General features: G+C 47.8%; 2 protein-coding genes and 1 long non-coding RNA gene across 4 annotated transcripts in view; 1 reads left to right on the top strand and 2 right to left on the bottom strand.

Annotated features, from left to right (window-relative positions):
* Window positions 1-16,205, bottom strand: part of LOC123348188 (scavenger receptor cysteine-rich type 1 protein M130-like) — a 158,784-nt gene extending 142,579 nt beyond the window's left edge. The window contains exon 1 of the mRNA XM_044985683.1: window positions 16,022-16,205. Within this exon, the coding sequence (XP_044841618.1) occupies window positions 16,022-16,205 (184 nt within the window). The remainder of the gene's footprint in view (window positions 1-16,021) is intronic.
* A 60,715-nt stretch (window positions 16,206-76,920) lies between these two features.
* On the bottom strand, window positions 76,921-135,452 carry LOC123355839 (antigen WC1.1-like). The gene is made up of 15 exons (XM_044998603.1): window positions 135,242-135,452; window positions 130,160-130,474; window positions 111,437-111,751; window positions 100,103-100,420; window positions 94,335-94,649; window positions 93,055-93,369; window positions 91,270-91,332; window positions 90,869-91,183; window positions 90,437-90,472; window positions 89,309-89,446; window positions 80,770-80,865; window positions 79,709-79,792; window positions 78,955-79,044; window positions 78,387-78,539; window positions 76,921-77,275 (listed from the first exon to the last, which is right to left on the bottom strand). Exons 1-15 carry the CDS (start codon window positions 135,450-135,452, stop codon window positions 77,151-77,153), a joined length of 2,889 nt encoding a protein of 962 aa, XP_044854538.1. The 3' UTR covers window positions 76,921-77,150.
* On the top strand, window positions 128,832-140,348 carry LOC123355916. Of its 2 annotated transcripts, none has more exons than XR_006575233.1 (3): window positions 128,832-128,932; window positions 138,672-138,820; window positions 140,238-140,348. It is a non-coding gene; the product is annotated as an uncharacterized LOC123355916 (long non-coding RNA). The 2 variants fall into 2 exon arrangements; XR_006575235.1 differs by having other exon boundaries at window positions 128,833-128,932; window positions 138,651-138,820.
* Window positions 140,349-144,179: the final 3,831 nt, after the last annotated feature.

Below are 144,179 nucleotides of genomic sequence, written 5' to 3'. Positions count from 1 at the left end.
AAGTGGTTCACCGCTATCCCTCGGGCCCCTGGGCTGGGACCCGGAGTAGAGGGCGGGCCCGGGTCCCTCCCTCTCCACTCCCCTTTTCTGGGACACTAGTGGTACAGTTGATAACCCAGTTCAGGGGTGAGAAATGGCACCCTGAACCCGCACAAGAGGAGAAAGTACAGGACCCATCATAATAGTGCCAGCAATTTGCCACAGTACATTGCAATTTGACAATGCACATGTTTTTAATTTATATTCTTTCTATGTTTGTTGCCTAATATTTGCTTCCAGAAGTTACTGTTGCTTCATATGACTTTACAAATTGTACCCATGCAATAGCATGTCTCCCTTTTACAGATGGGGAAATTGAGACATGGGACATTATTAAATACAGCAGCAGAGTGTGAAATAAAGACCAGGTCTTGTGATTTGTGCTTTTGTGCTCTGACCACTACACCCTGCCCCCTCCCTTTACAGATCTGAGTAGGGAGGAGAGTGCTCAGCAGTGGAGAACATGTGTCACTAGTGGAGGATAAGGGGAATAAGAGCTCTGCTGGGACCCTATCCTTGCAGTGGGAGAAAAGTGAATAGAACTGTCCCCATTTATTGGAGAGACTCGAAATAGAGTGAGGAATGTGAGAAAGATAATGGGGTTTCCCACCATCACAGTTTGGCTCTTCCTAGGTGGTGGGAGAGTGGAGCCACCCTCACTAGCAGCTAGGAATCCTTTGGAGCAACATGGAAACATGCAAAGTCTTTTCAGATGTCGGTTTACAGGAGGGATATGTGGATGTGGGAGAAAAGAGACTGAGCAGCACAGCTGTATGGCCCATGTTAGTGACATATTAAAGTGATCAGTCCGAATTCTCACCTGAGCACAATACGCCGACATCATTAGCATGGGAGCATGTGTTGTTAGGATGGGACATCCTGGTACATTTCATTAGGAGAGACTCATTCCCCACACACTGAAACTTTTCCTTCCAGATCAGATCATGTCCTTCTCCAAAGTGAGCTGCTCCCAATGTGGCTACAGCCTGTCCACACCCTAATTCATTGCAGATAACAGTAGCAGCTTTGAAATCTAAGTGCGAATCACAGACTGTCTCCCATGTTTCTCCATGTTTGACTTCAACACGCCCTGAGCAGGCAGTGTCCCCTCCAACCAGCCGGACCTCAATGCTACCTAGAGAGTCAATACATTCATCAATGCATGCTGGTTACACTGCCATCCCATAGACTATCCCATGCCTTCATGGGGACAAAATGAAGGGCAACTTCTCCCAACAGAAAAGACATTTTTTAAACAGGGTGGCCCTTTACCCTGTATGCCAGTTCCTGTGTTCCAGTGATAAGAAAGAGTTTGAATAAGAGGGAAAAGTGTGACACTGCTGGGGGCTGGGGAAAGACAGCGACAATTTTTGTGAGTGCATAGGTAGGCCACAAATCAGTGTTAGTGTGCATGTGTTGGCATTTCTTAGGGAGGATATTGTGTTCTGCATCAGTGATTGCACAATAGTGACTGGGTTAATGTCTAAATCAGAACCATAAAAACAAAAGGCTTTCAATGTCGAAGTAGTGAGAAAAGATGAGACTTGCAAAAGCATCTTTTATGAGCACAAGTCCCACCAAAAGCCAATGGGACTTATGTGCCTAATTCACTTAAGCACTTTTGAAAATACACAGAGAAGAAAACAGCTTCTTGGGTTTTAGTCCACTGATTCATTGGGTGACCTTGCAGTCTTTTTCTTTGCTTGCAGAAAGAGGGAGATTCGCTAGAATGGTGACTTGAGCACAAGCTCAGTAAGAGCAGAACATGTGTTTATTACTGGAAGAGAGGACAGATACAGCTCCCTTCCTGTTGCTGCTGACTCCAAAAATCCCTTTGCCTTTCCCCAGCCAGATGGCACCCCCACCCCGACCTCATCCAGGGAGTCTCAGAGAGCATAGCTGCAGATCATGCATTTAGAGGGACTTTGTGAGGGGTGTTTGGCCCATCATTTGTTTTCAGTGAGGACTGTGTAGCTTCCTGGCCAGGTGAGACAGGTCTGTTTATTTGTCTCAATGAGGGCCATGTGGCTGGGATCCTTGGATATTCGATCAGCCTGGTGGCTGAAGTCTCTGAATGGGTAATCCCTCTCTGTTAGGAAGGGGATGACGCTGAGCAGAAAGGCTTTGAATATAGACCAGTTGTCAGATGAACTCCAGAGCTGGTGAACAGAAGCAGCAAACAGGAGAGTTTTGGAGGGGGTCTATAGGAGGGACTGCGGTACAGTTTAGGTACAGTTCTCTGCTCAATAATATGATGGCTGGTGATAAACCAGTGACTATGATTGGATGTGCCAGGGCTGGCCAGAGGATTCAGGGGGCCTGGGGCAAAGCAATTTTGGGGGGCCCTTCCATAAAAAAAGTTGCAATACTATAGAATACTATATTCTCATGGGGGCCCCTGTGAGGCCCGGGGCCTGGGGCAAATTGCCCCACTTGCCCCCCCTCCCCTGGGCAGCCCTGGGATGTGCCATTTTTTCTTTCCTGTCTGATAACAGAAGGGTCTTCCTGTGTATGAAGAATAAGGTGGCTGACCTGGAACAAAATATTCTTGGTTTGGAAGGACAGGTGCAGACACTATGGAGCACCTGAGAGGCCTAGGAGCCCTTGGACAGCCAGATTCAGGAAGCAGCATCACTCCATATTCAAGGAAGGAAGGAAGGAAGGAAGCTTGGCAATTCATAACCACCAGAAGCAAAAGGACCTGTGGTTTTCTACATGGCTGGAATCAGACAAGGATGTGCAGGCTGTGACCACCATGGAGAAGAGGACCTGGAGGAATAACTCAAAGTTAGAAATAGCCAATTGTTACATGTTCTCAGCATAGAAATTGGAGAAAATGTCTCTCAAGATCCAGCTGGTTGAATGAAACAGAGAGGTGTATGGGACACACCTCTGGATGGCTGCTCAGGCAAACCATAAGACAAAGGTGCTCACAGAGATCTTCAAACATCCGAAGAAGACAAGACAATCCTTGTTGGGGGATGCTATATTAACTGCTTGTCTGCATATACAGAGCTGCAGCATTTAGATGCTATCTATGATGATTAATGGAAAGCTTCTCCCATCGACATAGGTACTCCATCTCCCTGAGAGGCGGTAGCTATGTTGATGGGAGACGTTTGCAGTGTAAACCAGGCATTCTCAAACTTTTTCTTTCTGAGCACCCCCGCCACCTCTACCATGTTATAAAAACTACATGGCCCACTAGTGCCACAACTGGTTTTCTGCATATAAAAGCCAGGGCCGGTGTTAAGGGGTACCAAGCAGGACAATTGCCTGGGACACCATGCCACAGGGAGCCCCACAAAGCTAAGCTGCTCAGACTTTGGTTTCAGCTCGGGGTAATGAAGCTCAGGGCCTCATGCTTCAGCCCCATGTGGTGGGGCTTCAGCTTTCTGCACTGAGCCCTAGCGAGTTTAATGCTGGCCCTGCTTGGCATACTCCTTGAAACTTGCTCATGCACCCCCCCAGGGGGCCCCAGACCCCTGGTTGAGAACCACTGGTGTAGACCACACCTAAGAATGGAAAGAACATTCAGCAAGGGACAGCTGGACAACAGGACGTGTGCTGTCTTCCTAGAGCCAAGACATGAGACATCACTCCAAGACTGGATAGACTTCTGAAGTCAGTGGGCAAGGATCCACTGGTTATGGTGCATATCCGCACTAATGACACTGCTTCCCAAGATACCTCACAGATTATAGATGGCTTCCGGGAACTGAGGTGCTGAAAGAGAAGGATGTCTGAGTGATCTTCTTAGAGCTCCTTCCTGTTCTGCAAGCAAAGGAAAACAGAAGGCAGAAGATTCTGGAACTGAACCACTGGCTAGGTAGAGTTTTGGTTTTGTGGAACATTCTATGGGGAGAGGGGCCGGTACAGTTTGGATGGCCTCCATCTCTGTGGAAGGGGAACCAATTCTCTAGTGCAGTGGCTTTCAAACTTTTTTTTTCATGGACCACTTGAAAATTGCTGAAGGTCTCGGCGGACCACTTAAAGATCTTTTCAAATGTTGTTTGTACCATTAGCTAACTATTGTAAAGCGCTTTGGATAAAATCGATACATAAAAAAAAACATTTTTTTGTTCTATCAATAAAAGAACACACCTCATATTTCAATATCAGTAGTCTTACTTTCCTAATGCGATGGATGTGCCCTCTGTCCTTCACTGTGGCAGCCACTGAGCTGGGCAGGGAAGCGGGTGGGGGTCTCTCCCCCACCAGAGCAGCCACAGAGCTGAGGCTGGGAAGAAGGGCCATCTCTCCCAGGCAGCCACAGCCCTGGAGCTGGGGAAAGTTGCCTTTTTTTCTCTGGCCTCCGCAGCCCTGTATATCCCAAATTCTCCCCACCCCCTCTTCTCATGCCACTGCCCTCTCCCACCTACCCCCTATTCCCCCCAGGCAACCATCTCACCTTACATGTGCATCTTCTCCAGGGTCCAGGAACCTAATTAGTGGAGCCACACCTGCATGGCCCTTCATTCTCTTGTGTGCTGCCCAGGAGCTCACTTTAGAGGGAACTATCTGCGGACCACCTGAATGGAACTCACGGACCACTGGTGAGCCACAGACCACAGTTTGAGAACCTCTGATCTAGGGAACAAGCTGGCTAGACTAGTCAGGAGGGCATTAAACTAACAACAAAAGGTGAAGGGGGAAAGGGAGAACAAATAAGCACTCCTTTAGCACAAAATATGATATTGAGAATGAAATAAATCAAAGCATTAAAGGATGTGGAAAGACAATTATTTGATGGCCTATACCCAGACTCCTAGAACTGGTGTAATAAACAAGAAGGATTGGAGTTGCTCATTAATGATAGAGCTGATGAATAATTTAGTTTTCAGTTCTCTGGCAGGCCTGAAAAATAATGATAAAAAATCAGTTTGATTCTAACCAAATGTGAAAAATCCAATTTTTTTAGGTGAATTGGAAAAGTTCATTTTCAGTTAAATGAAACATTTTATTTGACCCAAAACATACAGGTTTTCAGCAGGTGCAGGATATGAAAGCCACAGAGGGGCTCAGCTGATTATTGATTGGTAAAGTGGGGCCTTTCAACATACTGCTTATCAGGAGGGGGAATGAGTCATTTTGCAGGCTGATATATGTGAATATTGCCCTAGCACAGACTCTGGGCAACTATACAGTGGCTGTGGCCTGGGAGCAGAGCTCACAAACTGCCAAGGCCCAGACTTGGGATACAATGTGTGACAAAGACCCAGAATGAAGGACACAAAACTAATTAGTGCAGGAAACTGCACTAAATGCTTTGTGGTCATTTCTGTTAGTATAAATGATTCTATAACCTCTGGGAAATGATTCTTCATTTCTGATTAAAATTATTTTCAATAATAGATGTGAGTAGACATTCAATGTAAGTGGCTCATTGGTCACTTTGGGACCATGAGTTACGCCCCTCAAAATGAGGTACACCAGAGCAGGACTTATAGGAGTGAGGGTTTCTCAGACAGGTAGGTTTCCACTCCACATTTATTCAATATTTGCCTTGTAAATGCTTGTGCCTAATTCCCAGACAGCCGGTCGGGTTTCTCTGTACCCTCTGGATATTCTCCAAGTCCCCAAACCACAGTGACAGGCTCTCAAATTCAGGATTTACAAACCCAGAGCTGCTGCCAGAGAGACAAAAACAGGCCCAGTGGGAATGGGTGTGTGGCTGCAAGACTCACATGTTTGGCTCCTTCCAATTGCAAATAAGCTGCTGTCTGCACTTGTGCATTTCTGGTATAAAAATACTGGGGAATAAGCATGGTGCAGCTCAGACAGTTGCACCAGGATCACAAGAGACAGTGTGGCTGCAGGATTCACTTCACACAGGAAACCCAGAATCAAGCCCAGAGAGAGAGACCCTTGGCCCTGTTATATCCTTGCACCAGTGCCGAACCTGGAACAGAGATTGAGAGGGAGCCAATGCACCTCCATCTCCTGGGGGTTACTCTAGCTTAGGGCCTCTGGAGGAGGGCATTTATGCTATGTGTATTTGCTCAGGATGGATGGGGATAGGGCTTTTAGTGACTTTGTGGCCCCTTTGTCCTGCCATAGGTCATAGGTGGGGTACAAAATAGGTACAAACTGACCTAATCTGAACAAGCTGAGGCTCAGGGGTCCTCTCCTGCTGCCCCAGGGAACTCTGAGGAAAATTCCACAGCACTCGCCCCTCTGGCTCCAGCTCCAGCAGCCACAGGCAGGTCACAGCTGCTGCTGCTGCCCCAGGGAGACACTGGGCTGTTGTACCCAGGCACCTACCAGCACAGACCTGCTACTGGGGCCACCCACCCCACCCCTAGCTCATGACAACTGTCCCATCTGCCCCTTCTTGGCAGCCCAGAGGATGGTGCAGCCTTCTCATCCCCAGTCTGCCCAAGTGCAGGGCACGGTCCAGCTGTGAGTGCCCAGGAATGTCACACACTTTGGGTTCATTGCCTTCTCCCTCATCTTACCTGAACAGATCACTCCAATATCATATTCATGATTACAGTTGACTTTCCCCCATCCTGGATGACTGCAGTCCCAGAGAGCTGACTCGTTACCACGACAATTAACTCGATACAGCCAAGTCCGTCCAGATCCTTTTCCAAAAGGAGCTTGATTAAGGGCTTTAAGAGCAGAGCCACATCCCAGTTGCTTACAAACCACCACAGCACCTTTCATGTTCCAGTTACCACCACATGCTGTCCCCCATCGATTCTGGTGTTTAACCTCCACTCTCCCAGAACAGGGGCTGCCTCCATTCATCAGCCTCAGCTCATCAGCACCTTCAAACAGATACAGAGCAGAGTTTACAGAGAGTACAAAGTTGCCCCTCACTGTTGTTAATAATCCCTCTGACCTGGATAATACCTCACAGGGGCCCTGGGGTTTATTCCCTGCTCCACCAGGCAGGACTCTCACTGGAGAGGAAGCACTAGGGGTCTCCTCCCTTCTCAGTTCTCTGGCCTACTGGATGTTGAGTACCATCACTGTTGGGATACTTACAGCAGCAGTGTCCTGACAGTCTCATCCCCTCCCTCACCAGGCCCACCCACTCCATCCATTGATTCTTCTCTCTACCCACTCCCCAGAAAACATGCCCCACCCCATATTAGGCACCAGCTCGTCCCTTCATGTGAAGCCACCTGTAAAGGAGAACCAATCATGTATTCTTAGTCCTCTCCTCCCCCAAACTGCTGCTTCCCCGTCAGTGCCCACATAACTCATTTTCCTTACCACCTCCCATATCCCCCAAACCTCTGACACACCAGTCTCAGATCAGTAAATGTGTCCCATAAGGATTACAGGGTGGGGGTGTTATCTGTACCCTCACATCATTGTCCTTTGGCTTTTCTCCATGTGTGCACTTGATCTCTGACCCCTTCCAGATTGCGCCATGGGAGAGGACACTCCTGTCCCTGCCTCTGGCCTGAGACTGAGTCAGGGCATTAGACTTCAGAAACTCCTATCCCCTCAGCACCTCTCCCTAAGGGCTGAGTGAATCTTGGGGGCAGAGAGCAGGAAATTAACCCAATAACAGAAGTTTTCTTAAAACAAGAAAAACCAGAGTAAAATAGAAGAAACAGTTTTGATAAGAAACCTCATGTGAACCTTTTGCAAAGCCCAGTGAGCTGGGCTTCCCTTGCTTAGTTACAGAGAAAAGAGCAGGTGAGCTCACATAGAATCATAGCATATCAGGGTTGGAAGGGACCTCAGGAGGTCATCTAGTCAACCCCCCTGCTCAAATCATGACCAATCCCCAACTAAATCATCCCAGCCCAGGCTTTGTCAAGCCTGACCTTAAAAACCCCTATGGAAGGAGACTCCACCACCTCCCTAGGTAACCCATTCCAATGCTTCACCACCCTCCTAGTGAAAAAGTTTTTCCTAATATCCCACGTAAACCTCCCCCACTTCAACTTGAGACCATTACTCCTTGTTCTGTCATCTGCTACCACTGAGAATAGTCTAGATCCATCCTCTTTGGAACCTCCTTTCAGGTAGTTGAAAGCAGCTATCAAATCTTCCCCCCACCCATTCTTCTCTTCTGTAGACTAAATAATCCCAGTTCCCTCAATCTCTCCTCACAAGTCATGTGTTCCATTCCCCTAATCATTTTTGTTGCCTTCCGCTGGACTCTATCCAATTTTACCACTCCTTCTTGTAGTGTGGGGCCCAAAACTGGACACTGTACTCCAGATGAGTCCTCACCAGTGCCGAATAGAGGGGAATGATCACATTCCCCAATCTGCTGGCAATGCTCCTGCTTATACAGCACAAAATGTCGTTAGCCTTCTTGGCAACAAGGGCACACTGTTGACTCATATCCAGCTTCTCATCCACTGTAACCCCTAGGTCCTTTTCTGCAGAATTGCTGCCCAGCCATTCGGTCCCTAGTCTGTAGCAGTTCATGGGATTCTTCCTTCCTAAGTGCAGGACTCTGCACTTGTTCTTGTTGAACCTCATCAGATTTCTTTTGGCCCAGTGCTCTAATTTGTCTAGGTCCCTCTGTATCCTATCCCTACCCTCCAGCATATCTACCACTCCTCCCAGTTTAGTGTCATCTGCAAACTTGCTAAGGGTGCAGTCCACGCCATCCTCCAGATCATTAATGAAGATATTGAACAAAACCGGCCCCAGGACCAACCCTTGGGGCACTCTGCTTGAAACCAGCTGCCAACTAGACATAAAGCCATTGATCACTACCCGCTGAACCTGTAACAAGGTCCTCCGCCCGCCTCTCTTCCTGGGGCCCTCTGCTGCCCCAATAAAGCACAGAGAGGCTTCTCTTTCTGCAGCACCCGTGACTTTATTTACACAAGTTCTCCCACCACCAGTGATACAGGGGCGTTTCAGTGGGAGTTCTGTTGGAGGAGCAAGTTTTTGTATTTTGTGTATTGTACTTTGTAGTTATATGTATGGAGGCTGGAAGGGGCAGGGTGCTGGGAGAGAAGCTGAGCCCTGCTTAGGAGGCGGAGCTTCCCTGCTTAAGGGTCCTATAAAGGTAGCCAGCCAGTCAGGCAGTGGCATAGACAGTTGCAGTGGCAAAGCAGCCAGCAAACAGAGCTGTAAACAGGGGAGTTTCAGTGGTAATTTACAGGGAGAGGTTGCCGGGAAGACTTAGAGACCTAAGCAGAGGAACTGACAGGCCAGTGAAGGGAATGGGTGGTGTTCTGCCGGTGTTCTGGTGCCTGTTGGGGGTTTGTTTTGGTTTATGTTTCCTGGACTAACAGGTTTTAGGTGGGAAGGCTATGACCGATACAGAGGCAGCAGTGAAAGACACAATGAGGATGACTGGATGTGGAAGCTGCGGCATGCACATGATCTTGGAGGGGGTACCTGAAAAGAGTTTCATCTGCATGAAGTGCCGCCTGATAGAGCTGATGGAAGAAAAGATCCGAGGACTGGAGATGCAGGTGGAAACTCTGGTTGAGTTTAGAAGGGGGTTCGAGCAGATGATGGAGCAAAGACATGAGGAGGCTGAAGGGATAAGCTCAGACTTGCAGATGGAAGCAGGACCAAAGAATTCTGAGGGAAGACTGCTGGGTGAGGAAAGTGGACGGTGGAAGCATGTGACTAAGAGATCCAGGCAGAAGAAAAGACGGGCCAGTGAAAGAGAAACCGAGCTTAGGAACAGGTTTGCTGAGTTGGAAAATGAAGAAAGGGCACAGCAAGTGGTCACTGAAGGTGAGAGGGCAAGGAAAAAGAGAAGAGCAGCTAGTCCTACAGGAAGAGGGGAAGAGTCAATGGAGACAACACCAAATATGAGCCCCAGGAGGATACGGGAAGGGTTGCAGAGGATTGCAAGGGTGAATGGGAATTGAGAGGACTTGCAGCCAGTGGGAGCAGGGGATAGACCGGAGAATCACACTGTCACCAGGAAAAGGCAGGTCTACGTGATTGGGGACTCCTTACTGAGAAGAATAGACAGGCCAGTAACTAGAGCTGATCTGGAGAACAGAAGGGTGTGCTGTCTGCCGGGTACTAAGATATGGGATGTGCTCCTGAGGCTGAAAAGGATCCTAACGGGAGCGGGAAATAATCCGTTGATTGTCCTTCATGTGGGAACGAATGATACGTCTAGATTCTCGCTGGAACGTATCAAGGGAGACTATGCCAGACTGGGGAAGACGCTTAAGGAAATCGAGGCTCAGGTGATCTTCAGTGGGATTCTGCCTTTTCCTAGAGAAGGGCAACAAAGGTGTGACAAGATTATGGCGATCAACAGATGGCTCAGGCAGTGGTGCTATAAGGAGGGCTTTGGGATGTACGGCCACTGGGAAGCATTCATGGACAGAGGACTGTTCTCTGTGGATGGACTTCACCTGAGTAAGGAGGGAAATAGACTTCTAGTATGGAGGCTCGCCCAACTGATTAAGAGAGCTTTAAACTAGGAATTTGGGGGAGATGGTTGGGAGATGTCCAGGTAACCTCCACGCCGGAATTTAACATTGAGAGGGAAGAAAACAAAGTAAGAGAGGATACAGCCGTGGGCAGAAGAATGGACATAAGGAGGAAGGGTAGTGTAGATACCAGTCTAATAGGTGATACTGGTGGTAGAATGTCTGTGCCTAACCGGGCAAAGAATGTCAGTGAAGCCAAATGGCAAAAATTAAGAAGTCTGTACACTAATGCGAGGAGCCTAGGTAACAAAATGGAGGAACTAGAGCTACTGGTGCAGGAAGTGAAACCGGATATTATAGGGATAACAGAAACATGGTGGAATAGTAGTCATGACTGGAGTACAGGTATTGAAGGCTATGTGCTATTTAGGAAAGACAGAAATAAAGGTAAAGGTGGTGGAGTAGCATTGTATATCAATGATGAGGTAGACTGCAAAGAAATAAGAAGGGATGGAATGGATGAGAGTCTGTCTGGGCAAAAATCACATTGGGAAAGAAAGCTACTAAAGCCTCCCCTGAGGTAGTGCTTGGGGTGTGCTACAGACCGCCGGGATCTGATCTGGATATGGATAGAGACCTCTTTAATGTTTTTAATGAAGTAAACACTAATGGGAATTGAGTGATCATGGGAGACTTTAACTTCCCAGATATAGACTGGAGGACAAGTGCTAGTAACAATAATAGGGCTCAGATTTTTCTGGATGTGATAGCTGATGGATTTCTTCACCAAGTAGTGGAAGAACCAACAAGAGGGGATGCCATTTTAGATTTGGTTTTGGTTAGTAGTGAGGACCTCATAGAAGAAATGGTTGTAGGGGACAACCTTAGTTCGAGTGATAATGAGCTAATTCAGTTCAAAATAGACAGAAAGATAAACAAAAATACATCTGGGACTAGGGTTTTTTATTTCAAAAGGGCTAACTTTAAAGAATTAAGGAAATTAGATAGGGAAGTGGATTGGACTGAAGAATTTGTGAATCTAAAGGCAGAGGAGGCCTGGAATTACTTCAAGTTAAAGTTGCAGAAACTATCAGAAGCCTGCATCCCAAGAATGGGGGAAAAAATCATAGGCGGGAGTTGTAGACCAAGTTGGATGAGCAAGCATCTCAGAGAGATGATTAAGAAAAAGCAGAAAGCCTACAAGGAGTGGAAGATGGGTGGGTGTAAACGGGCTACTCACCGCCGCGGCGCCTCCTGCTGGTTTTCCTGGGGAATTGGCTCTTTTTCAGCCCGGAGCGCCCTCTGCAGGCCGGTGATCCCCCCCTTTTCCTATCGGCCCCGTGTCCCTCCCAGGACCCGGTGCCCCTTTTACTATAATTGGGTCTCCCCCTCCCAGGGGAACCCCCACCCTACTATCCCCACTTCGCCTCAGTAGTGGCCACTGACAGTCATGGTCTAGCCCCACACCCTGGGGCAGACTGCAGTATCAGCCCACTCATCACAGGCAAAGGGGGTTTGGACCTGCTGCCTTGGCCTACCCCTGGCCTGCCCTCTGCAACCCCCAGTACCAGTTGGCCCTTCACTAGGCCGCAGCCTGGGGCTTTCTAGGCTGGAGCTCCCCAGCTCCTCAGCCTTTCCCCAGCCCTGCTTCACCCTAGGTACCTTGCCTATAGCCCCTGCAGCCAGGCCCTTCCCTCTCTGAAGACAGAGAGAGACTGTCTGTGCTCTGGCTTCCCTGCCTCTTATAAGCCCCAGGGCTTCAGTTTGGGGCGTGGCCCCAGCTGCAGCCACTTCTTTAATCAGCCCAGCTTCCAGAGCCACCCCTCTCAAGCCCTGTCAGGCAGCATTTCAAGCCCCTCCAGGCAGGAGCAGGGTCCACCCTGCTACAGTGGGATTAGCAAGGAAAGCTACCTTATTGAGGTCAGAACATGTAGAGATGAAGTGAGAAAGGCTAAAAGGAATGTAGAGTTGTACCTTGCAAAGGAAATTAAAACCAATTGTAAAAGGTTCTATAGCCATATAAATAAGAAGAAAACAAAGAAAGAAGAAGTGGGACCGCTAAACACTGAGGATGGAATGGAGATTAAGGATAATCTAGGCATGGCCCAATATCTAAATAAATACTTTGCCTCAGTCTTTAATAAGGCTAATGAGGAGCTTAGGGATAATGGAAGGATGACAAATGGGAATGAGGATCTGAAGGTAGATATTACCACATCCGAGGTAGAAGCCAAACTCGAACAGCTTAATGGGACAAAATCAGAGGGCCCAGATAATCTTCATCTAAGAATATTAAAGGAACTGGCACATGAAATTGCAAGCCCATTATCAAGAATTTTTAATGAATCAGTAAAGTCAGGGGTTGGACCGTACGACTGGAGAATTGCTAACATAGTTCCTATTTTTAAGAAGAGAAAAAAAAGTGATCCTAGTAACTATAGGCCTGTTAGTTTGACATCTGTAGTATGTAAAGTCTTGGAAAAAATGTTAAAGGAGAAAGTAGTTAAGGACATTGAGGTCAATGGTAATTGGGACAAACTACAACATGGATTTACAAAAGGTAGATCATGCCAAACCAAGCTGATCGTCTTCTTTGAGAAGGTAACAGATTTTTTAGACAAAGGAAACGCAGTGGATCTAATTTACCTCGATTTCAGTAAGGCATTTGATACAGTTCCACATGGGGAATTATTAGTTAAATTGGAAAAGATGGGGATCAGTATGACAATTGAAAGGTGGATAAGGAACTGGTTAAAGGGGAGACTACAACGGGTTGTACTGAAAGGTGAACTGTCAGGCTGGAAGGAGGTTACTAGTGGAGTTCCTCAGGGATCAGTTTTGGGACCAATCTTATTTAACCTTTTTATTACTGACCTTGGCACAAAAAGCGGGAATGTGCTAATAAAGTTTGCGGATGACACAAAGCTGGGAGGTATTGCTAACACAGAGAAGGACCGGGATATCATACAGGAAGATCTGAATGACTATATAAACTGGAGTAATAGTAATAGGATGAAATTTAATAGTGAAAAGTGCAAGGTCATGCATTTAGGGATTAATAACAAGAATTTTAGTTATAAATTGGGAACACATCAGTTGGAAGTAATGGAGGAGGAGAAGGACCTCGGAGTACTGGTTGATCACAGGATGACTATGAGCCGCAAATGTGATATGGCCGTTAAAAAATCTAATGCAGTTTTAGGATGCATCAGGCGAGGTATTTCCAGCAAAGATAAGGAAGTGTTAGTACTGTTGTACAAGGAACTGGTGAGACCTCATCTGGAATACTGTGTGCAGTTCTGGTCTCCCATGTTTAAGAAGGATGAATTCAAACTGGAACAGGTTCAGAGACAGGCTACTAGGATGATCCGAGGAATGGAAAACCTGTCTTATGAAAGGAGACTCAAAGATCTTGGCTTGTTTAGCTTAACCAAAAAAAGGTTGAGGGGGGATATGATTGCTCTTTACAAATATATCAGAGGGATTAATATCAGAGAGGGAGAGGAATTATTTAAGCTTAGTACCAATGTAAACAAAAGAACAAATGGATAATAAGTTGGGGGAGGGATAGGTCAGTGGTTTGAGCATTGGCCTGCTTAAACCCCAGGTTGTGAGTTCAATCCTTGAGGAGGCCCCTTAGAAATCTTGGGCAAAAATTGGTCCTGCTAGTGAAGGCAGCAGGCTGGACTCAATGACCTTTCAAGGTCCCTTCCAGTTCTAGGAGATTGGTATATCTCCAATTATTACCTTGACACTAGGAAGTTTAGACTTGAAATTAGACAAAGGTTTCTAACCATTAGAGGAGTGAAGTTCTGGAACAGCTTTCCAAGGGGAGTAGTGGGGGCAAATGACATATCTCTCTTTAAGACTAAGCTTGATAAGTTTATGGAGGGGATGGGATAGCCTAATTTTCGCAATTAATTTAGCAATTTGATCATTGGTTATGAGCAGGTAAGTATGCCCAATGGCCTGTGATGGGATGTTAGATGGGGTGGGATCTGAGTTACTACAGAGAATTCTTTCCTGGGTGCTGGCTGGTGAGTCTTGCCCATATGCTCAGGATTTAACTGATCACCATATTTGGGGTCAGGAAGGAATTTTCCTCCAGGGCAGATTGGCAGAGGCCCTTGAGGTTTTTTGTCTTCCTCTGCAGCATGGGGCATGGGTCACTTGCTGGAGGATTCTCTGCAGCTTGAGGTCTTCAAACCACAATTTGGGGACTTCAATATCTCAGATATAGGCTAGGGGTTTGTTATAGAAGTGGATGAGTGAGATTCTGTGGCCTGCATTGTGCATTGTGCAGCTCGTACAGACTAGATGATCATAATGATCTCTTCTGACCTTAAAGTCTGACTCTATGACTCTATGATACTATTTACAGAGCTTGCAGGCCTGGCAATCTCCCGTCCTACCCAGAGTCTGCCCTTAGCCTGGAGACTGACCTTCCCCTGGCCATCTCTGTCTTCTGGCTGCCAGCCAGCCTTTATAGCCCTTGAAGCCTCAGGCCCAGAGGCCAGGCACCAGACTTCTCCCCAGTCCCAATCTATTTCCTTTGATTGGGGCTGGCTGAGCAGGGGCTAATTAGGTGCCTTGCACCAGCACCCTGCTACACACCTGCCCCCTTAAGCTGGTGCCAGGCCTGGTCTTCCTCGGCCTCGCTTTCCTCGGCCGGGGATTTTACTCTGGGGCTGGGCCCCCTGCCCAGCCGAGGGATCCCCAGGCACAATACCACGGGGCTTTGGCACACCCCACCCACAAAAAGTGCATTGGGTAGAGGGTGGGGCACCCTACAGTTCCACGCTCACCCAGAAGTCCCCACACCTGTCACACAGTTGGGCCGGCCGCCCCAGAGGCTCTCCTTCCTTTTCTAGTGGGGGTGATGGCTCACTGCCTCAAGTCGGTCCCCTGTCTCTGGTCCAGGCCCTCTGTCCCTTTGCCGTTGGGCCTCCCCCTGTTGGGTTTCTTCCACCCTCCCTGGGGCTCCCTCCCACAGGTGGTCCTGCCCGGAAAGCTCCCTCTGCTTCTCAGTTACTCCCTCCCTCTCTATTTTGGCTTGGTTGTCTAGGCTGCTCGGCTTTTCCCCCTGGAGGTTGTGGGGCCTTCCCTTGCTCCAGGTCCACTTCCACCAGGGTCTTGCCCTCTCTTTCCAGGGTTCTCTTTCCCCCTTTCCTCGATGGTCCCCTTTTCATGATCTCTCTCCCATTTTGGGGAGGACGCCAGTCCAGCCCCAGGACCACCCCTCTATTACCCCCACCCGCTTCCAGGTAAACTGCCCTTGCACTTCAAGGGGTACCTGGGCCACGGGACAATATTTCCTATCCCCGTGGATGCATTCTACTAACATCTGCTCCCCAGGGATAAGCCAATGCGGCTTCACTAATTGCCGCTGTATAAGGGAGCAAGCAGAGGCCATGTCCACTAGACCCCTCTGGGGCCTTTTTCCCACCTGCCTGGGATAGTGGCCAACCCGCGCCTCTTTTTCTGCCCCCCAATCTTAGTCCATCCACAAAATTCAGCTGCCCCACACTCCATCACTGGGCAGTCCCGACTTTTATGTCCCAGCTGTCCACACCGCCAGCATACGAGCTGCTCTGGGTGGTTAGGCTCCTGTTGGGCACCTCCCATCGCCTGTCTACTGGCTTCGTGCTCACAGGGTTTCCTGCCCCGCTCTGTGTCCCGCAGGGCTCGATGCTCCCTCGGTGGGAAGTCAGCCTCAGCATACTCCTCCGTTCTTTGCACGGCAGCTTCTAGGGTGGCCAGCTGATGTCGCTGCACCCAAACCCACACACTGTCGGGGAGGCACTGGATAAGCTGTTCCAGGATCACTTGATCCATTATGTGTCCCACGGTATGGGCATCAAGCCTCACCGTGTTGCCCAGTCTGTTAATTTTTGAGCAAAGGCCCAGGGTTGCACACCCCCTGCCCATCGGGCTGCCCGAAACTTCTGCCGATACTTCTGGTTCGAAAGCCCGAGGCGGTCCAAAATTGCTGCCTTCACTGCATCATAGTTCCTGGCTTGGGCGTCCGTCAGGGCCATATATGCGGCCTGTGCCTCCCCAGCGAGATAGGGGGCCAGCCGCAGGACCCTGGTTGTCTGGTCCCATCCCGCGCCAAGGGCCACCCGCTCGAAGGTACCCAAAAAGGCGTCGGGGTCATCAGCTGGGGCCATCTTACAGAGGCTGAGGCCTGGGGCCCGGGTGCCATCTTCCCCAGCAGGACTCACCAGCTTTTGCAGGAGCTGCTGCTGCACGGTCGACTGCTCCTTGATGAAGTCCTGTAGGGCCTTCTGCTGCTCGGCCTGCCAAATGAGTAGAGCCTGCCTCTCCACCTGGTGGGACTGCTGGAAGGACTGCAGTGCTTTCTGCATTTCAGTCTGTTGCTCAGTGAGCCACTGCAGGGTGCTCTCCATTGCCGGGTCGCTAAACCATGTCTTTGGCACGAGGATCCCGGACAAGCCCCCACTTGTAACACGGTCCTCTGCCCGCCCCTCTTCCTGGGGCCCTCTGCTGCCCCAATAAAGCACAGAGAGGCTTCTCTTTCTGCAGTACCCGTGGCTTTATTTACACAAGTTCTCCCACCACCAGTGATACTATTTACAGAGCTTGCAGGCCTGGCAATCGCCTCTTCTACCCTCAGCCTGGAGACTGAGCTTCCCCTGGCCATCTCTGTCTTCTGGCTGCCAGCCAGCCTTTCTAGCCCTTGAAGCCTCAGGCCCACAGGTGCAGCCAGTTCGATGGTGAGGCCTCATTTGGAGTACTGTGTCCAGTTTTGGGCCCCACACTACAAGAAGGATATGGATAAATTGGAGAGAGTCCAGCAGAGGGCAACAAAAATGATTAGGGGGCTGGAGCACATGACTTATGAGGAGAGGCTGAGGGAACTGAGATTGTTTAGCCTGCAGAAGAGAAGAATGAGGAGGGATTTGATAGCTGCTTTCAACTACCTGAAAGGGGGTTCCAAAGAGGATGGATCTAGACTGTTCTCAGTGGTAGAAGATGACAGAACAAGGAGTAATGGTCTCAAGTTGCAGAGGGGGAGGTTTAGGTTGGACATTAGGAAAAACTTTTTCACTAGTAGGGTGGTGAAGAACTGGAATGGGTTACCTAGGGAGGTGGTGGAATCTCCTTCCTTAGAGGTTTTTAAGGTCAGGCTTGACAAAGCCCTGGCTGGGATGATTTAGTTGGGTTTGGTCCTGCTTTGAGCAGGGGGTTGGACTAGATGACCTCCTGAGGTCCCTTCCAACCCTGAGATTCTATGATTCTATGATTCTATGAAAGGCCAGGCACCAGACTTCTCCCTAGCCCCAATCTATTTCCCTTGATTGGGACTGGCTGAGCAGGGGCTAAATAGGCGCCTTGCACCAGCACCCTGCTACACAACCCAACAACCTAGCCACCTTTCTATCCACTTTATAGTCCATTCATCCAGCCCATACTTCTTTAACATTCTGGCAAGAATACTGTGGGAGACTGTATCAAAAGCTTTGCTAAAGTTAAGGAATAACACGTCTACTGCTTTCCCCTCATCCACAGACCCAGTTGTCTCATCACAGAAGGCAATTCGGTTAGTCAGGCATGACTTGCCCTTGGTGAATCCATGCTGACTCTTCCTGATCACTTTCCTCTCCTCTAAGTGCTTCAGAATTGATTCCTTGAGGACCTGCTCCATGATTTTTCCAGGGGCTGATGTGAGACTGACTAGCCTGTACTTCCTTAATCCTCCTTCTTTCATTTTTTAGAGATGGGCACTACATTAGCCTTTTTCCAGTCATCCGATACCTCGCCTGATTGCCATGAGTTTTCAAAGATAATGGCTAATGGCTCTGCAATCACATCCACCAACTCCTTTAGCACCCTTGGATGCAGCGCATCCGGCTCCATGGATTTGTGCTCATCCAGCTTTTCTAAATGAAACATCTCTTGAAAGCAATGCTCATGTTCTGACCCCCTTGTCAGAGACAATCTGTGATCATTCCCCTCTACTCAGCACTAGTGAGGCCTCATCTGGAGTACTGTGTCCAGTTTTGGGCCCCACACTCCAAGAAAGATGTGGAAAAATTGGAAAGAGTCCAGCAGAGGGCAACAAAAATGATTAGGGGACTGAAGCACATGACTTATGAGGAGAGGCTGAGGGAACTGGGATTGTTTAGTCTGCAGAAAAGAAGAATGAGGAGGGATTTGATAGCTGTTTTCAACTACCTGAAAGGGGGTTCCAAAGAGGATGGATCTAGACTGTTCTCAGTGGTAGAAGATGACAGAACAAGGAGTAATGGTCTCAAGTTGCAGTGGGGGAGGTTTAGGTTGGATATTAGAAAAAACTTTTTCACTCAGAGAGTGGTGAAACACTGGAATGGGTTACCTAGGGAGGTGGTGGAATCTCCTTCCTTAGAGGTTTTTAAGGTCAGGCTTGACAAAGGCCTGGCTGGGATGATTTAGTTGGGAATTGGTCCTGCTTTGAGCAGGGGGTTTGGACTTGATGACCTCCTGATGTCCCTTCCAACCCTGATATTCTATGATTCTAGAACCCCCTGTCACTGTGTCTCCAAGCCTCGGCTACCAGTCTCTTCCCATTGCTCTTTTAAGCCCTTGGATGCTGTCCCTCTCCTTGTGCTAGAGTTCATCATCACATTACTGTGAGGTCACACAAGCATTTCCACAAAGCAATGTGTGACTAGGTGCCTTCTAGAGGAAAATGTGGAAGTAGAGCAAGAACTGACAGGCATTTGAATGCAGACAGTCACCTCTGTTAGCAAGAATCAGGCTAGCTGTAACCCTAATAACGCAAGATTTGTAGAAGTGAGGATTGTGTGAAGCGAGTGGGAAAGAACTGTGTGAGAAGTTGTTGCGACCTTGTGTCGATAATGAGGAATGCAGACTAGCGTCTAAATAGAAGTGAGAAAAATAAGATATCAAGATGATCTATGTATAAACAAAATGCAGCTATTGCTTATTATTGTCTGTAACAAAAGGTATAAATGCTTGCTGTAATTGTTTACCTGTAGAAAGACCTCCCTAGGAGGGGGAAACCCTGTGTCCAAGCGCACTCTCTCCCTCTATGCATTTGCTAGAGAAAATAAAGTATCTGGCTTTGCTGCACCCAACCAAAAAGTGAGAACTAAGTTTGTCTCCGACAAAAGGAATCAGTCCCTTGTCCCTCAGTACTCCCTGGGAAGTTCTCCCACCCTCATGTTTGCAAGGAGGGAGGGATAGCTAAATGGTTTGAGCATTGGCCTGCTAAACCCAGTGTTGTGAGTTCAATCCTGGGGGGGGGCATTTAGGGGACTGGGGTAAAAATCTGTCTGGGAATTTGTCCTGTTTTGAGCAGGGGGTTGGACTAGATGACCTCCTGATATCCCTTCCAACCCTGCTATTCTGTGATTGGGCCCAGATGAACTCATAGGGTTGCTAGGCAACTGAGCCTGGAGACAGCTGAGTTCCTTACATCCTCTCCCCACATCAACCCAAACATATGGTCAAAAACAGACCCTGTCAGCTCTGGTCAGCACCACTGACTGGGCCATTAAAAGCTTGGTCGGCGGTGCTGCAGGGCTAAGGCAGGATAATCCCTACCTGTCCTGAGGTACTGCGCTGTGCCCTGGATGCAGCCAGCAGATCCACCTTCTAGGCCAGGGGACCACAGGGCTCTACATACTGCCCATGCACCAGCTCCACAGTGCCTGCGGGTGAAAGCAGTGTGTGCTGCAGAACCTCCTGATGGCCACCTCCTGCCCAGGAGCCGGACCTGCTGGCTGCTTCTGGGGCACAGCACGGAGCCAGGACAGGCAGGAAACCTGCCTTAGCCCCACTGCACCCCTGACCGGGAGCTGTCCAAGGTACGCCTGAGCCCCAACCTCCTGCCCCATCCCTGAGCCCCCGCAAACCAGGAGCCCCCTCCTGCACCCAAGACCCCTCATCCACAGCCCCACTCCAGAGCCCTCATTCCTCCCACACCCCAACCCCCTGCCTCAACCCACAGCTCCTCCCACATTCCAAATCCCTTGGCCCCACCCCCCAGCCTAGAGCCCCCTCCTGCACCCAAAACCCCTCATCCTTGGCCCCACCCCAGAGCGAGCACCTCCAGCCCAGAGTCCTCACCCCCTCCTGCCCCAACCTGCAGCCCCCTCCACACCCTAAACACCTCATTTTTTCCCCACCCCAGAGCCTGCACCCCCATTTAAAGCCCTCACTCCCTCCCGCATCCCAACCCCCTACCCCAGCCCAGTGAAAGTGAGTGAGGGTGGGGGAGAGCAAGCCACCGAGGAAGGGGGAATGTAGTGAGAGGGAGGTGGGGCGTCAGGGAAGGGGCTAGGCAGTCTGTTCGGTTTTGTGTCATTATAAAGTTGGCAACCCTACCCAGAGCACAGTGACTATTATGGGGGTCCAGGAGCTCTGGACTCATCTCAATGTTCCTCTTGTTCATAGAATCATAGAATCTCAGGGTTGGAAGGGACCTCAGGAGGTCCAACCCCCTGCTCAAAGCAGGACCAAACCCAACTAAATCATCCCAGCCAGGGCTTTGTCAAGCCTGACCTTAAAAACCTCTAAGGAAGGAGATTCCACTACCTCCCTAGGTAACCCATTCCAGTGCTTCACCACCCTACTAGTGAAAAAGTTTTTCCTAATATCCAACCTAAACCTCCCCCTCTGCAACTTGAGACCATTACTCCTTGTTCTGTCATCTTCTACCACTGAGAACAGTCTAGATCCATCCTCTTTGGAACCCCCTTTCAGGTAGTTGAAAGCAGCTATCAAATCCCCCCTCATTCTTCTCTTCTGCAGACTAAACAATCCCAGTTCCCTCAGCCTCTCCTCATAAGTCATGTGCTCCAGCCCCCTAATCATTTTTGTTGCCCTCTGCTGGACTCTCTCCAATTTATCCATATCCTTCTTGTAGTGTGGGGCCCAAAACTGGACACAGTACTCCAAATGAGGCCTCACCAGTGCTGAGTAGAGGGGAATGATCACATCCCTCGATCTGCTGGAAATGCCCCTACTTATACAACCCAAAATGCCATTAGCCTTCTTGGCAACAAGGGCACACTATTGTTGTGAGGATTCATTCTCTAGAACTGAGTCAGATTAATACAGTTGGTGTTTCTTCTGACCTTTCACCTCTCTATGGGAATGTCTGTGTCAGACTTGGGACAAAAAATATGTATTTAAATGTATTTAAAGGCTTTTCTATGGTACTTCATAGCATCCCCCTGCCAACACCAGACAGAATGAGATTGTAGAGACATACTGTTTTTTTTTAACATGAAACCAAGAAGCAGAAGAAAGAAGAGAAACTTTTTAACGGTTCTAAGAACTCTGGCATCCACATGTAACTTTGGAGACATTAAAGATTCCTTAATCAGGGACAGAATCATTTGTGGGATACGTGATTCCAGTTTACAGGAGAGATTGTTGAGAGAAATAGATCTAACCCTGCAGAAATGTCTCCAAATAGCAAGGACAGCTGAACTGTCCAGGGAAAGGATCAAAACAATGACTGCCACTAGTGCAGAACAAGTACATAGGCTCAAAGTAATAGAATCCAGGAAGAAGGAGAGAGACTTGATTGAGAATGCAGATGTCATCATCCAATGCATATACTATGGAAAGCAACAGAAAAGGCAGAAAGAAAAATGCTCAACCTATGGGCAATGATTCAAGGGGACTGGGGAACAGAATTACTTTTTGTCCCAATGCCCCAGATACGCCATCAAGAAAAAAGGAGAAGTACATGCAGTAACTGAAAATGCAGAGACCTCCAATGGAAAAAAATCTGCAATATGACTTTAGCAGATCCAAAAACTTTCAATGTACACACATTACAAAAGATGGCTGCCAGCTATTCTACTGCCATATTTGCAACTATGCTATGCTATCAGTCCAATGGCCAGTTCAATTCCAATTGGATTGCAAAGCCAGCTATACTGTAGTACCAGCAACACTGATAAGCACCCAAATTAGCCTGGAAAAATGTGACCAAATGCTGGTGATGTACAATAAAACCATTCTTAGGCCAGTGGGCAAATTCAGCCAGTGAGACTACTGAAATGCAGAGCTCTGTCAACCCTGGCATAACCAAGGAAGAAGAAACTGACAAGCCTGAAAAGAAGTGGTATCATTACTTGCAGACAGTGGAACAGCAGCCCAGGAGTGATGAATAAACCTTTCGGTAAACTGAGGATCTGCATTAATTCAAAACCACATAACAATGGAGGACTGTAAGGGAGTGGGCTCACCCCTGCAGCACCTCCTGCTGGTCTCTTCCGGGAATTAGCTCTGTAGCCTCCAGAGCACCCTCTGTGGGCCAGTGTCCCACTACCTCTTGGCCCCCATGTCCCTCCCAGGACCTGGTGCCCCTTTATCTGGGGCTCTGCCCCCTCGCAGTACCCTCTCAGTCTTAGGGTCTCCCCTCCCCAGGGAACCCCCACCCACTAACCCCACCTTGCCTCAGTATCAGGCTACTGCCAGTCATTGTCTAGCCTCCATGCCCTGGGGCAGACTGCAGTATCAGCCTACTCATCACTGGCAAGGTTGGGTTTGGACCTGCTGCCTTTGCCTATCCCTGGGCAGCCCTCTGAAACCCCCAGTACCTGTTGGCCTTATGCTAGGCCGCAGCCTGGGGCTTTCCAGGCTGGAGCTTCCCAGCATCTCTGCCTTTCCCCAGCCCTGCTCCACTCAGGTACCCTGTCTCTAGCTCCCTGCAGCCAGGCCCTTCTCCCTCTACAAACAGAGACTCTTGAGCTCCTGGCTCCCAGCCTCTTATATAGGGCCAGCTGAGGCCTGATTGGGGCATGGCCCAGCTACGGCTACTTCCCCAGTCAGCCTAGCAGCTTTTTCCCCTGCCACAGCCCTCTCCCAGGGCTGTCTTTAAACCCCACAGGGCAGGAGCAGGTGACCACCCCACTACAAAGACATACTACCCGATTTATCCAGGGCAAAAGCGCTCCTTGTTTGTGATGTGAAGAATAGATTCTGACATATTGAGCTAGATAAGACATCCAGGCACCTGACAACCTTTGCCGTGTCTTTTGTCATGTACTACTGGGTACAAATGCCTATGGACATCGGCCCAGCCCCAAAGGTGTTCCAATGTAAACCAAACCAGGCACATCAGGGTCTTCCAGGCATCAAGATTGCAGCTGATGACATTCTTATTGTAAGAGGAGATATCAAGAAAGAAGCAACCCAGGACCATGATACCAAGCTGTGACAATTCCTAAACAAGTCCTAGGAGTAGAATCTTCAGCTAAATGTAGACAAGATGAGAAGAACTGAGGCTCCCTACAATGGACATGTGTTGACTCCTGAGGGATTATAGCCATACCCTGAGAAATTCACAGCCATTAAGAAAATGCCAGATCAAAGGACGTGAAGGAAGTGCAGTGACTTAGAAGAATGGCCAACTACCTTTCCAGATTTTGAGCACCACTATCAGAAGTCTGTGAACCCCTGACACAGTTAACACAAAAGTGACCATATTTCCCTAAACTGAAAATGGGATACAGGGGCTGGCCCGAGCCACCTGGCATTGCCACTCGTCCCCCCCACGAATATTCCTCCATGCCCCCAGTTGAATCTAATAGCAGGGACAGGAGAAAGAGGAATGAGTATGGGCTGGGATCTGGGCAGCAAAGAAGGGTGTGATTGTGCGAGTGTGTATGAGTACTTTTGAGCTCAGAGCTATGAAATGAAGCTATTTGACTAAGATCCATCTAGTGGTGTGCTGCCCCTTTGGGGGCTGGGATAGCAGAGGGGCAGGAAGGAGGCTCAGGGTAGTGAGAGGGACCAAGGAGACTCCACATAGCAGCCCTGGGGAGATGAGTGGAGGCTGGGATGTGGCAGAAGTGGGGAACTGGAGGTGGACTGGGGAGGTAAAAAGGCTGGTTGGACTGGAAGAGGGGGGCTGGAGAGGCCTCTGGGGACTGGCCCCAAAGGACAGGCAGTGGACAGGAAATGAGGCTGGGGTGGGGGGCATGGGGCTGGAGTGCAGGCTGTGGTGGTGAGGCATGTCGCATTTGGTGCCCTGTATAAGTGGATGCTGTGGGACCCAGATGGCACTTACGCAGGGCCGGCTCTAGGTTTTTTGCTGCCCCAAGCAAAAAAAATTTTGGCTGTCCCCACCCCAGCCCTGGGCTCCCCCCCGCACCCCGCTACTGCCCCAGCCCTGGGCTCTCCCCCCATCCACACCCCCTGGTGCCCCAGTTCTGGGCCTCCCCCCAACCCGCACCCCCTGCCACCCCAGCCCTGGGCTTTCCCCCCACACACACACCCCATGCTGCCCCAGCTCTGGGCTCTCCCCTTCCCCCTCACCAGTGCCCCCCCACACACTCTGCCACCCCAGCCCTGGGCTCTGCCCCCTCCACCCTCACCCCCTGCCACCCCAGCCCTGGGTTCTCCCTCCCCCATCCCACCTGCACCCTCCTTCCGCCCCAGCCCTGGGTCACTGGTAACTTGCTCCCAGGGTGGGTCATTCAGCAGAAATTTTGGATGTGCACAGAATACAGACAGGATTGGTTCCCATATGGTTACAGAACTGCAGTAAAGTGGAACAATTTTCAGCTTGTGTGATTGGAGGATATCTGGATGCATATTATAAGACTGTCCTCCATAAATGAGGAAAACTTGAGGTGCCTTTATTATTCTTTTGTTCCACTCTTTGTTTCTATAGGGAATTTGCCAAAGCAATATCACTGTCTTCCTTTTAAACAAATAAAACTAAAAAAAAAGGCAATGGCTGTTGAAAATAGCAATTCCAGTCCTAAAAGCCACTGGGAAGCATTTCTTGCTCAATTTTATCCTACCTTTTTTACAGCAAATTACAGTGGATCAGTATATTTGATTTGGGAGAAATGAAGTAACAGCTGCCCAAATTGAGCCTGAGCACTCCTGAATTTCGAGATGTTCAAATCTGGAAGGCAGGTGCTAGATTCCCTTTCTGAATATTAGCTAAATCTGGAAAGGAAAAGTCAATTTCTGCTTCCATGGCTCAGAAGTGGAAATCCTCCTACGTGCCTGGTACTGTATCTAAAGCTGCCCAGGTCCAGAGCCTCCCTTCCTTTACTTTTAATTTTAAATTCTAGTGGGATCCACATACTTCCTTTGCTAGGCTTCAGATAGAGAGGGGCACTGTCCATTTAGTTCACCCAATTCCTTCTTTGAGGGCTGCAAGGTGAGGTCACACCAGTATCCCTAATCCAGTCTGGGGATGTCTTCTGAAGGGGATATCTGGGCCAAAGCCTTCTACTCCTTGGGCACACTTGTTCCCCACTCACAGTGCCACCCAGCTCTAGCAGTGAGCTCTCCATTCACAGCAAGCTGCAGCATGAGGTTTTAGCTACCATACTCCCTCCCTTTCCTGTTGATAGCAGCCAAGGGAATGCTGGGAAATGTAGTTCTTTCCCTGCTCTGGGGCTGGCTCTATAGGCAGGGAGCTAACCAAAGAACTACAGCTCCCAGGGTCCCCTGTTGGTTCTCAGCTCCCAGGCTGGATCCCTGCCGGCTGCTGCCCTTGCAAAGGGCAGCATGGGATGTGTGAGGGGGAAGGCCCAGGGCTGGGGTGGCAGGAGGTGTGTGCGTGAGGGGACACTGGTGGGGGGGAAAGGTGGAGCCCAGAGCGGGGCAGCAGGGGGTGGGGGTGGGGAGAGCCCAGGGCTGGGGTGGGGGCAGCCAAAATTTTTTTTGCTTGGGGCAACAAAAATCCTATGACTTATGAGGAGATGCTGAGGGAACTGGGCTTGTTTAGTCTGCAGAAGAGAAGAGTGAGGGCAGGATTTGATAGCAGCCTTCAACTGTCGGAAGGGAGGTTCCAAAGAGGATGGAGCTTGGCTGTTATCAGTGGTGGCAGATGACAGAACAAGGAGCAATTGTCTCAAGTTGCAGTACAGGAGGTCTAGGTTGGATATTAGAAAACACTATTTCACTAGGAGGGTGGTGAAGCACTGGAATGGGTTACCTAGGGAGGTGGTGGAATCTCCATCCTTAGAGGTTTTTAAGGTCCGGCTTGACAAAGCCCTGGCTGGGGTGATTTAGTTGGGGATTGGTCCTGCTTTAGCAGACAATTGGACTAGATGTCCTCCTGAGGTCTCTTCCAACCCTAATCTTCTATGATTCTGTGAGCTCTCAACCCCCTAAGCAGCCTGTAGTCAGCAATCCCTATGTCATGTCATGGTGTATTCACTGCTCTCCCACAAACTTTGTGATCCAGGTATTACCCAGAACCCACATGCTGACAATTCTGGCAATGAGCTTATTTCTTTTCCCTCAACAGTCAAGTACCTGCACTGTTGGTTCTAAACCTCCATGCTGTGTATCTTTGGAAACATCACATTAATCTACCCTGAGATAAGGAAGTAGCCACTTGCCCCCTTCCCTCCTCGCAGGATCTAATAAAATACAAATTTTCTCAAGCAACCAATCCAAGGCTTGCTTATCACTTTTCCTTATTTACCACCCACAACACATCCCACAACTTCTGTCTCTCTCTCCCTCTGCCTGTCCCCTCACCCCTTCACACAAACACACAAAGTCCCCTGCCTCTGCTCCTCCTCACCAGATATAACAAAGCAAAGGAAACCAGCTCATAACTGAATCACTTTAGCTCTTATGTGCTTGAATTTTAAAGCTGTTCAGAATTTAATGTTTTCAGTGCATTAAACTGCACAGAATTCTTTATACACAGGCTTTTCTGGGGATACTCCATGCAATAAGGGTAAATATCCCCAATAACATGAATCTATATTAGGTTCAATCTATCTGATGCAGGGTACAAAGGATGCCCATTGTAGCTAATGGGAGTCACTCCGATCCTGTGGGGAGAATAGGGCCCCATGATTTCTTATGAAACATTTGCTCATTCCATTTCAATCTGGTTACCCAGGAATCCCAGTGAAATTCTCTGCTGTTTCCCTGTCATAAAGGTCAGTTTTATCATGAAATCAAACTCCAGCTAATTCTCTTTGAATATCTTGGGAAGTTCAGGTACAAACCCCACATTAGCTACTTCAGAAAATGATCTTGCTCTGGAATCCTCAGCACCTACACTCTCAGGAACAGAGACGTTGCAGAGCTAACTGTGATCTGTAAATACCAGCTGTGATACCACGGTTTATCTCTAGCAAAATATTTGAGGTTTCTAAAATTTGGCTTTCATCTTCAGCTTCACCTGTTCATGCTGCAGCTACAGAACAGCAGCATCTCAGCTGCAGCAACTCACAGAAACAGGTTGCTACTGGACAGTTCAATGTCCTGACAAGTGGATCACTTACATCCTGCTGAAATTGTTCTGGCATGTTTGATGCACACAGGACAGCAGTTTTATTTTAAACTGTATGGACTGTATATCTGACATTATTCACAGGTCCCATACACAGGTACAGACTTGGATGGGGGATGAGGCTGGAGGTGACAATACAGAAGCCCACTTTCCTTTTCTTTTGGTTAGTTTGTTTATCAGGAATTTCTAAGCACGGAAGCCATTAGTTCACTAAAACCAACTCTGGGCTCACAGTGCTACAATACTAGGGTATTTTATAAAGAACACACAGTCTGGGACTGGGTCAAATCTATGATTATTGCAAATATATAAACCTTCTCTCTCAGAATAACCAACGGGGAGATAATTACACACACACATTTACTTAAATCCAATTGCCTGTTTTCCCTTTGTTCATTGATTTCTGGAATAAAATTCCATTTCTAGTGGATTCAAAACTCTATTTCTAGCTCTCGTCAGCCCAACTCATAAAGTAAAATAAATCAGGCACTTACCCATGGTGTCCTGAAGAAAGAGGAGAAACCAAAACAGCTGAGTGGTGAGATGTCCCTTCATTGCCAGCCGGACTAGCTGTCCTCTCCTGACACTGCACTGGCTGCACCAAAACACTCTGTCAGGGCTCCTCTGTGTCTGACAAGTGACAACAAAGCAGTGGAAGGGAAATATATAGATTCAGAGGCTCGCATCAGCTGCCAGAAGGAACCAATAGAAATAATATTCACCTTTTTAGATATTATCAAAGGGTTTATCTAAAACTTTATGCAGCTAAAACATCCAATACAATTCTAAAACTCTGGCTGTGACCATATATGAGTGATGAGTCCGCTTCTGATGTCATGTTCACTTCAGCCTCGGATCACCATGTAACCACCCTCCTTGGCGTAGGGCAGAACAGTGTGAAAAATGATTCTGTCTTTTTTGGCAAATAAAAGTGAGCCTTGAATGCTGCTCAGCTGGTAAATGAATTAAGAAAACAAATATAGGGAAAGAAGAAACCTCTAACATTGAACCCCACAGAGCTGTGTGTGTCTAATAGTAGCCAGGCCACTAAAACCATAGAGCTGGGATGTTACCACTGGGGTCAGCTGTATCCAAAGGAGAAGGGAAAAACCCCTGCTCCCTTTGTGGAACCCAGACTGCTCGTGGGTTCCTGAACGGAGTGGGAACAGCAGTGGTACATTAGTGATAGGAGTGTGTCCTGGAGCTTCCTTCTTCAGATGTGACCATCAGTGGCAGCAGAGTCTCAGAGGGCTTCCTGTTCACCCAGTTAGAGCTTGTTCTTAACACTTACTGATTAGATTCTATGTGACCGTCACTCATACCGTAGTGTAGGTAGCGACCCACTCCAGGACTCTCTATCCAGGCCAGTGCTAGGCCTGCCCTGTGTGGTAACTCTAGGCAGCACAGGCTGCATTAGTCAGTCTGGGAGCTAGAGAGAATCGCAGGGTCCTGGCCATTTCCATCTGTCTAAATAGAGAATCTTCTTAATAGTCCGTGCAGCTGAAACCCGTCTCTTCTGTACAGTGAAGAGCAGCACATTGGCCATAGGACACGAACTTCCCAGGAGACAGCAGCAAGTTCACCAGGAAAACAACATAGCTGATGTCCAGCGGAAAAGCAGCCGGGGGAGGGGGCAATCAAAGGTGAAATCCAGCCCAAAGGAGCCATGTATAGGTGTTTAGAATGGAATTTTAAATCAGCTCATCACAGCAATTGTGGTGCCAAACAGAAAGGTGGCCTTGTAGGAAACAGCTCTAACGCAGGCATCTCTGGCCCTTTGCTACCCCTACCTCATGATGGCTAAACTGCCGCAGCGTGAGCTCCTTGGCAAGGAACAACAGGGTGTTTCCCCAGACAGACGCCATTTTATTGAGTGGCAAGAACTAAATCATCAGAGGAAGTTCTCTCTAACCCATGCAGAGAGCAGCAAAGGCTAGGAACCATGCGGCAGCTACACCAGTTCTGCTTTAAACACAATCCTTGTCAGTGGCTCACCATGCAAGGATCAGTACAGCACAGTGCAGCCACTGACCCTGAATATCCAGAACACAGGACAGAGAATTCAAGAACTGACTTATAATCGAAGAAGATGCTGGCAACGTTACTGGGAGCTCTCCTTGCAACAGCTCTGGAGCTTCTCATGTTATCTGGAAACTGGGCCCCACATCACCGAAATCCCATCACCAGGAGCAGTTTTCCAGAGCTCGCAGTGCTGTGACAGCTGCTCCAAGGCCATTCCCTTTAGAACAGGGGTCTTGGGTGGGTCCTGCAGTTCCCTGAGCAGCAGCACAGGGCCATGCTGTGAATGGGGATGACCATGTCAAGTGGCTGATCCCATGAGCAAGGCAGAAACAGCCAGGCAGGGATTGTTGCCCAGTGAATGGGGGGAAGGGGCTGGGGAAATCCTGGGGCTCTGCCCAGAGCCCGGTGTCTGGAGTGGGGCCAGCAGAGCTCCCTGCCCGAGGGAAGCTGGGGAGAAGCCCGAGGAGTGGGGCAGGTGACCCTGTGGCTGGGAGATGAGAGGATGGGATCAGAAGTCTGGACATTAAGGGTAGCTCTGGAGCCCTCAGAAAGAGCCATATGGGCTGGTGAGGTTCTGCCCCTGTGTAGCTAGGAAGGGCCAGATGAAGCAGGTGGGAGAGCTCTGCTGTGAAGGTGAGGAAGGGGACACATTTCAGTGGTGTCAATGCCCCAAGGCAGGGGACCTTAACTGACCTCTCTGGGGTTTGAGCACTCATAGAACTGCCAGAGGGGAAACAGAGGCAGGATGGCCACATTTCCACACCATGGGGGCCTGTGCCAGACTGCACCCTGTGATACTACTGATCTGGGGTTCGAAGTTTGGGAAGAAGTCCTGAAACCTCCTAAATCCCACTGCTAGAAAGCACAGGGTATGTCTATGCTAGGAAATTAGGTCAAATTTATACAAGTCATTTTTTTAGAAATTGTTTTTATACAGTCGATTGTGCATGTCCCCACACAAAATGCTCTAAGTGCATTAAGTCAGTGGACTGCGTCTACAGTACTGAGGCTAGCATCGACTTCTGGAGCATTGCACTGTGGGTAGCTGTGAGTAGGTATCCCACAGTCCCTGCAGTCTCCGCCGCCCATTGGAATTCTGGGTTGAGATCCCAATGCCTGATGGGGCAAAAACTGTGTTGCGGGTGGTTTTTGGTACATGTTGTCAGTCCTCCCTCTCCCTCCATCCCTCCCTCCCTCCGTGAAAGCAATGGCAGACAATCGTTTCATGCCTTTTTTCCTGGGTTACCTGAACCATACCATGGCAAGCATGGAGCCTGCTCAGCTCACTGTCACCATACGTCTCCTGGGTGCTGGCAGACGTGGGATTGCATTGCTACACAGTAGCAGATGGTGCATTACAATTGGTAGCCATTGTCATCATATTCCTGGGTGCTCTTTTAGCCGACCTCGGTGAGGACGGTCAGGGGTGCCTGGACAGTTATGGGAGTGTCTCAGCCAGGTCATTCCCATCTTCTGCCGAGCACCCAGGAGATGACGATGACTAGCAGTTGTACTGTACCATCTGCTGCCAGCCTAAGATGTAAAAGATAGATGGATCAAAACAAGAAATTGACCCGATTTGTTTTGTGAAATCGACGGCCTGCTAAACCCAGGGTTTTGAGTTCAATCCTTGAGGGGGCCATTCTGTGTGACAGTTGTTTGTGTTTCTCCTGGATGCAAAGCCACCCTTTTTGTTAATTTTAATTCCCTGTAAGCCATGTCGTCAGTCGCACCTCCCTCCGTCAGAGCAACGGCAGACAATTGTTTTCGTGCAAAACCAGGAGAGGAGGCAACAGCAGCGCGGTGACAAGAGGGACAGGGTCATAGACTTCTCACAAAGTACGGGCCGGGCAATGTGACCCGGCAATGTGCACATCATGCTGATGAGCTCTGCATGAGCTCTGCAAACACGCTGGCACAACAGGAAATGAAATTCAAAAGTTTGCGGGCCTTTTCCTGTCTATCTGGCCAGTGCATCTGAGTTAAGAGCGCTGTCCAGAGCGGTCACAATGGAGCACTCTGGGATAGCTCCCGGAGGCCAATACCATCGAATTGCATCCACACTACCCCAAATTCGATATGGCAAGGCCGATTTCAGTGCTAATCCCCTCATCGGAGGTGGAGTAAAGAAATTGATTTAAAGATCCCTTTAAATAAAAAAAAGGGCTTCGTTGTGTGGACGGGTCCAGGGTTAAATCGAGGTAACGCTGCTAAATTTGTCCTAAAGTCGTAGTGTAGACCAGGCCAAAGGATTTCCATAGAGGCCTGTTACTGGCCTTTCATGACTTGCACTGAGTCTAGAGTATGACTTAAACAAGAAAGTGTATTGGCTTTGCCATACATGGAGAATGCATGTGTCTATGTTGGGGGTCGGGGGAGTACTAAAAACTTTGCTTCTGTCACTGTGACTAGGTGCTGTAACCATTTCCTGTTGTTTGAATTTCCTATTTACTTCTGTATGATGATGCATTTTAATACTTGCCTTGCTTTTCTCCCCCCAGATAGAGAAGAACCTTTCCCAAAGGCCCTGTCAGCCTCGGTTTATTTCACAGTATGGAAAACACCAAAGGGATCAGTATGGAGACCCCATGAGAGACAGACAAAGTGTTGGGTCCGTGCTGTGCTCCCAGCCTGGCCAATCTGGGAGGAAGGCAGGGAAACGCCTCACATCTGAAGGTGCAGAACAAAGGAGAATTGTATCATCTCCCCAACACTCATAGCACAGGAGGGCCAGGTTGCAGGAGGCTGAGGCAATGCAGCAGCACTTCATTGTGACTACTGAGATGTTCCTATGCTTGAGCTCCTCATGTTTAGGTCTCTGCTGCTCATGGGGAAGTAACTTAAGATGGAAGGGGCAGATTCTCTCCCTGTGTCACCATCACCCCATAATCCTTCAGAGATTTCACTGCATAAGAAACTCCCACCATGCACAGGAGAATAACATGACGGGGAAAGGAGAATAACATGACGGGGAAAGGAGTCGAGGAAAGCTGGCTGTATTTCAAAGAAACCTTATTGAGGTTGCAGGAACAAACCATCCCAATGTGTAGGAAGAAAAGTAAATATGGCAGGCGACCAGCTTGGCTTAACAGTGAAATCCTTGATCGTCTTAAACACAAAAGAACAGCTTACAAGAAGTGGAAGATTGGACAAATAACCAGGGAGGAGTATAAAAGTATTGTTCAGGCATGCAGGTGTGAAATCAGGAAGGCCAAATCACACTTGGAGTTGCAGCTAGCCGGAGATGTTAGGAGTAACAAGAAGGGTTTCTTTAGGTATGTTAGCAACAGGAAGAAAGTCAAGGAAAGTGTGGGCCCCTTGCTGAATGAGGGAGGGAACCTAGTGACGGAGGATGTGGAGAAAGCTAGTGTACTCAATGCTTTTTTTGCCTCTGTCTTCACAGACAAGGTCAGCTCCCAGACAGCTGCACTGTCTAGCTCCTCAACCTTGGATCCTGATATCCAGGAGAAATAGTGTCTTTCCAGGTAAGCAGCGTGCTCTGGAAATGACATCTCTGGTTTCCATTTCTGGGCTCTGAAACGCTGACGGGCGTGATCAGGGGTGATGCCCATTCTGAGTCTGGCCTTGGTTAGGAACAGTGGAAAGTCGTCCATCTGGTCTTTAGGCATTTCAGCTGCCACAAGGGATAATTGTCCGCTGAGCTGTGACCTCAGCTCCATCATGTATTGGTCTTTAGGAAGATGGTATCCAATACAGGCCCTCTCAAAGTTTTCTAAAAAGGCCTCAACATCATCCCCTGCCTTGTAGGCGGGAAATTTTTTCCGAAAAGTGTGATAAGTAGGTGGATGGGGTGGTGGATTATGCTGCTTAGCCTGTTCTACTTCCAGAGCCTGCCTCTGGATTTCCAGATCTTTCTCTCTTAATTCCATTTGTCTGATGTGGTCTGCCTCTCTGGCTTTCTGGTCTGCCTCCATGGCTGCCATGGCCATCTGGTGTTCTCTCTCTTTGGCTTCCAGGATTTTTATTTGCAATCGAGCAAGCTCTAGTTGGTCACTTGTTTCCGTCATATCTGTGCCTTGGGGTGCTGGACACCCCCTCCCTGTTTATGATAACTTGAGTAGAGAAAGGGTAATTAATTCTGTGTATAGCAAATTGTGTGTTGCAACTCTCTATTGTTCTGTACTGAGCAACAGGGAAAATCTAAAAAACTCTCTGTCTCTCTGCGAGAAAAGACTAGTGAAAATCTCGGCTTCCTGGCTTCTGCATTTCAAAAGTCACAGGACAAAAAAACTGGCTTCAGGAGCTCTCTCTCCTCACCAAACCTGTTTTCCCTGTTGGACGGGCTGAGCTCCGAGGAGCACCTCCCCCCACCCAAGGAATCCTGATCACACAAAGGAGGGACACACCTCCTTGCAACCAGAGCTAAAATGTTTCGCTCTGAATCTCCCCAGCAAACCTGTGAGGGCACTTCCCCCCACCTAAGGAATGCACACACTTTCTTTTCCTCCAAGGTGCTTTTCTATGCCACCCGAAAGAAACTGCTTTCACCAAAGCCTGCTGGAAACTTAATTCCCTCCAGCCAAACTGCTGGAACTGCTTCTAACAATACCACTTAGAAACAGAAGACTAGTAAACTACCTCTTCTCTCAGGTTGCTTTCCTGCTCTAGAAGAAGAGAATAGCTTCCTTCAGCGTAGCCCAGCTGAAAAAACTCCTTCTAACAATGGAATCGAAACTCCGCTGCCACCATGTCATGGGATCTCACCCCCACTTTGAGCTTGTGGGTTCAAAGATGGGGACCCGCAGGTATTCTCCCCCCACCCTAACCCTTAGGGTAGGATTCCTTCTCGCTGCCACCAGTCAGGTTAACGTGTCTGACGCACTGCCTGTCCCCCAAGCTTCCCCTGGGGAACCCAGATTCAAACCCCTTGAATCTCTACACACAGGGAAGCAGCCCACTTCCCCCCTCCCTCTCCTGCTCTCTCTCTGCTTGGAGACAATCCTTGTCTCCACAGAGTGGCGCCTAGCTTCCTTCCCCTGAATCCACAGGTAAGGAACTTAACCAAGTCCTGAACTTAAAAGAGTTTATTAAAAGAATAAAAGAAAGAAGAGAAAAAAAATACACAATCTCTATGAATCCAAGATAGACATTCATAGGGTCTAATCTTATTAATCCCTGGAGAAATTTCTCCCTTTTCCTCAGTACAAACAATACAGGCAAAATTACGAATAATCAATGCAAACACACAGAATTGCAGACACAGGATTCTTATATGCAATTACCCAGTTCTTTTAATACTCACTAGCTTGAATAGAAGAAATTAGTTCAGAAAGATGAGCAGACTTGGTTAAGCGTCTGGTCTGGTGTAGGTCCAGACGGCTAAGAACTCAGAACAAAGAACACAGAGACCCAAGTTCCCGCTCTCTGGGATTTTCAAATTCTCTTCCCTGATTGGTCCTTTGGTCAGGTGTTTCACCAGGTCTGTGTTAACCCTTTACAGGTAGACCTTAACCCTTAACTAACTACTTATGACATGCACTCTGCAGCACGGTATGGGGAGGAGGTGACCAGCTCTCTGTGGAGAAAGAAGTAGTTCGGGGCTATTTAGGAAAGCATGGACACAAGTCCATGGGGCCGGATGCGCTGCATCCGAGGGTGCTAAAGGAGTTGGCCGATGAGATTGCAGAGCCATTGGCCATTATCTTAGAAAAATCATGGTGATCGGGGGAGGTCCCAGATGACTGGAAAAAAGCTAATGTAGTGCCCATCCTTAAAAAAGGGAAGAAGGAAGATCCAGGGAACTACAGGCCAGTCAGTCTCACCTCAGTCCCTGGAAAAATAATGGAACAGGTCCTCAAGGAATCAATCCTGAACCACTTAAAGGAGGGGAAAGTGATCAGGAACAGTCAGCATGGATTCACCAAAGGCAAGTCATGCCTGACTAACCTAATTGCCTTCTATGATGAGATAACCGGCTCTCTGGATGAGGGGAAAGCAGTGGATGTACTATTTCTGGACTTTAGCAAAGCTTTTGATACAGTCTCCCACAGTATTCTTGCCAGCAAGTTAAAGAAGTCTGGGCTGGATGAATGGACGGTAAGGTGGATAGAAAACTGGCTAGATGGTCGGGCTCAACGGGTAGTGATCAATGGTTCCATGTCTAGTTGGCAGCCGGTATCAAGTGGAGTGCCCCAAGGGTCGGTGCTGGGGCCGGTTTTATTCAATATCTTCATTAACGATCTGGAGGATGGTGTGGACTGCACCCTTAGCAAGTTTGCAGATGGCACTAAACTGAGAGGAGTGGTTGATACACTGGAGGGTAGGGCTAGGATACAGAGGGACCTAGACAAATTAGAGGATTGGGCCAAAAGAAATATGATGAGGTTCAACAAGGACAAGTGCAGAGTCCTGCACTTAGGACGGAGGAATCCCATGCACTGCTACAGACTAGGGACCGAATGGCTGGGCAGCAGTTCTGCAGAAAAGGACCTAGGGGTTACAGTGGACGAAAAGCTGAATATGAGTCAACAGTGTGCCCTTGTTGCCAAGAAGGCTAATGGCATTTTGGGTTGTATAAGTAGGGGCATTTCCAGCAGATCGAGGGATGTGATCATTCCCCTCTACTCAGCACTGGTGAGGCCTCATTTGGAGTACTGTGTCCAGTTTTGGGCCCCACACTACAAGAAGGATGTGGATAAATTGGAGAGAGTCCAGCGGAGGGCAACAAAAATGATTAGGGGGCTGGAGCACATGACTTATGTGGAGAGGCTGAGGGAACTGGGATTGTTTAGTCTGCAGAAGAGAAGAATGAGGGGGGATTTGATAGCTGCTTTCAACTACCTGAAAGGGGGTTCCAAAGAGGATGGATCTAGACTGTTCTCAGTGGTAGAAGATGACAGAACAAGGAGTAATGGTCTCAAGTTGCAGAGGGGGAGGTTTAGGTTGGATATTAGGAAAAACTTTTTCACTAGTAGGGTGGTGAAGCACTGGAATGGGTTACCTAGGGAGGTAGTGGAATCTCCTTCCTTAGAGGTTTTTAAGGTCAGGCTTGACAAAGCCCTGGCTGGGATGATTTAGTTGGGTTTGGTCCTGCTTTGAGCAGGGGGTTGGACTAGATGACCTCCTACGGTCCCTTCCAACCCTGAGATTCTATGATTCTATAATTCAGGGCTCAGAACGAGACCCAAGCTAGATCTTCTGAGTCCATCTCTTATTCAGTAGTTCTAAACTCCTGGCCAGGTTTGGAGGGGGGTGGTCACCAGGACATTGCAGCAGTCATCAGGGAGTCAGTCCCATTTCTCTCTCAATCTTGGTGCAGTGTGCTGTCAGTCTGGCTCAGGGCTGGCTGTGTCATGCTCCCAAACCCAGCCGGGAGGCTGAAGCAGCAGAATCTTTCCTGATGGAATGGGACCATCAGCCTCAGTACAGTACAGTTGAAATGGGAACATGGTCATGATACTACCCTCCCCCGTCCCCAGGGATAGAGGCCACCACTAGAGGGCAATGTAGGAAAGCAGCCTCAGTGGCTTCCCGGGGCACACACCCATTGGTGCACTGCCTCTGCTCCTGAAGCCCAGACCAACCTGACCTGGCTCTGAGTTGAGCACTAAGTATTAGTGTGAGGCAAACTCACAGCCAGACCAAGGCTGCTCACTCAGCTGCACTGACTCACTGCAGGCCATTTGGTGGAGTGCAGGTCCACTGCTCTATCTGAGCGTTTATCTTCCCCCACTGATTCCTCCATACTTGAGAACTGGGTTGCGGAGGTATACGGGGTTTCTCCGGTGCCTTCCTACAGGGGAGGACACTGGTGCTCAACCAGCTGATCCTGTGCATGCTCTGGAACCGGCTCAACATCTTGACCCTGCCCCAGCCAAGCACCCTGGCTGGTCTGCAGAATAAAATCTTTGAATTCTTCTGTCCAGGGTTGCACTGGGTCTCCCCAGGTGCCCTGAGTCTGTCCCTGGAGGAGGGAAGTCAGCGTCTGCTCTTCCTCTTCAGTCAGGTCCATTTCTTCCACCTCCAGGCCCCACACAGGCTCCTTTCTGGTGCAGGTAGTTTGGCACGGAGCATGCTGGTGCATGCCTTTCTCTGCCCCCTCTGAGACCTCCAATACAGCCAGCAGCTGTTCTATCTCCACCTAAGGGGTCTCCCGCGAGACCTTTCTCAGCTGCTGGTCTTTTACCAGGACATCCTCAGGACCTAGAAGCTACTCTTCATGACCAGGTCTATGGTGACCGCTGCTACAAAATCGCTATCTAGGCGTACAGGTGGAGGAGTCCCCCTCGGTACACCAGAAGCTGGTCACAGCTGGTGCCACAAGGATCCCCTGGGCCATGACCAGATGGACTGGGTGGACCCCTATGGTGCCCCACCTATGCATGGGGTTCTCCACCCACACATTTCTCATTGTGTGTTCCAGAAGGTGAGGAAAGCCCTAAAACGCACCTCTTGTGTTCTTCTTGAGCGGGTCCTGTGGCAGGGTTCTCCATGTCTGCCCATCACCCACAGCCCTGGGGACCTTTCCACTGGTCCTCTGCCCCATGAGCATCCCAGGCCACCCCCTATGTAGCATGTGAGATGGCTGTGAGATATGCAACTGGTATGTCTCCAAACAGCACCCAGAAACAACTATGCACTCATGCTCCTCACCCTTCATTTCCTCACTCTTGTGTCCTGCCTTGACACCAAGTGGTGAGTGTGTCACATAGAACTGGGGTATCACTGAGCCCCCTGTCGCACCAGACTGGGCTCCCTCGCACACTATACTGATGTGACAATCTGCAAAGCCTTCCAGCCTTCACTTTCACAAGCATAAAAACTGGTAGGGATACACCAAGCTGCAGTTACATGCAGGCTCTCTGACCAGCCCCTGCATAGGAAAGTTACAGCTAAGGCAGCTTTAAGCTCCTCAGGCATGCACCCTCTCTGGAGTATAAACCCAAAATTATATCGTCCTCCGCTGCACTGGGAACGTTACAGTGCAGCTCATAAAATTTGTCCCCTCCCTCAGTGTGGAGAGGAATATGTAACAGCCTTTGCCTCAAGTTATGATTCCCACACACTTCACTCCAGCTACATTATTAACTACAAAAAATAGACTTTAAGTGATTATAAGTGATAGCAAACAGATCAAAGCAGTTTACCTAGCAAATAAACAAAAAATGCCAACTAAGCTTAATATGCTAAATAGATTGGATATGAATAGCCGATTGCCACCCTAAGAAATGATACAAGCAGGCTGCAGTTTCTTAATGGTCAATGTGCACTTGCTTTACAGCTTGGAATCCACAGGTGTTTCATTCACTGGGGAAAAATTCCGTTCGCCTGGGTCCAGCACTTCCCCCAGTTCAGTCTTTGTTTTTCATGTTTTACCAGGAGTCTTCTTTTGTGGGGAATGAAGAACACCAGATGATGTCACTCCCTGCCTTATACTGCTTTTGTATATGATGGCAACCCTTTGTTCCCAAACTTGATTCCCAGACCAGTCTGTGGAAAAATACTGACATCCCAAGATGGAGTCTAGAGAAATGTAGTCTCATCACATGTCCTTGTAGAGTCATGGCAGCCATTACTTACAGGCTGTCTGTAGCGCTCACAAGAAGTCTCACCATGTGGGGGATAAACTTCTCCTAAGGCCTATTGTTTTTTCCTAATGGCTTATTGCCCTGAATAGGCCCTTCCCTACCCACCATCCAGACTAAAAGCATCTTGTCTAGTGGGCGTTACCAAGGTGTAAGGACATTTGAAATACAGATACATAGTTAATATTTATAACTTTAGATGCAAAAATGATACATGCATACAAATAGGATCATCATATTAGCAAATCATAACTTTTCCAATGACATCTCACATGGCCTGTCTTGCATAAAATACATTATCATTATGTCATAATCATATCATAGCAATATCACTGCAAAGAATATGGGGTGCAGTGTCACACTGGGACCTCCTATCATCCAAGGAGGGTGGGTAACCCATATGGGTCAGTCTGTATTCCAAGCTCGCCCCATGGCCTGGTGGGTATATTAGTTGGTCGCTCCTTCATGCACCATGAACATGTGTGTGCACCTGGTGCAGTTTATAACTACCCGCAAAACCTGCTTGTTTTGAAGTGAGGGAGACCCTGGTGAACATTTATATTGAGTGCACTAGTTCACAGCCACTCTTCTGGCTCCTCCAGAGCCTCCTCCTCTGATTCTGGCTGAATTTTTCCCCACACCTCATGATTTACGCACCCCGTCCTTGGCCCCACAAAGTCGTCAGACCTCCTTGTCCATCTCCGCCAGGAAGCTGGACAGAAGGGGATGCTCTGCTACTGTGAGGCATATTTCCAAACATCCCTCAAGTCACGTCTCAGGGCAGAGATCCTCTGGGCGGTGTCCACTGCTTCCCTGGATGTCTTTGAGGAGCAGTGGGTGCTGTCTGGAGTTCTCCGCTCAATGTCCTCCTCTGATCCCTGATTTTATATCTGTGACCCTCACTCTTATCCCTGATTTTCATTTGTTCTCCTCTGAAATTATTCGATGCCTGGGTCCAGTGAATCCCCCACTTAGGCTGAGGGGAGGGGTCGTTAGATGTGGAGAGGCTTACACCCACCCATCCACAGTGCTTCAGTAGGTGCCCTGACACATCCCTCCTACAGAGTCACTGCAGTGACCCAGCCCTCAGACGTGCTGCAAGAGTCTATCCCTGAGCAGGGCATGGGTCAGATGGGCCAGGCTCAGGTATTTCACTGATTTGGCTTGCCTATGGACTCTGACATCGGTTCTGACCCACAATCTGTTTCCAGACCCTGATTTCAGTGCTGCCTTTGGCCCAATGCCAACACTACATCCAGCTTCGACCACAGCTCCAACCAACAGGCCTGACTGCCTGCAACCAGAGTCTGACAAACAACACTAAAGCCCTGGGGGGATTGCAGGCTGTCAAATGCCAGTGCCCAACCCAAGCTCTCATTACCAGTCACAGCAATGATCTCACTGGCCTGGGATGGCATAAAAGGGGAAATATCAGATGCCTCTGAGCTCTTGGAGCATAAATGTGGGATGCTCACAATAGGGCCTGAATGGAAACTGGGCACTGTGAGTCAGTGTGTCAGTCCAACAGTGCCTCACCTGGCCAAGCAGGGTGTGGCGCCGGCTCCCTCAGCTCAGTGGGGCTGTTAGTCTGTTGCTGATGCTCAGGAATCTGAAAAACCATCTCTGATCTCAGGTCTGCCAGGGGGTTGGTAGGGCATCGTAGGCCCACCCACTCCACTGGGTCCCAGCTCAGGGCCCTCATATTAGACAAGCAGGATCAGAGTTCGCAGACTCTAACAGAGCCCTGAGCTCCTTCCTACCTTCCCCCAGACTATTTGCTTTCTCATGAGGGAGCAACTTTCAGCTCAAATATAAAACTGGGTGTTCTTCACCGTCATATTCCTGCAATAGTACTGTGTCTATGGTGGCTTCTGGGGCATCTGTCCAGAGTATGAAGGGGCTCTGTAGCAGGGTGGACCCCTACTCCTGGTTTGAAGGGGTTTAAAAGCGGCCTGGCAGGGTCTGAGAGCTGCTGCTCTCAAGCCTGGGCTGATTGGGGAAAGTAGGCTCAGCTGTGGCCATGCTCCAATCAGGCCCAGCTGGCCCGTATAAGAGGCTGTGAGCCAGAAGCCCAGACAGTCTCTCTCTGTTTCTAGAGGGAGATGGGCCTGGCTGCATGGAGCTAGACAAGGTACCTAGGGTGAAGCAGGGCTGGGGAAAGGCTGAGGAGCTGGGGGAAGCTCCAGCCTAGAAAACCCCAGGCTGCGGCCTAGCACAGGGCACAAGGTACTGTGGGTTGCAGGGGGCAACCCAGGGGTAGGCCAAGGCAGCAGGTCCAAAACCCCCTTTGCCGACGATGAGTGGTGGATACTGCAGTCTGCCCCAGTGAACGGGGGCTAGATAGAGACCGGGCAGTAGCCAACACTGAGGTGAAGTGGGGATAGTGGGGTGGGGGTTCCCCTGGGAGGGGAAGACCCAGTTAAAGTGGCACCAGGGTCCTGGGAGGGACATGGGGGCCAGTAGCGGACAGGTGGATCACTGCCCTGCAGAGGGCGCTCTGGACACTGGACTGAGCTAATTCCCAAGGACGACCAGCAGAAAGCGACGCAGGGGTTAGTCCGACCCGTTACAGGCTCTCAAAGTTGGTGTTCACTGCACAGAATCTCCTAAATGTCCTGGAAAACTTTCTGGCATTCCACAATCCACTGCACTTTCTAGGGGTCCACATTTTTCTTAGCTAGGTCAGAGGTGCTGCCCACTCTATGAATATAGGCACAAACGTTCTGTAATAGCTGGCTACGTCCAAAAAGGACCAGAGTTGTTTTTTGGTCTCAGGGGTCAGGCAGTCCCTCAAAGCTTGTGTCATAACTATAAAAGAGAAGGGCAACAACCCTCCTGTATATAATTCTATAAAATCCCTCCTAGCCAGGGGCACCAAAATCCTTTTACCTGTAAAGGTAAAAGGAGCTTCTTAACGAAGCTCAGGTAACCTGGCTGACATCTGACCCAAAGGACCAATAAGGGGACAATATACTTTCAAATCGGGGGCGGGGGGGGAAGGCTTTTGTTTGTGCTCTTTGTTTTTGGTGGTGTTCGCTTTTGGGACTAAGAGGGACCGGACATCAATCCATGTTCTCCAAATCTGTCTGCACAAGTCTCTCATATTTCAAACTTGTAAGTAACAGCCAGGCAAGAAGTCTTAGTTTTACCTTTGTTTTCTCAACTCATAAATGTTCCTTTTGCTAGAGGGTTTACCTCTGTTTACTGTAACTTTGAACCTAAGGCGACAGGGGGTTCTTCTGGGCTCTTTGAATCTGATTGCCCTGTAAAGTTACTTCCATCTTGATTTTACAGAGATGAACTTTACCTTTTCTTTTAATAAAATTCTTCTTTTAATAACCTGATTGATTGTTCATTGTTTTAAGATCCAAGGGTTTTGGATCTGTGTTCACCAGGACTAATTGGTGAGGGTATACTCACAAGCCTACCCAGGAAAAAAGTAGTTTTAAATCTGCCCAGGAAAGGGAGGGTTAGGGACTTGAGAAAAAGTTGAGGGAAGGCAGAGTTCCACGTGGATCTCCCCTAAGATTTGGAACACGCTTGGTGGTGGCAGCTTACTGTTAACCAAAGCCGGTAAATAAGCTTAGGGGGTCTTTCATGAGGGTCCCCACATCTGTACCCAGGGCCGGCTCCAGGGGTTTTGCCGCCCCAAGCAGCCAAAAAAAAAAAAGCTGCAATCGCGATCTGCGGCAATTCAGAGGGAGGTCTTTCGCTCCGAGCGGGAGTGAAGGACCCTCCACCGAATTGCCACCAAATACTTGAAAGTTCCGCCCCCCCCCTCTGGAGTTGCCACCCCAAGCACCTGCTTGATAAGCTGGTGCCTGGAGCTGGCCCTGCTGTACCCTAAAGTTCAGAGTGGGGAAGGAACCATGACAGCTTGCATTTTATCAACTAAGACTTTGGCAATCTTTCCCCCTACCCCATATATCCCAGGTACCAAGTCTTCCTTTTCCTGACAGCACACTTAGTGGGGTTTGCTGCTAGCCCAGTGGCCTTTAACATAATACCACCATCACCTTGTGTATTTTGTCTCCCAGTCCTAGCTGATGATCACTGAGTTGTCTAAATAAGTGTTCACATAATCATTATGTTGCTGAAGAATCTTGTCCATTACTTGTTGGAAGGTGGCCACCGCAGCATGTAAACCGAAGGGCATGGCTCTGAACTTGAAAAGTCTCCACAGTGAGGGAAAAGTGGTCTTTTCCCAGGATGCTCTCATCGGGGGGATCTGCAAGTACCCCTTCATCAGACCTCAAGTTATCTACTGATTCTGTCCTAGATTTTCCGGGAGGTCGTTTACTCAAGGCATTGGGCAGGTGTAAAACTTAGAGATTTTGTTGACTTTGGAAAAGTCTATAGAAAATCTGACTCAACCATTGGGTTTTGGAACCAGTATTATTGAACTGCACCATGCACTTTGAGACTTCAGAATGACCCCCAGTTTTCACATCTTCTAACTCCTCTTTGACTATTATTTGTATCTTCTTTGGTATGAGCTGTATGGCCTTTCTCACCATCTTCTTGGATTCAGTCTCAATGTGGTGGAACAACATGGCTATTTGAAGGAGCACTTCCAAGAAGACATCCTTGATCTCATGTACCAAGAGACTGACCCCTCTCTTCTGTCTCAGGGTCAAGTGCTCCCACAGCTGTACATTCGAGTCAGCACCTGACACTCTTATCTGTGATCCTAACTCAAGCTCACAGGGATATGGAGCTATTAGAAGACCCTCTCTATATGTCCATGGTTTTAACAAGCTAATGTCATAGAACTGGCTTTCCTTCTTCCAATCTGGCTGGTGGACTTTGTAGTTCACCAGTCCAACCCGGCAGATGATGTCGTAGAAGCCCTTCCATTTGGCCATCAGTTTTTACTCATAGCTGGCAATAACACCTAGATGCAGTCACCAGTCCCAAACTCTCTTAAACTGTTCCCTTTCTTGTAGTTCTACTCCTGGGCCATCTGGCACTTTTGTATGTTTTTGCTTAGTAAATTTGTGGAAATTGTCCAGGCAGTCCCTGAACTGCAGAACATACTACTACACATTAGGAGTTGGATTGGCCTTTTCCTCCTAGCCTTCCTTCACCAGGCTGAGTATCCCTCATGTTTGTCATCTGTAGCGCACAAAAGTTGAGAAGTATGTCAAAGCTTGCAGGACTTCCTCTACTGCAAATGGGAGGTGGGGAGAGGACAGCATCTCAACACCAGAGGTGAGTCCTGATGAAGCTCATGAGCATCCCCTTCAGACTCTGGTTGAAATACTCCCCTAGGTCATCTGTCTTTGGGTGGTATATGGATTTGTGCAGGTTCTTGATTCACAATAGACCATATACCTCCTTCATTAGCTTGGAAGTGAAATTTGTACTTTTGTCCTTCAGGATCAACTTGGGTAGTCCCACTATTGCAAAGATTTTCAATAAGTCTGTCACTATCACTAGGGCCATGGTGGTCTGCAGGGGAACTGCTGCAAGGTATCGTGTGGCATACTCAACTACAACAAGCATATCATGGTAGCCAGCAGAGCTCTTTTCTATGTGTCCTATAATGTCCACCCCTATCCACTCGAATGGGACTTCTATGAGTGGAAGGGGAACCGGGGGGCTGGTCACACCTCCTTAGGGGCTACCAACTGGTAGTCTGATCAGAAAGCACAATAATCTTTTATTTCTTTGTGAATGCCTGTCCAAAAGAAGCAGGGTAACAGAAAGGCCAGGTGTTTCTTCTGGTGCAGGTGGCCTTGCATCGGCACCTAATGGGCCAACATGAGTGTTTCTCATCAGAATGTATGGGGTACGAGAATTTGGGTATATTGTTCTACATCTAGGGTGCCTTGTGCTGGGAGATAGAGCAGGTCTGCCCGCAACTCAAAATGCGGCAGATGGGTAGCTAGCCCAGGTCTGATCATTTCCTCATCTATTTAGGTCTATACTCTCCTCATAGACCCTCCAGAAAGAATCCTCCCTTTGCTGTTTGACCTGCAGTTGGATGACTCCAATTGCTTCCCCACATCCACCAGGTCTTGTATGGGTCCTTAGGAGAACTCATTCCAGCGGAGTCATCTGCTTTGCTTGGGTAACAACCCCTAGTCTCCTTACGTACTTCTCATCTCTCATGTCCGGTGGCACATTTCTCATGTCTGGTACACTGGGACTTAGTCTGGGATAGGAAGAGGTTTCCTAGGGTTTGTTCGACTCCTCTAGTGGCCTTCATTTGGCCCTTCAAAAGGGTCTGCAGCAGTGTCATAAAGTGGGGCCAGGCCAGCTCTAACAGAACTGGATACGGCAATTTATGTGCTAGACCTACTGAGAGGTGGCCTGTTTGTCCACCTGCTGTCAGCCAAACTTGCACACATAGATAGCCCTTCACATCCCCATGGAAGCACGTCAGGGACATGGTGCTTTACAAATGGTCCTCTGCCTCCCGCAGCAGGTCTTCACTTACGAGGGTCTGCTTACAGCCGAAGCCCTCCAGGGCGGGCTCCTCCAGGTCATTGATGTGCATCATAAGGGTCAATTTTGGGTTGTCTGGCATTTGATTGAGTATGGGGAAAGTCAAGACGACCCAATTAATTATACTCCACAGTCTGACAATCCCTTCTGATATTTTCTTCTTGCCCACATAGGAAACAGATCACCCTCGCTGGTGGGCTCTGCAATGACAGAATAGCCGGGGTTTCAGTCTTCCATGATCTCCATCTTGGCTTTCAGAAAACAGGGTTGGGAGTAAGTTTTGGCCAATCTCTGGTGTGAGGACTTATCCATTGGGGACAAGGCTGCCATCCACCCTGTGGTCTCAGAATGACCATTCCCCCTCTCACCTGCCCTAATTGAATTAGGGGAGGCAAGTGCTGCCCTCCCAGGCCATGCCGGTGGGATGTCAGCCTGAAATAGTTCTCTGCTAGTCTCACTGCTTCTCCCACCACCTCTGGACGGCGTCTCTGTACCCAGTCACACATGGGCATGGGGAGGGCCCAGAGGAAATACTTGAGAATGATCAGGTCAGATACTTGCCTGCTTGTCTTGGACTCAGGCCTCAACCACTTTCAGCTGATGTCTTTGAAACTTCGCAACAGGGTCTGAGGCCACATACATGGGCTGAATCATTGTTCTCTGAAACAGCGGCAGTAAATCTCCTTGATTAATTGCAGTCTATAGAATATGGCTGCCTTCATTGTTGGACAGTCCGCGGCAGACTGACAGTTGAGGGGCTTTTAAGTGATTTCCCCTCCTGTGTCAAGACAGGCAGTAGGCCGATGGCTCATGTCTTGGGGTCCCAACATGCACAGGTGGTGAGCAACAAAAAGGTCTTTAGAAAGGCCTCTTGGTCATCATCCGGTACTATTTTGGACAACATGGGGCCACCGGGCCAACTTGACCAGTCTGCCCTATCTCCAGCTGGCAGGGGTGGGGCCGTCCTCATGGGCATCCTCATTAGCGTGTCCAGGTACTGCTGCTGGGTGACCCTGTTGTTGAGGTGCAACGTGGGCCTCCTGCTGTTGCTGCTGGGTGTCTGCTTGCAGCTTGTTTTGCCATTTACTGCAATAGTTGTAGTGTCATGACTTGCATCTGCCGCTGCTGCTCCTGGGCTGTAGTTTGCTGGTCTAAGGCCTTGTCTACACTACAAGACTATTTCGAATCAACTTAGTTCGAATTTGTGGATTCGACCTTATGAAGTCGAATTTGTGTATCCATACTAAATACACTAATTCGAATTTCTGAGTCCACATTCACGGGGCCAGCGTCGACTTTTGAAGCGGTGCACTGTGGGAAGCTATCCCACAGTTCCCGCACTCCCCGCTGCCCATTGGAATACTGGGTAGAGCCCCCAATGCCTGCTGGGGGAAAAAATGTGTCGAGGGTGGTTTTGGGTAAGTGTCGTCATTGAACCGTCAATCACAACCTCCCTCCCTCCCTCCGGGAAAGCGCCTGCGGGCAATCTGTTCGTGCACTTTTCTGGTCAGTGACAGCGCGGACGCCACAGCACTGCAAGCACGGAGCCCGCTGCGATCATCGCCGTTTTCTCCTCCTCGCACTTTTTCGTCCACGTCTTCCACAGTCAGCTGCTGAGAAATTGGGCTACTTTTCAATGGTGCTGCAAGCACTGGGGGACCATAGGGGACGTTTTACAAACATCAACGTCGGGTGGCCGGGCAAGGTTCATGATGCGTGTGTTTTCAGGAACTGTGGGCTGCTCAGACGCCTGCAGGAAGGTAGTTTCTTCCCGGACCACGAAATAACTGTTGTGGATGTGCAGATGCCTATAGTCATCCTCGGGGACCCAGCCTGCCCGCTAATGCACTTGCTCATGAAGCCCTATACAGGCGCCTGGGACAGCGACAAGGAACTCTTCAAATACCAGCGAGCAGCGAGCAGCGTGACCTGTGACTGTTCAGTTTCTTTACAGAGAAGCTGAACCTGCCCCTGTTTCTTTACCAGTTACTGTTGACTCTCCTCTTCGGTTACATACCCCGTTCACCCCGTTACCCCCACTTCCAGCACACGTGTAAAAATAAAATACATGTCCCATTATTACTTAACAAAGGTTTCTTTATTCATGACTTTTCGTGAAAGGGTTGAAACTGGGACGCAGGCTGTGCTGGGTAGGGTGTGCGGTGATGTAAAGACCGCCTCTAAACTCAAGGAATGACAGGCTCCTGCTCCTAGAGCGGTCCGCAGTGCCGGAAGGCTTCTTTCAACGGAGCCTGCCATCCCTCTTTATGGAATTCTGTGTGCGGGCGGATATGTGACCTTGTGGTGGAGGAGGACGGATACAGATTCCTCAGCTGCGTGACTCAGCGGTCCAGGACAAGGACCGCTGTATAAGATCTGTAACCGCCCTCCCCCGCTGCAAAGTCACATCTCCCCCGCCCACACAGATCCTGGAAACCACCTCCAAAAACCGACCAGGTTGCCTACTGACTGCACCGTGTGTGTGACCCGCTGCTGATCCTGCCCCCGTGTCTGTACCCTGGGAAAGGTGACTGTCCTATGCAATTAACCACCCCCTTCCCCACGCCCCCCATTCGAACACAGTCTTCTTTGAAAAAACATAACGGAAACAGTAATTAACAGCAAAGCATTTTTATTAATTAAGTAGACAGTTAGGGGATGGGACTGTGATTGGGACTACTGTGAGTCTGGAAGTGAAGGACTTCGGCAAATATAGGGTATGAGACCTTTTGGGTACTTGAGCACTGTGCTGTGGTGCATTGACAGTATTCACGTCCCCGGCCGCCCCTCCTCCTGATTATTTTCGGTGAGGGGGGGATGGGACTTTGTGGTGCTGGAGGGCGGTTGCAGATACACTGCAGGGGGGCTCTGTCCTCCTGCGGTCCTGCAGAACATCCACAAGGCGCCTGAGCGTGTCCGTTTGCTCCCTCACTAGTCCAAGCATTGTTTCAGTCGCCTGCTTGTCTTCCTCACGCCACCTCTCCTCCCGTTCGCTGTGTGAGCGCTGGCACAGAGAGACGGTCTCCCTCCACTGGCTCTGCTGGTCCGCCTCTGCTAGGTAGCAGCCCAAACGTTCCTCGAACATCTTGTCCCTTGTCTTTTTCTTTCGCCGCCTAATCTTTGCCAGCCTCTGCGAGGGGATGCTGTGGCAGGTCTGGAGACAGTGGAAGCTGTGAGATGGGAAACAGGGAGTGATTTCCTTGCAAAGATACAAATTTGCGAACAATTAACTGAGTCTAGGCTGTCTCTGTGAATTCTGGGTTGAGACCCCTGTGCCTGCTGGGGCACAAATCATTTTCGCGGTGGATTCTGGGTAAATGTCGCCAGTCATTCCTTCCTCCGGGAAAGCAACGGCAGACAATCATTTCAAGCCCGTTTTCACAGAATTGCCCTGGCATACGCCATAGCGTGGCAACCATGGACACTGTTTTGCCTTTTGTGTATGTCACCGTATGTGTACTAGATGCCGCTGACAGAGGCGGGCCAGCAGCGCTACACAGCAGCATGCTTTTGCTTTTGCATGACAGCAGAGATGGTTACCAGCCATATTGTACCATCAACCATACCATAAATTGGTAATAAGATGGTAATAAGATGGGCATGGTTACCTGTCCTTTTGCACTGCCCCATTTGGTGCTGTCATAAGTGCCCCTGGCCGAGCAGCCAGGGGCGCAGAAGCAAAAATTGGGAATGACTCCCTGAGTCAATCCCTTCTTTTTGGTATCTAAAAATAGAATCAGTCCTGCCTAGATTTTGGGCAAGTGTACTAGAGAACCACTGTATCATAGAACCTGAGAGCACAGCTGCTCTGTGTCTGATCCTGCATAAATTATGAGCTGTATGCTATTCACAGGGGGTGCTCCTGCAACAACACCACCTGTCCATTCTGTTCTTACCCCAGCCTTCCTGGGCTACCATACCATTGTCCCCCCACTTGTGTGATGAAGTAATAAAGAATGCAGGAATAAGACACAGTGACTTGTTTGTGAGAAATGACTGGAAGGAAGCCTCCAGCTGCAATGATAGTCCAGGCAGGACATTAAGGAGTGTGGATGAAGGAGCCCATCATCCCTCTGCTAGTCCAGGGGCAACTGAATCTTTTATTTACAATGAAGGGTGGGGGCTGATGGAGCTCAGCCCCCTGTTGCAATGATGAGGATGGTTACCAGCCATATTGTACCATCAGCCATCAAAAATTAGGGACAGGCGCCCTTGATTGACCTTACTGATACTAGTCGGCATGGTTACCAGCCCTTTTGCACTGCCCCATGTGCCAATAGGCTGATGATGAGGATGGATTTCCATCTTATTGTACCATCAACCATCCATAGCGTGGGGGGAGCAAGGATGTTGGTGTTGAGTGCTGCACCATCGCGTCTATCTGCAGCATTCAGTAAAGATAGGGTGACATGTAAAAGAGTCAACAGAGGATTGTTTTCACTTCTGGTGGTGGGTGGGGTGTGTGCGCAAATTGCCGAACTATGCCCTGACCCACCGCAGACACTGTGTTTGGCCCTAGAAGCATTTGGAGCTCATCCAAGAATGCAAATACTTTTTGGAGACAGCAGGAACTGTGGGATACCTTGCGTCCTCATTCCCCCCTCCCTCCATGAGCGTCCATTATATTCTTTGGCTTTCCGTTACGCTCATCACGCAGCTGCGTGCTGAGTCTGTGCTATGCCGTCTGTCCGTAGATTTCTTAAAAATACTTTGGACCAGGCGTAAAATTACAGTAATTACCCTAATTAGATGCAGGAGTCTCCGAGCGAGATCACCCTGAGGAGGGTCACTGAAGGAGATAGAGAGCGCATGCTGCGTGAAAGGTAGCACGAACCAGGGCCCGATGCAGCCGTGCTCGGTGAGGCAGTGCTCCCTGAGTTCCTCATGAAAGCCTCGCGCGGAAAACTGTGCTACCACGGAGCACCCAATAAGGCAGCTCTCCCCAGGAACCTCCTGCTGATGCTTTTCGATTAACGCAAGGAGAGCTTCGTGGAGATCTCAAAGGATGATTTCTGTTCTATCCCCATATCTAGAGAGCCCTCCTTTTCACACAGTTAAGATTCCTGTTATATTAAGAATAAAAGTTAACATGGTTACAGCACTTACCGACTGCTCCTTCCCCTGATTCAGGGTCCGGGTTAATGGCCGGGGAGGGTTGTTGGGGGATCTCTGTGACGGTGATGAATAGATCCTGGCTGTCGGGGAAACCAGCGTTGTAAGCGCGGTCGCCTGCCTCGTCCTCCACAAACCCTTCCTCATCTTCCCCATCCGCGAACATCACCGAGGAACTGGCCGTCGACACTGTCCCATCGTCAGAGTCCACGGTCACTGGTGGGGCAGTGGTGGCAGGCTCCGTAGCGTCCGTTTGCCGCTTTGATTTTTTGGTAGCCTTGTCTGGGGTCATTGGTTTTCACGCGGCGATGCGTTGCATGACGGCTGTATCCTCTGTCTGGATCATGGCTTTGGAGACCTTCTCGTAGGTCTTTGCATTCCGTTTGTTGGAGCGCAGCTCCGAAAGCACAGACTCCTCGCCCCACACACCGATCAGATCCAAGAGTTCCCGGTCAGTCTATGCCAGGTCCCTCTTTCTATTCAGAGATTACATGAACTCCTCTGCTGGAGAGCTCTGCATTGCTGCCGGTGCTGCTGAGCTCGCCCCGATGTCCAACCACGAAATGAGATTCTAACTGTCCAGACAGGAAAAGGAATTCAAATTTTCCCGGGTCGTTTCCTGTGTGGCTGGTCAGAGCATCCAAGCTCCGACTGCTGTCCAGAGCGTCAACAGAGTGGTGCAGTGTGGGATAGCTCCCGGAGCTACTAAGTTCGATTTGCATCCACACCTAGCCTAATTCGAGCTAGCCATGTCGAATTTAGCGTTACTCCACCTGTCGGGGTGGAGTACCAAATTCGAACTAAAGAGCCCTCTAGTTCGAATTAAATGGCTTCCTAATGTAGACGGTTGAGCGGTTAGTTCGAATTAACGCTGCTAAATTCGAATTAAAGTCCTAGTGTAGACCAGGCCTAAGGGAGCGGCCTGCTGCTTGGCAAATAACTATAGTGCTTCCTCCACCTTGGGCCCTACTGAGCTTCTATATCCATGTTGCAGTTCTGTGGGGACGGGATACAGTGAGAAATCCCACTTCTAGTATCATGTGTGATTTAGAGCATCAGTCCAACGGTGCCCCTCTGGCCAAGCAGGGCATGGCGCCAGCTCCCTCAGCTCAATGGGGCCATTGGTCTATTCCTGGTACCCAGAAATCTGAAAAACCCTCTCAGATCTCAGGGCTGTCAGGGGTTGGTAGGGGAACCCAGGCCCACCCACTCTACTGGGTTCCAGCTCAGGGCCCTCACAAGCTACACGTGCAGGATGAGGGTTTGCCAACTCTAACAGTGCCCTGAGTGCCTTCCTACCTTTCTCCCAGCCTCTGCAGGCTCTTCAGTCTGTTGGTCCTTTTGTCTCTCTCTGGAGTGTTGTGCCTGGGCTGCTCTTTACCAGTCTGCTGACAGGAATTCCTTTCTCCAGTCTGCTCACTCCTCTGGTAGCTGCCCTGCCCCTCTGCTTCCCAGCCCTTTTATCCTACCACCTGCTGTGGGGCTGCCAGTCAGCAGTGGCTGGCAGTGCCTGTATTACCCTTTGGTTGCTGGGCCAGTGTGGGTTACATACACCGGATGGTAGGCACCTAGGATTCTACTGGAGTCCATTTGGACGTGCCCACTCTTCCAAAGACTCCAAAACGTAACCTGCCCTTGTGAGGGTCAGAGAACTTGGTCTTACTGCTTTAGAACATGAGCTCAGAAAGACGAACTGAGACCATCCATGGGGGAAACTGAACTGTGCTAAGGCCACTCCAAACTGTACCCCTGGGGCTCCTGAATGGGCCCTAGACAAGGGAGCCCAAAACAACACCTTAATTCAGCTAATGCCATCCATGTGAGGGAGACAGAAATACTTAGGGGCCTTGGAGCCCGTGACCTTTTCATAGATTCAGTGGTGGTCAGGAGCCCAGGATCCATGAGAATCGCAGCCTCCAGATGGGATCCTGTGTTTACTGCAGATCAGATGGGATTGGTCAGAAACCTTCTTGAGAGTTGTAGGGACAGGGCCGTAGAAAATGCTCTGAGACTCATCACTTTACCCAGGATTTCAGCTGAGTTAGGGTGATCTGAGCTCTTAAATCTTGTTTATTTCCCATGAAATGTTGGACATCCCCTATTATAATATGAAAATCACTGGGTCTTTGGTCCATTCTTGTAACTTGACTCTGGCCTATATACTCTCCTGTCTTCATAGTGATAAATCATCACATTACAAAGGGAAAGAAAATGGGGTGAATGTGAAACTTGTCAGATGAATAAAACTGTTATGTAAAGATTAATTCAAACAAGACTATTGAATGGGCTGGAAAATGCTTCATTTCCTTCCTTGCTCAGAGTCACAGCAATGGGAAGCAATTACTTCTGGAACACCATTAGGACCGACTGGCATCAAGGGCATATGGGCTAAATGCCCGGAGAAGGCAGAATGCTTGTTGGCATCACGTAACCCACCAAATGAATCTAGAGATTCCCCAGCTAGAGTGATAAAGCATTAGACAAGTCGCTCACCGTGAGAGGACTGAGATCTGCCAGATACTGACGCCTTAGACCTAGGGCCTCCCCAGGGGTTTCTGCCTGAACGGAGGTTCCAGAGTGAGTGAGGAGGGGAAGAGTCTCACTGCACAGGACTCTGGAACAATATGGCATCACCTCTTGCTCGTTTTGGGGAGAAACAGATTTGTCTGGGCAGGGGAATCAAAGGACCATCAACTATATTATTACATGGAAAGTGGGACCTAAAGCTGGATCCTGCATGGTTCTGGGTGCCCTCAATGCTCAGTGGCATTTGTGGAGCTGGGCAGAGAGTGTTGTCAGCAATTACTGCCAGATTAGAAGGCTCGCAGTCGTGCACTAAAAATTGCAATGTGGACATTTCTGCTCAAGCTGGAGATCAGGCTCTGGAACGGTGGTGGCTCCAGCCCAAGCCAGAACATCAAAGCCATGTCTACACAGCTATTTTTAGTGTGCCAGCACGAGTCTGTTGATCCAGGCTGTAAAAATCACTCCCAGCATCTGTGTAAACATGCCCTGTGAAGTCTTTCCACACCCAGCAGCCCCATGCAGCAGAACTGTGCTGGCTTCGACCATCTGTCAAGCCTCACACCCCCAAGGGACTGGGAAGAGAGTAGATTTTCTCCCTACTGCAGACTCCAGCCATTTCTTCTGGATGTGATGGGTAAAAGTTCTATTCCAGGATCAGGAACTTTGTCTGCAGGAGATTTTTAACTGTATCTTGAGGAAATTCTCTCCTTCTAATCCCTCCTGTGGACTCACTGCTTCCAAGAACACCTATCCACATTGCCCTCCGTGTCTCTCCTCTCCCTGAACATGATGCCTTCAGACTTGCAACAGAATTCATCAACAGATGCACATGGTTAAAGCTGCCCTCTCCGGCACTGGATTGTCACTGTGTTTTGAGCTCTGATGATGATGATTGTTATTATTTATAACTCGTAATATCCTAGTGCCTAGGAGTCTGAGTCACGGAACAGGACTTCATTGTGCTAGGTGATGTGCAAATACAGAACAAACCAACAGTCCTTGCCCCAGGGGCTTTACAAGAGAAGTGTAAGGCAAGTGTAAGGCAAGAGCCGTAAGATATTAATGTCCAAGACCTGCATCGTAGTGTTCCCTGAAATGCTTCCAGCTCCACATGAAGGGCCAATTAGACAGGCAGGACTGCAGGGTCTCAATGCCTGGGTGAGACAATGTGGGGAGGAGGGTTTTAGGTTATTAGGATCTGGGAACCTTTTAGGAAAGGAGGAGACTATATGGGAAGGCTGGACTCCACCGAGACCAAAATGGAACCAGATTGCTGACATGTAAAATTAAAAAGGTCATAGAGGAGTTTTTAATATAAGGGCTGGGGGGAAAGCCAACAGGTGCAGAGGAGCACATGGTTTGGACAGAGACAGCCCTTAGAGGATCAATTAACGGGGATTCTCTATATTCCAGTGAAGAGAAGAGGATAGAAGGTGATAAAGTACAGGTAGGAGCTAAAGAGAAACAGTCAAATTAAAAAAAAGAGTCCCATTCAACTACATCATATAAATGCAGACAACAAAACAAGTGCAGAGTCCTTCACTTAGGACGGAAGAATCCCATGCACGCCTACAGGCTGGAGACTGATTGGCTAAGCAGCAGTTCTGCAGAAAAGGACCTGAGGATTACAGTTGACAAGAAGCTGGATATGAGTCAGCAGTGTGCCCTTGTTGCCAAGAAGGCCAAAGGCATATTGGGCTGTATTAGTAGGAGAGTTGCCAGCAGATCAAGGGAAGTGATTATTCCCCTCTGTTTAGCTCTGGTGAGGCCACACCTGGAATATTGTGTCCAGTTTTGGTCCCCCTCACCACAGAAGGAATGCAGATAAATTGTAGAGAGTCCAGCAGAGGGCAATGAAAATCATTAGGGGGCTACAGCACATGACTTACGAGGAGAAGCCGAGGGAACTGAGGTTATTTGGTCTGCAGAAGAGAAGAGTGAGAGGGGATTTGATAGCAGCCTTCAACTACCTGAAGGGAGAGTTCCAAAGAGAATGGATCTCAGCTGTTCTCAGTGGTGGCAGATGACAGAACAGGGAGCAATGGTCTCAAGTTGTAGTGGAGGAGCTCTAGGTTGGATATTAAGAAATGCTATTTCACTAGGAAAGTGGTGAAGCACTGGAATGGGTTACCTGGGAATCTCCATCCTTAGAGGTTTTTAAGGCCCGGCTTGAAAAAACCCTGGTTGGGATGATTTAATTGTTGTTGATACTGCTTTGAGCAAGGGATTGGTCTAGATGACCTCCTGAGGTCCCTTCCAAGCCTGATATTCTATGATTCTATAAGAAGTTACTCATCTTGTGCAGTAACAATGGTTCTTTGAGATGTGTGGCCCTATGGGTGCTCCACTGTAGGTGTGCTTGCATCCCTGCGCTGCTGATTGGAGAACATCAGTAGCAGTGTCCATTGGACCCTCACGAAGCTAGTCAGCACGCATGGGCTAACTGTCCTCAGTTCCTTCTCGAATGCAGTCATTGACAAGTATTCTGATGTAGAGGGTAGGAGAGTGGATTGTGGAGCACCCACAGGGACTGTGCCAGGGTGCTGCTAGAGATGCCTTAATCAGCTCCTGCCACTCCAGCCCCAATCAGGGGGTTTGGATTTGTGCTGGGAAGATAGTTTGATGCTTGCCTGTTAACTGACCATATCTGCCAGCTTCCTTAGCAGGAGCTCTAAATTTGGGAGGAAGTGAGAGCAGCAGAAGGGGGCGGCAGATACCAGGAGGGGAAGGTCAGGCTCAAACTCAGACTCAGAGGAAGGTGGGAGTCTCCTAGTCTGTTGCTGGCCAGGCCTGTGATAGGCCGAGCTGTTGTAAAAATCCCGTATATAGTTGGAAACTGGTGGTGGGGATGTGATCACAAATAAAGAGCAAAGATGTTGCACCGGGCTGAAGTGTCCATGAATCTCTGAGAAGAGGGAGTTAAGGGCTGAACTGGAGGGGCACGGCGTGAGCCCCATTACACGGGCACAGATCTCAAAAAGCCATTATTACTGCACAAGAAGAGTAACTTCTTCTTCTTTGAATAGTCTCCCTATGGGTGTTTCACTGTAGGTGACTCCCAAGCAGTACCCAGGTGGGGGGCTAGGACTTCGGAGTCGGCTCAGTTACAGATGATAGTACCGTCAACCCGAATATGGCATTGAAGGCAGAGTCTCCAGCGATCGCATAGAGTTCTGCGAAGGTGTGGACTGACACCCATTGTCACCACTCTACAGATCTCTGAGATAGGGACATTCTTGAAGAAGGTGACATATGAAAAGATAGACCTTGTGGAGTATGTATGAATAGTATCCAAGGGGGTCATATTGCAAACTCGGTAGTGAATAGGGGACCGCAAACAGGGGAGTTTGAGAGGGAGTTAGTAGGAGGGAGATGTAATATAATAGCTATGGTTAGGAAGGGACACATCGCCAGTGCCAATGCTGCCCCTGTCTCCTCCACCTGCGCCTGTATCCAGTCCGACAACCTAACCATGGATGCTTCTACCCAGATCCTTGTGTGGATTTTCTGAGACTGTGGCCTGCATTTCCCACTCATAGAATCATAGAATTCAAGATCAGAAGGGACCATTATGATCATCTAGTCTGACCTCCTGCAAGATGCAGGCCACATAAGCCGATCCCCCCCACTCCTTTAGCAAGCGACCCCTGCCCCATGCTTCGGAGGAAGGCGAAAAACCTCCAGGGCCACAGCCAATCTACCCTGGAGGAAAATTCCTTCTCGACCCCAAATATGGCGGTCAGCTGAACCCCGAGCATGCGGGCAAGACTCTCTAGCCATACCCTCTGGAAAAAGGTTAAGAATATCATATCATTGACCCATTGTACTATTTACCAGTGTGGCACTTAATTAACCTATTGACTAAGCCCGGTATCCTATCATACCATCTCCTCCATAAACTTATCTAGCTTAATCTTAAAGTCATGGAGGTCCTTTGCCCCCACTGTTTCCCTCTGTAGGCTGTTCCAGTATAGCACTCCCCTGATACTTAGAAACCTTCGTCTAATTTCAAGCCTAAATTTCCTGACTGACAATTTATATCCGTTTGTCCTCGTGTCCACATTAGCACTGAGCTGAAATAATTCCTCTCCTTCCCTGGTATTTATCCCTCTGATATATTTAAAGAGTGCAATCATATCTCCTCTTATCCTTCTTTTGGTTAGGGAAAACAAACTGAGCTCCTCAAGTCTCCTTTCATACGACAGGCCTTCCATTCCTCGGATCATTCTAGTGGCCCTTCTTTGTACCTGTTCCAGTTTGAATTCATCCTTCTTAAACATGGGAGACCAAAACTGCACACAATACTCCAGATGAGGTCTCACCAACGCCTTATATAACGGGACTAGCACCTCCTTATCCCTACTAGAAATACCTCGCCTAATGCATCCCAAGACCGCATTAGCTTTTTTAACGGCCACATCACATTGCCTGCTCATAGTCATCCTACGATCAACCAGGACTCCTAGGTCCTTCTCCTCCTCCTTTACTTCCAACTGGTGCATCCCTAGCTTATAACTAAAATTCTTGTTAGTCATCCCTAAATGCATAACCTTACACTTCTCACTATTGAATTTCATCCTGTTACTAATACTCCAGTTTACAAGGTCATCCAAATCTCCCTGGAGGATATCCCGATCCTTTTCCGAATTGGCAATACCTCCCAACTTGGTGTCGTCCACAAACTTTATCAGCCCACTCCTACTCTTGGTTCCCAGGTCCGAACCTTGAGGAACTCCACTGGTAACCCCCCTCCAACCCGACAGTTCCCCCTTCAATATTACCCTCTGCAGTCTCCCCTTTAACCAGCTCCTTATCCACCTCTGGATTTTCATTTCGATCCCCATCTTTTCCAATTTAACCAGTAATTCCTCATGCGGTACTGTATCAAACGCCTTACTGAAATCCAGATATATTAGATCCACTGCATTTCCCTTGTCTAAAAAATCTGTTACTTTCTCAAAGAAGGAGATCAGGTTGGTTTGGCACGATCTACCTTTCGTAAATCCATGCTGCAAACTATCCCAGTTGCCATCGGCCTCCTGCTCCGTAACCACTCTCTCTTTTAAAAATTTTTCCATGACTTTGCATACTACAGATGTTAAACTAACAGGCCTGTAGTTACCTGGGTCACTTTTTTTCCCCTTCTTGAATATAGGAACTACATTAGCTAATCTCCAGGCAAACGGTACAATCCCCGAATTTAGAGATTTATTAAAAATCATCACTAACGGGCTAGCAATATCACTCGCTAATTCCCTTAATATTCTAGGATGAAGATTATCCGGGCCCCCCGATTTACTTCCGTTAAGCTGTTCAAGTTTGGCTTCCACCTCCAATACCATAATGTCTTCCCCCATATCCTCATTCCCATTGGTCCCTCTATCACTATTCCTTAGCCCTTCATTAGCCTCATTAAAGACCGAGGCAAAATATTCGTTCAGATATTGTGCCATTCCAAGATTATCCCTAATCTCCACTCCGTTCAAAGTTTTAAGCGGTCCCACTTCTTCTTTCTTGGTTTTCTTCCTTTTTATATGGCTAAAAAACCTTTTGCTATTGGTTTTAATCCCCTTTGCTAGGTCCATCTCCACCCGTCGCTTTGCCTTTCTCACTGCTTCCCTACACCCTCTGACCTCAATAAGGTAGGTTTCTTTGCTGATCCCTCCCATTTTCCACTCCTGGTACGCTTTCTGTTTTTTCTTAATGACCCCTCTAAGACGCTTGCTCATCCAGCTCGGTCTAAAACTGCTACCTACGAGCCGTTTTCCCTTTCTCGGGATACATGCCTCTGAGATCTCCTGCAACTTCAACCTGAAGTAACCCCAGGCGTCATCTGCCTTTAGATCCCTAAATATGTTAGTCCAGTCCACTTCCCTAACTAGTCGCCTTAGTTTAGTAAAGTTAGCCCTTTTGAAATCGTAAACCCTAGTCTCAGATGCAATATTGATTATCCTCTCATTTATTTTGAAACGAATTAGCTCATGATCACTCGAGCCAAGGTTGTCCCCTACAACTATTTCCTCAACAAGGTCCTCGTTACTCACCAAAACCAGATCTAAAATGGCATCCCCCCTCGTCGGTTCAACAACTACTTGATGAAGGAATTCATCAGCTATCACGTCTAGGAAAAGCTGAGCCCTATTATTATTACTAGCATTTGTTTCCCAATCTATATCCGGGAAGTTAAAATCCCCCATGATCAAGCAGTTCCTATTAGTGTTTACCTCCTTAAAAACATTAAAGAGCTCTCTATCCATATCCAGGCTAGATCCCGGTGGTCTATAGCACACCCCAATCACTATCCCGGGTGAGGCTCTAGTAGTTTTCTTCCCCAATGTGACCATTGCCCAGACAGACTCCGTATTATCCATTGCATTGCTAGTTATTTCATTACATTTCACCTCATTATTGATATACAATGCTACTCCCCCACCTTTACCTTTGCATCGGTCTTTCCTAAACAGCACATACCCTTCCATACCTGTACTCCAGTCATGGCTACCGTTCCACCATGTTTCGGTTATTCCTACGATATCCGGTTTCAATTCTCGGACCAAGAGCTCCAGTTCCTCCATTTTATTACCTAAGCTTCTCGCATTGGTGAACAAACATCCTAATTTTTGCTGATGGGCTCCTCTCACTCTTTTCACCCAACTTGGTAGGGACACAGTACTACCAGTATGACCTGTAGATCTAGTATCCGTCCCCCCCCCTCTTCCTTACACCTGCCTGTCCCCCTCTGGCTATATCTGTTGTTATCTTGTTGTTCTCACTCCCAATGTATAAATTTGGCGTGGAGAGCACCAGGACCTCTCCCAACCGTCTCCCCCTAGTGTCTAGTTTAAAGCTCTTTTAATCAGATGAGCCAGCCTCCCTCCTAGAAGTCTACTTCCTTCCCTACTTAGGTGGAGCCCATCCCGTGAGAACAGTTGTCTGTCCCCAAAAGCCTCCCAGTGCCCATACATCCCAAAGCCCTCCTTGTAACACCACTCCCTCAGCCAACTGTTAATTGTCATGATTCTCTCACCCCTTTGGCGCCCTTCCCTAGGGACAGGTAGGATCCCACTGAAGATCACCTGAGCCTCAATTTCCTTGAGCGTCTTACCCAACCTGGCATAGTCTCCCTTGATCCTGTCTAGCGAGAATCTAGCAGTGTCATTCGTTCCCACATGAAGGATGACCAAAGGGTTCTTACCTGCTCCTCTTAGGATCCTTTTCAACCTCAGGTCCACATCCCGTATTTTAGCGCCCGGTAGACAGCACACCCTTCTGTTCTCCGGATCGGCCCTGGTCACAGGCCTGTCCAACCTTCTCAGTGTGGAATCCCCAATCACGTAGACCTGCCTTTGCTTGGGGATAGTGCGGTCCTCTAACCTATCCCCCGTCCCCCCTCGTTGCACGCTCCTTCCATTCCTATCATTCCTTGTGGTTCCCCTTAAGCCATCCTGTAACCTCCCTGGGCCCAAACTTGGTGCTGCCTCCATAGACTCCTCCCCTCTTTCTATGGGACTGGCCGCTCGTCTCTTTTTCCTTGGCCTCCCACCGTCAGCTACCACCTGCTGTACCCCTTCCTCATTCTCCAAACCTTCAAACCTGTTCCTTAGCTCTATTTCCCCCTCACTGGCTCTCCTTTTCCTCGGCCTGCTTCTCACGGTCACATGCTTCCACCGCCCATCTTCCTCGTCTGGTGGTCCCCCCTCATTGGCCTTAGCCCCTGCTCCCCCCTGTGCCCCTGGGCGTTCCCCTTCAGTTACTGCTTGCCATTGCTCCATCAGCTGCTCGAACCCCCTTCTGTTCTCTATCAGGGTTTCTACCTGCAGCTCTAGGCCCTGGATCTTTTCCTCCAGCAGCTCTATTAGGCGACACTTCATGCACACATAGTACTGTTCTGGGTCCCCCGCTAGGACCAGGTACATACCGCAGCTGCTGCATGCTCTCATCCTCGGTGTATCCTCCACGGCTTGGCTCATGGCTGCTGCTGTCTCGGCCTCGCTCGGTGCTTGTACCTGGGGAGCACAGGGGACATGGCGCCTCCCCCTGCAAACTCCCCTGTTAGCAGCCCTGTTTGCTGGCTCCTGTGCCGCTGCTCGCAGCTGTGCCGCTGCCTGGCTGGGCGGCCGCTTTTATAGGCCCCTCCTAGCCTGGCTCCACCCCCTAATCAGGGCTCAGCGTATCCGGGCTCGGCTGCCCCTTCAGCAGTCTGCCCCTCCGGGCCTCTGCTCCTCCAATGGGAACTCCCACTCAAACTCCCCTGTTAGCAGCCCTGTTTGCTGGCTCCTGTGCCACTGCTCGCAGCTGTGCCGCTGCCTGGCTGGGCGGCCGCTTTTATAGGCCCCTCCTAGCCTGGCTCCACCCCCTAATCAGGGCTCAGCCTATCCGGGCTCGGCTGCCCCTTCAGCAGTCTGCCCCTCCGGGCCTCTGCTCCTCCAATGGGAACTCCCACTCAAACTCCCCTGTTAGCAGCCCTGTTTGCTGGCTCCTGTGCCGCTGCTCGCAGAAAGCCAGGCTGGGGGGCCATCTAGTGTGAAAGGTGCCTCCTGGTGGAATCTCTCAGGAAGCAGGTGGGAGAGCTACAGGAGAATGTGGCTAGGCTGAGGAGCATCCATGCCCACGAGGAATTCCTTGAGAGTATTCATATGGAGACATCCAACACTGAGGAAGCTACTGAGCTGCAGAGGATTGGGTCACACCACTGGAGGAGGAGGATATGGCTCTGTCACCATGGATATGGCTCTTCCTCTTCCTCTGTAGGTGGACCCCATCTCTTCTTAGCAATCCTTCTTCCTGGAACAGTATCTGTGGTCAAGGAAGCTTCCTGGCAACAACATCCTCACAGCCAGGCATTCACCTCCAGGATGCATCTGTCTCTGCCTGGGCCTCTATCCTTGACCAGGATTCCAACGCACCTACCAGGAGCCATAAGTTCTATAGGGGTCCCATTGCCTGGTTGGTTCCTTACCCCTCTGGGGCACCAGTGTCTTACAGACCTGGTAGCTCTTTTCCCTGTCTTGCTGGATAGTGTCCTCTGCATGCATCAGCATTTTACCTTCAGCCCCCAGTGTCTCCTGGGCAAGGAATCTCTCTCTTCTGTACTTGGGGAGATGGGTGTGGGGAGCTCATGGGAGGTGCCCTGCAGGGAGAGATTCAGATAAAGAATCTCAGTTCTCTTTGCCCCCTAGAGGTCCTGTAGGGATGAGAGACACTTGTTCAAAAACCCCAGATTCCCTCAGGACAATGCTCCCTCCTGCCCAGGCATCAGCATCATGGGGGCCTGGCATCGCTGTTATGATGGGGCCCCCAGATAAAAGTGAGTGTCCTAAGGGTCTGTCATCTCTTCCCCCACCTCTGCCAAGGGATGTTTCTTTGATCCCTTTCCCCAACACTAAGGTTTGATGGAAGGAGCTGCTAGGCCCTTTCTCCTCTGGGACACACATCCTGGCAACCCCATTCAGATCCCACCACTGGCAGGTGTCATGTAGTGAATTCTGCTGACAGCTGGCTGGTCAGTGCCTGCTGTCTGGGTCTCTGCAGAAGGCCTGGTACTCAACAGGGCATGGAACAGCCTGGCTGTTATGAACAGTAGCTGGGATTCTGGGCAGAGTCCAGTACCAAAGCAGCGACCTCATAGTCTGCTCCTTTAACCGCTGTGGTTCCTGGGAGAACCCTGTGGTTCTGTGGATACCGATTTATATTTGCAGATATCTGCATCGGCGGATATAAATTTGTATCCGTGCAGGGCTCTAACACTTTGTACATGGCAGGTTGCAGGGCTGCTACTATTATGTCAGGCTCCTGTACCAGATATGGACTGGCTACAGAGCTTCCTTCCCCAAGAGAGACACGCAGATGTGTTCATCATAACATCCTTTAGTGCTCTGCCAGGTATGGCTGAGCTTGGCTTAAATAAGGTATGTGACATACAGCATCGCTTAGTGGCTGACTGGTATAATACAATCTAGCCTTCCATTACAGCTCCTGCTCCTGGGACTGAGGAGTAGGCTGACGATCTTCCTGGACCTGGGTGTATTTCCTTCCCAGTGGCCATGGTGAACACACTGTGCAGGCAGCCGGCAGCGGGGCATATTCCAGGCCAGTCTCCAGTTTGCTGGCAAGAAAGAGGAGCCTGTAGTAGGCTTTCCAGTATGAGGTAGGGATGTGAAACTGCAAGGCAACAGGCCCAGGGGTTCGGGATGCAGGAGCAAAGGGTCCAGGGATCTAAACCCCTTGTAACAGTCTGTCAGGATAATCCCCATTTCAGAGATGGGGAAACTGAGGCACTCAGCGCAGTGGTGTAGCTAGCATGGGACATTTGGGTGGGCCCCAAATTCGGGTATGCTGGCAACGATGGGGAACAGGAGGGATTGGGGGGCCTGCCTCTGCCACCCCCTTCAGTCCAGCCGGCCTTCCAGGGAGCAATGGATGTTCTGGTCAGGGCCCCCCCAGACCCTTGCGTGTGCACCCAGCTCTGGGAGGAGATGCCTTTCTCCAGCATGCATGACTCCCGGCACCGGTTCCCGTCGCACTGCCCCATAACAGGCCAGGCTCCCCGAGGCAGCAGGCCTATGGTTGTTTTGATTGTTGCCACTGGCTGTCCGGATGGCCAGTGGCCCTCCTCCTTCTCCACCATGCATACACATGCATATGATCAGCACGATCGTCAGGCACTCCACTGCTGTGCCACTGCTGTCCCTCCCCCTCCAGTTGGGCCATGAAGGTATGCACCCGGCTGTTGCGTTCTCATGCGGGACGGATAAAGCACAACAACCAATATGATTGCAAGCAGAGTCGTTTATTGAGTACAATGCATCATATTATATAGGCTTCTCCATATTAGCAAACGTCAGACACACCAACATCACATTACTGCTGATTGGTTCTCTGTCCGATACACACACTTTTCACATGGATGGTCCTTTGCTTACTGGTTTCCCATTTCCCATGCAATTCATCTGATTTATGGTCTTGTTTATCACCTTGAAACCGATCCCAGCTAGGCCACCTGGCGTCTGTCTCCCACGGGCTAGCTCCCAACTTTCTCATAACAACTTTATCTAACCCCTCTATTCTTGATGTGCTGCTGCTGTAACTTTCCACCAAGGCAGCATAGGGATGATGCAACCCCACATCTCCCCCTCTTTTCTTAAAAAAAAAAAACATCCAATAAACCTCTCCAAACTTCATTGCAAAAGGCGTACAAAACAGAGCAAGCAAATAAAAAAAACAAAAAACAACTCCCAATGCAATTATTCCCATATGGAAAAAAAAAATAACCCAAGTGGGCCAGCCAAAGCCATTAAGCCAGTCCCACAAAGGATTATAATCATGCATAAGCTTATGCATATTATCCTGCAATTGCTAAAGCAACGCATATATAAAATGCAAATAATTAAATAAATTCATACAACACATACCTTCAAAATTCTTACAACCATGTCCTTGCTTTCCAAGACTATTGGTAAGCAAATTTTAATAACCATTCTAAAATAAAAAATTTGGCCAATAAAATTTCTCTCTTACTTAAAAAAATGTATTAAACTTTAGCATATTACATTTTTCTTTTGATGTATCCAAACACTTTGTATTCTAAGTTGAACAGAACCAATATCTGCATATCAATTTAACCCTTCAGCTTAATTTCAAATCAGACCATCTCATAAAAATATTAAACACAACAATTCTGGCCACAAAACAAGCACCACAAAACAAAACATAGAACACAAAACATAATTTTGACTATGCCAGTAAATCATGGTACATTGAATGTTGTTCAGCCGGCATCAATTTTCTTTAATTATCTAAAAAACAAAAACAGGTCTACCCCTTCTGGGCAGTCAATCATTACTTAAAATATACAAATACCCTTATTAATTTTAGGCAAAACAGGGGAACATTAATACAAATGCTTTTGGCTTGCTCTTTACTTTTAACTTCTGCTTTAAAAAAAAAACATTACCACTTACAGTGCCCTTAGAGCCTAATACAATTTTAATTACATAGCACTGTATACATTCTTTAATTAATTTAACAAAATTGTTCATAGCCAAACAATTGCAAACTAATTTCTTCGCCTAAATTTATTTACAAACATTTCAAAAACACCAAAAACTTTTTTCTTTAGCATCTTTACAAAATGCAACTGCTGTTCCCTCTAGCAACTACAGAGTTAACTTTTCACTTTCCCTTAAAGATCGCTTGCTTTTCTCCCAACAGCCACTTACTAATCTAAATTACCATTCCAAATATTCTCCTGGATATTTGAAATCCCCATGCTTATGCTTAATTACTTCTTTCTCCCACTACACCCTCAAAGGTTTCCAACCTGTTTTCCAATCTCTCTGTCTATTGCCTGCCCGCCTGGGCCCGATCCTTTTTTTCTCGCTGAAACGTCCCTATTTTGGGCACAAACTTATTTCACTATCAATTTAGCTAGGAGGGTGTGCTTCTTAACTAGCCCCCACCCTTCTGGTCTCTACTGTAAACAATTATCTGTACTTTCCCACCATGGGGGCTACATTCTCATGCATATAACTTTAATTACAGCATCTGCTTTCCGCCTATCTTATTTAATACTGGCTACATCTAGTATCAAGCAGCCTTACAGCTGCCAGTAATCAGCACATAACACAAAAAATTACAAAAGTCTAGTAAGGCTAACAAAAACACTTTACAAAAAGGTACTTTGGGTCACACAGGCCCAAAGCCATCCTCCCAAATTACCTAGATTTATGCCTAGTAACACCAACAACTCCCCCCTTTGAAAATACTTAACAAACTTTTGGCTGAGTCTTCTCAAACTTTGAGGACAAAAGCAATCAAGCTCTAGAAAGCTGGGGTTAGTAATAAGGGGGTATTCAGTTCCACATTCATCCTCCCCATGGACCCGGCAGGATTCGGTATGTGAGAGCCCTCACCCACCCTAACCGGTCCACATGCTTGGCCTCCCCAGATCAGATGGTACTCCTGATGTATCTGTAAGGGCAGTGGGCCATCCTGGTGCTTAAAATCACTCCGAATGGCCATCCGCTGGTCATTCAGGATTTTAAACGTACTAGCTCCCACTGCAATGCCTTCTCAGCCTCAGTAATAGCCCATACCATCTCTGCCAGTAGCTTCTGGATCCTAAAACTAATGGCGGAAATGACATGTAACTCACCAACTCCAGCCTGTACTTGGATTAGCGAAGCTCCAACAATAAAAAACTAAATAAGGGCAATATCATTTACAATCCAATTAGGAAGGGCAATACATACTGAAGGATTTATCCAAAACACAGGGCGCAGCCTGTAAAATAAACCCCAAAATCCAATCAATACCACATTTCTCAGCAGGAGTCCCAAATTTCTTCCTGCCAGTGTACAATTCTTTGTTTCTTCACCAGGGTCAGTTCTCAATGTCCTTTTAGTCAGGAATTCCTGGACTTTGGCAATGTCAATGATGTGAGTGTTTTTTCTTCTTTTCCACCACCGTCGTGGTTCAGCTTCTACGGGGGAGATTACCAGGACATCATCCTGTAGTGGTTTTGCTTCTTTCAAAAAAATCCAATGACACAATGGGGGCTGCTATTGGACAAGGGAGAGGTTAACCAGCACGTCACCTTGTCCTTTTTTCCTGCTGTCCAGAAGCACAGTAGAGCTAGAAAAGGAAATAGGCTAATCATCAGTAGGAGAATTCTTCTGATGTGGAGGGGTCTTTTTGCAGTGAGAATCATGGGTCCAAGCAGTCAGTCTCCTGGTTCCAAGGAGTGGCAGGGCTGCTAGGGTCTTTGGGCAGCTCTTCCATACCTGTGAGAAGAGACAGCTAACACATTCCGTTAGTGCCTGGTAGGGTTTTGCAGCTTTCATAGCTTTTTGGGCCCAGTCAAGCCCCCCTTTGTCTTGGCTGTCCGCCAAGTCTTGGCTGTGAGCGGTGTGTCCTTGACTGGGGCCAGAAAGAATGAGCTTTCTTCGGTTAACTTATTCTGTTCTTTTTCCTTCCCTGCTTGGCTTCTTTTAATCTGTGCATCCTGTGTCAGAACACCCAGCTGTTGCAGCTCATACCGGAGAAGCATAACAGTTTTCCTGGCATTGTCCCCGGCTCAGACCAGCCAGCGTCGGATGCCTTCTCCAGGTTCCTGCCAAAACAACTTACTTGCTTGTAGGTCCGAACGACCTCCGGGGCCATGGCACGAGCCTCTGCCTGCGCCGTGCACTCCAATGTCTTCCCGTCCAGGGCTCGCTTCCAGCGGAGCACCTCCTCATCCTGTGCCCGAAGGGCGGTCAGGAGGAGCCTCCCTAGCTCCCCCTCTTTTCTTAATAAGTGAGTCAGTGCAGCAGGGGAAATCTTTTCCCCCTGTCGGTTCATGATGTGCAATAAAAACTTCTGTATTATCTTTTCTTCAGCTGATACAGCGGTACTCATACTTAGCCAGCCGTTTTCCTGTGAGCTCAAACGCGCCTCTCTCGGACGCCCAGGAGCCGCTATTCCACGGTACCTCCTGCAGCGGCTGTAACCCGCAGCTGCTCAAATGCGCCTCTCTCGGACGCCCAGGAGCCGCTATTCCACGGTACCTCCTGCCGGCTGTAATCCCCGCTTTTTCACTTCCCGGCGAACGATCCAAACTGTGTGAATCGTATCACGTCGGGGTCACCATTTGTTGCGTTCTCATGCGGGACGGATAAAGCACAAGAACCAATATGATTGCAAGCAGAATCGTTTATTGAGTACAATGCATCATATTATATAGGCTTCTCCATATTAGCAAACGTCAGACACACCAACATCACATTACTGCTGATTGGTTCTCTGTCCGATACACACACTTTTCACATGGATGGTCCTTTGCTTACTGGTTTCCCATTTCCCATGCAATTCATCTGATTTATGGTCTTGTTTATCACCTTGAAACCGATCCCAGCTAGGCCACCTGGCGTCTGTCTCCCACGGGCTAGCTCCCAACTTTCTCATAACAACTTTATCTAACCCCTCTATTCTTGATGTGCTGCTGCTGTAACTTTCCACCAAGGCAGCATAGGGATGATGCAACCCCACACCCGGCATGCACTGTTCTTCAGGTCTGGGCAGGGCTAACGCTGGGGCTGGAGCAGAGCTGGGGATGGGAGGTGGGCCTAGACGCTAAGTGGGTAAGCCACGGACCACCTGGCCCACCCATAGCTACCCCCCTGAGCCACAGCCGAGTAACCCGGACAAGGTCACAGAGCCAGTCAGTGGCGGGGCTGGAATAGCGCTCTCACCACTGGACACTGTTGCCCCTCCTATCTATGATCCTTACAGTGATTTGCTCTCTAAGGCGATCGCAATCTTACTGCAGTGAAATCACCAGCCCAGCCAGGAGTGAGCGAACAGAGGGGAACAGCCACAGTGTGGAGGTGACCTGGGAGTGAGAGGGTCCGGGACTCCTGGCTCTGGGCCTGAGCAGCACTGGGGCCAGAGGAGCCAGTTGGGAGGATCCGGTACCTGAGACTGCACATGGGGCCCAGGGATCTACAGAGGGTGGAGCCGGGCTCTGGTCCAGGGGCAGCTCCTCAGTCAGCCCCTGTGACACCCAAAGACGACAAAGGAGCTGTGAGAGTCAGGCCACACGGGCACTTCCCAGAGACAAGACTGCACCATGCTGCAGTCACAGCCAACAGGATACCATCCCCCACCTGGGTCTTTGGTCACCCCCTTCGGATCCCTCCTGCCCCTCAGCTGGGAAACCCCCCAATCCCTCCCTCATGTCCTGCTGGACCACCCCACTCCTACTTCCTGGCACCCCAGCCATTCCTAGCCCCCTGGTCCCATCTGACCCCACAATAACCTGCCCCTCCAGCCCCATGACTCCCCCACTGATCTCACAGAGTACGTAAAATTTCCAATCCTGTGTCCCAGGAATCCCACACTTTCTGCCCCTTGAAGTCCCACACATCTTCCCCCCAGAGTCCCAGGGGAGGGAGGCCCCTCCTCCTCCTCCTCCTGTGTCTTGCTCCCTCCCCAAGTGCCAGACACCATGACTCACTCATCAAGATCATCTCTCCCCAGGGCCCCTTTGGAGCAGTGCAGCTGCAGGGTCACCTGGCCACCCTTATGTGTGGCAAAGCAGGTGGTAGGGGGATGGAATGTAGGAAACAGATCTGCTCAGCCTTTTCCTGCCTGCACGAGGAGTGAGGCTGCCAAGGAGAAAGCCTATTACTCAGGGTCCTCCCCACCCCACCCACACCAGCTCAAGGGCTCCATGCAATGGGGGTGGGGCAGGAAAATCTCTCCCCTCTCAAACCACAGTCTGCTCCTGCACTGGCAGGGTCAGGGATTGGGACAGTGTTTGATGGGGGAGGTGCTGTTAAACATGAGACAAACACCCCAAGACCAAGATAGGCAAAACACCCCACAGTGGGTGTCCTAGATCGTATGGGATAAGCACCCTCATTATGGGGTTCTGGATCCTCCAAGACAAGCTCCCCTCACAGGGGTCGGAACGGTGCAAGGGGAAGGAGAGACTCAAATTCAGCTCAGCTGAGTATGTTTGTACCTTTTCTTCAACCTTGAGATACTTCAGAATGGTGCTGAAACAGCTTCCTCCAGGGCCAGGTCCTTCCTCCAGCTGCTTGAGGGTCCCTGCAGCAGGAAGAGTAGGAGAGAGTGTGACTCCTCTTGCCCCTGGGAGCAGGGACAGGGGGATGGTGGGGACAGAAGAAGTAATGCTCCCTCCTGCTGTGTAGGGGACATGATAGCAGAAAGGGCCCCACCCTCTGTGCCAGAGATGCCCTTCCTTTCTCCCTTTCCTGTTAGCTGTAGGGAATCCTGAGAAGGAAAATAAGCTCTTCTGACAGTCTTTAGGTGAGTGCATCTGAAGAAGTGGTTTTGTACCCATGAAAGCTTATGCCCAAATAAATCTGTTAGCCTTTAAGGTGCCACCAGACTCCTTGTTGTTTTTGTGGCTACAGACTAGCATGGCTACCCCCTGATACTTGTCACCATGTGAGAAATAGTTAGTTGAGATAGGCTAAAACTGGGGTGGTTCTTCTTGTTGTCAAAGTCCAGTCCCATTTCCTAAAAGACCTGACAAACACACACAAGAGGGGAGAGAAATGACAGCACGGATACAAAACAAAACTTCTGACTGGTGTTGACTCTCACTTGCAACCTCACTGCTGGAAATACACAGCGGAGGCACATGGTCTGATCAGCCACCCCGAGCCTGACAAATGAGTACCACCACCAGACTGTCTAGAGCATTGCTCTGTGCTGCCTCTTTGGTCACAGGCTCACATCAGTGTTGCAAAATACGCCGTCTTGGCCGGATAAGTCAGACTCTTATTGAACAGAGGGCAAAAGGAGAGGGATAGGGAAGAGAAGGGGTAAGATAGGGAAGGAAAAAGACACATGGTGGGGGGAGAATGATGACAAAGCTTCACATCTCAGATGGTGTTTGGGATTCAGTCAGAGCCGGTGGAAGTGGTGATGTCACCCAGGTCCTCCACTTTGCCCAGATCTGATCAGGACATATCTTGGGTTACTTCGGACAGAATTACAATGGATCACTCTGTAAGGTCTTTTCCATGGTCTGGACCCCGCGGGCGCACTGAGGGAGCGGAGCCATGGGACTTGTGGTGCTCCAGCCGGCGGACACACTCCCCCGGCCAGCACGCCGCAAGCCCTGCAGCCCCGCTTCCCGGGCCGGTCATTTCGTGGCATTTTTAGTCCATTTTTCATAGCGCTCTTGAAAATAAAATACTTCACCGGAGCTTTTTCAAAAGCCTCAATGAAGGGGCCTTGAGGAGGAAACCGCACCCTCTGGCAAAACTCTCTCTGTCATGTAATAAGACTTTCTAGAGGACCATGAACTCTAATTGTACTTCATACAGTTCTGGGTTTCACCTTAGACACCTACGTAGTGGAGTCTGAGTTTGATCTGTAACATCTGTCCATGTGTACGTATTACACAGCTAAAGAACCATTTTAATCTAGTTATGGGTAAGCTGCTGCATGTAATATTAGCCTCTCTATCCAGGCACATAGAGCTTTTGAAATCATTACTCTCTGGAACGAAGTTTCATAGACTCATTTTCGTCCCTGAATTTAATTCATTCATGGGGAATTCTTCTGCCTTTCCCCCATCCTAGTGGAAAAAAACGGTTTATTACATTCTTGCAGGTACTTTCTATACTTGAATTCTTTAAAAACAGTCTATTCTGCTAATGTAAATTCTTGAGGAATTTAATCTCTGTCGGGACAGGAGTCTTTGAAATAGTTTAGCAAATTTGGTGTAGAAATAAAGTGCTAAAAGTGCTAGTCTGCCATTGATTTTAAAGGGAATCAGGCTCAGACCTACAGACTAGAGCACTTTCTAGCTTCAAGGGGACCCAGTCCATTTGAAATGTAGGCTCTTTCAGAAAATGAGCTAGAAATGGTTTCAGAGCCTACACATGCCCAAAGTTCACAGGTATTGGGCTCAGAGGTTTGGTTTTGTGCCACTCTAGAGACAGAGACCAACTGCAAAATGCAGCTCCAGAGCTGGCTTCAATTGGCCAACTACCTAGAGTTTAGGGTGTTCAGATGCAGGTATCAGCTATAGCTACAGTTCTAAGCGTTAGACATAGTGATAATGCAGCTCTTCCATTTTTAACCCCTCTAGGCTCCATCTAGTGCTGGGGTCGGCAACCTTTCAGAAGTGGTGTGCCGAATCTTCATTTATTCACTCTAATTTAAGGTTTCGCCTGCCAGTAATACATTTTAATGTTTTTAGAAGGTCTCTTTCTATAAGTCTATAATATATAACTAAACTATTGCTGTATGTAAAATAAATAAGGCTTTTAAAATGTTTAAGAAGCTTCATTTAAAATTAAATTAAAATGCAGAGCCCCCCGGACAGGTGGCCAGGACCTGAGCAGTGTGAGTGCCACTGAGAATCAGCTCGCGTGCCACCTTCGGCACCTGTGCCATAGGTTGCCTACCCCAATCTAGTGCTTTGTAATTATAAGGAATCCTACCTGGAGAGCGATGGAGCCTAATAATTGATCCTTCCTCAATAACAGGCTATGGTTTTAGTTAATCCAAAAGACTCAGGGAGACAACCCTTTATACTAACTAATGTACACAAAATACATTTTTGTGGCAGCAAAAAAATTTATTCTTATCCTCCATCATGAAATCCAAAGGCATTAGTTGCAGGCTGGGCTTTGGCTACAAGTAGCTGGCTGTGATGGTCATTCTTACGCTTTCCCAGTTGGCCCTGATGCCTTTATCTGGCTCAACGATTGTAGCTAGTGATGGGTGAATGTTTAGCTGTTTGGCGCAGAGAAACACATATAACATCAGCGTCTGATCCAAAGTGTCTTTGAACCAGGTCGATCCACAAACAAGGGTGGGAAATATTGCAGGACTGGTATCATTTTTGTTGTTCATCTGGTCACCCTGCCAATTCTTCACCAATTGGTTTCTTTCAGCGTAATGAATTTCTGCAACACTTTGTCTACTAACTTTAGTACATCATAGAAACTCAGTTTTAGGACAAGGATTCCTGTGAAAAGGATAGTGCATAGTTTTTGTTACTACACGGAAGTGAAAGACTAACATGCTCTAGTTAGGGTATATTTGTGCAACATTCATTATTTTGTTTCAGTGTTTATGGAAAACACATTTATCCTTAGGGTAACTGTATTAGGGAGATGTGTGTTGAAACAAGTGTTTGCAATGATGATAAAAATTATATTGAACTGAAAAAAATGAACGGTTGTGCTTGTGGACAGGTGAGGATGAAGATAAAAGGTTCAGCTTGTGATTGGATTGTCTACTAGAAATGCAGACACACATTTTTTAAAAACAAATTAACCTTTAGCTACAAGAGTACTTAGAGACATACAACATGAGGGTTGGCAGAGACCTCAGGAGGTCACCTAGGTCAATCTCCTGCTCAAAGCAGGACCAACACCAATTAAATGATGGCATCATTTACATATTTTTGATTTTTTATGTTTATTTTTTTCTCTATATACATTTTTTTAATTATTTAGTAAAATTTTTGAATACCTTCAGTTTGATAGTAAACATTTATTGAGGAATACATTTTAGAAAGCATTCCCATTGTAACTGCCCCTGTTACTCAACATTTATACAGTTACTCTATCTATCTATCTATCTATCTAATCACTAACACTAATGAGTAGCTTTAATTTTTCTTGGTTAAGCATTTCCATTGTAACTGCCCCTATTCTACTTACAATTTTACTCAACATTTATATAGTTACTCTAGCTAGCTAGCTATTGGAGCAAACGGGCACCTGCATACATAAAACATCATTAAATATCAGTAAAGTTGCTCATTAACATAAACTCCAAAAATGAGAAATGAACACATAAAGGATCCAAACAGTTTCCAACTACCATGCAGTCCTTCATCATTTACTGCAATTTATGCACAACTTTACCTTTGCAACATCCTTCTATTCTCTAACTGCGATAAGCTATGGGATATATATATAGTATTGTTTTAAAATAGTTTTCTGCATAGATAATAAAAATTTCAAACACACATGCAGTTATACATGCAAAATAAATATATAACTATAGGTTCCAAAGTTTAGCCTCCCCTCTTGATGGACATACAGAAAATCCTTTAATTTTCCCAGCATAGTCTTCTTGTATCTGTGCAAAGTGTGGGCCATTAATGATGGTCTAGAATCTTGATGGCTCCCATTCATTAGGACTGTCAAGGTTTCCTCCCTCACTCTGAACTTTAGGGTACAGATGTGCGGACCTGCATGGACTCTTCTAAGCTTAATTCCTAGCTTAGATCTGGTAACGCTGCCACCAGCCAGTTTTGGGTTTCCCATCTAGGATGTACCTTTCCATTTCCTCAGGAACACCCTCTAAGAACTGTTCCATTTTCATTAGAAAGGACAGAGCTTCCAGAGATTCAGCACTTGCTCCTGATATCCAGGCCTCCCAATTCTTTTCAATGTGGTCGGGTAAATGACACATCAGGTTTTCACCTTAGGGCTCTGAACCGCCGACAGGCATGCTCAGGGGTTAGCCCTATTCTGATTCTGGCCTTGGTTTGAAAAAGTTTATAATCATTCATTTGTGCCTTAGGCATTTCAGCCGCCACCTCTGCTAAGGGTCCACTGAGCTGTGGCCTCAGCTCTATCATGTACTGGTCTGTAGGGATGGTGTACCCAAGGCAGGCCCTTTCAAAATTTTCTAAGAAGACCTCAGTATCAACACCTGCCTTGTAGGTGGGGAATTTCCTGGGATGGGGAGCAGTACCTGGAGAAGGGTTGTTAGGGTTGGCTGTTCCATCCTGCTTAGCCTTTTTTAATTCCAGGGCCTCTCTCTGGACCTCCAAAGCCCTCCGGTGGTCAGCCTCTTTGGCTTTTTTTCTTTTTCTTTCATTTCTAACTTTTTTTCTTTTATCTATATAGCTCTCCTGTGATCAGCCTCTTTGGCTTCTTCTTCTCTTTTATGGGCAGCTTCTTCCCTGACTGTTTCTGCATTAATTAGTTCCATCCGTCTCCTATGTTTGTTATCTTTCTCTGTTGCTTCCAGCCTTGCCAGTTCTAATTTGTTAGTTGCTCCACTGGTACTCATTTTCCTGCTTTCTTGTGCTGGCCACACCCCTCTGCAGTTCACTGAAACTGGGATATATTCAGCTCAGGGCTGTTTGGTTAACAGAGACTTTCTAACTAGCTATGCCTGAGAGGTAGAAAGAAAGAAAACAATTCAGCTTGTAAATTCCTTTTTGCTGTCTGTTTGCTCCCAGCTTGAAGCCTTCTCTTAACAAAGACCCTTGTTAAAAAAACTTAACACTTCTGTCCTCCAGCTGCTTTCCAAGCAGCTAGAAAGGAGAGAAAAAAAATCCTACTGGCTTTTGGTTCTTAAAAAATCCCTCACCGCTGCTCACCATGTCAAGGTTTCCTCCCCCACTCTGAACTTTAGGGTACAGATGTGGTGACCTGCATGGACTCTTCTAAGCTTAATTCCCAGCTTAGATCTGGTAAAGCTGCCACCAGCCAGAAATTAGTGTCTGTCACACTTTCTGTCCCCCCAAAACCTTCCCTGGGGAACACAGATCCAAACACCTTAGATCTTAACACAAGGAGTAATTAACCATTCCCCGCTCCTTTCCCCCCACCAACTCCTGGTGTATCCAGACCCAATTCCCTGGATCTTACAACAAAGAAAAATCAATCAGGTTCTTAAAAAAGAAAGCTTTCAATTAAAGAAAAAGAAAGGTAAAAATCATCTGTAAAATCAGGATGGAAAATACTTTACAGGGTACTTAAATTTTATAGCCCAGAGAAAACCCCCTCTAGCCTCAGGTTCAAAGTTACAGCAAACAGAGGTAAAATCCTCTCAGCAAAAAAAGGAACATTTACAGGTTGAGAAAACAAACATAAGACTAACACACCTTGCCTGTGCTACTTACAAGTTTGAAACATAAGACCGATTTAGAAAGATTTGGAGAGCCTGGATTGATGTCTGGTCCCTCTCAGTCCCGAGAACAAACAACCCTCAGAACAAAGAGCACAAAACAAAGAACTCCCTCCACCAAGATTTGAAAGTATCTTGTCCCCTTATTGGTCCTCTGGTCAGGTGTCAGCCAGGTTTACTGAGCTTCTTAACCCTTTACAGATAAAAGAGACATTAACCCTTAACTATCTGTTTATGACAAGGACAATTGGTTGTAAATGGTTCATTTACCTGTAAGCCTTCCTGTGTTCCTATGAGCCAGCCCAGGAAGAATAGAGGCTGGGGTCTCACAGGACATGTGAACATATCACCTGATACTGGAATCCATCTTAAATCTGGTGCTTTTCTATATAGAAAGAGGGGTGTAGACCCAGAGAGACAAAAATATTACTGTCTTGTGCCAAAGCTATAAAAGGGGGTGGAACAGAACAAAGGAGGCTGCCAGTCATGAGAACACCCCTATTTTCCACCTAGGATGTCTGCTGTAACTAACAAGGACTGTACCAGGGGAAAGGATTGGGCCCGGACTAGGAAAGAGTCTAGTCTGTGAAAGAAGCTTATTAGAACAACTCTGAGGGTGAGATTTTACCTGTAATTAGTTTCTTAATGTATTAGGCTTACACTTGTGTGTTTTTGCTTTATTTTGCTTGGTAACTTACTTTGTTCTGTCTTACTTGAAACCTCTTATATCCTACATTTTATTCTTAATGAAATCACTTTTATTTATTATTGAACCCAGAGTAAGTGATTAATACCTGGGGGAGCAAACAGCTGTGCATATCTCTCAGTGATATAGAGGGTGAACAATGTATGAGTTTACCCTGTATAAGCTTCGTGAAGAGTAAAACGGATTAATTTGGGGTTTAGATCCCATTGCGAGTTGGGTGTCTAGGTGCTGGAGATAGGAGACCTAATGAGCAGTTTTGGGTTAAAGTGTGCAGCTTTGGGGGCATGGGGGTAAATGGGATCAGAGGTAATCTCAGCACATCAGGTGACAGTTGCAAGGGAGTCTCTGTGACCAAACCCGTCACATCAGTCTCCATCTCTCTTCCTGCAGGCCAACATAGAGGCACCCAATAGACCTCATGAGAGAAACATCACACCTGGAACAGATTTTCAAAAAGGGTTTAATAAGAAAAAGCAAAAATTCACAATGAAGAAATGTAGGAACAAAAAAGCAGGGAAGTTCCAGACTGTCTGATCAATGGGAAATTAGAGGGGAAATCACAGCCCCTATCTCAGTCACACTTATTTCTTTCATTTAAACAAAATTGAAATAAAAAAGCTAATTGAAATAGTTCCCAGGCAGGGATTGTCTCCAGTACCCCCATAGCCCAATGAGCATTTGGGAAAGGAAGAGTCTAACCATACAGCATCTACATCCTCACAGGATATTTGATCTGAACCCAGGCATTTTTATATTGATGTCCCAGAGACGCCATCATCAACATCATCATAACCCGGGTCATGAGGAGATGGGGACAGGACGTCACTCTCAGCCCTAGAGGCCCCTTCACTTCTTAGCAAGTGCAGGTTCCAGCCTGAAAATAGCAAGGAGGTCACATTAAAGTCAATGTATCCATTCTCTACCCATGTGAACTCACATAATGGATGGGCAACATGCAGTATGGGCTGTGAATCAGCCCCTGCCCACAGTTTCCCTGAGTGGGCCTCTGACAAGTTTAATCCATTATCTCTCTCTGTTCTTCAAAGAAAACATGTGGGAGGAGATTCTGTCTGTGCTGAGACCTCCCTGGTGCAGGAGAAGTGTGGGGGTGGCAGTGAGCTGGTGATGACTCCCTGATAGACCACTGGGAGCTGCTGTAACTCCTGACAGCTGATATAGTCCCTAAGGGACCACACGTCAGCAGAGACCTGGTGGCTGGAGCAGGGTGGGGACCTAGCTCATGGCCTTGTCTGGACATCACAGATCTCACCTACCCACACAATGCTGGTTCTCACATTATTCCCATCAAGACCCAAGAAATGCACATTTCATCCCAACCCAGTTTCCCCTGAGGTGCAAAGTGGCAGCTCAGCTCTGATCCTATGCTAATGGAGACATGTACATATTGAAGAGAGTGATTTCAAACCTGATGCCAGGCCACTAACTAACCGCACTCCAGGGACCTGCTCTTCCCATTACCACTCAGGGCACTTGTTTGGGGAAAGGCACTTTGGCCCCGATCCTGCCAATGGACTCTTGTCACTTTGATGATTTAGACAATTCCACTGAAGTCAGCAAGACTATTCATGTGAGTAAAGTGACAGATGGGATCTAGTATTTGTAGGATCACAAACCTTAATAGGAAATCTTCTTTATTTCTTGATTTAAGTCCATTTAACTCAGGGCTGCCCAGAGAATTCAGGAGGCCCAGGGCAAAGCAAATTCGGGGGCCCCTTCCATAAAAAAAAAGTTGCAATACTATAGAATACTATATTCTTGGGGGGTCCCCTGCGGGGCTCGGGGCCTGGGGCAAATTGCCCCACTTGCACCCCGCTTCCCGGACAGCCCTGATTTAACTCTGTTTAGTAGAGGTCAGGGTGGGGATACAGCTGGGAGTTTACCAATAACTGTATTTCAGCGCAGTGACAGTGACCTCTAGTGGCCAGTAAAGGCTCTTCCAGGTGAGCTGTCCACACACCACTCACCTGTCTCTGATTCCCAGTTCCTGACACTTCCCCCATGGGCCACAGTGACTTCCTGGGCACTTGGTCCAGAACCAGGGTCATCTTCAGGGTCAGAAATTTCTCTGGCATCATCATAACCATCCCCTGGGTCATCTCCAGGCAGGTCAGGGACCTCTGAAATAAAGATATGAATTAATGGAAATGAGAAGAGGTTTTCCACTGAATAGAGAAATAAGCTACATGCCAGGTCTGGCAAATGAGGGAATTATGTGTATTATTTCTTATGAATGCCACATACACCCCAGTTTAGCTGTTTGATATTATCCTGCCAGACTGCACAGAGAAAATCAAAGGAGGCTATTGGCGGGGAAGCGAACAGGAAACAAAGAACTGAAAAAGACATGGCTCCTTAATGGCATGATGGGAGCTGTTAATTGTGGAATGCATCTCCCTGGCTCCAGCCAGGCTAGTCTGGGTTAATTCTTCCCAGCCCTGAGCTCAGGATCAAAGGGCAGACTAGGGAATGAAGGGGGTGGAACAGCAGTAGCCAAGGGGTAATGTGGTTTCTGGAGGGGGATTCACTGTTCACCTCGACTGTCTGGAGTCTGGGGGACATCGTTCAAGGCAGGCTCCTCCATGTTGTCGTAATCCAAACGAGAGCCCCCTGGGTAATCTCCCTCTGGAACAGGAAACACCACACTCAGCTTCCCCTGAACACACCCATTTCCCCAGCAGGTTTTAGTTCCCCATTAAAAGCCTGTTGTCTTGGAGTTTGGGCTGTTCATCACAGAGTCTGTAGGGGAAGTCACAGGGTGACCCAGGGGAAAAGGGAGAGTCATTGACATTCTGTGAAACAATAATTGTTCCACCTTCATTTCCTCAAAAATAACTACAGCCCAGCCCTGCCCCATAGCATCCAATAGCAACTTTGTTATGCCCTTCAATGAGATCAGGATCTACGCTGGTATTGAGCTAACCCTGGACGCGTTGGGAGACAGTAGCTGCCACACCAGAGCTGACCATTGTGAATTCAACAGAACTCTATAAAGACACAGTGTCCTGACTTTATATGGGCTGGATCGTGAATTGGGCTATATGCCGAGGAGGCAGGGGGCTAAGATCATGGGGCACAGATCAGGGGTTGTATAGTGACACGTGTCAACTGTGGAAGTCAGATTCTTTCATACTGTGTGACTATTTCTCTGCCCGGTTCCCTGCAGCTCCTCCCCTGGGGGAGAGCACCGTCAACCACACACAGAAAGGGTCACGATTTGTTCACATTTCCATCAAGAGTTGGACAGAAATCTTTTATGTGTCTCTGTACCCACCCCCACCCCCGTTACCTTGTTCTGATCCACGATCGTTTTCCCCCTCGCTGTCCCCGGTGTAATACTGCAGCTTTGTCACTGAGTCATCTGAATAGGAAACTGGAGAGATGGTAAATAGGATGTTATCACAGTGAGAACAGCAAACCTGACTGATGGGCAATGCATCCAGGTCCTGGAGTAAGATTTATGGTCTCAGTATATTGCTCCTTCAAGAGAAGATGCTGAATTCACAGCGACTGAGTGGTGAGAGGCTGACACAGATTTTCCAAGATAAATATCCATTTTGTGGTAAATGTGGCTTTCGGGTAGATAAAATCAGACCTGGAAGATGCTGGGAACAGCCATATTGACCTCATGAGGCGAGGCAGGGACTGAGTGAGACTTTTACCATGGGACCCCCTCCTGTAGGTTTCATTTGACTCCTTCTCATTAACTGCGGAGCCTATTTTGAATCACATTCAGGGTGTAAGAATCTGTTTAGAGAGGAATGTTTATCTTCTCCTCCTGAATGTTGCTAATTCATGGCCTGATCCAACAGAAAATTATGGCTGAGGCTGCTGGTCCAGACCTCCTCAGCCACGGACATGACTCCCATTTTGTTATGCAAGACACTCCCCCTCCCCTGCCTTGTTGCCAGATTAGGCCACGCCCCTCCCAGGATCAGAGTCTGTGACCAACCCCCACCATTAGTAGAGAGAACAATGTGCATCTCAGCCTCAGGGAGACGCACTGACCATGCCCAGAGTACCCCACAATGTGCTAAACTGAGAGCAGCTTCTTCCCAGCTGGTTGACATTCAGTCAAAAGGACGTGAACAGTCATTTTCCTGACCCATAACTAATTGCCTCCTAAGGCTGCAGGATGTACAGATCGGACCAACTCAGAATGCAGAGTCTTCTAGGGAGGAAACTCATTCATCTCAGCCCAGTAACTGGCTGATCTCTTCACAGACCCAGCATCTGCAGCCATCCAGGACTCACAGGTTTGAAGGTTGCAGATATTTAGCTGTAGGTCAGAGCTTTAGAATGCAGAGTGCATTAGAGATTTTCTCCCTGTTAGGAATGACACACACAGACCTGAGCCATCAAACATCTCCTGCTTCTTTCTCATCAGGTTATAATCAATCTCCTCGTACACGGCCTCAGATAAAGGGTCCAAGGATCTTCTGGAGCCTAAAAACAAAGGGCAGGGTTTGCACAGGATCAGAGAAGCTATGGATGGGAAACCCTATGAGATCATCCAGCCCCTCCCCCTGGGCTCAGTGCAGGACTGGTCTCTACAACACATTCCCACTGCTCTGTCCAGTTAAGATTTCAGCATCCCAGGTGACGGGGATCACGTCCCTGTCATGTTTGTTCTATTGGCTATTTCACTGTCATTAAGTTTATCTTAATATTCAGCCTTAATGGTCCCTACATATATTTATCCTATTACTCCTAGTACCATGCAAAATCATTCCTCTCCTATCCTGGTGCTCACACCTATGGGCAAAATAGTACTTGTATATGTGCTGCCTAGAACTGTGTGGGGAATAATTAGCTAATATTTGTGCAGTGCTTTAAAAATGGAAAGTACTATCTATATATCTTTTTAGGTGACAAATCTGAGGCATTGTCCTAGACTGAGGTGTCATTAGAGAAAATTTTGGAAGAAATTGATGAAGTAAATAGTAATAAGTCACCAGAACCAGATAATAGTCACCCAAGAGTCTGAAGGAACTCAAATATGAAATTGCAGAACTACTAACTGTGAAATGTAACCTATTATTTAAATCAGTTTCTGTACCACATGGCTGAAGGATAGCTAAAGTGATGCCAATTTTTTTAAAAGGGTCAAGAAGCGATCCCAGCAATTACAGGCCAGAATCCGAATTTACAGAACCAGGCAAATTAGTTTAAACTACAATAAAAACAGAATTATCAGATATATAGATGAACACGATTTGCAGGGGAAGAGTAAACATTGTTTTGTAAAGAAAAATCATACCTTAACAATCTACTAGTATTCTCTGAGGGGGTCAACAAGCATGTGGACAAGGGGGATCCAGTGGATATAGTGTACTTAGATTTTCCGAAAGCCTTTGACAAGGTCCCTCACCAAAGGCTGTCATGGAATAAGGGGGAAGATCCACTCATGGATCAGTAACTGGTTAGGAAGAATTAAATTGTCAGTTTTCAGAATGCAGAGAGGCAAATAATGGTGACTCCCAGGGATCTGTACTGGGATCAACATATTAATAAATGCTCTGGAACAAAGGGTAAACAGTGAGGTGGCAAAATTTGCAAATGATACAAAACTACTCGAGATAGTTAAGTCCAAAGCAGACTGCAAAAAATACAATGGGGTCTCACAAAACTGGGTGAGTGGGCAACACAATGGCAGATGAAATTCAGTGTTGATAAACGCAAAGTAATGCACATTGGAAAGCATAATCCCAACTATACATATAAAATGATGGGGTCTAAGTTAGCTGTTATCACTCAAGAAAGAGATATTGGAGTCATTGTGGAAAGTTCTCTGAAACCATCAACTCAGTGTGCAGTGGCAGTCAAAAAAGCTAACAGAATACTGATAATCATTAAGAAAGGAATAGATAATAAGACAGAAAATATCATATTGCCTCTATATAAATCCATGGTACACCTACATCTTGAATACTGCTTGCGGATGTGGTTACACCATCTCAAAAAAAGATATATTGGAACTGGAAAAAGTTCAGAAAAGGGCAACAAAAATGATTAGGGGTATGGAAAAGCTTCCGTATGAGTATAAAATCATGACTGGTGAGGAGAAAGTAAATAAGGAAGTGTTATTTACTCCTTCTCATAACACAAGAACTAGAGGTCATCAAATAAAATTAATAGGCAGCAGGTTTGAAAGAAACAAAAGGAAGTATTTCTTCTTACAACACATAGTCAACGCTTGTGGAACTCTTTGCCAGAGGATGTTGTGAAGGCCAAGAGTATAACAGGGCTCAAAAAAAGAACTAGATAAATTCACGGAAGATAGGTCCATCAATGGCTATTAGCCAGGATGGGCAGGAATGGTGTCCTTAGCCTGGAAATGAGTGACAGGGGATGGATCACTTGATAATTACCTATTCTGTTAATTCCCTCTGGGGCACCTGACATTGGCTGCTGTTTGAAGATAGGATACTGGGCTAGATGGACGTTTCTTCTGACTCAGTATGGCCATTCTTATGTTCTTGTATAAGGGTACATCTACACTGCAATCTGGAGGTGTGATTGCAGGATGCATAAACACATCTGAGCTGGCTTAGATCTAGCTAGCCATGTATCTGTGTCAGCAAACGCAGCAGCACGGGCTAATCTTCCATGTACAACCTCACCTAGGAGCCTGGGTGCATACTCCAGGGGCTAGCCCACATCACAGCCATGCTGACGCAACTACACTGTTGTTGTTATGCCACCCTAGCTAGGTAAAAGCTACCTCGGGTATGTCTACATGTGCTGCAATCACACCTCTCACTGCAGTGTAGATATTCCCTAAATGCCTAGTAGAACTGTCTGATCTCTTTCACCACTATCACCCAAGCTCTTTTGAAGCATTTCTCCTTCCTCGTACCCTCCCTCCTGCTGTATCTCTCTATTTGGGATCTTTCCCTTACATGGATTTTCTTGCACTTTTCTAAATGGAATCTCAACATGTTCTTTTTCTAAAAATACTTGCAGTCACTTTGTATTATTTCCTCTACAGAGGCGGAATGGCCTCCTTCCCCACTTGAGCGTGAGAGACCACTACGCTCCCTCTGGTGGGTGGAGCCAACCCTGCCCTGCCCCCCCTTGCTGGAATTACCAGGGCAGGACAGGAAGCATAAGGCGAGGGCCTTACATTTCATTTGAGTGGGAGCCAGGGAACATAAGAACTGCTGCCAGTTTCCTGCAAGGTGACCAGATAAGCAGCATCAGTTATACTGAGAAGCTCTGCACAGTGGAAATAGCTATAACTACTGTGTTCGAAGTCTTGGTTGGTTATTTTTTGTTGGTTTGTTTTTCTTGTATAAGAAAACTCAAAATCAGAGGAATGCAGAAAACACTGTAGAAGGGCCTTCCAAACTGATCTTTTATACCTGAGGCTTTTTAATGTTAGAACATAAGAATATAAGAACGACCATACTGGGGCAGACCAAAGGTCCATCCAGCCCAATATCCTGTCTGCTGGCTAATGCCAGGTGCCCCAGAGGGAGTGAACCTAACAGGTAATGATCAACTGATCTCTCTCCTGCCATCCATCTCCACCCTCTGACAAACAGAGGCTAGAGACACCATTCCTTACCCATCCTGGCTAATAGCCATTAATGGACTTAATCTCCATGAATTTATCTAGTTCTCTTTTAAACCCTATTATAGTTCTAGCCTTCACAACCTCCTCAGGTAAGGAGTTCCACAGGTTGACTGTGCGCTGTGTGAAGAAGAACTTCCTTTTATTTGTTTTAAACCTGCTGCCCATTAATTTCATTTGGTGGCCCCTAGTTCTTATATTATGAGAACAAGTAAATTTTCCATATTCACTTTCTCCACACCACTCATGATTTTATAGCCCTCTATCATATCCCACCTTAGTCTCCTCTTTTCCAAGCTGAAAAGTCCTAGTCTCTTTAATCTCTCCTCATATGGGACCAGTTCCAAACCCCTAATCATTTTATTTACCCTTCTCTGAACCTTTTCTAATGCCAGCATTTTTTTTTTGAGATGAGGAGACCACATCTGTACGCAGTATTCAAGACGTGGGCATACCATAGGTTTATATAAAGGCAATAAGATATTCTCTGTCTTATTCTCTATCCCTTTTTAATGATTCCTAACATCCTGTTTGCTTTTTTGACTGCTGCTACACACTGTGTGGACGTCTTCAGAGAACTATCCATGATGACACCAAGATCTCTTTCCTGATTAGCTGTAACTAAATTAGCTTCCATCATATTGTGTATATAGTTGGGATTATTTTTTCCAATGTGCAGTACTTTACATTTATCCACATTAAATTTCATTTGCCATTTTGTTGCCCAATCACTTAGTTTTGTGAGATCTTTTTGAAGTTCTTCACAGTCTACTTTGGTCTTAACTATCTTAAGCAGTTTAGTATCATCTGCAAACTTTGCCATCTCACTGTTTAACCCTTTCTTCAGATCATTTATGAATAAACTGAATAGGATTGGTCCTAGGACTGACCCTTGTTGAACACCCTAGTTACCCCTCTCCATTCTGAAAATTTACCATTTATTCCTACCCTCTGTTCCCTGTCTCCAGCCTGCTGCAGAACTCTGGAGCTGGACCTGCACTGAGCAGGATCCTGTCCCCAAAGGAGACCAACCCTGGAGAGAAATTGCTGGGAATGCCATTGGCCAAGTACACAACGCGACAAAGAACCCAGGCACTATGGAACCCCTCACTCAGATGCTGGTAGGAAGTAGCCCAAGGAAACTGGACTTTGGTCCCGTTTCACTGTCAAAACCTGAGTCCACATATTTTAGCTGCATCCCTGCTGACCCAATGGAAGAGTCTTCCACTGTTAGGGCCCTGGACTAGGACGCAATGAAGCAGGGTGCGCCAAGGTCCCCCCATCTTCTGCTGCCAACCTCATTCCTGGGATTGGCAGCTTCCCACCTTAGGCCAAGAGGTCTGCTGTCTGCCAGAGCCAGGACATCAAACCTGCCTGTTTGGTGCTCTGCCCTGCCTGAGGGCCTGAATCCCTAGACTGTTTGGTGCTCCCTGCTCTGCTCCACCCAAGCAGCTAGAGCCCCAGACTGTGTGTTTGCTGGCTGCCTTAGCCAAGAGGCTTAAACAACACCTGCTCCCCACTCTGCCCTGCCCAGGGGGCCAGAGCTTCCCTGATAGACCATTAACTGCCGGCTGCCCCAGCCAGGATGCTGTGGACTACAGACTGCTTATACTCCACCCCGCCTGGATGGCCAGAGCCCTAGACTCTTGAGTGACGACAGCCCAGACAGCAGGCTGCGAGCTCTAGACTGCTTACAGATCGGCCCAACCAGTGGGACCCGAGCCTGAGTGCTGCTGCCTGACACAGTGAGGAGTGGTTTCAGTGTAGCAGCCATGTTAGTCTGTATCCGCAAAAAGAACGAGGAGTACTTGTGGCACCTTAGAGACTAACAAATTTACTTACTTAAGAAAGCTTATGCTCAAATAAATTTGTTAGTCTCTAAGGTGCCACAAGTACTCCTTGTTCTTTTTGAGAAGGAGTGGGCTCCCTCCCCACTTGAGAGCAAGGGACCACAGCATTTCCCCTTTGTATTATTTCTCTGTTGTCCCCACTAGTCTCAACTCCTCCCAATTTACTGTCATCTGGACTGCCTACAGAGCTTCCCTGCAGGAGAGGTACACACCAGATGTGTTCACCATAAGATACCTTAATACTCTGCCAGGTATGGCTGAAGTTAGCTTAACAAGGTGTGTTACACACAGTGCCACCTAGTGGGTGAACAGTATAATACAGTTTAGCCTTCCATTACATCTCCCCTTTTGAGTGCTACATTCCTACCATTTAGAAAATTTACGTTATCATGGTATATTTGTAGTTTAGCATAGATCAGTCTATTAAGTGTCTTGTTAGTTTATAGACCTGTCTCTTAGCCTTGGATAAAATTTTGCATTTGACTTTTGATATTTTCATATCCTCCTTACTAATGTGTGAACAAAGAATGAAAACACTGTGTGTTGCTTCCAGATGGGGTTTATAGAACAATGAAAAGAAATAAGGAAAAGAGTTAAAGTGTTGCTGGGTATTGTGGTAGTTTAATAATAGGTATATCTCCAATTATTATCTCCTAGAACTGAAAGGGACCTTGAAAGGTCATTGAGTCCTTCACTAGCAGGACCAATTTTTGCCCCAGATCCCTAAGTGGCTCCCCTCAAGGATTGAACTCACAACGCTGGATTTAGCAGGTCAATGCTTAAACTGCTGAGCTATCACTATATGTACAAGTGTGCACCTGAAGACTGCCTCAACCCTTATCTCAAGGCACGGTCAAGCAACCAAATGGGAGGGGCAAAGGGTGGTGGTGGGGAAGCATAAGAAATACTAAAAAGACAGAGAAAAGGTGACCTTGGCCGAAAGCTAACCTTACTCCTTACCCTCCCATAGGGTACAAAAGAGGTGGTACCAAAGTCCCCATACTCACGATCCTCCAAAACGGAACATGACCATAAACTCTAAGGGGTGGGACCAAGGCCATGCACTATAGGTATAATTAAGCCTGCTAAGAAAAAGAAGGTGGGAAAAAGGACAGGGAAATCTCTGTGGTGTACAGAGCTATGGATATGCTTGCTTGATTAACCCCAATAAACATTGAATTCCCTGCATTTGGACTATGGGCTTCTGCTTTCTGTTTGCATGATGTGAACCAAGAGAGGGGCAAGGGAAAAAGCTCTAACATCTCTCAGTCGTACTACCTTTCTAATTACCCAACCCAAACGAGTAACAACTTGGTCATCTGGATTTCCATCAGTTGCAATGACTGCCTGAGGCCTGTTTGGAATCTCTGAGTTTTCTTCCTCTTCTTCTGCATCTGCCATCTGTAGAGTTTGCTCTGTTGATTGTTCTTTCTGAGGTACACTGTATGCGCCAGCATTTTATCTTGAGTTTATTTGTACTGGGTCTCCTTTCAAATATCCCTCTGCAAAGTTCTTCCACTTTTCTCATTAGGCCCATCATGGCTGCCACACTGAGGTGTAGAACGCTGTTGGTCTTTGATCTGTTGATCACATGCACTATGAATGAGAAGTTTTTGTCTTTGAAAGATATTTCTGTGGTGAACTGTTCCATGCAATTCAGAATGCCTCCAGGGCTAGTCAGAGCTGCATCAGGTGACTTCAGCTCTGGGAGGGATTGATGGTAATTGTAAGGCCCTTCTGAGATGACTGTTACATCTGCTCCTAAGTGAATTTTAAAGTCAATAGTGTTTCTCTGAATTATCAGTTTCAGGCTCTGTATCATCACACATGATGTATCCCAGAAACAATGGCTCTTGATTGTCTGTAATAGAAATCAGTGCATTTGCTGCGTATCACTGTGTTTATGTGGCAAACAACTGGAAAATGCCCATGTTTTGTGCATTTAATATATCCTGAGTGTTTGAGTAGAATTTGTTCCTCATAGCCAGGGGGTTCTCCCTCTTTACCTCACCAGTTTTATAGTATTAACTTGTTGCACTTATGCTGAGTTTTTTAACAGCTTCTAAGATAGATTCTTGTTTGGCAACTTGCTCTGGGTTTTGCTGTCTCATCAGCTAGATTGCTTTGCCATTTGAATAGCAGTGTGTAGGGTGAAGTCTGTTTTTAATTGTAGCTGCTGTGAAGGACTTTTATCGTTTAACCCAATAACCAGTCTCTCTCTGATATTTTCATGTTTCCCATTCCAGAATCACAGTTTTCAGCCAAGGCACGCAGAGCTATAATAAATTATTCAACATTTTCCCCTAGTCCTTGAACTCTCTGGTGAAAACATGCCCTTTCATAAACCACATTTCTCGGAGGGCACAGTAGAACCTCAGAATTACAAACACCTTGGAATGGAGGTTGTTCATAACTGAAACATTCGTAACTCGGAAGAAAATGTTACAGTTGTTCTTTCAAAAGTTTACAACTGAGCATTGACTTAATACAGCTTTGAAACTTTACTATTCAGAAGAAAAATGCTGCTTTTAACCATCTTAATATAAATGAAACAAACACAGAAACAGTTTCCTTACCTTGTCAAATCTTTTTTTTAATCTTTCCCTGTAATTTTTTTAGTTTTTTACATTTAAGACAGTATTGTACTGTATTTGCTTTTGGGTTTTTTTGGTCTCTGGTGCTGTCTGGTTGCATACTTCCAGTTCCAAATGAGGTGTGTGGTTCACTGGTCAGTTCTGTAACTTTGAGCTTCCAGTGTATAAAGTATGCATCAAACATAGCCAGAACCCTTCCATAGTCATCTTTGTGACTGTCCTCAGGAAAATCAAAGGATTTAAAGAAATGCTCTGCTTGCTTCCAAAGAGCACAAAGTAAACACCATACCTGTATATCTTCAGTTTCCTTATGGAGTTTTGTAGCAATTTGAAATCTTGCAAAATGCTGCTTCTAGTCTCTCAGTTGTGAAGGTCTGTCAAAGCTGAAGTTCTCTGGGGCAACGAAGAGGGAGATGTTGATGAAATCCTGCAACCTGTGTTGCTTTTTTCTCCTCTCTGCAACCTTCATTGCTCCTTCTTCTGTCTGCAACTTCTGTTGCTCTCTTCTGTTTTTTTCTTCTCTTCTGGGGCTGCTTAACTTCGGGCACCATGTCAGATACACCTTGTACATGGTAGGTGGCAGGGCTGCTATTAGCATGTCAGGTTTCTGTACCAGATATGGAATGGCTACAGAGCTTTTTTCCCAGAGAAATACTCACCAGATATGTTCACAATAAGATCCCTTAATGCTCTGCCAGGCATGGCTGAGGATAACTAAAATAAGTTGTTACATGCAACGCCACTTTGTGGACGAACAGTATAATACAACGTAACCTTCCATTACATTGCCAACGCCCCACCCTTCTCTAGGCACAGCTCCTCTTGCTATTTCAGAGGCATTTCACACAGTGACAACAATCAACACCCACCTCTATGCTGTGCCCTAGCACTTTGCACCTGAGCGCCCAGGATGATTAAGACCAGGCAGAGCAGGGCCCCCAGGATAATGCAGATGACCACGGGCATCGTGACTCTCCCACTGTCAGTCAGAGGACGGCGCGGGGGAGCTGGATGGAAATGAACATGTGACAAGGAGAGATTATCCTGTGAGAGTCAGGGTGGGGCCCGTGGAGCTCCCAAGTCACTCATTGCACAGCCAAGAACAGCAGGGTAATGGGTTGGGACACAGTCTATGTGCCATGGGGGCAACACACAGGCTGCTGTTTAAATCATGGGCCCTTCTCTATCAGCTGGAGCCAGCAGACAGGAATCATCAGGATTAGCATGGCCTGCAGCTCCCACCTGGGTGTCATTCAGCCCTAGATTTCACAGGCCATGTGTAAGGGGACTGTAACCCCGACAGGGCAGGAGCCATGCTGGGAAGAAGAGTCCTGCCACTTAAACCCTGAGGGCGTGTGGCCACTGCCAGAGCAAGTGTCCAACCCGTAGCATCCCTGCAGCACACCCAGGGCCTGAGAAAGAGGCCTGGGACTTGTGAGGAACAGATTGTGAACTGCCTTGACATTCCAGAGACACTGGTTGTGATGTCCCTGTGCCATAGAGTGGGGTGATGTGTTTTCCTTTAACCTTTCCAATTTTTTCCTTATTTTTTTAATTGATTGCTGTTTAATAAATTGAATTTGCTTTGAACTGTACATAATGATCAGTGGGTCAGGGAAGCATCCAGTGCAGAGAGAGCACCCCAGAGTGGGGACACCCTAGCCCCTGCCCTAAGTGACCACGGCAAGGTTGGGGATTGAGCCCCCAGGAATCCTGGGCCCAGCCTTGTCAGGGTTACAAGGACTCTGCCACACAGGAGAGTGGAAGGGGAGGACTTGACGTCAGGCAGGCCTCTGGGTAAAGGAAGTGGGAGGACTCAGATTCCTTCATTAGCCCACTTCACTGGGGTACTGTATAAGCCAGGAAAGTTCCCCACAATAATGGGACCATTCCCCTGCTTACACATGGAAAGGAGTTCCTCCCTTAGGCTGCAGCTTGCAGCTCATCCTCTGTGACCCAGCACCAGGGAAATTTGATGGGAGCGGGGGATGTTTTACCTGTTCTACTCAGTGATGCTGTCGTCTCTGTCACACCTGCAAAGGGAAAGGGATGAGAGTTGAAGTCTGGGGGAAGTGATGTGTTTATCACTGGGTAGCACCCCTCAGAGTCCCTGAGGATCTCCAGACATCACTTATACAAACTCCCTCAGAGCAGCACAGGGTCTGTATGTTAGTGATTTAGGGCCCATGTCCTCCTATACTGACTAGTAACAAACCAGCACTCTGGGGCCTGTGATGGATGCAGGAGCTATGTCGGCTGATGTCTGCGCCAAATCTGACCCCACAAAGGTTCTACCCTATAGCATCATTGATGCTCCCGCACACGGGAGATGGGAGGGCCTGGTCTGTGACGAAGGGGGAGCGGGCAATTGGACCCATCCTTCTTCCAGAAAATTACAGCATGTAGCAGAAACATCTCCTGTCACTCACCTGAGCAATTCACTCCAACATCTTCCTTATGGTCACAGTTGCTCTCACCCCAGGGTTTGGCAGGACAGTCCCAGAGAGATGACTCTGTCCCTCTGCAATTCAACAATTCTACCCAGATGGGACCAGTCCCCTCACCGAATGCAGCCTCGCCTAGGACTGGTACAGCAGATCCACAGCCCAGTTGTTTACACACAACTTTGACATCTGCCATGTCCCAGGAGTCATCACAAACTGTTCCCCACGAGCCACGATACCAAACCTCCACTCTCCCCAAGCATCTGTCCTCTCCTCCCACGACACGTAACTTCTCCTGGTCTGGAAATGCAGAAACCTCACATGTTACTGGGACAGCTGGGAAAGTCCTTAGGGACCAAGAATGAGACACAGAGAAGCAGAAATACCTGTGCAGCTTGTAGAGTTCGGGCATTCACCAAACAGGGTCTGAGGTGGTTTTTCTTTTTTTCCTATGGAGAGAAAATGATGAACTGAATGGACCAAGAACAGTGTGTGATGTAGGAGAGAGTAGGGTTTATCGGTACATTAAACCCCTAAATTTCAGCAATTTTATAAACTTAAATCTAAAATCTAGTTTGTTTCAGAGCTAACGGATTTATTACTCAGAGGATTCTCTGGCTGTTGGAATCTTTATGCAGCTCCCTGCTGGTGTGTGCGTTTGAGGTTATCTGAGTCTGTTCCATCCACCCTGTGCACAGCTGCTTCTGGCCCTGTTTGAAGGTAAACAGATTTGTCAGCTGAAACTCACCCACATTATTGTGGGGATCCAGAGACAAGAAATGGTGGTATTAGAATTGAGACCGAAATGGGACTTTAGATCTGAAACAAACTCTCACCTACATGCACAGACACAGACACACTTTCTGGGAATTCTGATCCTGACCCAGATTTCACAGCCTGGGGGTCAGGAAGCAGGGGCTGCAGCAGAGCTAGTCTCCAGGCAGTTAACAGGCACAGTGGCCTGTATTCCGCTGCCTGACAGGATCAGGTGAGCTGCAAACCGCCTGATTGGTGGCAGTCCAGCTCCTGAATCAAGCATCATTCAGCAACTGCTCAAAGCATTTCCCACAGCTAGGATACCTCATTTTCCTGTCTTTTTCCCAGCCTTGCTCTTGCCTTGACTCCAGACTTACCCCTTGCCTTGCTCCAGGTAACCTGGTCCTGACACTCAGCTCTGATTTCTGACTTCGGCTCTGACATCTGGCTCTGGCTCTGACCCTGACCCTTGGCTCCAATTTCTGGCTACCAGCTCCTGCTCTAACCACTGGACATGACTCCTGCTTCAACCACTCAGCATGACTACCCACATCCTGGTCACTGACCTTGGGCTCATCTCTGACTGTTCATCCCAAAAGTACAGCCACAGAGATTCCCAAAAGACACTCACTAATGGGAGGCATTTGTGGTGGCGCTGGAACAATTTTTACAGTTGGGGGCTGAGTGCCAGTGGTGCCCAAACTTTTTAACTTGCCCCCCTTACCCATGCCCACACCCCCTCTCCCCCGAGTTGGGACCAGGACTGGGCTGAGGCTCTTGGAGGGGACATGGATGGGGTAAGGGGACTGACGCTGGGAGTGGGAGCAGAGCCCTGCTTGTGGGGCCAGCAGCAGGACCCCATGTGCGGGACCAGTAATGGAGAGCGGGGCCAGCAGCTGGGACCCTGCACAAAAACTGGGGGTGCTGAAGCACCCCTCACACACCCCGTTCCCCTGCCTATGGGCATTTGTGGGGTCTCACTGATTGCACTGTGTAACACACAGCTTGTATAAATAACTCCATGTTTGTTTTCCAGGCGCTATATTCTCATTCCTAGAATGGATTATGAAACTTTTTTTTCACTAGGAGGGTGGTGAAGCACTGGAATGGGTTATCTAGGGAGGTGATGGAATCTCCACCCTTAGAGGGTTTTAAGGTCAGGCTTGACAAAGCCCTGGATGGGATGATTTAGATGGGGATTGGTCTGCTTTGAGCAGGGGGTTGGACTAGATGACCTCCTGAGGTCCCTCCCAACCCTAATCTTCTATGATTATATGATATGTCTGTCACTGCTGCGAATGTAAGACTGTCTATACTGAAAAGTAAATACATTCACAATTTCTATCACACCCTTTCAATGAGTTAAACATGTAGCGGATGTGAGCATGCGTGTGCACAGAGAGTTTCAGAATTACCACTGCAAGAAATATGGGTCTCTTCTGCGCGGTTATTACAAGACTGCTGTTTCCACATGTCTGATGGGCACTGCCAGACGGAGCTGTGCTGCTCACTGCATGCAACAAGGTCCAGCCACGTGGGACCAGAACCTTCTCCATATGCAAAGTCTCCTGCAAGCTGCCCTCTGTCCCCACAATTCAACTGCTTGCAGACAATTGTTGCAGTGACTGCAGGCATCCCATTGTAGCAAACACTGCCCCACGTCCCATTGTAGAAAACCTCCAGCCGCCCAGCACAGTCACTGTCGCTCACCAGCCTCAGATCTGTGAATTCTAGAAGGAAATGCACAAAAAGGGAATTTAAATCTTCGATTCTGAAATGACCTAGTGTGAAGAGTAAAATCCCAGCAATTGCTAACAATCCTGTGCATCATTCTGAAGGAGCAAATGTCAGAGAGAATCACATAAAATGGTCACCTCTGAAAAGTCACCAGTTCCCAGCAGTTACACACACTGGTACCTGCAATGCAGCAGTGACTGCCCTCACAACACTAGAGAAATGCTGCGATAGCTCCAATACTCCTGGGTGGGAACATATGGGAAATGGTGACTGTCTAATCACGACCCCAGTAGGTAGGTAGAAGAGGAGAGTGACCATATTTTCTTTAAAAGGGAACACCCCACGGGGGGCCCAACCCCAAGGCCTCCCTTCCTCTCCCCCTCCCACACGTGGGGCCAGCCTGAGCCCATCCTGCCTGCCCGCCCCCACAGGGATAGCCTGAGGTTCCCCTAACCTCTCGGCACGTGGGCCGGCCTGAGCCCCCTTGCCACCCATTAGTGTCAGGCCAGCCCCAGACCCCCTTCTTCCCTCCCGTGCACAGGCCGGCCCAAGATCCCTGCTGTCCTCTCGCGTGGGGCTGGCCCAGCCAAAGCTGCTGTCTTGAGTCCTCCCTCCAGCGGGGGACTGGCGTTGCCACTCGCCCCATCCCCACATGTTCCTCCGTACCCAGCTAGGGGTCATATCCCACTTCCTTAGCAAACCTGTGCATTTGTCCAATTTACTTTTGCCAACTCATGATCACTTGGCAAGAGCAAACGGGACAAATGCCCTGTTTTGCCAAAACAGTCGGGATGGCCATGGCAGGCTTAAAAAAGGGACTGTCCCGGCCAAAACTGGATGTATGGGCACCCTATAGAAAAGAGACAGTGAGGTAAAGGCTCTATCATTCTAAGTTCTCTCCTCAATTGTCTGCCCCCCCCCATTAATTCCCCTGGTAACCAGCATTCCTGGACCAGACCTGAGCAGAGAACTCCAGCATCCTCTTTGTGTCTGCAGTTGTGCTGGCCCCAGCTCCTGGAAGGACACGCCCAGAGATCGGATTCATTCCCAGAGCAGTTCACATCATCCAGCCAGATCTGCCCAGATCCTTCCCCATAATGAGCAGAGACAGTTGCATTGATGGCGTGTCCACATCCCAGTTGTTTGCAGACGACATTGGAGTCTGACAGATCCCAGAAATCATCACAGACTGTCCCCCAGCTGCCATTGTAATAAATCTCCACTCTCCCGGCACAGCGACCTGTCCCATTCACCAGTCTGATCCGCCTGCTCCCTGCAGGGATAGATCCCAGCTTTTAATGTGCAATATGAGGATAATTAAACAGCTTCCATGTAATCAATTATGATGCTACAATGGCTGAGATATTGAAATGCTTTTAAAAGTCTGTCTTTAAGAAGAAACACAGAAAAGAAGAGAAGCTGAGTAAGGAAACAAGGAATACTTTTTACAGAGCATTATTGATAAACAGCATGTGAGTGAAAGGGCCTAATTCTGAATTCCTTACTCATCAGAGCAATCCTTAAGGGACTCGTCACATGGGTCAGAGCTTCTTTGTGAGACGAAGGCTTAGCAGAGTCAGCCCTTACTCGAAATCTTGAATATTTTCAAACAACTCTTAAATGATAAGCAGCAAAGTGTTCAATGAATTATTAGGCAATTAATTTACCCAAAACCAAATATTCTTTTCAATTGTTACTGAATGTGGAGGGTGTGACACTGGCTGACCAGGTCATGCTAGAGTGTATTTAGATCAGTTCACTCATGTAGATCAAAGTAATGGTTAGATGTAGAAAGGTGTATTCAGATGTTTAAACTTTATGAAAACTAGTGGAATGTTACTGGTATTGTTTTCGCTCATCTATTCATGTCATAATGTAATGCCAAACATGTACATGATAAATACACTTGTAGCGAAATAACACATATTACACATCAAATAAATTTTGTGAAATGCTAAGGATTTAAGGACTTTAACAGAAAATGCTAATTTCAAATGGCCATTATGCATAAGGTTGGAGGTCAAAAATCTAAGTGCATTTCTCACTCCCTGTCATCAAAGGGAAAGCCCATATGGGTAGACCGTCAGCTTGTTTTCTGTGAGAAGAAGATATAAATAAGGATTCAAAGAAAGATCCTGTATCTCTAGGCTGTTTGGATTCTAACAGAGAAGAATAACTGAATGAGAAGACAGAGATCCACAGAGTTATTCTGGGTAGCCTTGTGTGAAAGAGTGAGCTCCCCACACTAGCTCTGTAAGAGCTGGGTTGGGCCAGGTGGTCCTAATCAGCTAATTACACTGCAAACAGTGGAGCCTTATGCCGGAATCAGCTGGTTAGAGAGACTCGCTTGTTCAGGAACTGGTGGGACCTATAAAGCCAGGAAGCTGGCTACAGGCTGGGGCTGGTGGGAAAGGCCGCAGTAAGGCAGGCAGAAGTCATGCGCTGGGAAGAGGGAGGAGTGTTTGGGGGCTGTAGGGAGATACTCTGTAGTTATTCCTTGGAAGCAGGATTCTTGGGGCTGGCACACCCAGAGTGAGGAGAGGAACCAGAGTATAGGAAGCAGTCATAGAATCATAGAATCATAGAATATCGAGGTTGGAAGCGACCTCAGGAGGCCATCTAGTCCTACCCCCTGCTCAAAGCAGGACCAACCACAACTACATCAGTCCTGGTAAGGAGCAGTGTGGGCAGAGGGAGGAAGCCCAGAACTGCTGAGCTATCTCTGGACTGGAACCCAGAAAAGAGGGCAGCCCTGGGTTCCCCTACCAGCCATTGGGGGAGTGGCACCAGGGCAGTGAATGGGAAGGCAGCCTAGGACTGTTGATGGACTGAATCCCGTAAGGGGGAAAGCCCGAGTGACCCAGCTGGAGGGCTAAGTCACAAAGAGGATGCTGCGGATCCTGGAGCAAGATGTGCTGCAGACATGTCAGAGTGATGGTGTGGAAGCTGTGGATTGGGCATTGGCCTCCAGAGTAATCCCCAGAGTGACGAGGAGGAGACGCCAGATCAGCAGTGAGTGGAGTACCTCATGACACCCTGTAAAAGACTTTTGGGAAACTGACAATTTATTACATCACTGCCACCATTTGGAGTTACTGATTTGCCTATTATATTTTACCTGCTGTAGACTCTCAATAACCCTCATTCTTCCTTCTTAGCTAATAAACCTTTAGTTATTTACTATAGAACTAGCTGCCAGCGTTATCTTTGGAATAAGGTCTCGAGTGACTGACTGGTCCCTTGGGACTGGGAGAAACTTGGTGTGGTGTGATATTATGATTAAGTGACATTTTATCACAACTTTCAGTTTGTCTGGGTGGCAAGTTAGGCTGAAGAGCCTAAACGGACTGTCTGTGACTCCATAGTGAGACTTGTGTAGTAATCCAGGAGTTCATGTTTGTGACTGGCTTGGTGAAATCCAACTATAGAACAGGGGTCTCAAACTCCCAGCCTGCGGGCCATCTGCAGCCCAGGAACCTCCCCACTGCAGCCCATGCAGGAGAGACAGAAGGAGCAACACAGGTAGACAGGCTGTCCACAATTTCTGCTGTAGGCACCGCCCCCCATAGCTCCCATTGGCTGGGGGGGAGGGACAGAGATACCATTAGTTGCCGGGCAGAGTCAGCCATGGAGGCTGAATCATTCGTTGCGGGGCACAGTCAGCCATGGAGGCAGAATCACTTTTTTTGACAATGAATATAAACAAGTCAAAATACCAAACACAACTATCTGATGCACACCTTGCTGCAATCCTGAAGGTTTCAACTGCTCAATCACTGAGGCCAAACATCAACAAACTGACAGAACTGAAATGTTGCCAGGTGTCTGGCAAACACTAAAAACTCTCTGGCAGGCGAAGAATTGTATAAAATTGTATGACAGCTTTATTATTTCTAAGAAATTCAGAATAAAAAAATCAATATAAGCTTTTTCTTTTCTGAACACCATCTTCAGTGACATTATTGACCCGCTGGGAGGATTTGAGGACTGGCATTGGCCCTAAGGCAAATTGAGTTTGAGATCCCTGTTATAGAACACACCAGCAGTTTGGGTGTCTGACCTTGTTTTTTTGAGTCTGCCCTGAGATAGTCACTCACAGTGGTGAGCCACTCCAGACAGCATGACAGGAGGTACCAGAACATTAGAGAAAAGCAGATTTGGTACCAATTTATTTACAAATAAAGTGAAAGAAAGGCAAATTGGATCCATGTGTCCAGATGCTTAGGGCCTAATTCTACCCTGCTGAAATCAAATGTGAAGCTCCCACTGACACAATGGGAAAAGCAATGGGCCCTTAATGTGCTGTAGTTACCTTGCAGTTGGAATGGGCATGAAAAATTATATCAGTGCAGTAACATACAGTGCACCATATATGGTGTGGTAAACCCAGGACAAACAGTTACAAAAGGGGTGGGGGGGAGTAATTAGTCCCAGGGGGTTAAAAGGCCTCTCCCAATCCACTGAGAAGAGAGAACTACGGAGAAACAAGGTTCAGCTGGAAAAGGGGTTACTAGGAAACTAATTAGGTTCAGCTGACTCCAACTGCTTGAGACCTTTTTAAACCCTCCCCTGTGTGGAAAGGGGGGGGGTGCTGTGCTGTGGCTTAGTGCAGCAAGACACTCAGCCATTCCAGGAAGGAAGGCTGCACGCCTTCCCCAGAAGAGAAGGAAAACAAGTGCAATGGACTGACTGGGGAAAGGACTAGCTGGACCCTGTGCTACTGGTAAGGCTCTGCCTTGCCCAAGCCTGTGTCTCCCAGGCAAAAAGGACTGAGCCTGCTGAGGGGAAGAAGGTACTTTGTCACAAGGGACATAATTAAAATATGTTACTTGTTTACTTTCATGATAGGACCTTAATGTAAATAAAATACCAGCAAAAAGAACAATAGTATTATTGGGTACAATAGTCATATACAATCAAGAACAATGGAAAAAAATCCCATCAGATTCCTTTTTCCTTCTTTTACTTTAAATGAAGGAAAATTGCACAGTTATAGATTAGGACTTAACAAGGTCACATTAGAACAGCAATTTTGATGTATGTCCTAAGTGACAGAGGGCTAGATCCACAAAGGTATGTAGCTACCTAATTTATAAATTGTTACATATTTATTGAAGCAGGGACTTGACTCTCCCATATTCCAGGTGAATGCCCTGGCCACCAGCTAGAATCAATCTCTCTAGCTTTTTTTTCTGATTCAGTGATTGATTATTTGTAGAAAGTGGAACATTTCCAACAGGAGATACCCACCCCAGCATATCCTATATTCTATAGTGACTAGGGCACTCACCTGTGTTCACATCCCTGCTCCAAATCAGGCAGAGCAGGGCTTGAACATGAATTTCCCAGCTGAGTGCTTTAACTGCTGAGTTATGGGTAAAATGGGGAGATGAGAGGGCTGACCTGGCTTACATGCCTAGCTCCAGGAGTGGGTTCATGACTGAGATCCCTGAGCAGAGGTGCTTACCTCCGCTTGTGTGTCAGGCGGCTGAGGCTTAGCTCAATAGCAGGTTGGCATCTAAAGAACTTTGTGTATCTAGGCCCTATTCCCTTTCTTGGCTTTTCACTGTTGTCAAATTTAGGTGGCTCACTGTTCAGCTTTCTGGCTTCTGGTGCCTAACTCTCCCCACGCATTGTACAGGGAGCTGGGTGTGTGACTCAGAGCTGAGGATTCCATTGGATGGCAAGGCACCTAGGAGTCAGGCCTTGCAATGCCCAAGTCCCTTTGGGGATCTGGCCCAGAGCTACTATCCATGGCAACCTTGGTCAAAACAAGTTGTATATGACTTCCGTTTTTTACTTTTGTCTTCTGATTCAAGACAGCATATTTCTTAAGACTTTAAAATCAAGAAGCCACTATATACACTAGAGCTGCTTGGAAATTCATCCTTTTCCCCACAAAATATGAATGACTATGAATATTTTTCATGTTCCACAAATAAATTTGGGTTTTTCATAGAGCTGTCAAGTGATTAAAAAAAATGAATTGTGATTAATTGTGCAATTAAACAATAACAGAATACCATTTATTTAAATATTTTGGATGTTTTCTACAGTTTCAAATATATTGATTTCAATTACAACTCAATAGAAAGTGTACAGTTCTCATTTTATATTTATTTTTTATTCCAAATATTTAAAGTGTAAAAAATGAAAGAAATAGTATTTTTCAATTCAGCTAATACAAGTACTGTAGTGCAATCTCTTTATCATGGAAGTTCAACTTACAAATGTAGAATTATGTACAAAAAATAATTGCATTCAAAAATAAAACAAATTTCAATTGGTATTCTATTATTTAACAGTGCAATTAAACTGCGATTAATTTTTTTTAATCTCAGTGTTTTTAGTTAAATGTGTGAGTTAACTGGTTAATCAACAGCTCAAGTTTTTCAATAAAAATCTGAACTTTTTAGTGAAAACAGACTTTGTGAAAATTTGTAATCTCATTGTGAAGATTTTTCACAGTAAAAAAGTTTTCATGAATCTTTTTTAACATAAAAATATGAGAGGTTGCTATAGTGCATTAACCGTATAACATGGCTATGCTTTGTTCTGTATATAATATATTTTTACTATAAATGGGTCACAGTTTGAACCTCGGATCCACATCATTTCAAGGATGCTGAGATCTCAGCACAAGGTGGGGTGGAGGCAGGCCTTGGGGTGGGTCATGTTCCCATTGAACAAAGACAGGATATTTATAAGATTTTCACACTAAGTCACCTGAGCAAACAACACCGACATCCTCAGCAATTCCTGCCTGGGCTGTCTCAGATGTGGAGTTGTCACAGAGTGTCAGACGAGTCTCATTTCCTTCACACTGGACCCTTCTCAGCCCCACGGAGCCCCTTCCTTGCTCAGACTTAGGGGGGTTATAAGCTTTCTCAGCGACTCCACACTGGAGCTGTCTGCAGACCACGCTGGCATCGTTCATGTCCCACTGGTCATCCAGGACTCTCCTCCACACACCATGGATGAAAATTTCGACTGTCCCATTGCATCGGCTCTCTCCATACAACAGTCTGAGCGCCTCAGAACGACCTGGGCTCACAGAGACACAAAATAAACTGAATAACACTCCCTGCTGGTACTGCATGAAAAATAATACACAGGTGTGATGTGAAACACAGGTTTTTGTGCCAAGTGGAAGGTAACCCTCACTGCTGTGCAATGATACAGGGAACAACCTCTCTCAAGGGTTTCATTTGTCTGTCTCCTCAGAAATGCAGAAGGTGTTGGAGGGAAAGAATTCCCCAGCTCTGAGATCAGAGCTTGCACGATGTGGAGCTCTCTCCTCTCTAAGGAGTCAATGTGAGTGGAGAGTGCTCAGGAAACCTGGCGGATCAGGCCCCTGGTTCCCAAAACGCTCTCCACAAAAATGCTCAGTGCTCACCCAACACACTGATAGTGGCAGCGCTATGAGATAGTTGTGATTTACAACAGGAGACTTTTCTGCACTCAATTGGGTTTTTCCAGGCCAGGTCTGCAACTGTGGACACTTGAGTTACCTTTCTCATGAACTCTAGATATTGGCTTGGCTGGAGATGATGCTTGGAGGGGTGAATGACCTCTGGGCAATGGGGAGGAAGGTCCCATTTTTTCTAAACATTTGTATATTTCATATTAAAATTTTGTTCACTGTGAGCATGTAAAGATGTTGAAGTTCCTTGTGGGAGAAGCCAAGACGCTTTCAGAGCGGACAGGGAGCTGCAGACAGGGGAGTTTGAGAGGGAGTTTGACAGAGGAAGGCTTATGATGATTAGGAAGACCCGCAACACCTATGCCAGCACTGCTTCTGTCACCTGTGCCTGTAGCCAGACAGAGCACCTGAGCATGGATGCTTCTACCCAGATCCTGGTGTGGTTTTGCAGGGACTGTAACTTGCAATTTCCACTTACGGATATCCAGGTTGGGTGGGGGCATCCAATGTGAAAGGTGCCTACTGGTGGAATCTCTCAGGCAGCAGATGGGGGAGCTACAGGAGGAAGTGGCTAGGTTGAGGAGCATCTGAATCCATGACCAATTCCTGGACAGTGTCCATGTGGAGACAGCTGAGGTAGCTGTCCCAGTACACAGGACTGCTGACACACCACTGGTGGAGGAGGAGATGGCTCAGGGTGGACACTGGCAGCTGGTTACTTCTGGCAGTAGGCAGTGCTCCACCCCTGCTCTGAACCCTCCCGCCATGGTAATAGGTAACCGTTATGCTCTTCTTGATACAGGAGAGAAGGAATCACCGCCTAACGTAAAGGAGGAGAAGCCTCGTACCCCTAAGGCTGGGAGGTCTGCTGCCACCACCGCGAATAGGAAACGTAGGGTAGTGGTGATCGGAGACTCTCTGCTGAGGGGGACGGAGACGCCCATCTGTCGCCCTGACATTTCATCTCGGGAGGTATGCTGCCTGCCGGGGGCCCGTATCCGAGATGTTACAGAGGCATTGTCGAGGATTATCCAGCCCTCTGACTACTACCCCATGCTATTCATCCTTGTGGGTACAAATGATACTGCGAGGTGTGACACTGAGAGGATCAAGGGTGACTACAGGGCTCTGGGAGTACGGGTGAAGGAGTTTGGAGCGCAGGTGGTATTCTCTTCGATTCTTCCTGTCAAAGGTATAGGCCCAGGCAGAGACAGATGCATCATGGAGGTGAATGCCTGGCTGCGAAGATGGTGTCGCCAGGAGGGCTTTGGCTTCCTCGACCATGGGATGCTATTCGAGGAAGAACAGGAGTACTTGTGGCACCTTAGACTAACAAATTTATTTCAGCATGAGCTTTCATGAGCTACAGCTCACTTCTTCGGATGCATAGAATTGAGCACATTCCATTCTATGCATCCGAAGAAGTGAGCTGTAGCTCATGAAAGCTCATGCTGAAATAAATTTGTTAGTCTCTAAGGTGCCACAGGTACTCCTGTTCTTTTTGCGGATACAGACTAACACAGCTGTTACTCTGAAACCTGTCAGTATTCGAGGAAGGACTGCTAGGCAGAGATGGCTTTCACCTTTTGAGGAGGGGAAAGACCCTATTTGCACACAGACTGGCTAACCTAGTGAGGAGGGCTTTAAACTAGGGTCGACGGGGACAGGTGAGTAAAGCCCACAGGTAAGTAGAGAACATGGGGAGATGGGTCAGAAACAAGAGGGAGTGTGGGCTATAATGGCAGAGAGAAAGGAGGGTCAGGGCAAAACTGGGAGGCAAGATCAAACCAGTATCTTAGATGCCTATATATAAATGCGAGAAGTATGGGTAATAAGCAGGAAGAACTGGAAGTGCTAATAAATAAATACAACTATGACATTGTTGGCATCACTGAAACTTGGTGGGATAATACACATGATTGGAATGTTGGTATGGATGGGTACAGCTTGCTCAGGAAGGATAGACAGGGGAAAAAGGGAGGAGGTGTTGCCTTATATATTAAAAATGTACACACTTGGACTGAGGTGGAAATGGACATAGGAGACGGAAGTGTTGAGAGTCTCTGGGTTAGGCTAAAAGGGGTAAAAAACAAGGGTGATGTCGTGCTAGGAGTCTACTACAGGCCACCTAACCAGGTGGATGAGGCTTTTTTTAAACAACTAACAAAATCATCCAAAGCCCAAGATTTGGTGGTGATGGGGGACTTCAACTATCCAGATATATGTTGGGGAAAATAACACCACAGGGCACAGACTATCCAATAAGTTCTTGGACTGCATTGCAGACAACTTTTTATTTCAGAAGGTTGAAAAAGCTACTGGGGGGGAAGCTGTTCTAGACTTGATTTTAACAAATAGGGAGGAACTCATTGAGAATTTGAAAGTAGAAGGCAGCTTGGGTGAAAGTGATCATGAAATCATAGAGTTTGCAATTCTAAGGAAGGGTAGACGGGAGTACAGCAAAATAGAGATAATGGATTTCAGGAAGGCGGATTTTGGTAAGCTCAGAGAGGTGATAGGTAAGGTCCCATGGGAATCGAGACTGAGGGGAAAAACAACTGAGGAGAGTTGGCAGTTTTTCAAAGGGACACTATTAAGGGCCCAAAAGCAAGCTATTCCACTGGGTAGGAAAGATTAAAAAATGTGGCAAAAGACCACCTTGGCTTAACCACGAGATCTTGCATGATCTAAAAAATAAAAAGGAGTCATATAAAAAATGGAAACTAGGACAGATTACAAAGGCTGAATATCGACAAACAACACAAGAAGGCAGGGGCAAGATTAGAAAGGCAAAGGCACAAAATGAGCTCAAACTAGCTATGGGAATAAAGGGAAACAAGATGACTTTTTATCAATACATTAGAAGCAAGAGGAAGACCAAGGACAGGGTAGGCCCACTGCTCAGTGAGGAGGGAGAAACAGTAACAGGAAACTTGGAAATGGCAGAGATGCTTAATGACTTCTTTGTTTCGGTCTTCACTGAGAAGTCTGAAGGAATGCCTAACATAGTGAATGCTAATGGGAAGAGGGTAGGTTTAGAAGATAAAATAAAAAAAAGAACAAGTTAAAAATCACTTAGAAAAGTTAGATGCCTGTAAGTCACCAGAGCCTGATGAAATGCATCCTAGAATACTCAAGGAGCTAATAGAGAAGGCATCTGAGCCTCTAGCTATTCTCTTTGGAAAATCATGGGAGAGATTCCAGAAGACTGGAAAAGGGCAAATATCGTGCCCATCTATAAAAAGGGAAATAAAAACAACCCAGGAAACTACAGACCAGTTAGTTTAACTTCTGTGCCAGGGAAGATAATGGAGCAAGTAATTAAGGAAATCATCCGCAAACACTTGGAAGATGGTAAGGTGATAGAGAATAGCCAGCATGGATTTGTAAAGAACAAATCATGTCATACCAATCTGATAGCTTTCTTTGATAGGATAACGAGCCTTGTGGATAAGGGAGAAGCAGTGGATGTGGTATACCTAGACTTTAGTAAGGCATTTGATATGGTCTCGCATGATATTCTTATGGATAAACTAGGCAAATACAATTTAGATGGGGATACTATAAGGTGGGTGCATAACTGGCTGGATAACCATACTCAGAGAGTAGTTATTAATCGTTCCCAATCCTGCTGGAAAAGTATAACAAGTGGGATTCCGCAGGGGTCTGTTTTGGGACCAGCTCTGTTCAATATCTTCATCAACTACTTGGATGTTGGCATAGAAAGTATGCTTATTAAGTTTGCAGATGATACCAAACTGGGAGGGATTGCAACTGCTTTGGAGGACATGATCATAATTTAAAATGATCTGGACAAATTGGAGAAATGGTCTGAGGTAAACCGGATGAAGTTTAATAAAGACAAATGCAAAGTGCTCCACTTAGGAAGGAACAATCAGTTTCACACATACAGAATGGGAAGAGACTGTCTAGGAAGGAGTACGGCAGAAAGGGATCTAGAGGTTATAGTGGACCATAAGCTAAATATGAGTCAACAGTGTGATGCTGTTGCAAAAAAACAAACATGATTCTGGAATGCATTAACAGGTGTATTGTGAGCAAGACAGGAGAAGTGTCTTTGGTCTGACCCAGTACGGCCGTTCTTAAGTCATTCTTCCGCTCTACTCTGCGCTGGTTAGGCCTCAAGTGGAGTATTGTGTCCAGTTCTGGGCACCGCATTTCAAGAAAGATGTGGAGAAATTGGAGAGGGTCCAGAGAAGAGCAACAAGAATGATTAAAGGTCTTGAACATGACCTACGAAGGAAGGCTGAAAGAATTGGGTTTGTTTAGTTTGGAAAAGAGAAGACTGAGAGGGGACATGATAGCAGTTTTCAGGTATCTAAAAGGGTGGCATCAGGAGGAGGGAGAAAACTTGTTCACCTTCACCTTCCCCCTCTAAGGATAGAACAAGAAGCAATGGGCTTAAACTGCAGCAAGGGAGGTTTAGGTTGGACATTAGAAAAAAGTTCCTAACTGTCAGGGTGGTTAAACATTGGAATAAATTGTCTAGGGAGGTTGTGGAATCTCCATCTCTGGAGATATTTAAGAGTAGGTTAGATAAATGTCTATCAGGGATGGTCTAGACAGTATTTGGTCCTGCCATGAGGGTAGGGGACAGGACTCGAGGCCCCTTCCAGTCCTAGAGTCTATGAATCTATTAGGTCAATGGAGATTTATACAGTGTATATGGCACCTTGCATTTCAAAGGAACCACAGTGCTCCCAAAATATGATCTGTAAACCTGTCAAGTCTTCCTAAATCTATAAACAGTTATAAGAATATACATACAGAGGACAGTAGTGACTCCATATTTAAAGATGAGATTAATATTACACTTAAGGCAGGGATTCAATTACTCTATTTTTTTAATTAAAGTTATGTATGGTCTGATTCTCACATTAAGACTCCTATACTCTGAGCAGGTGCCACGGAGTCACCGGGCAATGCTCCGGAACTACTCCATATGAAGCCAGTCAGGACTCTGGTGGCGTATTCCTCCTCTCCGTGAGCATACTGTCTCCAGAGCAAGAAACTTACACAGCTTCGACCTTCCTGCATCTGACCTCAGAGAATTCAGCATCCCCTTCTCACACCATATGCTTCCCACAGCCAGGGCCGGCTCCAGGCACCAGCCTACCAAGCACGTGCTTGGGGCAGCACCTTGGGAGGGGGCAGCGATTGGGGTTTGTTTTTGTTTGGTTTGGTTTGGCCAGGCGGCACTCAGGGGAGCGGGGACTTGGGCGGTGCGACTCAGCACTCGGGGGAGCGGGGACTTGGGCGGCGCGACACTCGGGGAGGGGTCAGGCGGCGCTCGCGGGGGCGGGGCGGTGCACTTTTTTTTTTTTTTTTTTTTTTGCTTGGGGCGGCAAAAATGTTAGAGCCGGCCCTGCCCACAGCGAGTTCGCATGGGGTGGGGGGCTTCTGCACCCCAATTTGACAGTCAGACATGACTGACAGCCAGCCAGTAAAACAGAAGGTTTATGAGAAAACAGTCTAAAACAGAACTTGTAGGCAAGGGCGGCTCTAGGAATTGCGCCACCCCAAGCAGGGCGGCACGCCGCGGGGGGCACTCTGGCGGTCACCGGTCCCACAGCTCTGGTGGACCTCCCACAGACATGCCTGCGGGAGGTCCACCGGAGCCGCGGGACCAGTGGACCCTCCGCAGGCACGTCTGCAGGAGGTCCACCGGAGCCGCCTGCTGCCCTCCCACGGCACGCCGCCCCAAGCACACACTTGGCGCACTGGGGTCTGGAGCCGGCCCTGCTTGTAGGCCCCCTCAGCCAGGTCAATCTTGGGGCCAGGGAGGCCAGAGCCTCACCTGGGCCTCCCTCCATTTCCCCAGTCAGCTCCAAACAAACTCTCCAGCCCTTCCTCCAGCCTTTGTCTCTTTCCCAGGCCAGGAGGTAACCAGATCTTTGTTCTCCAACCCCTTCAGCTGGCACATTTGCATGGGAGGGGCGCAGGCCATCAGTTGCCAGGAGACAGGGTGTCGGCCATTCTCTGTGCAGACGGCATCACACTGGCCCTCTAGGGCTCTGCAACAATCATGCCGCCTTATCCCAGCACCTAGATACTTAAGAAATGCAAAGGGGAAACTGAGGCACCCACACAGTATTCCAAGAAAACATTAAGAATATTCCCACTTCGTCACAACAGGTGTAAATGAATCTTGTAGTTAGTAAGAATTGGGCCCACTGTAATATCCCCTTACTTCCTACACAGAATCTGTGTCAGTGTCACCCACATTCCTTGTATTGCAGCATTTGACTTTATTTCTCTGACAGGAAGCGAAAGATGCCGTGGGGAGAGGATGTAGGTTTTAGCTGGATACTCTGGGCCTCTGTTACATTAGGGTGTGACCTGCCAGGTGGGTTTCCCATAGTCACCCTCTGAGGGCAGAGCTAGAGTGCAAGGCAGGGGAAGGTTATAAATACAGGAGTTGAAGGGCTTTTATACACTTGAAAGGCTACCATGGCACAGCTGCAGCTGCACCTCTGTAGCCCTTTAGTGTAGACCCTACCTATGCTGACCGGAAGGATTCTCCCTTTGCTTAAGTTGATCCACCTACCCGAGAGGTGGTAGCTAGCTTGACAGAAGAATTTTTCTGTTTACCTAGTGCTTTCTACAGTGGGGGGTAGGTTGTCTTAACTACGTCACTCAGGGGTGAGGATTTTTCATATCCCTGAGTGATTTAGCTGGGTCAACCCAGCTTTTTAATGTATTCCATGTCGAAGACAGCCCTGTGGACTCAGCGGCTGATAGATGCAGCATTGAAAGATGTGTCTGCTGTGAAGGCTGGTCCCAACCCCTGTACCACTGTGGATACAGGGCAGTGCTATTCCAGCTTTATTTGCTAGGGAAGCCCTCCATTGGGATAATGTTTGGTGCACCATGGTGTGTTCTATGGACCTAGATGGAGAGTTGGGGGCAGCATTTGTTACTGTGGAGACCACAGAGACTATGGAATTTACATTTCACTGTCAGCTGACTGCTTTAAACTGGGACTCTGTCTCAGTTAAAGAGAGAGAACGGGGCAGCACTTAGTGAGGTGAGGATATGTGAAGTCTTGCCTGCCTTAGCTGGGTTTATGGGGAGAAGACAGTGTTCTATGGAGTGAGAGCCTTACAGAGATCCAGGGAACAGACATTGCAGAGGCTCCTTCTAATGCTGGTACCGCTTTGAATACAGGCTACAGATTTCTGTTGCAACAGCAAAAGAGAGACCCAGACAACTCTTAACCCAAGCCTCGGGCTGGAACACTGCTAGCTGCCAAGATCCCCAGAGTGTTTCATTGCTCACCAAGTTCCGAAGTGTTTGAAACGACTGAGGTACTGCCATTTCTCAAGCTCTGAAGACACACTATATGTTACAACCACACTGCAAAGACTGAGAAATCATCTCTAAGAGAAGATCAGTGGGGAATGTGTTTTGATGTGCATGCTAAAGTATAGAACATGTTAAGTTGTAACAGAAACAAAAGGGGGACATTCTGAATAAGGAGAAGCTGTAGATTTACTGTTTAATAGCTTTTGTTTAAAGATCAGAGGGGTAGCCGTGTTAGTCTGGATCTGTAAAAGCAGCAAAGAGTCCTGCGGCGCCTTATAGACTAACAGACATATTGGAGCATGAGCTTTCGTGGGTGAATACCCACTTTGTCAGATGCATGTCGTGGAAATTTCCAGAGGCAGGTATAAATATGCAAGCAAGAATCAGTCTAGAGATTACAAGGTTAGTTCAATCAGGGAGGATGAGGCCCTCTTCTAGCAGTTGAGGTGTGAACACCAAGGGAGGAGAAACTGCTTTTGTAGTTGGCTAGCCATTCACAGTCTTCGTTTAATCCTGAGCTAATGGTGTCAAATTTGCAGATGAACTGAAGCTCAGCAGTTTCTCTTTGCAGTCTGGTCCTGAAGCTTTTTGGTTGCAGGATGCCTACCTTTAAATCTGCTATTCCAGGGAGACTGAAATGTTCTCCTACAGGTTTTTGCATATTGCCATTCCTGATATCTGACTTGTGTCCATTTATCCTTTTACGTAGGGACTGTCCAGTTTGGCCGATGTACATAGCAGAGGGGCAATGCTGGCACATGATGGTGTATATTACATTGGTGGACGTGCAGGTGAATGAACTGGTGATGGTGTGGCTGATCTGGTTAGGTCCTGTGATGGTGTCGCTGGTGTAGATATGTGGGCAGAATTGGCACTGAGGTTTGTTGCATGGATTGTTTCCTGAGCTAGAGTTACTATGGTGCGGTGTGCAGTTACTGGTGAGAATATGCTTCAGGTTGGTGGGTTGTCTATGGGTGAGGACTGGCCTGCCTCCCAAGGCCTGTGAAAGTGTGGGATCATTGTCCAGGATGGGTTGTAGAACACTTCAATCTCCCTGGACACACAATAGCAGATTTAAAGGTAGCCATCCTGCAGCCATTTCTCCTTCCTTGGTGTTCACACCTCAACTGCTAGAAGAAGGCCTCATCCTCTCTGATTGAACTAACCTTGTAATCTCTAGACTGATTCTTGGTTTGATTCTGATTATTATTTATACCTGCCTCTGGAAATTTCCACGACATGCATCTGGCAAAGTGGGTATTCACCCATGAAAGCTCATGCTCCAATATGTCTGTTAGTCTATAAGGTGCCGCAGGACTCTTTGCTGCTTTTGTTTAAATGTTATTCATAGTTATTACAATGTTTTCTGTGTGCATTAAATGTTTATTTTACTAAGGCCATATCTACACTATGGGCACTATGGTGACACAGAACAGCACTGCAGCTATGCCGCTGTAGTGTAGATGTTTCCTTCGGTGACAGAAAGGGTTTTACTATTGCTGTAGGTAATCCACCTTTCCGAGTGGTGGTAGCTAGATCAATGGAAGAATTCTCCTATTGTTGTCTACACTGGGGGTGAGGTTGGCATAGTTATGTCACTCAGGGGTGTGAATCCTATTGATCTCATTGATGAAGGCTGCTAAGTGCCTTCATGAAACGTTAGGCTCTTAAACCAGTTAGGCATTGCTGAATGGAGCAACAGTGAAACAGGTGTAAAAAGCCCCTATGGATAGCCAGCAGATAGATGGCAAGTTATCAGGTATGGCAGTTGTCAGGTGGGGCATGGGGAAGCCTTTGAAGATCTTTGGAGAAGCCTGGAGGAAAAAGGACCCCTGCAGTATTTGTGTTGCATTGTAGAGGAAGATCTGCATCAAGGCACCAGCTGCTCTCACCAAGAGCAGGATCTTTCTGAAAGTTTCCAGCTGGCTCAGAAGCCAAGCTCTGGAGCCATCTGAACACTTTCTTGAAAACCAGGATCTTTCGCAAAGAAATGACTATTTCTGTGAAGTGTTGTGGGGAATTAATGATCTACAAACATATATACACACACCCACACACACTGAGCAAACTCTGCAGGTGAGGGCTGCAACCCACCAGCACACAACCCAGGATGAGCAACAGGGAAACATTTTGGCAAGGAACACCAGGGCAAACACCTAATTTTCCAGAGAGTGAAAAGGGATTGTAATGCCCCCGCAGCCTGGATGAGCTCTCTGTATACAGGTTGCTTCTGCAACACCAACTTCAATCTGATGAAGGGCTGAGTCAGCCCTGCTGGGACTGAGGGAATCTGTGAATCACAAACCCCAGGTTTATAGCACAGAGCCATTCTCTCCGGTTCATTCTGTCATAGTTCTAGGATCCACCTTGCCAACCCGCACTGCACCTGGAGGTGTCTCTGATCTGGGGAACTTAAACAAAGAGAGGAACATTTCAATACTCCTACTTACCTTGAGTACTGTAGTCAGTGGGACTACTCCTGAAGATCCTAATCTGGGCAGCACACTGCTCTGTAACTAACATATACATGTCTGTATTAAACTTACCTGAGCAAATAACCCCGGCCGTGTCTCGTGGGGAGCAGCCGTGGTTGCCCAGGGCCATGCGAGAACAATCCCACAGACAGGATTCAGTCCCTTCACAATGAAAAGTGTCGCTCCATACAGTTCCACTCTCTTCCCCGAAATGGGCTCCTCCCTGGATCGACTCGGCATATCCACAGTTCAGCTGATGGCAGAGGACGTTGGCATCTTGCAAATCCCAGTAGGACGCACAGAGGCTTCCCCATGTGTCTCCATGTCGGATCTCCACTCTCCCGGAGCACTCGGTGCCATTCACTAACCTGCCTCCGAGGCAGCCTGAGCACAAGGGAAAGTGAGTGTCGAGATGGTGCAGTGACCAGTGTTAATGGCAATGACAGGGAGGGGAGTGGGAAACAGGAAGGGATTGTTACTAATGTTCAATAATACCAGTTACTCTGTGTGGGGTGTGGGACTATTCCACACCAGCACATTCACAAAGTGATATTCGATCCACATCAGTTAGCGCGAAGGGAGGACCAGGGACCAGAATTTGGTTTCCTTGGTACATTCCATACTCATGTCACCACAAGCATTTCACAGAGGGATCAGTTCCAGCAGACTTGGCTGGTGCAGGGACAGGGTGTCAATTTATGGGCCAGGTCCCCACCTGGTGTAAATCAGCATAGCCTTACTGAGCCAGTGGAGCTTGGCCGATTGACACACTGTGAAGATCTGGCTGAGGATGTTCCCCAGTCCCCAGTTCTTTTCTTTCCTACTGCAGCTGCTCACCTGAACACACCACGCTGGCTTCACTCCCAGGGGGACACTCAGTTGTGCCCAGCGCAGTAACAGGACAGTCCCTCAGGCGGGATTCGTTCCTCTCACAGCCAAATGTGCCGTTCCAGACAGGCCCATCTCCTGTGCCAAAGAGCTGCCCTGCTGGAATCGACATGGCGAATCCACAGTCAAACTGCTGGCAGAGGGTGTGGGCAGCCTGTAAATCCCAGTGGGAGTCACAGAGGGTTCCCCAGGTGCCTCCGTGGCGAAGCTCCACTCTCCCCGAACACCCTGTGCTGCCGTTTGCCAGCCTGTACCCGGCGTACCCTGAGAACAAGGAGAAGGGAGATCAGAGGGACGTTTTTGTTACACAATTCTATACAGAGATGTGACAAAGTATTAATAATTATTTCCCAGTTTAGTGGGCACTTTGTGAATCAGGATGTTCAGATGTGATAATCAGGTTCTTACAGTGCAGGCGTTATTGCCCATGTCTGCCCTTTGTGAGGACCCACCAAACTCCACCCCGGCATGTACCGCTCTGGGCTCAGGGTCACGCCTGGGACAGATTGTCTTGGGCTGGGCCCAGTCTCTGTTTTGGTGGTTCCAAAGTGCTGGTCAGGAGTCTGGAGGGTCTGTCCCCAGGATCTCACACAACTGTCATGTGACAAAACTGGGGTTCTCATGGGTGCTGAGTCCTAGGTTATTGGAAGCTTCCTGAATCAGAACAGTTGCACACAGGGGTCTGACTGGGGACAAAATACACAGTGGTGATACTATAGGTCAGTGACAGCTCTGCAACAATTAAGGTTGAGACAAGGTTTCCTTCAAAGCTAATTTTTTCTAAGTGCTCTAATGTCTGCCTAATTGATGGGATTGTATTGGAATACGGTATTTCACATAGGAGCACAGGGTTGTATTAGTAATTGAAATTTGGGGCCATTTCACCAAGGGGGTTTGAATATACAGCTCCCAGGGAAAAAAGAAAAATCAGCTTGTCTTAAAGTTGACAGATTCTGGCATTCTATTTTTGCTCACAGATAGAGATCAAACCAAGGCTCAGATCATTGCATCAGGGTCTCAGACACTCCAGGGTTACCCCCAACAGAGGATATGTCATTCACGAGCCCTTGGGGGAAATCAAATTAAAATGTTATTTCAAAAAGCGCCTACTTCTCCAGTGAGGTGCTTGAAAAGGCTTCTGCACCTACACACACACCTAATGGACTACACTGAGCAGGTGCACTGAAGGAGGATAGCTATCTGGAAACCTGCTAAACCAGGTGGGTGGCTTTGAGGGTAAATTGTGGTCCTTACAGAGAGGCACCCTCCCGCCACCCCAAGCACTGTGAGTGCAACTCCAGCCCAGAAAAGAAAAGTGATGTTTAAAAAGCAGGTTTATTGCTCCAATTTGTCTCTCTCATGGGGGAATTTTGTTTGGTGCAAATATAATCTGAGTGCAGCAAAATATTCAGAATGTGCTGAAACTGCTTCTGAAAAGAAAACCACTTCCGCATGTGAATGCTGACTGGGAGTGGGAGAGTGATCGGGAGTGCAAGAGCAGATGGGAACAGGGGGAAATGTTTGGGTTCACAGCCAGGGATGTGTTTATTATGGGGAGGGAAACAAATGGGAATGGGAGGTAGGGGAGAGAAGAAGTTGTGGGGGAAGAGAGTGAGGATTGGAGGAGGGGGAGGAGGAGGAGGAGGAGGGGAGAACACAGGAGGGGTTGCAAACTAGGAAGGGTAGCAGAAAAAGTTGGGGGGTTGAGGTAAGGCACATCAGCCATGAATTCTCCCCTTCCATGTGTGTGCTGAAACCTAGGGGAGCCCTGCCCCTTTGCAGGCCTCGATAGCAACTACACAACCACCATTATCCCCATTGCATTGTAACAAAATGTACAGGATGGGGAGGAGCACTGAGGAATCACATAGCAACCTTGTGGCCTACTGGAAAAACCACTAGACTGGGACTATCCCCGGCTATGCTGCTGGCTGACCTTGGGTAAGTCTGAGGTTCTGAGCCCCAGAAGGCGGTGAGAGGCAGACCAGCTGAAAGTCTCTGGGCAAAGCTGGGAAAAATAGGGGTGATGTAATGGTAGGGCTCTACTATAGATCACCCAATCAGGAGAAGGAGCGGATGAGGCATTTCTACAACAAACAGAAATATTCAAAACACAAGACCTGGCAGGAACAGGGGACTTTATCTACCCAGACATCTGTTGGAAAAGAAATAAGGCAAAACACTAAATGTTCAATCAGTTCTTGGAATGTGTTGGGGGAAACTTTTTGTTCCATAAAAGTAGAGGAAGTAACCAGGGAGACCGACATTTGAGACTAGAATCTGACCAAGAGGGAGGAATTGTTCATGAACATGAAGGTGGAAGGCAACTTGGGTGAAAGTGATCATGAAATGATAGCTTTCATGATTCTAAGGAAAGGAAGGAGTGAAAGAAGCAGAATAAGGAAAATGGACTTTAAAAAAACAACAGACTTTAACAAACATAGTGAACTGGTAGATAAGGTCCCATCGGAAGAAAGGGAGGTCAGGAGATCTGACAGTTTCTCAGTATTAAAAACACAATTGCAAGCTATCCTGATGTGAAGGAAAGACAGAAAGAATCGTAAGAGACCAATATGGCTCCACAGGAGCTCTTTAATGACTGAAAATCAAAAAGGAATCCTACACAAAGTGGAAATGTGAAGTACTTGCTAAGGATGAGCACAAAACCACAGCACCAGCATGTAGGGACTAAATCAGAGAGGCTAAAGCACAATATGAGTTACACCCAGCAAGGGACATAAAAAGACAATAAGAAGAAGTTCTCTAAATACATTAGAGCATAAGAGAAAGATGAAGTAAAGAACAGGTCCTCTACTTGGTGCAAAAGAGACCTAATAAGGGATGATATCAAGAAGGCTGAGGTGTTTAATTACTGTTTTGCTTTAATCCTTACTAAATAGGTTAATGGTGAGCAGATACTTAACACAATTAATATTAACAATGAGGGGGAAGGAATGCAAGCCTCACAGAAATTATTAAGTCTACTATCCCCAAAGATACAGTACACAGACACTAACCTGTTAGCCTGAAGCCCCTGTATTTGACATTCCTGAATGTACACAAGAATTTGACAGCACTGGAATTCATGATTTTGTATGTTTAGCCACTGCCAGCTGAAACTCAAACATCACACAGCTAAAATAGTTTTACCACCTTGAGAGGCAAGGCCAAATAGCTGCATGCTCGCAGTTTTTCTTATCAAAATGAAAGAATAAAATAAAAAATAAATGTACTGTAAAAATAGGAAAAAATGTTTGGACAACCCACCTTGATTTTAGGTGTCTCTAACATGTAAGTTTTATTGTTGTTATAAGTAGAAATATTTTGCTAATAAAAATAATGAATTGTTATTGGCTGTTGCTGGGGAAATTACTAGCCTATTGGCGGCTATTACGAGCTGTGTGCTTTATCCAAAGAAAATGTACAAAAAAATATTTAGAAAGTGTGCTTTGAAGCAGTCTGAGGGAGTTTTCCTTTTGGCAAGGATTTGACACCAGTAGTCAGATGGAAGGAGGGAGCCTCGGTAACCTGGCTGTTAATTTATTGAAACAATTTCAGACTTTTATGTAACTATAAATATTTGGAATGCTCTGCTCCCTACTTCTACAGCATACACGTGTGTGTGTATGTGCACACTTGAAACCTAAAAAAAAAATAGTTTTAGGTAAAGCACTCTGCTTTGTATCAGTCATTTATCAGACAGAGGAGTTATGGCCACATTATTTTTTTCCTCAAAGAAAACCAGTTAAGTTGCCACTGATTTGGGTTCTAAAACCCCTGGGTAACAACCCCAGCTGAAGACACACTCTTTACCTTAACACACAGCACTGAGCTGATTTATGTTAAAACCAAGAATAAGTTTATTAATAAAGAACATAGACTTAAATGATAATAGGCAGAGATAACAGAAGCAGAAAATGCTTACAAAAAAAATACAACACTTTCTAGTGTCTAAGACTTTACTTTAGCAAATTATGATCTTTGCCTCAACAGCTTTCTCATATCAAGCTACCAGCATCTCCAAGCTTTCCGGCAGGAGGCTCCAACATTCATGGAATTAGAGGGTGCTGTCCCCTTTGCCCCCTAAATGATGGGTAACTAAGAAGTTCACTCTCCTTTTTTGTATACTCTAGTCAATTTTTGAAATGTGTTAGTCTGAAGTGCCTCCCGAGATAAATTTCTTCTCCTTTGCTATTTGACTCTTTCTGGTGACTTCCCAACAACCTCTTGGCTCATATGTAACGTAATTTCCAGTGTCTCTGGCCTCACCTTGCTCAGTTTACATTTGAGACACAGGCAAATGGGCAAAACAACATCCCTTTGTCTAGGACAAACTTGTTTATCAAGTCTGTCCCCAAAACATATTTTAGGAACATATTTCCATCACATATACATAGCTCTATTTGCCATCTGTATATACCTCACACAACGATATCCATAACCAGCATGTCTCCAGTTTTTATATGATGTTTACACAATACACTGTTATAGTACAATAATACTCTATACAATCAGTTGTTTCAACTGCTTATTTTGGGGGTTCAGGCCCCCTGTTCTCCCACTGGAGTGTCTGGACCCTGATTGTCACACAAAGATACATAAGGATCTAGCTGAAGCACTGGTGGAACCATTACCAATTATCTTTGAGAACTCACTGAGGACAGGTGACGTCCCAGAGGACTGGACAAGGGCAAGCACCTATCTATAAAGACTGGAATAAAGAGGATCCTGTCAGTTTAACTTCAATACCCAAAAGATACTGGAACAAATTATTAAACAATCAGTTTATAAGCACCTACAATATAATAGGGTTTCAAGGAGGAGCCAGCATGGATTTGCCAAAAATAAATGATGCCATGCCAACCTAATTTCCTTCTTTGACAGGGTTACTGGCCTCATGGATAGGGCTGAAGTAGTAGATGTGAGATATCTTGATTTTAGTTAGGCTTTTGATGTAGTTGCACATGACATTCTCATAAACAAATTAGAGAAATGTGGTCTAGATGAAATGACTAGAAGCTGGATGCACAACTGGTTGAAAAATCATACTCAAACAGTAGTCATCAGTGGTTTGAAACTGGGAATGTGTATCTAGTGGGGTGCCATGGGGTCAGTCCTGGGTCTGGTACTATTCAATATTTTCATTAATGACTTGGATAATGGAGTGGAGAGTATGCTTATTACATTTGCCGGTGACCCAAGCTGGGAGGGATCGAAAGCACTTGGAGGACAGGATTAGAATTCAATATGACCTGGACAAGTTGCAGAGCAGATTTGAAAACAAGATGAAATTCAATAAAGAAAAGTGCAAAGTACTACACTTAGGAAGGAAAAGTCAAAGGCCTGGTCTACACTAGGCGTTTAAATCGGTTTTAGGAGCGTAAAACCGATTTAACGCCAAAACCGTCCACACTAGGAGGCACCTTATATCGATTTTAATGGCTCTTTAAACCGGTTTCTGTACTCCTCCCTAACGAGAGGAGTAACGCTAGTATCGGTATTAACATATCGGATTAGGGTTAGTGTGGACGCTGATCGATGGTATTGGCCTCCGGGAGCTATCCCACAGTGCACCAGTGACCGCTCTGGACCGCAATCTGAACTCGGATGCAGTGGTCAGGTAAACAGGAAAAGCCCCGCGAACTTTTGAATATTTCCTGTTTGCCCAGCATGGAGCTCCGATCAGCACGGGTGGCGATGCAGTCCGAAATCAAAATAAAAAAAAGAGCTCCCGCATGGACCATGCGGATGTGATCGCTGTAAGGGCAGGCAAATCCGTTCTATCCGTTCTATCAGCGCTCCGTTACAGAAGATGAAATTCAGAATCCTTTTTTAAAAATCTCCAGACAGACGCCATAGCAGGGACTCAGCGCACTGCAGCATGACAAGCGTAACGGAAAGCCAAAGAATCAAATGGACGCTCATGTACTGGAGGACTGAAGCTATCCCACAGTTCCTGCAGCCTCCTAAAATTATTTGCATTCTTGGCTGAGCTCCAAATGCTTCTAGGGTCAAACACAGTGCCCGCGGGTCAGGGCATAGCTTGGCAATCTACTCACCCACCCCCCACCCACCCCCAGAAGCGAAAGGTAAAACAATCCTCTGACTCTTTTACATGTCACCCTATCTTTACTGAATGCTGCAGATAGACGCGATAGTGCAGCACTCAACACCAACATCCTTGCTCCCCCCCCCCCGCCATGGGTGGCTGATGGTACAAAAGGATGGAAATCTATCTTCATCATCAGCATAAGCTGATCGTGCAAAAAGATGGAAATCCATCCTCATCATCAGCCTCAGCTGATGGTACAAAAGGACTGGTAACCGTCCTCGTCATCAGCCTATTGGCCCTAATTTTTTCTGGTGGATGGATGGTGCAATATGGCTGGTAACCATCCTCATCATAGCAACAGGGGGCTGAGCTCCATCAGCCCCCACCCTTCATGTGTAAAGAAAAGATTCAGTTGCCCCTGGACTAGCAGTGGGATGCTGGGCTTCTCTCCTACACACTGCTTAATGTCCTGTCTGGACTATCATAGCAGCTGGAGGCTGCCTTCCACTCATTTCTCACTAACAAGTCAGTGTGTCTTATTCCTGCATTCTTTATTAATTCATCACACAAGTGGGGGGACAATGCTACGGTAGCCAAGAAAGGCTGGGGGAAGAATGGAATCAACAGGTGGGGTTATTACAGGAGCACCCCCTGTGAATAGCATACAGATAATAATTTCTGCGGGCTCTGACACAGAGCAGGTGGTTCTCTAGCACACTTGCCTATATTAGGCAGCACTGATTCTATTTTTAGATACCAAAAAGGAGAGATTGACTCAGGGAGTCATTCCCAATTTTTGCTTTTGCGCCCCTGGCTGATCGGCCAGGGGCACTTATGACAGCAGCCAATGGTACAAAACGATGGAAGGTACAATATGGCTAGTAACCACTCTTGGCTTTTGCGCCCCTGGCTGATTGACCAGGGGCACTAGCAGCAAATGGTACAAAAGGACTGGTAGCCATGATCATCCTCAGTTCCAATTTATGGAAGGGTTTGGATGGTGCAATATGGCTAGTAACCATCTCTGCTGTCATGCAAAAGCAAAAGCATGCTTCTGTGTAGCGCTGCTGAATCGCCTGTGTGAGCGGCATCTAGTACACATACGGTGAGAGTCACAAACGGCAAAAAAAGCTCCATGATTGCCATGCTATGGCATCTGCCAGGGCAATCCAGGGGAAAAAGGCGCGAAATGCTTGTCTGCCGTTGCTTTCCCAGACGAAGGAGTGACTGACGACATTTACCCAGAACCACCCGCGACAATGATTTTTGCCCCATCAGGCACTGGGATCTCAACCCGGAAGTTCCAAGGGGCGGGGGAGGCTGCGGGAACTATGGGATAGCTAGGGAATAGCTACCCACAGTGCAACGCTCCAGAAATCGACGCTAGCCTCGGACCATGGACGCACACCACCGATTTAATGTGTTTAGTGTGGCCGCGCGCACTCGATTTTATAAAATCTGTTTTACAAAACCGGTTTATGCAAATTCGGAATAGTCCCGTAGTGTAGACGAAATACTCAACTTCAAAAGGGAGAATAACTGTACTAGGTGGTAGTACTGCTGAAAAAGATCTGGGGTAACAGTAGATCACAAACTGAATATGATTCAACAGTGTGATGCAATTTTGAAAATGCTAGTATCATCCTGGTGTGTATTAACAGGAGTCTCGTATGTAAGATACAGGAGGTAACTGTCCCTCTCTACGGGGCACTGATGAGGCCTCAGCTGGAGTACTGTGTCCCATTCTGGGTGCCACACTTTGAAAAAGATATAGAAAAATTTGGAGATGGTCTAGAGGAGAGCAACAAAAATGATAAAAGGTTTAAAAAAACTGACCTATGAGGAGAAGTTAAAAAAAACTCGGCATGTTTTAGTCTTAAGAAAAGAAACTTAGGGGGGGACCTGATATCAGTCTTCAAATATGTTAAGTGCTGTTATAAAGAGAACCATGGTGATTTTTTCTTCCTGTCCACTGAAGATAGGAAAATAAGTAATGGGCTCAATCTGCAGCAAGGGAGATTTATGTTAGATATTAGGAGAAACATCCTAACTAGAAGGGTAGTTTAGTTTAGTTCTAGAACAGGCTGCCAAGGGAGGTTGTAGAATCCACATCATTGGAGGTTTTTAAGAACAGGGTGGATAAACATCTGTCTAGATTTAACTGGTCTTGATGCAGTGCAGGGGGCTGGACATGATAACCTCTCAAGGTCTCTTCCAGCCCCACATTTCTATGATTCTTTGAAGATACTTCACTGCTCTCTGTCTCCATTTCCCATCTGTGAAATGTGGATAATGATGTAAGTACTTTGAGAACTACTGATGAAAAGCTCTCTATAAAACTAGGCCTTTTGATGATTATTCACAGTAGCCTATCAGCTGCAAACCTAGGTGAGAACTACACCTCTACCTCGATATAACGCTGTCCTCGGGAGCCAAAAAATCTTACCATGTTATAGGTGAAACCGTGTTATATCGAACTTGCTTTGCTCCTCCGGAGTGCGCAGTCCCACCCCCCTGGAGCACTGCTTTACCGCGTTACGTCCGAATTCGTGTTATGTCGGGTCGCGTTATATGGGGGTAGAGGTGTACAACTGTTTAAATAACTATTGACTCCTACCAACAAACATTTCTCTTTCAGTTTAAAAAGCTAGGAAATTAAATGGCAAAAATCTTTGTTAATGCAGAGTTAAGGTTGCCCGTTGATAGCACATGCGCTTCCAGAACGTTGGGTTCAGCAAAACTCAAACTTCTGAACACCAGAAAACACAGAGTTCAGATAAACGCCCACGCAATGTTAACTCTGCCCTCTTCAAGCAATGCCTCACAACACCCATAACACACAGGCTCCCACTCTGCCTGTTCACTATAATAGACAGGCACTATCTGCACTTTCCCTATGCTCAAACACTGAGCCTACCCCCTGAGAGCATACCACACTTGCAAAATATAACAACCCCCCTTTTACCGCCCTTTACACATCAACACAAGATATCACCTAAACATATACTTTCCTCTACCCATCATTAAATCCACACACAGCTCTCATGTCCCAACTCTCTACCGACAATATGCATAGCAAGAGGAATCCAGTGCCCTGCTCCTGACACAGACTACACAAATGATGCTAACTACAACCTCAAGGTCCATATGCACATCTTTCCTTTGATAACACATGGGGGCACTCAAGCCCAGATCTCCTCATATCACATTCACAGCTCTCTGATGCTCCTCAAACTAATCCTCAGATCTCCTCATATTATAACCACAGCTCTCCCAAGCTGCTCCATGTATTCTTCCACCATTCAATACAGCCACAGCTAATGCAGTGACTGCTGCTGGAGAGCAGTTAAGCCCCGTGGTTACTGCGAGCTCCAGGAGGATCCCCTGGTGAAGAGCTGCTTGGGGGCACTGAAACAGAAACTCTAAGAGTTGTGAACTGCCTCAGTCAGCTCAACAGTGCTCAATCTGGGGCTTTCAGATAAAAAGCAAACACTGGTGACTATCTCCCTGCCCCGTAGTTGTAGAGTTGTTCTGAGACTGTGGGTAGAATTGAGGATTCAGAGCAGACTTTGAGTAGAATTAAATGGTAAAAAAACATCATTAATGCAGAGTTAAGGTTGCCCAATGATACCCTGGGCGCCTCCAGAAAGTTGAGTTCAGCAAGGGAGGGTCTCCCAAGTACAGGGCACAATCCCACAGGTGCTGAGAGGATTCTGTGAAAGTCTGAGCACCCTCAGCTGCCACTGCTGGATCAGGCCCAAAGTGAGTCAAACACACCATTGAAGGGATAAAGGAGGGAAGGAGCATGAGGAGGTGAGAGCTATATTATCACTAGAAGCTCACACAAAGAAATTTGTAGAAATGAGCACTAAGGAGCTGAGGTCTCCCTCTCTCCCAGCCACCAGCCTTATTCTACCTGGCTGGTTTTTGAGTCCCCTGGCTAGTTTTCCTATGGCCTTGCCAGTTGCTGGTCCAAAGGTGTTATTGGCTGGGGGCGGGGGAGGATTTGGTGTTGCCAGGATTTCTAAGCTGTGCACAAATGCACCTGGACATGAAATGATCTCGGAGGTCTAGCTATGCGTGTCACAGCTGGAAACACACAATGGCCTCCAGTCTGATGTGCTCATCCTGATCTGCATGTGTGCAGTGTGCCAAGGCAGACACCAGTCAATGGGAGAGCAGTGCCCCATTCACAACCCCACTCACAACCCCAAATCCCACCAAACCTCCCCTAACTTTCTGAGCACTGAGCCCCTCCCCATGTTTGCCTCCAGCCCTGGGACTAGGCCCTGCCCACAGACCAGTCTCGCCTCTTCTGGGATCTCACCCTGTCCTCAGACCAGTGACACCTCCCCTGGGATCTGGGCCTGCCCACAGATGGGGCAGTTTTTCTGTGCCTTGGAGGTAGCAACCCCACCCTATACAGAAAGGCATCACCTCTCCAATCCTGTCTTCCTCTCTCCAGGACTTTACCTTTCAGGAAAAAGAGATCTCTGTTTTCTATTTCCCCCAGCCCATCCTAATACCCAACCTGGCAGCATGATCATGGCCAGCCAGCCAGTGCTCCTCATTGACAAAGGACAGGCTATCCAGCTGGCTGCTGTGGACTGGGCTTTCGGCCAGTGGTATGTTCCACAGGCAGGCTAGTGGGCAGTTCAGATCCTTTCCAGGCTCTGCCGTTAGCGGTGACGTTGGGAAAAGCACCTCACTAGGTGGCCCCGCCCTTCTTTTAGCTCATCCATTTAGATTTGTTTCCTGACAAGACTCTGGCTTTGACAAGAAAGTGACCTTTGTTACACATATAAGAAGATCCCAGGAATGTCACTCTGTGAGTCTCTCTGAAGTCTAGGATTTGTGCTGAGTCAGTGTGAAATGCTGGGGCCAGCTACAAGCATGGCTGAGAGCTCCTCTGGTTCAGAATATCACTAGGTTCAGACATCGCTGGGGTTCATGGTCACTTACCATCCAACTTTTATGTAATAAGCCACTTCCAACTCTCAGAGTTTCCCTTATTCCAAATAGCGCCATCTCCTGTCACTGTCACTGGGGCTGAAGACAGTGAGATGCCCCCATCTCCCTACAGTCTGTCGGCATGTGGGAGTGAGGCTGCCCTGAGTAAAGTTGACTGCCACCTTCCACTGTTTTCAATTAGACTGAAGCTCTCAGGAAACATGACTGCTCTTGTATGGCTGAGGGGGATGGACAGGGCCCAGGGGCAGCAGAGACCATGAGAAAGGAGAGTGGGGAGGGTGCAGGGAGCAGGACACTGGGGAGCAGGCAGGAGGCAGATTTAGGGGTTTCAAAGGAATGGCGTGGAGAAGTATGTGAGGCAGGAGGAAAGCTGGGGGGCAGAGGGACATGGGGGGCAGGGGACAGCTGGAGGTGGAAAGGAGGTTGAGAGGGATGTAGGGGGATGTGAAGTGCAGGGAGGCTGAGAGGGCTGCAGAAGACAGCAATGGGGATGAGAGATGAAGGAGATTAGGTGGCCGATACCCAGCCTTGGGTTGGTGGTGGAGGTGGGGAGTCCCCTTCAAGCAGCCAGGGGAAGGCAGTCTTGCAGTGTTTCCAGATCTTGCAAGCTGATTGGGAGTCATGGGATTTTGCTGCCTACAAAAGCACCAGAGGAGCAGGTGCGAATGTGATGACACAAGAATCTCCTCTAATACTCCAGTTTTCAGGGCTGGACCAAGCTCTGTGCGAGAGCTTCAGGGCTGAGGACACAGACCTGCCTGATACTGAGCCCTGCCTTCATGTATGTCCCTAGAGCAGAGAGAGGGTCCCGGGCAGCAAAAAGCAGGGGAGAATGAAGATGGGAAACTGTTCCTGCTGGGAACCAGGCAGAAGACAAGCCAACTTGCCGCAGGATGCAGGGGAGTGGGGAGTTAGGGAAGTGATGTAGCTGGGTCCTAGATGGTGTCCCAGGGCAGCAGGAGTCAGGGAAGTATTGCTATGGGTGAAGAGGGAATGAAGAGTAGTTCATCCTCCAGCTGAGCAGCCAGAGAGAGGTGTGTTTTGTGTGCGCATTACCAGGGTGACTTTTCAACCTGAAATTATCACACACACACTGGCAGGGGAACAGAGGGCAGTTAAAAATTCCCAAGACAGACCAGGCTGAAAACATACTTTAGCAATACATACAGTATTGGTACAGTGATATATTTAGCTTGGTGAAAGGCACCTTGGTCATAAGGCCTGGTCTACACTAGGACTTTAATTCGAATTTAGCAGCGTTAATTCGAATTAACCGCGCACCCGTCCACACCAGTAAGCCATTTAATTCGACCTAGAGGGCTCTTTAGTTCGAATTCGGTACTCCACCCCGACGAGGGGAGTAGTGCTAAATTCAACATGGCTATGTCGAATTAGGCTAGGTGTGGATGCAAATCGAACTTAGTAGCTCCGGGAGCTATCCCACAGTGCACCACTGTGTTGACGCTCTGGACAGCAGTCCGAGCTCAGATGTTCTGATCAGCCATACAGGAAAAGCCCCGGGAAAATCTGAATTCCTTTTCCTGTCTGGCCAGTTTGAATCTCAATTCCTGGTTGGACATCATGGCGAGCTCAGCAGCACTGGCAGTGATGCAGAGCTCTCCAGCAGAGGAGTCCATGCAATCTCAGAGTAGAAAGAGGGCCCCAGCATGGACTGACCGGGAAGTCTTGGATCTGATCGCTGTGTAGGGCGATGAGTCTGTGCTTTCGGAGCTGCACTCCAAAAAACGGAATGCAAAGACCTACGAGAAGGTCTCCAAAGCCATGGCACTCAGAGGATACAGCCGGGATGCAACGCAGTGCCACGTGAAAATCAAGGACCTGAGACAAGGCTACCAAAAAATCAAAGCGGCAAACGGACGCTCCGGAGCCCTGCCCCAGACATGCCGCTTCTACGAGGCACTGCATGCCATTCTCGGTGGGTCTGCCACCACTGCCCCACCAGTGACTGTGGACTCTGAGGATGGGATAGTGTCGACGGGCAGTTCCTCGGCGATGTTCGCGGATGGGGAAGATGAGGAAGGGTTTGTGGAGGACGAGGCAGGCGACAGCGCTTACAATACTGCTTTCCCCGACAGCCAGGATCTCTTCATCACCCTCACAGAGATCCCCTACCAACCCTCACCGGCCGTTAACCCGGACTCTGAATCAGGGGAAGAATCAGTCGGTAAGTGCTATAAACATGTAAACATTTATTTTTTAAAAAACAGGAATAAAAACTATATGAAAAGAAGGTCAATGCATATAGGGATCGAACAGAAATCCTCATGGGACAGTTCAACGAAGCTCTCGGAGAGGTACTCGAAAAGCCTCCGCAGGAGGTTCCTGGGGAGAGGTGCCTTATTGGGTGCTCCGTGGAAGCACACTCTTCCGCGCCAGGCCATCCTGAGGTATAGTGGGAGCATTGCCTCGACCAGCATGGCAGCATAGGGCCCTGGTCTGTGCAGGGATTCACGCAGCATGCGCTCTCTGTTTCTCCTGGTGACCCGCCTCAGGGTGATCTCGCTCGGCGACTGCTGCATCTAATTAGGGGAATTACTTTAATGTTACTATTGTGAATGCTTGACTTTTCCTTTGCATAACAATGACCGTCATTTAACAGCCACGTGGTGGAGGCTGCAGAGGAAAAGCATACAGGGATCTTTCCCGGGGACAGCTGCGAGGGGCTGGAACAGGGTCAGACTTTATGCTTTCCAGATTGCCTGCAGCAGGAGGGCACTGCTATCCATTAACTGTTAAGCAGCCTAAAGTTTACGGCTTACCAGGCCTGGCTGCTACACGGATTCTGCTGTCCTGCCCCGCTTGTCTGATCTCCAGTGCAAGACCCCAGGCAATGAAAGCGAATGCCGAAAATTCGAACTTGTCCTGAGAGCACATGAGATTAGGTGCCCTGTATGGTCTTGTTCACAGAAACTGAGTAGACTGTGTTCAGTGTTCGCAAACATGTATCTTTGCAAGGAAATCACTTCCTTTTTCCCATCACACAGCTACGGCTCTTTCCCGAACTGCCCCGGCATCCCCCTCACAGAGGCTGGCACAGATTAGGCGGCGAAAGAAAAAGACTCGGGACGAGATGTTCGCTGAACTGATGGCCTGCTCCAGAGCCGAGGCGGCCCAGCAGAGCCAGTGGAGGGAGACCCTCTCTCAGCAGCAGCGCTCACACAGCGAACGGGAGGACAGGTGGCGGCAGGAAGACCAGCAGGCGACTCAAACGCTGCTTGGACTAATGAGGGAGCAAACGGACACGCTACGGCGCCTTGTGGATGTTCTGCAGGACCACAGGCAGGAGCAGAGAGCCCCCCTGAACTGTATCTGCCACCGCCCTCCCCCGCCACAAAGTCCTGTCCCCCCCTCACCCAAAATCACAAGAAGGAGGGGCGCTAGGGGCCGTGAAAACTGTCACTCCACCCCAGCAGAGCGCTCATGTACCAAACAGCTCTCATTCCCTAAAGTATGAGAATTGCTTCCCTTCCTGGCTCACCCGATCCCAAATCCCAGTTTCATCCCCCAACTGTGTAGTTGAGTATTAAAAATAGTTTGCTGTTCATTACTGTTTCCGTCATGTTTCTTTGCAGAAGACTTTGTGTGAAGGGGGGGAGGGGTTTGTTAATTGCATAGGAAAGCCACCATTAACAGGGTACAGACATGGGGACAGGATCAACAGCAGGTCACACACAGAGTGCAGTCACTAGGCACCCGGGTCGGGTCACTCTGGGAGGTGTCTGCTGCCCCAGGTCAGTCTGGGAGGTGTATGCTGACCCAGTGTCCGAGCGCCTGTCATCCACAAATGGCAAGGCAGGCTGCCCTTACCATGCCCTTCCACCCTAGCCATGAACCTCTCCGATGCCCTGAGCCCCAGCCAGAGTCATCATCCCCCTACACCTACTCACCCTTCCCACACACCCCTCACCCCTTCCTGCAAACCCTCCTGTAACCGTCCTCCCCCCAGAGACCGGTGTAGGAGCAGGAGCCTGTCAGTCCTTGAGTGTAGAAGCGGTCTGTACATCACTGCACACCGTACCCACCACAGTCTGCGTCCCTGTTTGAACCCTTGAACGCGAATTCGTTAGTAAAGAAAACTTTGTTAATTAAAAATGTTCCAATAACTTTATTTTTAAACGTCTGTTGGAAGGGGGGAAACCTGGTGAACGGGGTATGTAACCGCTGAAAAAAGTCAATAGTAACTGAAACAGGGGCAGGTTCAGCTTCTCTGTAAAGAGACTGGACAGTCATAGGTTACCCTGCTCTCTGAGGAACCTAGCTTTCAAAGCCTCCCGGATGCACAGCGCTTCCCGCTGGGCTCTTCTAATCGCACGGGTGTCTGGCTGAGCGTAATCAGCAGCCAGGCGATTTGCCTCAACCTCCCATCCCGCCATAAAGGTCTCCCCCTTGCTCTCACAGAGATTGTGGAGCACACAGCAAGCTGCAATAACAATGGGGATATTGGTTTCGCTGAGATCCGAGTGAGTCAGTAAGCTCCTCCATCTCCCCTTGAGACGTCTGAAAGCACACTCCACCACCATTCTGCACTTGCTCAGCCGGTAGTTGAAGAGTTCCTTGTCACTGTCCAGGGCGCCTGTATAGGGCTTCATGAGCCAGGGCATTAGCGGGTAGGCTGGGTCCCCGAGGATCACTGTAGGCATCTCCACATCCCCAACACTTATTTTGTGGTCCGGGAAGAAACTACCTTCCTGCAGGCGTCTAAACAGACCAGAGTTCCTGAAAACACGCACGTCATGAGCCTTGCCCGGCCACCCGACGTAGATGTTGGTAAAACGTCCCCTATGGTCCACCAGTGCTTGCAGCACCATTGAAAAGTAGCCCTTTCGGTTAATATACTGGCTGGCCTGGTGGGCCGGTCCCAGGATAGGGATGTGAGTCCCATCTATAGCCCCACCACAGTTTGGGAATCCCATCGCGGCGAAGCCATCTATGACGACCTGGACGTTTCCCAGGGTCACTACCTTTGAGAGCTGTAGGTCAACGATTGCGTGGGCTACTTGCATCACAGCAACCCCCACGGTAGATTTGCCCACGCCAAAGTGGTTCGCTACTGACCGGTACCTGTCTGGCGTGGCAAGTTTCCAGAGGGCTATGGCCACTCGCTTCTGCACAGTCAGGGCTGCTCGCATCCGGGTGTCCTGGCGCTTCAGGGCAGGGGCCAGCAAGTCACACAGTTCAAGGAAAGTGCCCTTACGCATCCTGAAGTTTCGCAGCCACTGTGATTCATCCCAGACCTGCAGCACTATGCGGTCCCACCAGTCCGTGCTTGTTTCCCGGGCCCAGAATCGCTGTCCCATAGCATGAACGTGACCCATTGCCACCATGATCTCCGCGGCGCGGGATCCCATGCTTTGTGAGAGGTCTGTGCCACTCTCACACTTCATGTCCTCACCGCGCTGCCGGAGCCTCCTCGCCCGATTTCTCAGCAGCTGACTGTGGAAGAGGTGGACGATAAGGTGCGAGGAGTTGACAACAGCCATAAGTGCAGCGATGATCGCAGCGGGCTCCATGCTCGCAGTGCTGTGGCGTCCGCGCTGTCACTGACCAGAAAAGTGCGGTAACAGATTTCCCGCCGGCGCTTTCAGGGAGAGAGGGCGGGAGTGACGGTTGAATGACAACAGTTACCCAAAACCACCCTCGACACATTTTTCCCCCAGCAGGCACTGGGGGCTCTACCCAGCATTCCAATGGGAAGCGGGGACTGCGGGAACTGTGGGATAGCTGCCCAGAATGCACCGCTTCCAATGTCGACGCTTGCCCCGTTAGTGTGGACTCACAAAGTCGAATTAGTGTCCTTAGTGTGGATACACAAATTCAAATTCATAAGGTCGAATCCACAAATTCGACCTAAGTTAAATCGAACTACTCTTGTAGTGTAGACATACCCTAAAAGTAAGTTTCATTTTGAAATCAGAGAGAGCTATCAGGCACTCAAGTTGTCAAGCATTTGTCTTTCAATTAATGACTGCCTCAGAATGAAAATGGCTACATGCTTTCAACATTAATGAAATGTGTGGTTCAAAATTCTGTGAAAACATTAACTGTCCTAAGTAATTTAAAAATCACTGGGAAGGAGGACGGCATATCTGAGATAGATGATATGAGCCAAAGCTATGACATGTGCATACATTGCAATTTGACAATGTACATGTTTTGCATTCTTTCCTGTCAGAACAGGTTAAAAGTATCCAAGAGAGGCTGGTTGAATAGTCAGCCACAGGTGTGGTTGCACCCAATTAGGGAACAGCTGGCCCTGATAAAAGGGCAGGCTGAGAGAGTTGAAGGGAGACTTGCTCAAGAGGGGAAGCAGAGAGGACCAGACTGCCTGGGAGAGCAAACAGTGTACCTGAGGCAGAGAAGGGCTTGGGGAAAGGCAGACAGAGCTGAGGTGCTTTCGCCTGGTGAGTCCCTAGGCAGAGGCCTTGCTAAAGGCTAGGGGAGGTACTAGGGCTGCACACAAGCAGCTGAAGCTAGAAAGGCAGCAGGTCCAACCCTTGCCAGTGATGAGTGGCCATTATGGACTGCAGTTTGCCCCTGAGAGAAGGGGCTAGATGATGACTGGTAGTAGCCACTGAGGCAAGATGGGTATAGAGGGTTGGGGTTCCTTTGGGTGGGGAGACCCAGAGTGTGGGGGCACTGCTGTGGGGCAGCACCCCAAGGTGAGGGACATGGGGTCAGAGGTGGTGGAGACAACAGGGCAGGTAATGGAGGGCAAGACACTGGCCCATAGAGGGTGCTGCTGAGCTGGAGGAGCTAACTCCTGGACAGACCAGCAGGAAGTGCCACACTGGTGAGTGCCTTGCCTTGCTACAATATTCTATTATTATTATTATTTGCTTAATATTTTCTTCCAGCAGTCACTGTTGCTTCATAAGACTTTACAAATTACACCAATGCAATAGTATTAATTTTCAGCTAGTCTCTAATAATCAGATCTGTATGAATGGGTGGCACAAAGCCAACCCCCATTGCATGTCAATAACGTAAAAGTGGCCACAACTGCTCCAATTCTATCCAGAAAGTTTTAAAATAACAACACATGGACCCTACATAGCACTATCTATTCAAGTGCCTGAAAGTATTTTACAAACACAAATGAAGTTGAGCCTCACAGATGCTCTCTGGGGTAGGAAATTAACTGTTTTACAGATGGGGAAACTGAGGCACAAGGCATTACTGAATACAGAACTGGAAATCAAACCCATGTCTCCTGGTTCTGTGCTCTGGCCACTAGACACTGCCCCTTTACCTTACAGAGGTATCTGAGTAGGCAGGAGAGTACTCAGCAGTGGAGGATATGGGGAATTAGAGCTCTGTTGGGAACCTACTTTATATCAGGAGAAAGGTAAATAGAACTGTTCCCATTTAATGGAGACACTTGAAATAAAGTGAAGAATATGAGAGAATGGGATTTCCCACCATCTCTTCTTGCTCACCCTGGGTGGTGGGAAAGTGGAGCCATGCTTTGTAGCAGACAAGAATTCTTTGGAGCAACTTGGAAATATGCAAAGTTTTCTGGGATGTGGGCTCACAGGAGGAATATATGGATGTGAGAGAAAAGAGACCAAGTAGCCCAGCTGTAGGGCCCATGTTAGTTGTATGTTAAAGTCAACAGTTTGAATTCTTACCTGAACACAATACGCTGACATCATCAGTGTGGGAGCATGTGTCTTTGGGATGGGACATCCTGGGACAGTTTGAAAGGACGGCTTCATTCCCCACACATTGAAATGCTTCCTTCCAGATCAGATCATGTCCTTCTCCAAAATGTGCTGATCCTATAGTAGCTACAGCCTGTCCACACTCTAATTCATTGCAGATAACAGAAGCAGCATTGAAATCCAAGTGGGAATCACAGACTGTCTCCCATGTATTTCCATGTTTGACTTCAACACGTCCTGAGCAGGCAGTGTCCCCTCCAACCAGCCGGACCTCAATGTGACCTAGAGAGTCAATGCATCCATCAATGAGTGTTGGTTATACTGACATCCCATAACTTTCCCCAGGCCTTCCTAGGGATGAAATAAAGGGAACCTTCACCTCTCAACAGCAAAGACATTGTTAAATAAGGAGCCCTTTACTCCACATGCCAGTTCCTGTGTTCCACTGATATGAGAGAGTTTGAATAAGAGATCAAGGGTTAGCCAACAACATAATTCTCAGGTGTGAACAGGTTGACACAAGGCAGAGTGTGTGACTGTCTCTCCAGGTGGGACTGGACAGGACTGAGTGTTTACACGGTTTTATACAATATTCCAGCTGAGAATGTATTTTCTGTCCCTTCATTACAGGAAGGATATTGAAAAACTGGCAAAAGTTCAAAGAAAGGAAACTATTCAATGATGAGGCCTGGAGGCTTGAAAGAGGCTCAATCTGTGAGACTGGGGAGTAAAGGAGAATAAGGGGCAAGGAATAGCAAGTGTCTGCACAGGGGTGAAAACAAGGAGGGGAGGAGCTTCATAATTCATATGATCTGAAAATACAAAAATAATGGGTGAGAGTTCAGAAGGGAAAAGCAAAGGGCAGAGAGGAGGAATAACTCCCCAGCAGTGGAAGGAGTAGAGAGTGGGATAGACACACAAAGCTGCTCCGACTGCTTGGAATTAGGACCTAGTGTGTTGGCCTCACACCAACAAAGCCTGACACACAGAACACTGCTTCCAGTGTGAAGCACTTCTCAGTTATTCTTATGGCTTGTCTACAGGGGATGTTACCTCACATTAACTGTAATTAGCTTGCCTTAAATACCTTGTGTCCAGAGCTAGCTCTAGCCACCAGCCGACCAAGCAAGTGCTTGGGGCGGCACCTTGTAAGGGGCAGCCAATCTTGTGGTGGCGGGGTGGCGCTTGGGTTTTTTGTTTTTGATTCGGCGAGGTGGCACTGGGGGGGCGAGGGGGGAGTTTGTTACGGTGGGGTGGTGCTTTTTTGTTTTTTTCCCTTGGGGTGGCAAAAAAGTTAGAGCCGGCCCAGCTTGTGTCCACATGAACCCTGTTCTCAGAGCATCTTAGGTTGCTGTAACTAATCCCTTGTTGAAGGAGTAGCTCCACTTAACAATCAGTTTGTTTATTGTAAGATTCCTGTGAAATAATTCCTAATGCTAATGCTGCGGACAGTCCTCCAACTAGTGTCCCATTCTGCATAGCTTTAGACCTGCATCAACCTTCTTTGTGCCTGTGTGTACTCCACAACTCTGGGGTCACCTTGACCAGATGTACCCTCTCTGGTTAAATGCTGGCAAGCAGGCAGCCAGAAGTGCCTCTTTTGGTACCAGGTGAGTTCATATTCCTATAGCAACCATGGCCCCCCTGCTTCCATATGGACCTTTGTAGAGGTCCAGGACTTGATTGGCCTGTCTGGAGACAAGCATGTCCAGTTCCCTCTGGATAAGAGTCACCAGAATGCAGCCATCTACAGGGCACTGTCAGAGAAAATGAAAGTGAGGTGATGCTGGAGCAGGTTCGCTGACTCAGTACTGGGTCCAGCGAACCTGCTCCAGCAGGTTAGTAACTGCACATGCATCTCTGCAAGCTGTCCTGAGTACAGCTGAATGAATAACTGAAATTTCTCCCCTTCCCACCCAAAATTTGTTCCTTTTTTAATGTCTTTTCAAAATCATATTTAAAATCTTTCATTAGATCAGAGGGGGTTTTTTTGTTTGTTTTTTTTCTGCAAGAAAAAACAAGAACATTCAGTTTGGGCTCTAAATGAACCAATTCTTTTTTCAGATTTTTTGGTTTGGCCACTAAACTGAAAACTCAATGATTTACTCAGCAGTAGTCAGTAAAGCCTGCAGAAGGGCACAAGCAGTCACTAACCTGCTCCTGCCACTCCTCCACCCACCCTAGAAAAGAAGAGTCATGCATCCACCCCCCCAACAGCTTCAAACCATACAATTTTTTTAAAAAACCTTGTCTACACAAAGCCTGCCCCCTCCTTCCCACACATGCGCGTGCACCACTCAAATAAAGTAGAGTGTCTGTAGAATGGGAAACAAATGGGGGAATATCTTATTATCACAAAGGAAATCATGGAGTTGGAAGAGAAGATGAGAATGGCATTTCAACATTATGTGAACAACAACATTTTATCATTGTTGGCATGGAGACCATGAGGAATGGGACCATAAATGACTGTGCTTTTTCCTATTTCCCTGTGCACTTGTAACTGTGTGAAGAGGGGAGTTGTAGCCTGCAGAGAGGCTGTCAGATCTCAGGAAAAATAAGAAAAAAACTATAGATATCTGTTCCATGGAGCATACAGTTAATCCCAATAGACAGCCCTCAAAGCAGCTTGAGAGGTTTCCTGGAGCATGCACAAAAGGTCAGAATGGAGCGCATAGCCCTTGTGAGGGACACAATGCAGAGGCAAACAACTGTGATAAAGCACCTTTTGCTTTAAAAGCCAAGCACTGAGACCCAACACTCCAATGTCCTGCAAACTATAGAGAATGCACCATACCGGGTGCACAATTCCAAACAACCTTATCACAGTTCCTTCCCACTGCATTCAACCCCACTGGAAATGGAGAAGGAGAACGCTTTCTGATGCATCACCGTCATGGGTGAATACTCTTTGGTGGGGCTCTCCCTCAATACCCAAGTTTTTCAGTTTGTACCACATTCCTTTGGCCTGGTCTACTCCTAAAACTTAGGTGGCCCTAGCTACATGGGTCATGAGTGTGAATTTTTCACAGCCCTAAAAGACATGTTTACTTTTTTGATAAACTCAATAAATTCATTTCCATAGAATGATAAAGTGTAGGACTGGAGTGGACCTTCATAAAGCGTCTAATCCAGTCCTCTGCACCAAGACAGGACTAAGGCTATGTCTACATTGCACAACAGAACTTTTGCTGACAAAAGTGCCAGACGAAACTTTCACTGACAAAAGCGCCAGTATGGACAGAGCTGTGTCGGCGGGAGACGCTCTGCCACTGACACAGCTAATGCCGCTTGTTAGGACTCATTTAATTATGCCAGCAGGAGAGATCTCTCCCATCAGCATAGAGCAGCTACATGGGATACTTTACAGCTGTGCCGCTCTAAGGTCTGCAGTGTAAATATAGCATAAGTATTATCTAGACCACCCCTGACAGATGTTTGTCTGACTCTTTCTTAAAAACCTCCAATGACACAGATTCCACAACCTCCCTAGGTAATTCGTTCCGCTGCTTAATGAGCCTTACGATTAGGAAGTTTTCTCCAATGTCTAATTTAAATCTCTCTTGCTGCAATTTAATTCTTTTACTTCTAGTCCTGTCCTCAGTGGCGAAGAACTATTTAGTGCCCTCCTATTTTATAGCAGCCTTTTTATGTACTTGAAGAATGTTAGGATGTCCCCACATCAGCCTTTTCTTCTCCAGACTAAAACAACCCATTTTTTTCATCTTTCCTCGTAGTTGATATTTTCTAGACCTTTAATCACTTTTGTTGCTCTGCTCTGTTGGCTACCATTTTCCCTGGAAAAACTTAATCAGTTAGAGCTCCCACCCTATGCTATTAATTCAGAAAATAATCAAACCAAAACTCCTTTGCTTGCTCACAGAGTGTTCATTAGCCACAACTTCCTGTGGCATCCTAGCAGAAGCACAAGGCACCCTCACTCTCTTCCCTTAACCACTCGGACCATTTTGCAGGGGACCCCACTCTGGCTGCCCATAATTTTGAGAAGTTTTATCCAGTTCCTGCCCCCATCCATCCTCCAGAATTTCAACCTAGATATCACAGATGCTGTGCCAAATCCAACAGGCATTAGGTCCACATAAGCTGCCTTACATCAACCTAACTCTGTAGTGTAGACCAGGGCTTAGTATTACTTGTGTCAGGGCTGTTTTTAACAGTGTGTTAGTCACTCTCTTTAGATCTGTGTGCAAACCCAACCATTTTAACAGCACAAGCTTTGATGAAGCCAGGTTACACATACACATTTATTTCCCAAATGCAGAGTGCAGAGAGATCCAGGTGTATCTCCATGACATTACCCTTGAGGGTAAATCTAGTCCACCCTGCATGGGAAGGCAGCCAGGCAGGCAGTGGAGCAAAGAGCTACATACCATGTGGGAGTTTCCTGCCAGATGCTGCAGGGAGATTTGGGGAAGGAGGGAGCTGTGTGGTGCAGTATAGCCAGTTTTGCCCCCTGCCCCAGCTGTTTTGGCCCCTCCCCCTCACCAGGGTCAGGCTCAGGGCTCCTCCCCTGCTGCCTCAGGGAACTCTGGGGAAAGCTCCACAGCACTCGCCCCCCTGGCTCCATCTCCAGCAGCCACAGGCAAGGACACAACTGCTGCTGCTGCCCAGGGGAGATACTGGGCTTCTATACACAGGCACCTACCAGCACAGACCTGATAATGGGGTCACCTCCCGCCCCATCCTTACTCCATGACCTGCCCAGAGGATGGCACAGCCTGCTCAGCTCCACCCTGACCCCAGTTCAGGGCACCTCCAGCTCTGAGTCACCAGGAATGTCACAGGTAGGTTCAGTCCCTACTCCCTCATAGAATATCAGGGTTGGAAGGGACCTCAGGAGGTCATCTAGTCCAACCCCCTGCTCAAAGCAGGACCAATCCCCAGACAGATTTTTACCCCAGTTCCCTAAATGGCCCCCTCAAGAATTGAACTCACAACCCTGAGTTTAACAGGCCAATGCTCAAACCACTGAGCTTTCCCTCCCCCCATGAGGAGTTTCCTATGGGGACCGGTTTGCTGAGTTCTTACCTGAGCAGATCACTCCTGTATCAAAAGAATGACGGCACTGGAATGCACCCCATCCTGCATGTTTGCAGTTCCAGAGAGCTGACTCATCACCACCACAATCAGCTAGAATCAGCCAAGTTGGTCCAGATCCTTCTCCAAAATGAGCATTACCAAGGGCACTGACAGCAGATCCACATCCCAGCTGCTTACAAACCACCTCAGCATCTTCCATGTCCCAGTTGTCATCACACACCGTCCCCCACTGATCCTGGTGTTTAACCTCCACTCTCCCGGCACAGGGGCTGCTTCCATTCACCAGCCTCAGCTCATCAGCACCTTCAAACAGACACAGAGCAGAGCTGCAGACAGCGCAGAGCCCAAACCTTCTGGCTTGGACAGTATCACAAAAGGGCCCTGGGCTTTACTCCCTGTTCCCCCAGTTAGGCTTGTCACTGGGGAGGCAGCATCATCTGTCTTCTCCCCTCTGAGCTCTCTGGGCTGGTGGATGCTGAGCAGCGTCACTGCTGTGTGTATCAAAGACTTCTCCCTTCCCTCACCACCCCTCGTCCTCCTTCCTTTGACCTTCCTCCCCCACCACTCACTTGAAAACATGTTCCCCCACCCCACCTCTCCGTGGCACCAGCTCCTCCACCCATCTCCAACAACCTCTCCTGCCTGGATAGGAGTGTGGTGTATTGAAAACTGTTAAAATGGCAACCTGCTGCCACTTTAAGAGTAAGGGGCTTCCTAGTCCTGTTTGCAGGCTAGGGATGGAGCTCTTTGTAAGGAAGCAGCAATCTGGGCCTTCAGCAGTCCAACTGCAAAGAGCCCGTCTAAACCTAGGTGCCGTAAGTTGTGCCTTTCTGCCTTGTGGAGCAGTCTGCTTTTTCTCTCTCTGTTTTGGGGTTCTTGTGTGTTAGGGTTCTGCATTCTAAGTAAGTCATATTACACTGCAACCTTCCAGAAAGAGTATTTCATATATTTATCTAACTTCTCTGTTTATGCTGTGAACATAACATGGAGAGCCAGACATATCTCCGTCCCCTCATATTTGCTGCTGCTCTGCCCATTCAGTGCCACCCTCCCCCCCCAACATACAGCCCACCTGCCACTCACTGCTACTTTTCTTCCTCCTCTGTCTGAGTCTCTGCTCCTCCCAGATCCCTCCCCTTCTACCTGCTTCAAATCTTTAAATATTTCTCATAAAGAATTAGAGAAAATGTTTTTCCTCACCTGCATTTACCTGCTGGTTACAAAGTGTAACTGCAGATTTATCTGAATATTTTACACTCAGTTTTTATAAAGCACATTCCCTCTCCAGTAACAGGGGGTGTAACTCCATCCTGGAGGCCAGGGGACATCAGAACCCTCAGAGCAGAGAGCTCCCACTAGCTGCAATTACAGCTGTATATTGATGGGAAGCTGGGGCGGGGAGGGGGGCGCACTGTTGCATATAATCTCATGGTGAAAACAAACCTCTTCCCCAGGGCACAGTGACTATTATGGGAAGTCCAGGAGCTCTGGACCCACCTCCACACCCCTCTTGTTGAGGGGATTCATTCTGCGACACTGAGTCAGATTAAGAAAATTGATGTCTCTTCCGACTCTTCCCTGCTCTGTGGGAACCCACATGTTGGGCTTGGAACAAAAGAGGTTACTTTGTTCATTTAAATTTATTTAAAGGTTTTTTCTGTCTGGTGAATTTTATCCCCACGTTATCTCTCCACCCTCAATCACACAGGTAGGCATTGTTCCCATTTTACAGAAGGAGAACCTGAGGCAGTGAGAAATGAAGTGAGATGCCCCAAGGTCACACACTAAATCTGTGGCAGAGTCAAGAACAGACACTAATCGCCAGATTCCCAGTGCAGGGTTTTCACCATAGAACCATCTGTACGTTACACAGGAGCACAGGCTGTGCACTCATGTATTCCATGGTGTCCGCATCACAGCAGTGACTGGGGGTTAATTATTATGATTTCCTCTTAGTGCTGTTCCCAGTAGGGCATATCCACTGTAGCATGTTTGCTCTCTGGTTTGAGCTGCCACCATCATGTTACACCTGCCACGTGCTTTTTATGGCCCTGAACCAGCAAAGGCTTTTACTCATAGGGGACTAACTCATGTTCTTATTGTTAAGCTCGTATTTAAGTGTTTTGTTGGAAGGGAGCTTATAATGTACATTAGCTCCTATGGAGTTATGGGTTGATTTTAAGATGTCCCTGTTCTTTTTAAATCCCTTTGTGCTGTAGTCCCTGCCTGTATTTGAGTCCCCTCCCTCCTTGAGACTTTTTTTAATTTTTATTTTAGTCCAGATTGTGGAACTTCCAGGAGTCGTCCCACTGACTACACTGGCCTCCCTGGGACTGTTCCTGTCACAAAGGGCTCAGCAATGGCAGGAAAAAAGATGAGCAACAATTTCACAAAACCATTTCTGTTCTGTAATTTTTGTGTGTTTGTTTTTCTAAAGTTTTGACAATCAAAGATGAAAACATTAACCTACTGGAGTGTCTATTTCAGCTCTGCGAAACTTTTGGGTGGAACCAGAATCCAGCCTGTTCAAAGGTGTTCATTTGTAGATTTGTAAAGTGCCCCGTTATTGAGGGAGGGTGGCAGGGAGTTCAGCAGCCATTCTAAGCTGCATTTAAATCAAGCTGAAAAACATTCTCATGGACTGTTGGGCTCTCAGCTTTTAACAGGACACAAGTGAGATGGGGACATTCCTGTTCCACATGGACTCAAATTTAAAGACAAGAAAAGGAAGGTTGTAACCAGCCTCTATTATTACTCTCACCAGACTAGTATCAGGAGGTAGCCGTGTTAGTCTGTATCCACAAAAACAGCAAGTAGTCTGGAGGCACTTTAAAGACTAACAGATTTATTTGGGCATAAGCTTCCGTGGGTAAAAAATCCTCACTACTTCAGATGCATGGAGTAAAAGGTTTTACCCACAAAAGCTTATTCCCAAATAAATCTGTTAGTCTTTAAGGTGCCACCGGACTCCTTGTTGTTTTTCTGACCAGTGGAGTTCAGGGCTGCCTTCTCTCCCTGCAGGGTACGAGTTCCACCCATTGTAGGTAATGGGAGTCACTCCACCCTGCAGGGAGAATAGGAGCCCCATGGTTTCACATGGCCCATGCCATGGTGATTTGGTTACCCAGAATCTCCGTGGAATTCTCTGCATTTTCAGTCTGGTAAAGGTCAGTTTTATCATGAGATCAAATCCCAGCTACTTCTGTGTGAATTTCTTGGGAAGTTCAGGTACGAACCCCCACTTCAGAAAATGTCTTTGCTCTGGAATCCTCAGCACCTACCCTCTGAGGCACAGAGACATTGCAGAGCTATCTGTGATCTGTACATACCAGCTGTGGTACTGCAGTTTTTCTCTAGCTAACATTTGAGGTTTCTAAAATCTGACTTTCATCTTCAGTTTCACCTGTTCATACTGCAGCTACAGAACAGCAGCGTCTCAGACTGCAGCAACTCACAGAAACAGGCTGCTACTAGACAGTGCAGTGCCTGACAAGTGCATCATTCAAACCCTGCTGAAGATGGCCCGGCACATTTGATGCACACAGGACAGCAGTGTTATTTTAAATGGTATGGACTGTATATTTGGAATTATTCACAGGTATCATACAGAGGCACAGAGATCTGGATTGGGGGATGAGGCTGGAAGTCATAATCACTAGCCCACTTTGCTTTTCTTGTGATTAATTATCAGGATTTTCTAAGCACTGAAGCCATTAGTTTACTAAATGCAACTCTGGGCTCACAGTGCTACAAGACTGCAAATATATAAACCTCCGCTCTCAGAATAACCAATGAGAGATAATCAGAAACTCAAGTTTACTTTAACCCCAATTGCCTATTTTCCAGAAGTCAATTGCTTCATTGACTTCTGGAATAAAACACTATTTCTAGTGGCTTAAAACTTTCTTCCTAGTTCTTGTCTGCCGGCTCATACAGTGAAATAAATCAGACACTTACCCATGGTGTCCTGAAGAAAGAGGAGAAACCAAAGCAGCTGAGTGGAGAGATGTCTCTTCATTGCCAGCCGGTCTTGCTGGTCCCCTCTTGACACTGCACTGGCTACACCGAAACAACTGCCAAAGCTCCTGTGTGTCTGACAAGTGACAACAAAGCAGTGGAAGGGAAATATGTAGATTCAGATGCTGGCGTCAGCTGCCAGAAGGAACCAATAGAAACAATATTCACCTTTTTAGACATTATCAGAGGTTTTATCTAAAACTTTGTGCAGCTAAAACATCCAATACAATTCTAAAACTCCGTCTATGACCATATATGAGTGATGAGTCCACTTCTGATGTCATCTTCGCTTCAGTCTCAGATCATCATGTAACCACCCTCCTTGGCATAGGGTAGAACAGTGTGAAAAATGATTCTGTCTGATTAGTCAAATAACTTTAGAGCCTAGAATGCTGCTCATTTGACAAACTAATTAAGAAAACAAATGTGGAAAAAAAGAAACCTCTAAAATTGAACCCCACAGAGCTGTGAGTGTCCAATTGTAGCCAGGCCACTAAAACCACAGAGCTTGGATACAGCTGACCCCAGTGGTAGCATCCCAAGGAGAAGGGAACAACCCCTGATCCCTTTGTGGAACCCAGACTGCTCAGGGCTTCCTGAACGGAGTGGGCACGGCAGAGGTACATTAGTGATAGGAGTGTGTCCTGGAGCTTCCTTCAGATGTGACCATCAGTGGCAGCAGAGTCTCAGGGGGCTTCCTGCTCACCCAGTTAGAGCTTGTTCTTAACACTTACTGATTAGGTTCTGTGTGACCGTCACTCATACCGTAGTGTAGGTAGCGACTCGCTCCAGGACTCTCTGTCCAGGCCAGTGCTAGGCCTGCCCTGTGTGGTAACTCTAGGCAGCACAGGCTGCATTAGTCAGTCTGGGAGCTAGAGAGAATCACAAGGTCCTGGCCATTTCCATCAGTCTGAATAGAGAATTTCCTTAGTAGTCTGTGCAGCTGAAACCCATTTCGTCTGTACAGCGAAAAGCAGCACATTGGCCATAAGGACACGAGCTTCTCAGCAGACAGCAGCAAGTTAACCAGGAAAACAACATAGCCGACATCCAGTGGAAAAGCAGCCCGGGGACGGAGCAATCAAAGGTAAAATCCAGCCTGAAGGAGCCGTGCATAGGTGTGTGTTACAACAGGCCTAACCAAGCCATTTAGAATGGAATTTTAAATCAGCCCATCACAGCAATTGTGGTGCCAAACAGAAAGGTGGCCTTGTAGGAAACAGCTCAAACGCAGGCATCTCTGGCACTTTGCCACCCCTACCTCGTGAAGGCTAAACTGCCACAGTGTGAGCTCCTTGGCAATGAACAACAGGCTGTTTTTCCCTAGCCAGATGCCATCTTGGTGAATGGCAAGAACTCTGAATCAGCACAGGAAGTTCTTTCACCCATCCAGAGAGCGGCAGACTAGGAACCATGAGGCAGCTACACCAGCTCTGCCTTAAATACAATCCTTGTCAGCGGCTCACCATGGAAGGGCCAGTACAGCACTATGCAGCCACTGACCCTGAATAACCAGAAAACAGGTCAGAGAATTCAAGAACTGACTTATAATTGAAGAAGGTGCTGGCAAAGTTACTGGGAGAGGGGTGAGGTCTCCTTGCAACAGCTCTGATTGGTTTTTTTTTCTGCCCCAGGAGGTGGACAAGTGGGGCAGGCTGCCAATGAAAGGTTCAAATTCAGTAGGTGGTTGGAGCTTCTCATGTTATCTGGAGACTGGGCCCCACCCCACCAAAATCCCATCACCAGGAGCAGTTTGCCAGACCAGTGCTGTGACAGCTGCTCCAAGGCCGTCCCCTTCAGAACAGGGGTCTTGGGTGGGTCCTGCAGCTTCAACAGCAGGAGCACAGAGCCATGCTGTGAATGGGGGTGACCATGTCATGGGGCTGATCCCATAAGCAAGGCAGAAACAGCCAGGCAGGGATTGTTGCCCAGTGAGTTGGGGGAAGGGGCTGGGAAAGTCCTGGGGCAGGTCTCTGCTCAGAGCCTGGAGCTCCCTGCCCGAGGGAAGCTGGGGCAGAAGCCTAAGGAGTGGGGCAGGTGAGCCTGTAGCTGGGAGATGAGAGGACAGGATCAGAAGTCTGGACATAAGGGGTAGTTGTGGAGCCCTCATATGGGCTGGTGAGTTCCTGCCCCTGTGTAGCTGGGAAGGGTCAGATGAAGCAAGTGGGAGAGCTCTGCTGTGAAGGTGAAGAAGGGGATACATTTCAGTGGTGTCACTGCCCCAAGGCAGGGGAACCTTAACTGCCCCATCTGGGGTGTGAGCACTCATGGAACTGCCAGAGGGGAAACAGAGGCAGGATGGCCACATTTCCACACCACAGGGGCCTGTGCCAGACTACAGCCTGTGATACTACTGATCTAGGGTTCAAAGTTTGGGGAGAAGTCCTGAAACCTCCTAAATCCCACTGCCAGAAAGCACAGAATATCCATCTAGTCCTGCAACTGGGCTTTAATGACTTGCACTGAGTCTAGAGTATGACTTAAACCAGAAAGTGTATTAGCTTTGCCCCACATGGAGAATGCAGGAGTGTATGTTGAGGGTGGGGGGAGTAACAAAAATTTTGCTTCTGTCCCTGTGATTAGGTGCTGTAACCATTTCCTGTTGTTTGAATTTCCTATTTACTCCTGTATGATGATGCATTTTAATACTTGTCTTCATTTGTCCCCCCCCCAGATAGAGAAGAACCTTTCCCAAAGTCTCTGTCAGTCTCAGTTTATTTCACAGTATGGAAAACACCAAAGGGATCAATATGGAGTCCCCATGAGGGACAGACAGTGTGGGGTCCATGCTGTGCTCCCAGTCCAGCCAATCTGGAAGGAAGGCAGGGAAACTCCTCCTATTTGAAGGTGAAGACCATCTCCCCAACACTCACTGCACAGGAGGGCCACCGTGCAGGAGGCTGAGGCAATGCAGCAGCACCACCTTCATTGTGTTCCCTGAGACATTCCTATGTGTGACTCCCTGTCTTTTTGGGTCTCTGCTGCTCAGCAGGAGCACCTGCGGATGGAAGAGGCAGATCTTCTCACTGGGTCACGATCACCCCATTCAGCGATTTCACTGCATAAGAAAGTCCCACCACGTGCAGAGCTCAGTACAAGACCCACGCTGGATCTTCTGAGTCTCTCTCTTATCTGGTAGTTTCAGACTCCTGGCCAGGGATCTGGAGGGGGGTGGTCTCCAGGACAGTGCAGCAGTCAGCAGGGAGTCAGTCCCAGTTCTCTCTCAATCATGGTGCAGTGCGGGGAGGGGACACAAGGTGCCAGTAGCTGTCAGTTTGGCTCAGCTCTGGCTGTGTCGTGCTCCCAGACCCAGCTGGGAGGCTGAAGCAGCAGGATCTTTCCTGATGGAATGGGACCATCAGCATAAGCACCGTACAGTTGAAAGGGAAACATAATCATGATACTGCCCTCCCCCACAGGAACAGGGGCCACCACTAGAGGGCAATGTAGGAAAGCAGCCTCAGTGGCTTCCTGGAACGCACACCCATTGGTGCACTGCCTCTGCTCCTAAAGACCCGGCTCTGAGTTGAGCACTCAGTATCAGCGTGAGGCAAACCCACAGCCAGACCAAGGCTGCTCACTCAGCTGCACTGATTCGTTGCAGGCCATTTGGTGGAGTGCAGGTCCAGTGCTCTATCTGGACATTTCTCTTTCCCCCACTGATCCCTCCACACTTGACAACTGGGTTGATCTCAAGACCAGGATGCCTGACAGTTTGCAGAGGGGTAGGGGATTTCTTGGGAGCCTTTTCCTACAGGAGAGGGCACTGGTGCTCAACCAACTGATTCAGTCCATGCTCTGGAACCAGCTCAACATCCTGACCCTGTCCCGGGCACCCTGGCTGGTCTGCAGAATAAAATCTTAGAGTTCTTCTGGTCAGGGTTGCACTGGGTCTCTCCAGGTGTCCTGAGCCTCTCCCTGGAGGAGGGAAGACAGGATCTGCTCTTCCTCCAGTCAGGTCCATTTCTTCCATCTCCAGGCCCTGCACAGGCTCCTTTCTGGTGCAGGTAGCCTGGCATGGAGCATGCTGGTGCAAGCCTTTCTCTGTCCCCTCCGAGATCTCCAATACAACTGACAGCTCTTCTATCTCCACCTAAGGGATCTCCCGTAAGACTTCTCTGAGCTGCTAGTCTTTTACCAGGACCTTCTCAGGACTTAGAAGCTACTCTTCATGACCAGGTCCATGGTGGCCACTTCTACAAAATTGCTTTCTAGGTGTGCAGGTGGCAGAGTCCCACTTGGTACACCAGAGGCTGGTCCCAGCTGGTGCCACCAGGATCCCCTGGACTATGACCGGATGGATTGGGTGGACCCCTATGGTGCTCTAGCAGTGGATGGGGTTCTCCACCCCACACATTTCTCATTGCATGCTCCAGGAGTTAAGGGCAGCCCTACCACCCACCAGTTGTGTTTTTGTTGAGTGGATCCTGTGGCAGGGTTGTCTATGTCCGCCCCTCACCCATGGCCCTTGGGACCTTACCACTGGCCCTGTGCCCCATGAGCATCCCAGGCCACCCCCTATGTACCATGTGAGACTGCTCTGAGGTATGCAACTGGTGTGTCTCCAAACAGCACCCAGAAAACAACTATGCACTCATACTCCTCACCCTTCGTTTCCTCACCTTCTGTCCTGCCTTGACACCAAGTGGTGGGTGTGACGCATTCCCCCGGGGTGCCACCTGGAACTGTGGTATCACTGAGCCCCGTGTTGCACCAGCCTGGGCTCCCTCTCATACTCAACTGATGTGACAAGCTGCAAAGCCTCCCAGCCTTCACTTTCATGAGCATTCATGAAGGTAGAGGCACACCCAGCCACAGTTACATGCAGGCTTTCTGACCAGCCCCTGCCTATGAAGGCTACAGCTAAGGCAACTTCAAGCTCCTCAGGCATGCACCATCTCTGGAGCAT

Source organism: Mauremys mutica, chromosome 1, assembly GCF_020497125.1.
Source record: "Mauremys mutica isolate MM-2020 ecotype Southern chromosome 1, ASM2049712v1, whole genome shotgun sequence".
In the NCBI taxonomy this organism is placed as follows: domain Eukaryota; kingdom Metazoa; phylum Chordata; order Testudines; family Geoemydidae; genus Mauremys; species Mauremys mutica.
The sequence above is the reverse complement of the archived record's forward strand: the minus strand, read 5'-3'. Positions and strand labels throughout refer to the sequence as shown.

Excerpts from the sequence above, each read along its gene's own strand:
- LOC123355839 (XM_044998603.1), bottom strand. The coding sequence starts at position 135,452 with ATGGAAGATGCTGAGGTGGTTTGTAAGCAGCTGGGATGTGGATCTGCT. Across the intron at positions 100,421-111,436 it reads AGCCAGCGTGGTGTGTTCAG|GTCGTTCTGAGGCGCTCAGA; the intron begins GTGAGCAGCTGC and ends CTGTGAGCCCAG. Across the intron at positions 93,370-94,334 it reads TGCTGGAGTTCTCTGCTCAG|AATTCACAGATCTGAGGCTG; the intron begins GTCTGGTCCAGG and ends ATTTCCTTCTAG.